Source organism: Alnus glutinosa, chromosome 12 (genome assembly GCF_958979055.1).
Source record: "Alnus glutinosa chromosome 12, dhAlnGlut1.1, whole genome shotgun sequence".
NCBI classification, from domain to species: Eukaryota; Viridiplantae; Streptophyta; class Magnoliopsida; order Fagales; family Betulaceae; genus Alnus; species Alnus glutinosa.
Window position 1 is genome coordinate 15,394,375 of NC_084897.1, and position 144,179 is coordinate 15,538,553.

Consider the following 144,179-nt stretch of genomic DNA (forward strand, 5'->3'; position numbering starts at 1 on the left):
CAACACAACTGTTACTCTACTACCCATTATATACAGAACTACATTAGACATAACCCACACACACTACACTGTTGCAGCCACAACGTGAGAACCCACTCTGTTTTATGAAGCTAAAATAGAGAAAATGACCAAATGGTTTTATACGTGCAACAATCTTCCTTTATTCATGGGAAAATCCTCTCCCACTTTTCTCTACTCACACGTCTAATTATGCCAAGTATTTAGGACTGGGTCTTTGTGTACACCGTGGCCTATCAAATTCTCTGAAGTTACAGAAGTAAATTTTTGATTTGTTGGTTATGCTTTTCTTGGATTAAAGTTTTCATGTTCGTATTAATGATCCGTTTGTTTTGGTGTAAAATGATTTATGTCGTAAAATATTTTATGAGAAGTCATTTTTCAAGAAAATATTTTCCGTCGAAAACATTTTTCGATGTTTGACGCGTACGGAAAATCTCAAATATTTTTTTATTTTCTTTTAATCATATTAACTTATAAAAATTAATTTTTATTCACAACATTAAAATATTAATATAAAATTATATATATATATATATATATATATATATATATATATATATATATATATATATATATATATATTAAAAAACAAAACTAAAAGATTATGTTTAATTAAGATATACACATTCACTAACAATAATCATATTTTTTAAAATTTGGATTATTTTAAAAAATTATTTTTAAAGTGGCCGAAATCTGGCCATTTGTGCCGGATTTCAACCGAAATGACCGGATCCTGGCCAGTTAGCTGGAAGCCGGCCAGATCTGGCCAAATCCCTTCCAGTTCTGGCTGAATCCCAACCAGAACTGGCAGAACGGCCAAATCCCGGCCATCCCGACCGGGATCCAACCATTCTAGTCGGATTCTTGCCAATTTGGTCGGAATTTGGCACAGTATCGCCGAAATCTAGCGATGGTGGCCGGACATCGCCGGATTTCGATAGAAATTTCCAGATTTCGGCACGGCGGATTCCAACCAATACCAGAATATGGCTTGTCAGAATCTGGCAATGGTTGCCGGATTCCAGCGATGATCGACTGCCTGAGCGTGAAGGTCGACTGCGTCATTTAAAAAATGGTCGACTATGTTTGCCATCTGGGAAATATGATTTATACTTTTAAAAAACATAAATTATTTTTCGAAATTTACTAAGTATTTTTGGTCAAATAGAAATCATTTTACGGTTGACTATTATTTTTTGCCCCCACCAAACATCGGAAAATGTCAAAATCATTTTCCATAAACAATTTTACGCCGAAACAAATGGAGCATAGACGGAACCTTACAGTTGCCTGTAATCTAGTTATTAACGTATATGAACCATCAAAGCCAAACAATTTGTGTTGAAGTATGAGCCAAGGTAATGATATTTAGCTTTTGAACTAGATTGATTATAGGAGTCCTTCAATTCTAGTACTAGCTAGGATCAGCTCAAGCTGATCTCCATCTTATTAGTGATGAGATTTTATTTATCTTTCTAGTTAGTTTATCTTAAGAGTTCTTAAGTTAGTAAAGTGTTAGTGATTATGTTTATCGTAGTTATTTATCAGTAGTAGTCATGTTTATTGGTCGATGGGTTGTTCACGTCCAATAGGAGTGTTCTTCTAGTTATAGAGTCAAGAGGTTATGATGTCGAATAAGAAAATATCTAATCAAACACCTTGTATTTACATTCCTACCTTAAGTGAAACATTTATCTATCATAATTCCATTTTCCATCTCAGTATTTCATCCACCATACTGAGATTCTATCAATTGAGAAACCATAGTTTGCTTCTTACTTCTCCAAATCATCATCTAAACATGCACGTAATTCCAAATTTGAGGAACAATGAAGTAACAACCTATGAAACAAGGTGCCCCCATGATACTGAAGAATGCACCCTTTAATTAATTTGATTCTGCGGAGGAGTCTAAAGCTTTACATTAAACTCAATAGGTGTATTGAAAGAAATGCAAGAAAATGGTTATCAGGTCCGGCGAGAAGTGCAAGAAAATGGGGAAAGAGAGAGAGAAGAAGAAGAGTGGGAAAACAAAGGGAGGGAATAGAAAGAAAAGAAGCGATATTTTTGCGCTTTCTCTATATTTTGGTTTGAAATTTGAAAGATAAATATATATTGACGTGGCATGTTCAAGGTTGGATATATCGAACGGCTTAAATTTCAAAATTGTCGTAGATCTGTAGTCTTTTCACTGCACCTATTAGTTTGGTCACGGTACAAAACGCTCGTTTCAGCGCAAGATTTGCAAGACGCAATTTCCAACTAAAGTTTTGGTCAACTCAACCTTGCATTATTTAACCGGTGCGTTTTGTCCATTATTTGTCAACATAATGCAGCGTTTCGTTTCTATCGTCTACTTTCGTTAAGTCTTGGTTAACCTAAATCTGAAAGTCTCCAAATCGGAATAGTGAAAGAATTTCGTTAACATGAAAGACTGAATCTCAATCCTCACCGGAATTTGTACCGGAAATAAGGAAAATTTTCGGGGGTTGCGAAGGGACATTTGCTTCTTCTCAACCCTCACTCTGCCTCCCCCCACCCTTGCTTGTGGTGTAGTGCGGATATGAATGCGGATACAATTATTTGTGATATTTGTAATCGCATATGTAAAATATGAATATCATTTTTAAATATTTGCATTCGTATCATATTTTTATTAACGGTATTCGAGTAGTTATTGCAGTTATTAAATGTGGTTATTATTCGTTATCCGCATATTAAGTAGTGGGCAGTTTGAGCTTTTTTTTTGCTTTCCTTGGATCTCTATTATGGCATATTTTAAACGATTTAAAAATAATTTATGCCTGTATTTAGTGTTTTTGACTTGCTTTAATTTTTTTAAAAGCCCTAATCTTTTGAAAATATATTAATTTTACATTACTTTGGTTTTTTTGCTCAAGTGTTACATGAGAAAGTAAAACAACCAACCATACAAATATATGTTAGAAATAATTTATACATGAAATTATTTTAACCTAACATGCGCAGCGGAAATAATAAAATATAGAAGAGTTTTTAGGCATACCTCCGGCCATTGTTGCTCAAGCACTTCTTCAGAACTTCTAGGAACAAAATATGAGTGTCTTCTAACCTATGCCTATTGCTTGATGGCTGTACTGATGGTGTACACAGTCACTTTATTTATAGGCTAGGTTAGGGACCCTCAAAATGGTAAACACCGTATTTGTTTCCTTCCATCAAGGAAACAATATCGTTAATTGATTTTAAAATCAATTAACCGATTCCATATTTACGGTAATCTAAATTAATAGAAATATCCATAATACCGTATATGTTTATTATTAAAATAATAAACATAGTAAACACCGTAAATGTGATATAAAGGCCACAACCAAAAAGGAATAATATATATTACAATATAAACATAACCTATATGTATCCAAAATGACGTCGTTTTTTTGGGTGATATATATATATCATTACGCTTCAAATAAGTTATTCTATTCCACCTCTTATAAAGAAAATAACTTAAATCTAAATACTTAATAGCATGGCTATACATTTATACAAAACTTCTACCTCGAGCACACGCAATGGAGCCGTAGACAGTCAAGTGAAATACAATTCACAAAAGAATTTGATCTATGGACAGCATCACTGTGATAAAAGTCGTAATTCCAAAGGAATCATTACCGCAAGACATAGACGGGGAGGTCATAAGCGTCTATACCGTAATATATATATATATATATATATGCGACAAATTTAGTTGGAGCATTTTTTATATTTTAATATTTTAATTCTTTTTCCAAACGACTTGCAAAATTAATCTTTCTTATGAGACTTTTAATTTCAACAGATATTATATTTTATATTGAACTACATATAATTTTTTTATATAGAATTTAATTTGCGCAGAACAAAATTTACTTAATTCTAAAATTGGTACTAACTAACTTTTTTGTCATAATATTTTTTACCGTAATTGATGCCCTAATTAAAGAACACTGGCTAACTTTTTTGTCATTTTTACCGTAATTGAGGCCTTAATTAAAAAGTACAAACTAATTTTTTCTCATAATATTATTTTTTTACCGTAATTAGAGCATTAATTAAAGAGCTTTGACTAAGCTTTTTTTTTTTTTGTCTTAATTGGGGTGCTATTGATTTTTAAAAAATAATAATAATAATAATAATAATTAATTAAACTATAATTATATAGACCCTTATTTAATAGCGGTACGATTGCCTAATTTGCCCATGCGGGCGGATCTACTTGGTTGAGTTATGACGAGTATCGTTCTCAAATGGGACGTGTTCAAAAGGTGAAAGAAACACTTTGGTCACTTGCTTTGTAAACATGGGAAAGTCCTCACCGGACCAGGATTCTTTTGAAGTCCTGGTCCGGTGAGGAAGCGCCAGAGGAAAACCTCGTACCTTTGTTTGTGTGTGTGTATATATATATATATATATATATATATATAGATACGGATATGGTGCACCCTTGCCACCAACACGTGATTTCACTTTCACGCCGTCACAAGTCGCATACTCAATAACTCCGTGATATTATTGAATCCATGGCGCTCTCAGACAATGCCTGTGTCTCGCTTTCTTCGTCTGTTCATGAAAGTAATGGAGGAGAAGAAGAAGAAGAAGAAGAAGATCTGGATTTGCCAGTTGGTTATAGATTTTGCCCGGAGGACGACGAGCTTATCACGCATTACTTGAAGAACAAGCTGCTCGGCCGTCCACTCTCCGCCAACATCATCAGAGACATTGATCTTTATGAGTATGATCCTGATCAGCTTCCCATTGGTGTGTTCTTTTTTCTAGGTTACAGATCAAGTTTTTATTTTCTGTTTTTGTTTTTACTTTTTTGAACCCTTTTAGAGATATTCTCAAATCTCTTGTCTTTCTCTCTTTTCTCTGTTTTTATATTTTAGCAAGTTTCAAGTTCATGAATGTAACTTTTTGCTAAACATCAGAGCAATGAAAATTTGTAGTTTTTGGCTTTTTGAATAAGGCTGATCTACTTTTTGTAGGCTTTATATTTTTGGTTTCAAGCTATAAATATTGGCCACACCAAAAAGCTCAGAATGTGTATGATGAAATTCCTTGACGAAGTAATGTTTGTAGAGATTCAATTGTTGCTTTATGTTATCCGTGCCCTCTCTCAAAATTTGTTGTTCTAGGAATTTTAAACAATCTAGAGTATTACTACTTTGAGTTGGCTGTTCAAAACAGCTTTAGAATAATACCATTTATTTCAGATTTTCATTCCTACCCAATACTGATGAATTGGGTCGATCAAATTTCTCTTGGACAAAGAGAAGTTTCAAATCTTTTCATTTTGTGATTACAACATCAGCCTCATTTTATATGGGAAGTCAGAGCTTATGGCTAAAGGAGTTTAGTAATCAGAGAGCTCTTCTCTCTAGATGGAATCTAGTTGTTCTATCTGGCTTGTTGAGTGCTGTGGTTGCTGATTTGGTTGGTTCGTATCCCTGCTGGTGGGTTTTATAGTGAATAGGATTTCACTTTTGTGGTTTTGTGATTCCAGATTTTTCTGGATGCTGCTTGTTGCAGTTTGGTTGTAGCTTGTAGTTGAGTTTTGCTGCTGGTGCAGTAGTTTGCTTGTTGCAGCTTTTTAATGTTGTAGTTTTGATTTTTCTACTGTTTTCCGTAGTTGAGTCAGTGTTTCCTTTTTGAAGAGTTACAGTTTTTACTGGAGTGATGTACTGTTTTGGTGTTTGGTTATAAAAGTTTTAATTCATCCAAAAAAAAAACAAATTACAACATCAGTTTAACTATCAATTGTTGTTGCGTGATCCGCAGATCAGTTCAAGTATGGTAAGGGGGACGAGGCATATTACTTCACCAACACTCGACTAAATCGAGCTACTAAGCATGGTTATTGGAAGGAAACTGGTGAAGATGAACAAGTTTTTGGTGGTGACAGCGATGAAATTGTTGGGTTCAAGAAAATTTTGAACTTCTATTGGGGACAAGAACCAAATGGTGAAAAGAGCCAGTGGATAATGAAAGAATTCATACTCCATCCAAGCATAATTCCAGCTGATGCACTTAGTGACAGCATCACCCAAAAGGTAAGAACTGTATTCTACTTTAAACCTAACATTAAGCTTTATTTATAAATTTAAGTTATTTAACGGAAATTGCATTGTACCTCTTGAGTTTTTGCTTATAGATAAGGACGTAAGTTCTAATTTTAACAATTAAAAATCTTTGTTTTGGTCATTTGACAAATAAGTCATTCCATTTTATTTTTCGTCCAACTTTTAACTCGTGAAGGGCGAAGTGAGAGATGGAGTTCCACCCGCATCCGCATAGGAGCGGGGTGGAGGGGTTGGATCTTCATCCCCTTCATCTCAATTGGGTGGATCTTTACCCCCGCATTGGTCGTGTTGGGTGGCTCCACCCCTGCCCACGGTCTCTCACCCTCTTTAGCTTTTTCTTTCCTTTGTTTTCTTTTTTTCTTTTTTCTTTTTCTTTTTTCTTTTTTTTGCATAATGTGCTACTCTTGATACAAGGTTTTATCGGTCCTACATTAGAAGGAAAACAATCGGCACTTCTTCCGTCAAAAGTTGGATGGAAAATAGAACAGAATGACCGATTAAAACATAGATATTTAGTTGTAAAATCAGAAACTTAAAAATCATTATCTGTGCCATAACCAAAACTCAGGAAATTATAAAGTAATTTCCCTAAGTTTAAATTTTGAATGACTGTTCAATTGGCCTAATGTTTTTATTCTTTATTTTTTCTTTTTTCTTTTTCTTTTTTTCTTTTTTTCTTTTTTCTAGATGGGGAGGTTTGTAGTATGCAGAATTCAAACTAAAGAAGATGAAGGTAACGAGAATTCAACAAGAAGATTCTTTTGAACTACCACCAAAGCTGATGGCGATATTGGAGGAAACCAAGTGATAGATAGTAGAAATCTTTTTTTTTTAATTGATAAATAGTAGTAATCTAAAATCAAAGACCTACAACCAGAGTTGGTTGCGATATTGGGGGGAATTAAAATGATATTATTAAATTGATAATTTGTGGTTCTTTCTTTTATTTTCGTATATATCTTTTCCTTTAGGCATTCATATAGTGTGTCTCTTCGAGTAATGGATTCCGCTTACTTCCAGACTTCCAGTTCCAGTTTTTCAATAAACGGAGATCTCGCGCATGTCGTAAGGTTTAAATGGTCAAGATTAAAAGATTGGTGCAATGTTTGACGTCTTTTTGGGGTGTTTTGTTTTTGCTTTATACCCAAAATAAAAAATAAATAAATCACAAGGCAACGTTGATTAGTAAAGGTTTTTTTGTCTTTTACTTTTTCGCCAAACGTCTTTTCCCTGTTTTACATTCAACCAAAACTACACAAGGTTAAATAAATATTATTTAGTCCCTTTAACTAACAGTTGTTTGTGATGTAGCACTATGAATTAACATTTCACATGATATGATTTTTTAAGGGGTTAATTTCACAAGGGTACCGAACTATCCTATCAATTTGATATGATTTAGCACCCACCATTAGTCTTGACCGTTATCTTGGATTGAAAATCAGATTTGACCAAATAGTTTTCAAAATACCCTTATTTTGACCGTTGAAAACCAAAATTACCCTTTGTATTTATTAATTAGTAGAAAAATATTATTTTTTTTATAATTTTTTTTTTTTTAAAAAAAAAAAGTAAAGAAGAAGATAGAAAGAAAAATTGTTTTTTTTTCTTTTTCTTTTTGAAAAAAAAAATTAAGAATAAATGCAATATCATTCTTTATGGTTTACCGAAATTACAAATCGTTCATGATGAAATAAAGAATAATTTAGAAGTCCTCAGAATATGCCAAAATAACAATTTAATCTCTGCGGTCAAATTCCGTCAAAACACTTGATAGATTCTATTAATGTACCACGTATAATAACCAATAGAATGATAACACGTCACTCTTTATTTTATTTTTTATTTTTTTAAAAAAAGAATAAATTAAAAATATAAATATATAAAAATTAAAAACTTAACAAATTAATTGTTGGAATAAATGCGTTACAAATCACTTCTTGAGATATAAAAAATAATTCAGATGTGATGAGAGTAAGTCAAAATAACACTTTATACATCTAGTCAAATTTAGTCAAAACACTTAATGGATTATGTTACTGTGCCATATCATCACCAATAAAATGATACGAAAGCTCGTCCCTACATAGGTAGAATTAGGCCAAATCGGTCACGTGTCATGCAGGTGACTAGTCTTCCGTCAAAGAAAATGGAATCTCCTAACGAAGTGTCTAAATAATATCAAATTGGTAGTTTAGAGGATCATATCATATGAGGTGTCAGTTTATGATACTACATTATAAACGGCTGTTAGTTTAAGGGCTAAATAATATTTAACCTTAAAATAATACATAACCGCACACAAAGGATATGGAAGCTCGTCCCTTCTATCTTAAAAAAATAATAATAACAAAAAATTAAAAATAAAATGAAAAAAATATGCTCATCCCTTCCTTTTCTCCTCGTTATATGGCTTTTGAAAAAAAAAAAAAACAAAAACAAAATAAAATTCATAGAAATAAGTAGAAATACAAATAAACAAGTTATAAAAAAAAAAAAAAATATCCAAAAAAAAAAATCTAATCTTGACAACAATTCAACTATAGTTCTAAAGGATATCCTCAAACGCAAATAAAACAATCAATAAATGCTACCACGAAGCCCATGGGTTGATATTGTTCACCATCGGAGCTGTTGTTTATTCGTTTCACTCTCTCCCTCTCTTTCTTTTTTATTTTCTTTTTGTCTATTTCATTTCTCTCTTTTTCTCCAACGAAGGCATCCATAGGGCCATAGCACGCAAACCCCTCTCTCTCTCCCTTCGACACTACGAGAATCGAGCGAGCCCTCGAGCCCACCATGCTCCTCCTAGCCACCGGCCTCTTGGCCTAACCCCTTTTCTTAATATATATATATATATATATATATTAAAAATATATAAATAATAGGAAAAAGTACACATATTCCCCTCAGACTACCATTCAATTTGCAATGTCTCATCAAACTACCAATTGTGTCAATGTTCACCATTAAACAACCAAAACATGTCAATGTCCCCCTAAGACTAACAAAAAGACAAAAATGATTATAAATTTTTTTCAATAAGACAATAATATCCTTATAAATTCGAAAAACAACTAAAACTAAAAAATAAACTTTTTAAAACAAACTAAGGAAAAAAGGGGAAAAATTAAAAAAAAAAAAAAAAAAAAAAACCAAACAAACAAACAAACAAAAAATAACTGAAAATTAAAAAAATAAATAAATAATAATAATAAAAAAAAAAAAAAAACAAACGAACAAACGAAAAAAAAAAAGGAAGAAAAACCCTTTTTTATTTTTTATTTTTTTGTTTTCAGTTTTTTTTTGTATAACTTTTTGTTATTTTCGATTTTTTAAAATAATTTTTTTAGTTTTTTTTAATATTAAAAATTTTAAGAATTGCATTTTTGTCATTAGGGGGGACATTTACATTTTTTAATAGTTTAGGGGGGGAGATTGACACAATTGGTAGTTTGAGGGGTACATTGACGATGATGTGGTAGTTTGAGGGGGTTATGTGTATTTTTCTCTAAATAATAATAATAATTAAAACCTAAATGAGCGATAACATTGGTAGAAATGAGTAAGTCAACAATTCTTAGCGAACAAAATCTATTGACTTTATAAACTGAGCCAACTTATCTTTTTCTACCACGAGTTTACAATAACAGCTACTTTTAGCTTTATAGCACTTTCAAAAACATTTATGTAGCTAATATAAGTAAGAAAAACCATTTGAATCAACTATTCTAATTATAATTAATGATATACACACGCCCATTGCCTTTGGCTGTGGCATGTGCATACTAATACCTCTATAATGAAATCCTTCACAAATCATGTCATAAAACATCATACACACATATCGTAATACCATACATATTCTCATTCGTTCATTTCTTTCTATTATCTTATCAAGCCATATACTTGATGATGAGTGGGGCCTATAGACCCACCAAATAACCCTCCCTACAAATGAGACTATGCTCCCCAACAAAGAGTTCCACCTTATCGCCTTGGCCCCTTTTGGCGGGATGGCTAGAGATTGCTTCCTACTATGAGGCCACGCATCTCACTGTAAAGTTGCTCCCGGCTTATCAACATCCTTTTCATTACCTTCTTTTTCTTAAAATTTACTTTGATTAAGGGTGGGGCCTAGGCTCCCACCAGGAATCTTTCCCTACAAATGAGGCAACACTCCCCAATGAAAATTTCTTCCCTATCGCCCTAGCCCCTTTTGATGAGACGGCTAAGGATCTCTCCCTACTATGAGAACACGCATCTCACCGTGAAGTTCCTCCTAACTCGTCACACTTAAACTTTCATACTTTTAGTTTCATGCTCATATAAAATTAATCACCATATCTTAAATATAATGCACAATACAATTATCATTACTTGTATCATCTTTCGAAAACATGACTTATAAAAAACATCATATTTTAACTCAAAGCATTTGTCATATCTTTAACACCATAAACATGATAAATTTCGTAAACGTAAATACATATCATAAACATTAATCAAATCATCAAAGCACCATAAATCATGTAATATCTAAACATATCACCGGCTCGAATTTAAACATCACATCATACTAAATAAAATTAACTTTAAGCTATAACAAGTTCAAAATAGGTATTTTGCTTGACCCATGAACGTTCAGGACACATGGATCAAACATTCGAAACATGAGGAGGATCCCTTTGGCCAAATGTTCAATCCTCGTGTTTCAAACGATCGTTCCTCATGTTTCGAACCAAAACTATTCCTAAGCAACACCTAGTGTCTTAATAACACTCATAATACTGTTCTAGGCCATAATAGCACATCATGAAAGAATTACAATGTCTAAAATATAAAAAATGCTAAATCTAACATTAAACTAACATTAAGGCTATTGTAACGACTAAATGATTAAACCGATGGTTAAAAGCCATAAAGTTAAATCGACAGCATAACGAATATAAAAGAATGAGTTTAAGCTAAGGGCATTACCTCCTTAGAGCAAAAACGTCTTTATCACACTAAAGCATTCTCACACACTCTCACTATAGTAACGGTGGCTCAAAGGGATGGAATACACATAATAACGGAGGAGGTGGGTATTTATAAGAGAGAAATCATAGGGGATAAGGATGAGTTGATTTGCTACGTGTCGAATGTAACGCCCCAAATTTGAGCCTGCAAATTCATAAACAGAAACCTCCGGTTTGCACGTGACATTACTACATCAGAGATAAACTCTTGCAGCGGAATATATTTCTTTTCTAAAGTCTTAGGAATTGATAGCATAACACATTAGAGCTGACTGAAATACCTCGATACATTTATTAAAAGTTACTTAAGTTTATCTTTACATGCCATATGCACACTAGGTGCATCAAAATTAGTGCCACAGACGGCACATAAGCATACAACATAAAACATGCCAAACATGACATCGTTATAAATATTTACATGCCATAAAACAAAACACACATAAATACAACTAGTAATTTCTAAGCTAGCACATAATAGTTCATTGATGGTTTTTGAAACCATCAAACTGGCATATGGGTCCATGCCTTCATTCTCCAGATTTGCTTCAGTAACTATGCAAATATAACGTCAATATATTTATATAGACAAACGAGTGAGTCATCCATATTTATAACTAAGCTACCATAAGATTAATAACAGTTCATAAAGAATACAAATGCAAAGGTTGTATGAATATGCATCGTAGTAACCATTTAGTCTGTGTTTTATGATCATCTTTCTTCAGACCTCTCGCTCTAGGTTATCTAAACCCGTTCACGTCCGTTGCCTCTCACTTAAAGTCTTATCTGTTTTTACTGGAATCCTACCGGTCCCAACATTAGTTATATATTATGCCTTCGGACACTCCTGGGTCACTTTGAACCCCCTGGGTCCACTGATTAGCCTTCCTTCCACTTGCTACTACATCAGCTTGTTAATGGCTATCTCCTCAGCCATTTTATTAATTGGACACAACATGCAATGCATGAACAAACACCCATGCAATGAACACACACCACATAATCCTAATGAAACGTAGAATCATTCCTCAGTAAGTACATCCATACTTACTCTCCTAGGTATAGTTTCTTAGCTCCTTTTCTGTAATGAATAAACATATACAAAGAATATAATATATTCATTAGTTCTTTTTCCAATATTAAATCTATATATTTTCACATTACTTTCTTCATCGTTTTTAGTCATCAATTAAAAAGGTGATTACTTATAAGTCTTTTGACGTTTAAGCTTTATGTTCAAATACTGAAACGTGGTGACATAATGTTTAAACATGACTCTTTAAGTAAAAGCACTTTAATAAGTATTTTTAGAGTAATTATGATTATCCACAATTTGTAAGTACCAAAACAAGACAATAACATGAAAATATAAATACTACAACGATTCATGTTTAAGCACCGAAACACAGCATAGTGCTCTTGGTGACATAACGCTTAAACATGAATCCTAACAGGATATATGTACGCAAATATATATATATATATATATATATGTATATGCATCCAATACTGATGCTTATGGAAAGAAATTCCCTACCATAATGCATTTTGTTATTATTTTTCTCAATCGTTAAAACTTACGTTTTCCGAAGACTTTCTCCTTAAGGTTAGGGATCATAACCACCCCCCCCGTAAAGGCCGCTCTTTAGCACAGACCTGGTTCCCGTCCAAGCCGGGGTAGGCGTTTAGGGATTGATCGAAAAAAGGTCTAGGGTCAGGGTATATGTCGTGAAATAACCATTAAGGTTAAAAAATTTGTTGATCATGTTCGTTTGATATAATTTTCAAAATGTGGAGGTCTAACTCTTCTGTTAGCTCTAGATCTTCCATTAATCTCCCTGATAATGTGTGTAATTCTGAACATTACTTTGTTGAGGGTGATCCCTCTTTTGATTTCAGAAAATGGAGTATTCCAAGACTCCCTGCAAAGGAAGTCTATAATACTTCTTGGTTCAAGAGTTCTTTTAGAACTGAATATGCTATTAAAACTGTTGAACAAACTATTCCTATTCAAATAGGAATGAAGATTTTGAATTGTTTGGTAAGAGATTTGTTAATCAATCTCTTGCTAAAGGATTTAAATTCTTACATGTTGGAGCTGTCTAAGTCGCTGTTAAACCATTAACTCGACTCGGCATTAATGTTTCTGTGTTAATGTGCCTTCGTGATGCTAGATTTATTAATTTCAGAACTAGCATTCTTGGCATGGTCCATACTTCCCTTTATAATGGACCTGTTTATTTTGATATTTTTCCTAATTTAACTCTTGCTTTAAGTGATATTAATATTTCTAAAATATTAACTTTGAATGTTTTAACTTCTGATTATGACATGGTAATTGGTAGTCAACCTCTGGTTATTATCTACCGCATTTATTACAAATTGCTAAAAACCAACTTGAATCCTCAAGCTGTTATTAAAAATTCAGGAGAATCTACTTTGTTAATTCAAAGCTCCACTCGAGATGCTAACATTCGAATTCCCCGGATGATGAAATGGAGTGACATCACTCTCCCCAATGAATGGCTAATTGAGAATGTTTCTCAACCTGCCAAGATATCTCAGGACGATGCTAATGTTGATTATATCCAACAATACCTTGATGGAACTGTCAAAATTAGCTTCACAGACTTGAAGCTTTCAAAGGTTGAAAGACCCTTATATATTAATGAAGGAAGAAATTCCTTCTCTGTTAACCAAAGAAGAAATTCTTTTGCTGATTCAATTACTACTGAAGGTTTTCAAAAAAGAGATAAAGATATTGAAACCTTTTTACCCGATTCCGTTTATGCTGATTATAAACTAAAAGGAATTGCCACTAGTTCCTAAGTTTGTTCTGCTTTTTATTCTGCCAAGCAATTGGCAGTCCCTTCCCAAGTTTCACAAACTGAAGAAGGAAATGTTTCTTCCTCTGCTTCTGATTTAAATGCTCCTATGCCTGAGCCTATTTTTCACCATTGTAATGCTATTACCTTTACTGAACCTAAGAAAATGGGTTTTCATGATCTTGACTGGCCTTCTTTAGAAAAAGACTTCCGTTCTGAAGAAAACCGCCAAAAAAGATTAATTTATTTCAAATATTTTTCGAAAAAAAAAAAGACCTGTTAAAACTTCAGTGGGTGGAAAAGATGCTTGAAGAGCAGAGACATACTATGTTTTTTGATTTTCTTCAAAAGGTTAAACCTGGTGTTTTAAACGTTGTTAAAAAACCTTTTGTTTTGCTTGAAGACAACACTGTTGTCAAAGCCTCTCATCCTCCTGTTGAAACCCTCCGAGTAAAGGGAAAAGATGACACCATTGTCATTGCTTCTCCTTATAAAAACACTAAGAATGATACTACTCATTCTGAGACTCAGAAGATTATTGAGCAAAATAATTTTGCTAATCAATCTCTTCACATTATCGGTCAACAACTTGATCGAATTGAAGAAAAGATTGATTCTTCTTCTATTAAAATTCTTGAAAAACCTATTCCTTTGGCTGTTAAGAAAGATGTTGAAAAACCCTTAATTTCTTTACCAGAAGAAAGAAAATGAATTAGTTTAAAAACCAATAGCCAAAAGAATTTGGAAAAAATTGAAGAAATGCTTCTGGAGATAAGTCTTCGCAAGGCTGCTCGAAATCTGATAATGAGTCTAAAAATTCTGAGGAATCTAGTTCTTCTAAATCTGACTCAACCACTGATGAAGACATTAAAATTCTTGAAGCAAACTTTGGAAAAATCAATGTTTCTCCAAAACTCCAAAGAATTTTCAAATCCAAACCTGTTAACCTTACCAAGAATTGGTATAATAAACCCACTCCTCCTGATTTGCAGTATGAAGAAAGGGTTTTTCAAAACCAATTTTCTGTTTCTCTGATAAATTATATGAGTGGAATATTGATGGTTTGTCCGAATAGGAAATCCTTAATAAGATGAATCATATGTCTATGGTTGCTAATGCTTATATGACTAACCATGACATTTCTGATTATGATATTGTTGAATTATTAACCACTGGTTTTTCCGGGACCCTCAATGCTTGGAGGGACAAGCATCTTACTCAAGATGCTAAAACCCGGGTTAAAACCGCTGTTAAAACCAATGATGATGGGACCCCCGTCCTCACTGATGGCAAGCAATTGCCAGATGGTGTCAATACTTTGATATACACCATCATCAAACATTTTGTTGGGACTCCGTCCAATTTTACTTCTCGTATTTCTGATTATTTGAATAATCTCAGATGCCCTACTATGTCTGATTATAAATGGTATCAAAATGTTTTTATTTATCGTGTTATGCTTAGGACTGATAGTTTTAAGCCTTATTGGAAAGAAAAGTTCATTGATGGATTACCTTCATTATTTGCTCACAAAGTAAAAGATAAACTTATTAATCCTGTAACGGGATCCACTGATTATGAAAACTTAACCTATGGTGATTTGTTTTCAATTATTAAAAAACTTGGCATTAAAATGTGTGTCGATCAGAAAATGATGAGATGGGTAATTTTTGTGAACAATTTGGTTTGCCTCTCATTGCTCCCAGCAGGAGACATAGGAAGAAACCTGATAAGTTCACTAAAAAATACCGTCATACTAAAAGACGAGTTATTAAGCCTGAAAGGCCTGATAAAATCCTTAGAAAGCTTAAGCGTTCTAAATCTGCTAAGCCTTCTAAAGGAAGATGCTTTAATTGTGGTAAAAAATGACATTATGCAGATAAGTGTCCAAACCCACCTAATAAATTAAAGAATAAAATTAATTCTTTAAACATTAATGAGGAAGAAAGGAATGATCTTTTTAATATTTTACAATCCCAAGATTACTCCGATTCTAATTCATCCTACATTGATGAAGTTACTTATGATGATTTTTGCTATCATTATGCCAGGGAATCATCTAATAAAAATGTTTTCAAAATTGGCTGCAATAAATCCTGTTGTGAAAGTAAATTTTGCAATGTTACTTCTAAAGAAGAAGAACAAGAAAATTTACTAATCACTTTAATTTCAAAAATTGAAAATGAAGAGTTGAAAGATGAATATCTTAAAAAACTCAAGAAAACAATAAATCATGGTTTTGAAAAAACTGTTAAAACCAAAATTTCTCTTGATGAAACTTTGGAATGATTTTCAAAACAAAAATCCAAAGTTATTACTATCTTAGACTTGTAGCATGGGATAAGTAATATCAAGAAAGAAATTGTTGATTTAAAAAATGACATGCATCATATTAAACTTGATAATCAAGACTTAAAAAGTCAAATATTAATCACAAATCTTCATAAAAAATTCCAAGATAATAATGAAGATTTAAAGATTGAAGAAATTACTAGTAACCAACATGAGCATTCTAATGATCCTGAATCCAGCAATGCAACTGTCTGTTCCGGTAATACTTTAAAATTTGTTAAACTCATCAAGAGTTTCATACCACCCAAATGGTATGCCAAAATTACTATTATTATTGCAGAGGATTATTCATTTGATGCTATTGCTTTGATTGATTCCGGATCGGATATGAATTGTATCCAGGAAGGATTAGTCCCTAATAAATATTTTGAGAAATCTACTGAAAGATTAAACTTTGCCAGCGGAGATTCTCTTCACATTAAGTATGAGCTTAGTAAAGCTTATGTTTACCAGAATGATGTTTGTTTCTCCATTCCTTCTGTGCTTGTGAAAAACATGAAGAGTGATAAAGAAATTCTAGGAAACCCTTTCCTTTATTTACTTTACCCAATCTCTTCTGTTAGTTTTTGGCCTCATTCTGTGTTTGGACAAAATCACTTATGTGTAAAGATGCTATAAACAGGGATTCCACTTGTCAGAGCATTTTCAGAAGACTCTACACTGCGAAAAAGATAGAAGATTTTAGATTCCCTGTCGTCCATCCCGTCCGGACGCCCATCTGTCCACTGTTCCATCCATCCAGACGATGTGTCATCCCGTCCGAATGCCAGACAGACTAGCATCATCCGTTCGGACGACGTATCTTTCCATCCGGACCCTCCACTATATCGAAAAGCTTCTGTTCCAGCTTGCATCCGTCCGGACCTCTCAGCAGCCCGTCCGGATGTTCATCAGTGGTCGATCAACTTCAGATTCTTTCCAAGTTCAGATATGGGAAGATTGATACACTGTCCGGACGCACTCATACATAAGGCAAGAATCGCAATTCAAATATCATCGTCCGGACGTCAGTCAGCCTTGGTCCGGACGCGCATGCAACTAAGATGAAAATTGCCAATTCGACTTCAACCGTTCGGACGATTACCTCTCATGGTCCGAACGCACGCATAGCAGATATGGAAATTGCGTGTTGAAGAATTTTCGTCCGGACGTTTATCCCCCTTGGTCCGGACTCGCGAAGCCTTATATGGAAATTACTTGCAGCGGACGTGCGACCGTCCGGACGCGGCTCTTAAACGGGAAAGATTTTCAGCGAAATTTTCAGAAAATCCTGTCGCACAGTTGTTCGTCCGGACGGCTTAAGTTCACCGTCCGGACGGCGTCCATACATATTACAGCAGTCGCCCATTCTGCACCTTAGCCTATAAATAGAGGCCCCTGGGCATTGAGAACTGCAAGAATTCGGTATTGAATTCTACAAGAGCTCAGAGAAGTTCAAGATCCCTTTGAAGCCGTTACAAGTGTGTTGCGCTACATCTGAAGTTTATCTTAGGGGTTGGCCCTAAGATAAAGAATTCCATTGAAGACCCATTCAGGTAGAAGACTTGGTTAGGAAGCATTCGTATTGGGTTACACGTCAGAGAGCAAGGTACGACCACTGCATCGGGTTAATGTGAGTGTTACTACCTTGTATCTAGCTTTGTCTTCTAAATAGTGAAATTCCTGGGTTTGGCTGCCCTGGAGTGGTTTTTCTCTTGATCGAGTTTCCACTTCAGCAACAAAAATCTGTGTGTCTTTTATTTTCCGATGTGCTTAATTTTTGTTGACACTTGTGCACACACTTTATTTTTATAAGTCAATTTCAATTTTCATCCTTCTATTGATGAATCTAGGATAACAACTGTTAAGATGGGAACAAAAGTAAAATTTACTTTTGCTTCCAAACTAGATATTGAGCTAGATCGGCTCAATCTAGTCTCGGCTAAAACGAAGCACTTGAATTCCTTAAAACAGGAACTCAAATACAAGAGAATTGCCCAGCAACTCTCTGATAAACTATTACAATCCAAGATTGCTGCTTTCAACAATAAACTTGTTGATATTGTTTGTTCAGACCTGCCCAATGCTTTTTGGCACCGGAAGAAGCATATTGTTGCTCTACCTTATTTTAAGGATTTTTCTGAAAGGGAAATTCCTATTAAAGCTAGGCCCATTCAAATGAATGCCGAAACTTTAGATTTTTGGCAAAAAGAGATTGCTGACTTGCTTGCGAAGAATATTATTCTCAAATGTAAGTCCCCTTGGTCTTGTGCTACTTTTTATGTTATGAAAAATGCTGAACTTGAAAGAGGTTCTCCTAGGTTAGTAATCAATTACAAACCTTTGAATGATGTTTTAGAATGGATTAGGTATCCTATTCCTAATAGGAGAGACCTAGTCAACCGCCTTAGCGAAGCCCTTGTCTTCTCTAAGTTTGATATGAAATCTGGATTTTGGCAAATTCAGATTGCTGATAGGGATAGGTATAAGATTGCCTTTACCACTCCCTTTGGACATTATGAATGGAATGTTATGCCTTTTGGTCTTAAGAATGCACCTAGTGAATTCCAGAGAATCATGAATGACATTCTTAATCCATTTAGCCATTTTGCCATTGTTTACATTGATGATGTCCTCATCTATTCTAAATCCATTAATGAACACTGAAAACATTTGAACTCATTTCTAGAAATCATTAAAACCAATGGACTTGTTGTTTCTGTAAAGAAAACCAAATTATTCCAAACCAAGATTCGATTCCTTGGTTTTGAGATCTCATAAGGACAAATCCGTCCTATTGATCGAGCTATTGAATTTGCTAGCAAATTCCCTAATGTCAACACTGATAAAAATCAACTCCAAAGATTTCTTGGATCGCTGAATTACATTGCTGACTTCTACAAAGATTTGAGAAAGTATTGCAAACCCATGTTTGACAGGTTGCAAAACAATCCTACTCCTTGGACAGAAGTTCATACTTCACTTGTTAAAGAGATTAAAACTCATGTTAGATCTCTTCCTTGTCTGGGAATCCCTACTAATACTGCTTTCAAAATTGTTGAAACTGATGCCTCTGACATTGGTTATGGAGGGATTCTGAAACAGATTGTTTAACCAGGATCATTCGAACAAATTGTTCGATTTCATTCCGGATCCTGGAATAGTGCACAAAAGAACTATAGTACTATTAAAAAGGAAATCCTTTCTGTTGTTCTTTGCATTACAAAATTTCAGTCTGATTTATTAAATCAAAATTTTTTGTTAAGAATTGACTGTAAGTCTGCAAAATATGTTTTGAAAAAAGATGTTGAAAACATTGCCTCAAAACAAATATTTGCTAGATGGCAAGCAATTTTAAGTGTTTTTGATTTTGATATTGAATATATTAAAAGAATTAACAATTCCATTCCTGATTTTCTCACCCGTGAATTTTCGCAGTGCCACCATGGCAAGTAAAAAGGATCAAGGAAAAGGAAAAATTGTTAATCCTCCTGTTAACAAGCTTCTGGCCACCAAACCAGAGTCTTCTCCTATTGGCACTCTAGCTACCTCCCCTATTACCACTTCGTTGGCCCTTACTAACCGGTTCATGACTTTTAGCCCTGAACCAAATATTACTTTCAGTAGTGCTCTTGCTACTGATTATAATCTATTTCTTGGTTCTTCCCAAAGACCAAGAATGCCATTTGTTAAAGCTGAAAAACCATCAGCTTATGTTCGTTTACCCTATTTCCAACACCTATTTTTTGTTGAGCTAGGAATGGCTCCCATTAAAGAACCAGGCCAGTTGGCTCTTGCCTATTTTCGCCCTCGTTTTCATTGGGTTCTTGAACACCCCCTGAAAGACATCTCTTATTATACCACTATTTTGGTCGAAACAAAATTGGTCCACTTCAAACCGATTGCTGATCAAAAAACTGTTAAAACTCTTTACATGAGTGTCTATTTTGGTAAGGTTATTCTTCTCAAAGATTGGGGTGAACACCCTTCCCAGCCCAAAACCCTTTCCAATTCTAAGCTAACTTATTCTTATTATGATTATATGGATGCCTGGTTCAAATTCATGCTCTACCAGAACTCCACTTCATTCCTGGTTTATTAATTTTGACAAAAAAATTTACCGAGATCCTCCATCTTTGGTTCTGAAAATGGTGGGGACAGTTCAGAGCAATTTTGGACATTTTTCCTCTACAGCTTGCCAAAGCTTTTGGAACGTTTAGAGACCATTACAATATTGATGCTTATGGAAAGAAATTCCCTACCATAATGCATTTTGTTATAAAATTCTCTTGGATTTTAAAATGGAATTATGTTAAAGAAGGCGATATCATTGATTGCCACTGGTTTGTCAAGTGGTGGGACAAATTCCCACAAACTGATGCTATTGTCCAGACTGTTTATAAGGATTTTGCCAAGAAAACTCCATCAGAAAAGAGTATTTCCCCGGCAGTCCCTTTGATTACCACTACTAGACTTGTTACTCCATCTCACTTCCTTCCTCCTCCAGAAGAAAAGAAGGTTGCTAATGATAAGATACCAGATGACAAGTCTGCTGCTACTGCTTCATCCTCTTCATCCAAGAAGAAAAAGAAGAAGAAAGGTCCTTCCAAGAATGATATGAGAATGTTCCAACAATTTCTCAAATCATACAAGGAAGAAAACTCTGATGAAAATAGTGAAGAAGAAAGTGAAGACAAATCTGATTCATCTTCTATTTCCCTCAATACTGATGGTATCTGCGAATATGATCGCAGCTTATTTGGGCATGACCCGGCCTGTACCCAAGATATTCCAGATGCAATCCCAGGTATAGAGGATATTCCAGAGCTTAACTATTGACCCTCACGGGTCCCTTACTGTTGATTCCCGTGACAGACAGCATTATTGGCTCCTCCAGAGCTCCACCAAAAGTTTGCTTGTCTTTTGCAGAATTATTGGTTGCACTTGCAGCTGGCCGATAATCGTGGCCGACAACTTTATTGACTGCTACAGTCCCGTCGCATGCTGATCTACAGTCTTATTAAATTACTTTTGTACCCCTTGTAATTGGCCTATATAAAGGACCAAAGCCTTCAGGGTAAGACAGAAGCTTTTAGAGAAGAGAAAATTCCATCTCTCTTGATCTGCTTCCGCCCCCTTCATTATGGTATATATATATATATAATGATATTATGATGCAAGGGATAGGTAATCAGGTGGTAGAACCAACCTTGCAGGAATGCAAATGCTAAGATAAATATGCAAAGAGATAGAGAAATCAGCGGCAGAGCCACCTTGCAGGAATGCAAATGCTAAGATAAATATGCAAAAGGATAGGAAAATCAGGTGGTAGAACCAACCTTGCAAGAACGCGAATGAATGATAAAATAGATAAATATATATGTATATATTAACAAGAATATATTCACTATTTTACAAAAGTCATTAAATCAATTAAAATCATTACTTTGATTCATGGTTGAGCACCGAAACGTGATGACATAATGCTCAAACATGAATCTTAACAATTAATATGGAATGCTATATAATAAATACACAAGTAATAAAAATCACCTATGATGATTCAAGACCATCATAAGGCTAAAATACAACAAGAAAAATATACATATATGTCCACAATTTCATAAAATTCATAATAACATCAAATAAGATCAAAGAGAGGTATATGTGTTCTTTTAGGTCATTTTCTTTAATTCTTTTCTTTTCAACCTTATTTCTTTTGTGTTCTATATTTTAGACATCATATTAACATCAAATATATCTTAGAAATCATTTATGGAACACTTGAACACATAGAAAACTTACCAAACAATTCTTGAAACAAAAGTCCTCTTTTAAGCCCAAAGTGGCCAATTTTGGAGTTGCTAGTGTTGTTTTGGTTTCTGATCTTGGTTCTATAAATCTAGGCCATGAAAGAGCAAGGTAAGAGGTATATCTAGCTCCCGTAAGGCTGCTGGACCGAAATACAAAAGAGAGAAACATAAAAGTTTCACTCAATCCTCACCTTGGCCGAGTAGTGGAGTTTTAGCGTTGATTTGAGTTTATGATTTTTCTCTATACCTTAGGCTATGAAAGAGGAGGGAAAGGGATGATCTTAGTCCTTCTAAGGGTGTTGGACAGTAGCTTGAACCAAGGGGATAGTAGCTTAAAGCAAAAAAAAAACAGAAAAGTTTTCACTCTTTTTCTCAAGTTGGCCGTGCAACCCTCCTAGGAAACATCTCTCTCTTTTGCATGGATTTTCTAAAATAAAGTAAAGGCCAGCTTGCTCTCTATTTATAGAAGACCAAATGGGTGGGGTTTGGTGAAGAGATCAAGCCACGTAGAGGGGAAGAAGGCTGCTGGAAAAGAAGAGAAATGATAGCCTCCAATGTTGACAAAAAAGTCTCTTTCACACTCAAAAGTCAAACTTTTTGTCTAACTAGACTTAGCTTTCAACTAGATTGCCTAAACTAGATAAATATCAGCTTGTCTCAGTTCTGGAGGCAGTTAGGGCCTGCTGGTCTAGAGATTTTAATTAATTTCTGCTAAAAATTCGACAGTTGGATTAATTAGGTACCGGTTTTGGCCAAAAAGTCAACTGTTGCCAAATTGAATTCTGACTTCATAGGATTCAAGTATAAACTTTATATATACTATATTGTGTAATTATAAGCCATAAAAACATATTTATCAGGCCTAAATTTAACCAATAGTGCCACTTGGCGCCTAAATAGTCAACTATAAAACTAAAAAGTCAACCGGTGGACTTTTCACCAAATTTTACCATGTGATAGATATTTCTATTGTGAGCACGACTGTCTTTGAATCAACTAAATTTGAGTTTGTTTGACATGTTTTTGGTTCAATCAAAATTTAAAGCTTAAATGTTACTTTTAGGTTTTTAAGGGTTTTTAGGTTTTGATCTTTAAATTTTCAAAACAACTTTATGTTTTCTTATAAAAACCCATGGATATTGTCTCCTCAACAATATCAATGATTTCTTAAGAGCTTAAAATTACTGGGCGTTACATCGAATGTTCGGTACTTGGGTAGCGAACATTCGTGTACTAATGTGAATGTTCGTTGTATGAAATGATCATTCGATGTACGACTCGTTGTACATACCAAAGGTGTGGAATGTACTTTCTGAAATATAGTACACCACGTCATTGAACGTTCATTGTAGGAAAAGCGATCGTTCGTAGTGGAAAAATTGATTGTTCGTGATTGATTATTCGGGGTTCTCAATGAACGTTTGGTCAACACAAAAATCAAAAAGTATTAATTTATAATTAAGATCTACTTAATCCTACTAATAATCTAGGGCACTGCAAACCTGGAGGTAGATGTAGTTGCCTAAACTTGATGCCAATGATCATGTTTAGTTTTTTAGGACACAACCTAATCTCGACATTTAATGCCTCTTCGGTGTTGTATTAGACTTAACTTGTATTTGATGCTCTTATGTATGAAGACATGACTTAGACTTAATTTATGATGGTCATAAACGTTATGTAATGATTATGGTATTTTGTGATGGTTACTTGGTAGATGCTTTGCTTATGGTAACTGATGTTAATAGTTTTTTTTTTAAAAAAATCATACCCATTTTTTCGTTGTTTATTCAATGATAAAGTATAGTAGTAGCACTCTAAGTTATCTTTAAGTTAGATAATATGTTGGTGTTACAATGGATGTTGGAGCTCTTGAAGATTAACAAGGACAGTATGTGATAAGACTCTAGGTGCTAACCTCAATGAAAACCAATAGACGACCTATAGGATAAGACCTAGGGGATAACTTCAATGTCAACTGCATAAAGACCCTCGAAGAGAGACCTCGTCACCCCAGGGGATGATCTCAATGTTGATTGCATAAAGACCTCGAGAAAGGCACTTTGACAATTCAACAAGTTGACTAATCTCGAGACATGTTATGGCAAAGCCAAGCAAAAAGCTAGCAAGCAAGACGAGGAAAGAGACACCGTGGGCTAACACTTTCAGCTAATTAACTTTTACAAAGGAATTTGTAAACATTGTTACACTTAAGCTAGCTTAAGGACCAAGCCAAAAGATTGGGGACCAAGACTAGGCCGTGGGCTTGGCATCAATAAAATAACTAACCCCCTACGAGAGTGAGGGCCAGCCTGAAAAGAACATTTGAAGAAATTTATTGATCTCAAAAGAATGACCTTGGTTGTAAGCAAAAAGCAAAATTCCCCAACTAGTTGAATTGGTTGCCCATGGGAATTGGGGCAACTAATGATGCCATAAATAAGCCTAAGGCCTAAAGCCTTGGGCCCAATTGACATGAAGACCCATTCATTAGAATAGAAAATGCTACTTTGTATTCTATTGTCTTTCTTCGTTAATATGGCATTGTCAATTCACCATTGGATTATTTTTTTTTTTTTAAAAAATTTAATTAAGATTGATCTAAAGGTGGATTTATAATATCACGTTAACAGAGAGGGATAGAATAAGGACAAGAGAACACCAAGTAGCATATCTCTTCACTAGAAAGGCTAAACAATCATAAGAGCCTCTCGCCATGTGGTAAGCATTCAAGTAGCCTCTCATATCAAAAGACATAAGTGTAGTGCCCCATATTATTTTTAGGGTTAATTGGGTCTCAATTGGAAATTGGACCTTTTTGACTTTTTGCGTTGACCAAATGTTCGATTCAAACTGAGAATGTTCGAAGTTTTCACCAAGAACGTTCGATAACGTGTTATACTGTGTGTCAAAAGGTACATCCCACGCCTTCGGCATGTGTGTCAGATCGTACACCGAACAATCGGAATTGTACAACGAACATCCATCCAACCCTAGGTCGTACACAAACATTCCCCAGCTGGCAGATCAAATAATCCTTATCCACCTACAACATTTCTCCTATAAATACCCTCACCATTTCGTTTATTTTGTGTATTTACGACACTTGGAGCTAGTGTTACCCTGTTGAAAGTGTGTGGGAGCGTTTCAGTGTAAGGAAGACATTTTCGCTCTAAGGAGGTAATCTCCTCAGCTTATATCCGTTATTTCTTAGTCATTATGTTATCAATTTATCTTTGTAGCTTTTAATCATAGGTTTAATCTTATAGTCGTTATTATGGTATTAATGCTAGTTTAGTTTTAGGTTTAGCGTTTTGATGCTATTACGTTGTAATTATTGCACTATGAGCTGTTATGGCTTAGGACCGTATTAGGATTCTCGTTAAGATCGTAAGATTTACTTAAAAATAGTTCGGTTGAGTTTTGATTCGAAATGGGTTTCTCCCATAATCGAACATTCGAATCCCTTGGCCGAACATTCGATCTTCATGCTTCGAACGATCATTCCTCGTAATACGAATGTTCGAACATCGTATCACAAACGTTCGATCCTGTGTCCCGAACATTCGTGGGTCAGGCAGAATACCTAATTTGGATCTATTATAGCTTAGAATTAGTTTTAGCTTGAGATTATGACTAGTGATAGGTTTTTCTCGTATTTCAAGGCTGTGAGGCCTCAAGAGAATTGTCTGGATGAGCCTTGTGATACAAGTGAGTAAAAACTCTCATGGATATTTGTTATTATATTTCCGCATAAGCATGATTATTTTGTGTATCAAATATGCATTTTTACAACTCATATGAAATACCTTTTTGACAAACTGTGAACTCTACAAGTGAAAATGAGTGATGAATAACAAGCTAATGAAAAAGAAGAGTTTATAAAGGCATGCACGTAAAATATAGTGAAGAATAATTTGCATCGTATGACATGGTTCACTGGTACGTGCGGGATAAGGGCCATTGGGCTTACTATATAGGTTAATCTAATGGTCAAATGTTTGTTTATTTTTATGTTTGTTTATTTTTATGTTTGGCCTTGGATCCAATGGTTATTTTGTGACCAATACACAATGCTTGAATGAGGATCACGATTACGGACATTATTAGTAACATGGGCCACCCGAGATTGGACTCAGTCAGGTTGCTAGCACTGGATGGTAGCGTACATAACCAGGGTACCGATGTTGTATTATATGTCACTTGGGACAACGCCAACCTTGTCGAGAAAATGGTTAAAATCCTGGATAGACCATATGGTGTTGCGGTATGGCATGATTCTTCTATTACATTATATATTATATCTATACTACATCTATAATGACATTGTCAAATGATAAACTATAATCTTGCATTGTTGCATGTAATTTATAAATAACTAAGTTCATTATATGACAATATGTCACCATGTGTATTATTACTCACTAAATCGTGGACTTATGCTTATATATTTTCTACCTATGAAACATGTGCTGTTTTATAGTTGAACTTTAGATATTAGATTCGAGATGGATCTCTTAGCAATTGCGGCTGTTTGGCGTAGTGGTATTGATCTGGTTATGGTTGAAGAATGATTGCAGGATTTTGAAGACCACTCATGGTAATTAATACTTTTGGGTGATGTTGTAAGTTTAACATTTGATACTTTATTGCGTATTAAGATTTAATATTGATTTTTATATCGATGATATGTATATTATGATTTCAATTAATGTAATGACTCTTGGTAGATGTTCCGGTTGTAATTAATGTTGATAAAATATCTTATGTTTCCGCTGCGTAGTGTTATCTTTTTTAGGAGTAGTAGATTCCTGAATCTTATTCCTTGTGGAATGAGACTGTGAGACGAATCGTGAAATTAATAGTAATTAATTTCGAGGGCGTTACAATAAGAGAGAGAGAGAGAAATGAAATCGCAGGTGGGATAATAATGCTAGGGACTATTTTTTTACCCTTCCAATATTGATGTGACTTTCAAAATTACCACTAAAATTATGATGGATCACTATTGAATTTAATATACTAAAAAAGATAAAAAGATGATAAAAAAATGGTCTATAGCCTTGCTTTAGGTGGGATGAACTTCACATGGGCTTTTGCGATAGCAACACCATCACAGCCCAAAGGCCATTTTCTACCCTAGTCCATATATTTTCCTCTTTCACTATAAAGAAAAAGAAAAATATAGGACATATTTAGTCTCTCTCTCTCTTTCTCTCTCCCCCAGTGACAGACTCAGCAGCTCCTAAAACCCTAACCAGTCATCTGAAGCTCCACACCTCACTCGGATCCTCTATCCGGAGCTACCCGTTTCCCAATGGCAGCGAATTCTTTGGATTCTCTCATTTCCATTGGCGGGTCGGTCTCCTCCCCGTCCACCAAGACCCGGGTCCGGATCTTCCGCGATGAAATCCCGGCGATTCTGGACAATTCAGGTCAGTCACTGATTGTCTCTCTCTCGCTCGAATTCTAGTTGTCAAATATCATTTCCATTTCTTGATTCACCTTATCTTTTCCGAGTGATTTTATTTGTTTCTGCGGAAAATGGTAGGACGAATTTCCGGTGAAGTGTTATAGTGTACTGACTTGGTTCCAAATTCCATGCCATTTCATTTGGTTCGTGACCACCATTGGCACACACAGATGTATCTATACAATATACTCATATGCATACACACGTGTTATTCATTTGCTGTTGCTCTGTATCCGTGCATTTCACAAAGGAATCAGTGTGATAATGATATTTATGTTGGTCAGCTTAGCTTTGTCAAATTAAATTAGATAATATTGTATTGCGAGAGGGAACTGTTAGTGCACATTTTAAACAACACCACGGGTTTAGGATTTTTTATTTAATTATTTGAATGTTATCAATAAGGGGATTAGGCATTGGCGGTACCTTTTGGGGGCTAAGTTTCAAGGAATCATTATAAAATATATTATGCAACTTGGGACTTTTTTTCTTTGATAAGTAAGAATACTTTATTAAAGAAAGCGTAAGGCGCCCCTAAGTACTCAGGAAGTATACACAGGAACAACCAAAGCTAACCCACTAAAACCCAATAGAATCAACAAAACCCGAACCCCTCGAAAACGAAGAAAAACCCCAAAACAAACTACAGTAGAAACCAACTAAGAACAAAACAACCCACCACCCACCCACCAAAGCACACAAACCTACATCATGTGTGCCTTGCCTTTCCTACTCCTAGAAGGAACTTTAGCATCACCATAATTGGAGCTATGCAAATTTAGTAGCTCCCTTTTTCCTTTATACTTTTGGCGCGCAATCATCTTCTCCCGCTAAAAATCTTCTTCCATGGCTTCCCTAATTGCCAAGGCCTCCTCCCCAAAAGCCTCTTCCAATGCCCAATCCAAGGGCGATCTATCCCAATAGTCATCTTCCTCCTTCTCCCAAACTACAATCTCCCCGTTGTGATCAAAACCGAAGAATCCAGTTCTCTCAACGGAGCAAGGAGAGATGCAGCCACTCGAAGGAGAGGAAGGTCGTACCACCCCTTTGACTTGTATTAGTCAGAGAATACATTCAGAGCTTTATATATTTGATAATCCACCATTCGGGGGCCAAGTTTTCGTATATGTGTTCCTTTTATGAATCTATTTTCAGATGTTTTTGACCAACCCTGGTTCTTATGCATTATCTGCTTCACATTACAAAATACGCTGACGTGTATAGCCTTGTCAAGTATCTAGACTTTTGGTAGTTGTGTTGTAGCCATCTTAGCAAACAAAGTTCTGTCCAAGTCCAAATTTGAAGTGAAATCTCCCAAGTGTCAATGAGGAGTAAATTGAATATGATTTATTTTTCATCTCTTAAGTACTGTGGAGGAAGGAGGTCAGTAAAATTCTTCCTTTAGCCTTCGCAGAATGATTCTCAGTGGTGAATTTGTCCCAGCTAGAAGTAGAAGAATTTGGTTCACTTTGCAAAAGCGATAGTGTGACTAGGCTGAGCTTACTTTAGATGTATGCATAATAGATATAAATAGATGTAAATGTATGTATGCATATTAATTTATCTTTTGTTTTTGCTATGAGCAAAGTCGTTATTCTTTTGGAAAGTGTTGTGAATTAAATCATCCATGCGTATTATTGTCCTGAAATGTTGTAATTTTGAACTTTGCAGAGATGTGTACTGAGCTTGCAACACTTCTGGTAGACATAATATTTAGAACATTGTTAATTTATGATGATCATGGATCAAGGAAAGCTGTTGATGATGTAATTGCAAAAGCTCTGGGTGACTTATTGTTCATGAAGAATTTTGCCGCAGCACTTGTCCAGGTAATGGAGAGGCAGTTAAAGTTCCAATCCCATGTAGGCTGCTACAGACTTCTCAGGTGGTCATGCTTCCTCTTAAGCAAGAGTCAGTTTGCCACAGTTTCAAAGAATGCATTGTGTAGAGTAGCTGCAGCGCAAGCATCTTTACTTAATATTGTCGTTCAAAGATCTTTCAGTGCACGAAGGGCTTGCAAGCGAACATTTTTTAATCTATTTTCTCAGGTTTAGGCCATTTAACATTTACTGATTATTTTAGAAGACTGTCCTGCTGGTACCTTCAACTTTTAATTTTTAATCATTCTGTGTTGGTCCTTTTTTTTTTGCAGTCTCCGGAAATTTATAAAATATACATTGAGGAATTAAAGGATGGGCGGATCCCATACAAAGATAGTCCTGAATTACTATGGTTATTACTGGACTTCTCAAGTACGTCACCGTCTTTGTTTGAACAGTACAAGGTGAGATAAATCTATTTTCTTCCTTTGTATTTTCTTTAGTGCTTGTGTGCTGTTTGTTCTGCCTGAATTTTGACATGATTTATTCGTTTTCTACAGCCAACATTTCTTGATATATATGTTAAAACAGTGTTGAGTGCTAGAGAAAAGCCACGACAGGTTCTCAGTGAAGCTTTTTGTTCACTTTTTACACGTATGTCGCATGAAGATTTTCAAAGTATTGTGGTTCCATCTTCTGTTAAAATGCTGAAACGCAACCCTGAGATTGTGTTGGAGTCAGTTGGAATTCTTTTGGAATCAGTCAACCTTGATTTGAGTAAGTATGCCACCGAAATTCTTTCAGTGGTATTACCACAGGCTCGGCATGCCGATGAAGGAAGAAGGGTTGTGGCATTAGCTATAGTCAGGTGTTTGAGCCAGAAGTCTAGTAATCCAGATGTTTTAGAAGCAATGTTCAATGCTGTCAAAGCTGTACTTGGAGGTCTGGGTGTATTTATTTATACACGCTTTCAAATTATTTCTTTTAGCGATTTTAAGTACCTTATAATGTTTGCTATAAGATGATGTATTTTGAAAGTTCAATGACTGAATGTGTAAATCTTTGGTGACCTTCTACGCATTAATTTGTTCAATTTAAACAGGCTCAGAAGGCAGACTTACGTATCCTTACCAGAGAATTGGCATGGTCAGTGCACTCCAGGAATTATCTAATGCTCCTGAGGGAAAATACCTCAACAGTCTATCATGCTCCATATGCATGTTCCTTTTGTCCTATTACAAGGATGATGGTAATCTTTACTTAGTCGTTTTCTTTTTTACTTTTTTAAATTTAATTTAGTTTATCTTTTTACTTTTATTTATTGGTGGGGGTTGTGAACTTTTCAGCAATTCTTTCTTACTTTCAATCTGCAAGTTGGATTCCCTTTTTTAATGTTTGCATTTTTTTATTTTTTCATGCATGTGCTGATTCTTTCTCCTTTGTTCTAATTTCTAGGAAATGAAGAGGTGAAGCTTGCAATTTTGTCTGCTGTAGCGTCTTGGGCAGTGCGATCTGCTGATGCTGTTCAACTAGATTTGGTGTCCTTTTTTGCTTCTGGACTCAAGGAGAAGGAAGCTTTAAGGAGGGGGCATCTTCGTTGTGTACGAGTCATATGCAGAAATGCTGATGCTGTTTTACGGGTAAGCTGTCTTATTAAATTATATCAGTGCTTTGTTGCTTTATTTCAACAAAATCTTTCTGAATTTGATTTGGATTCTTGTTGAGGTTGTTGCATTCATCACTATGACGCTTCTATGTTAAACACTTCAGGTATCATCTTTGTTGGGTCCTCTTGTCCAACTTGTAAAAACTGGTTTTACTAAGGCAGTGCAGCGTTTGGATGGTGTATATGCTTTGCTCTTAGTTGGGAAGATTGCCGCTCTTGATATCAAAGCAGGTGTATAGTGTTTTCTACTATTATCATTAATGCTACATTTTTTACTTTGTACTTATTACTTGCACCACCCCCCAATTCATTTCTATCGTTGATTTTTCTTGTAAGTTAATTTATTCTTACTCCTTTTGTCAGAGGAGACTGTCGCAAAGGAAAAGATTTGGTCTTTGATATCTCAAAATGAACCCTCACTTGTACCAATTTCACTGGTAGCTATTCACCGACTCTTTGATGTTAGTGATATCTAATTTTAAGTTTTTCTTGGGTGTTTGACAATAACATGTGCTATACAGGCCTCAAAGTTATCAGCTGAGGATTGCATGGCATGTGTTGATCTTCTTGAAGTGCTCCTAGTGGAACATCTCCACAGGTTTGAATTCTTCAAATTTGCAAAGCCTCTCCGTTATTATTGTCTGTGTGGGTCGACCTCATTCAGAAGATTCTAGGGGCTATCGAACCTAAGGATTTTCGCTTGATTAGTTTAGTGGGTATATTTACAAGATTATTGTTGAGACTCTAGCGAACAGGCTTAAGATGGTGTTGGAGAAGATTATGTCTAAGTCAAAATGCATTCATCTGAGGTAGGTAGATTTTAGATCCTATTCTTTTTTTTGATAAGTAAGAAATGTTTTATTAAAAAGCATAAGTCACTCCTAAGTACACGGAGTATTCACAAGAACAACCAAACCAGCCTACAAAAAGAAACCCAAACAAATCCACAAGGACCTAAGCTCTTAAACTAAAAACCCACAAGGAGCACTCAAAGCAACAAAAAAAAACCAAACAAACCCATAAGGACCTAGTCCTTAAACCCATAACCTTAGTCCACTTCTTAGTTTTGGGCTTCGTTAAAACCCGGCCTAGACAGAAACCTTTAAAATTGGGTTTAAGACCTAGCTCGAGAGCAAACGAACGACCCAACGACCCGACCCACCAATCTCACTATAAGGTTCCTCCATGTCCGCAAATTCAAATGAGGCAAATGGTTTGTTTGGGAAATGAATAGAATAATAATTCTATTCGGGTCTTTTTTCAAAACCCGAAAATCTGGTTTCAACCCGGAAACCCGCCCGAATTCAAGGAGAATTCAAGAGAAAAATGAATTCTGTGCGGGTCCCACTCCACCAGCTGGCCGGTATGCAAAAGAAACAAAAAAAGGCATGGGTCCCACCATTTAAACTGACCGGTCTCCAAAAGAAACAAAAAAAAACATGTGGTCCCACCCTTTAAATAATTAAATAATAATTATTTAAATTAAGAAATATTTTTTTATAATAAATAAATATTATTTCAATCATTATTTCACACTACTTTTCATAACACCAATCATTATACACAACTTTTCTTACTTTCAATCATTTTTTACCATTAAAAAATAATACTTTTCAATCTCAAAAATTCAACACCCAAACACAATTTCAAAAAAAACTCTAAACTCTATTCGCCTAGAAATTCGTAAAGAGAATAAGAATTTAATTCTAATTCTAAAAATTCTATACCCAAACACACCAAAAGTCTTCCTCGCTGATCTTGGTGTGCCTTGGGCAGAGAGAAGACGTGCTGAATGTTCCTTGCCTTGTAGATTCAGCAGCAAGTCCTTACCCAGCGGTTCCTTCTCCAACATAGAGCAGTCCATGGCCTACCTCACCTCCGAGACTGCTTGTTTCACTGTCGGGAGAAGATCAAGGTCACGCCTCTCAATCAGCGGAATCCGTAACTTGACAGGATGCTCTGACCTCACCACCTCTGCGAACGACGGTAGAGCACCACCCAAAATGGGCCAAGCCCCACCCGAGCTTGGTGAGGAGACCTTCAAACCCAAAACCTCCTTCCCATCCTTCTTCTCCACTGCAGATAGCACACCAACAGGAGAAGACCCAAACGTGGATTCCAAGAAAACCATCACCTTGCACAACTCATCAACCACTCTGGTCCATCCCTGCCCTCGTCCCTTTGGGAACAAGATGAACCCTCTCCGGCCACCCACTACATAGATCGTCAGCTCCAAGAATCGACTATCCTTACTACAGCCTCTTAAAACAATCCAAGCCTTCGAATCTTCCCTGAAGGATTTGACAAAATCCTCGACCCCCTAAGACCGCAAAGCCTCCTTCACTGCTGCGACAACCCAAGCAGTACACTGCAAACCCAATAGCACAACCCTAAGAAGCCTTTCATTCTCTCCATTCTCAGCACAGACTTGCCTTCCTCCATCGAGAAGAGGAAAGTTTTGGCCTCCACAATTAAACGCCTCTCCAAAGCCATCCTCTAGAGAACTCGAGAGAATGGAACCCTAGCGGGATGCGCCACCGCTGGTGTGAAATAGTCAAGAAGGATCGAGGAAGAAATGAGGAGAGAGGAGAGAGGGGGGAGATAATCTACTGACCCATCCTATTCTTATTGCCAATGAATGCCTTGATAGCAGATTGAGATCTGGAGAACCAGAGGTTATTTGTAAAATGGACTTAGAAAAAGCTTATGATCATCTAAATTGGGATTTCTTGCTGTACATGCTGAAAATGTGTGGGTTTAGGGGTAAATCATGCTCATGGATAGCTCATTGTATTTCCTCATTGTGTTTCTCGATTCTGGTGAACGGCTCTCCTATAGGCTTGATTATCAGTTCTCGTGGCTTGAGGCAAGGGGACCTCTCCTTTGTTGTTTGTCATAGTGATACAGGCGTCGGGTAGGATGATTTTAGTTGCAGTGAGTAGAAGTTTGTTGTCAAGCTTTTTTGTGGGGATAAGGACTGATATCTCTCTTCTTCAGTTTGCAGATGTTACCTTACTTTTCTGTGGGCCAACCCAAATCATCTACGTAATTTCAAGAGCTTATTCTAATGTTTTGAAGCTGTGTCGGGTTTGAAGACGAACATAGCCAAGCCGAAATTGGTTCTTGTGGGAAATGTTAATAATGTGGCTAGGTTGGCTAGAATTTTGGGATGTGGGGTTGTATCTTTGCCCTTGAAGTATCTTGGTCTTCCTTTGTGGGCATGTATAAGGCCAAGCATATATGGGACGGTGTCATTGAGAAGATAGAACGTCGGTTGGCGAGGTGGAAAATGTTGTATTTGTCTAAGGTGGTAGGACTACTTTTATCAAGAGCACCCTATCCAACTTACCTACGTACTTCATTTCCCTATTTCCTCTCTCTCTATGAGTGTCACAAACCGTATTGAGAAACTACAACATGATTTCTTATGGGGTGGGCTAGGTGAAGAGTTCAAATATCACCTAGTGAGGTGGTTCAAGGTTTGTACACCGATCTTTGAAGGAGGGTACGTTGGGGGTTAGGAACTTGCTAAGGTTCAATGATACTCTCTTAAGTAAATGGCTTTGGTACTATGGGCTTGAAATAGAGGCTTGGTGGAGAGGTGGTGGATTCTCAATATGGAAGTTCATGGGGAGGGTGGTGTTCTAATGAGCCTTTCGGGCCGTATGGGATGGGTTTATGCAAGAATATTAGGAGGGGTTGGGGGAAATTTTGTAGTCAGACCAGATTTGAGGTGAGAGATGGCTCCAAGGTTAGATTGTGGCATAGTCTTTGGTGTGGGGAAATGGCCCTTAAGGAAGCCTTTCCAGTTTTATTTGGTATTGCTTGCACAAAGGATGCTTCTGTTGTGGCTCATATGAAATTTTCTAGAAGTGCCATTTAGTGCAACGTGAGCTTTGCTAGGGCGGCTCATGATTGGGAGGTGGAAGCCTTTGCCTCGTTCTTCAACGTGTTGTATTTAGCGAGAATGAGATAGGAAGGGGAAGACAAGCCATAGGAGGTCCCTTCCAAAAGAGGGTTGTTTGGTGTTAAACCGTTATACAATGTCATGGGTTGCCATTATGGTTTTCGTTTCTCTTGGAAAAGTGTTTGCCGGACTAAGGTTCCGTTGAGGGTGCATTTTTTGGTTGGTCAGTGGTCCTAGGAAAGATCCTTACCATGGATAATCTTTGGAAGCAACGTGTTAGTCTGGTAATTGGTATTGTATAAGGAATAGTCTCTTGACCATCTTCTTCTTCATTGTGAGGTTGCTTGTGCCATTTGGAATGTCTTCTTCAGTCAATTTGCTTGTTGGTGGATTGCTGGCAGCACTTGAAGTGCTGCTGTATAGAGATGGTTCATTCGTTCCTTTTGTGGTGTTGATGGAGGGAAATAAATGATAGAAGCTTTGAGGACTGTTAGATAACTTTGGAGGAGATTAAGACTTTAGTTTTTCAACAAATTGTATCTTTGGACAGCTTTTGTTTCTCCTTTAGTGATTAGTTATTATGATTTTTTTTTTTTCTTTTTGCCCCTACTAGTTAGGTGACTTCTCTTGTTTACTTTTTGTGTACTTGAAGCTCCTTACGCTTTTAATGATATCTTAATTACTTCTTAAAAAAAAAAATAAAAAACATTTTCTTTGTTGCTGGGGTTTTGGGCTTGTGGAGCTCCTTGTGTATACGGCCTGTGTACTTAGGGGCGCCTTACATTTTTTCGTTAAAATTTTACATTACTTATCAAAAGAAAAAGAAAAAGAAAAAGGAAATATATTGTCTGTGTGGGTTGTCTTACAAAACTCTTAAGTGGCTTTTCTGAGTGGCTTGTTTGCTGTTAATTCTACAGGGTGTTGGATACCTTTTCAGTCAGACTACTATTACAGGTAATCCAGTGTAGCACTACATGAAACTTTTTTCTTATTTAGGAACTTCATTACTTAGTGATAGTGATTGTTGATATGGTGCAGTTAATGATCTTTTTCATATGTCATCCAAGTTGGGACACACGGAGAATGGCTTCTGATGCTACCAAAAAGATAATTGCTGGTGCACCACAGTTATCTGAAGATCTTTTACTTGAATTTACAAATTTTCTTTCTATAGTTGGAGAGAAACTTCGGGATTCAAATACAAGGTACATTTTATATTCAATGACTCTCTTTTAATTTTGCCTTTGTTTGTAGTTTTAAACTTCTTTTCCTTCTCAACATTGAGTGAAAGATGTGTATGTACATGCATATGCACAATTTTATTTTGAATTCATATTTGATGAGTCTATATTATTATTACTACCATGATCGCCAACAGACACACGTACGCACTATATTTACATCGACATATACCTTCATAAACATAGATATCTATGTATATGGTTGAGGAAAAACCATGTGCAAGAACATAACTCTCAATTTAAGAACTTATGAATTCTGATAAATTTCTATGAGATGGCTTAAATCGATACTGGGTTGTGCATGTAATTGCTCATATCCCACCTCCTTGATGAGGACCATAGGAGGTGGGATATGATTGAAGGTTGTGAGCTTTAGGGGCTTAGGGTTGGGTTGTTTTGTGGGCTGTTCCTTGTCGGGTCGGTGGTGAGGCTGTTGCTTCTTGTATACTCCGTGTGTACTAGGGGCGCCTTACGCTGATTTTTATAAAATTACAATTACTGATCAAAAATTCTCAATCTTTAAGACCATTTATCAACTTAATTTGAATTTGTTGCTTTTTATGGGCAAGCTTTTGGATATGGTTTTTCCTGGTCACATTTTATCAATTTCAGCCCCTTTTATGATATGGTTGAGGCATCTAACTTTTTATGTCTTTAGTGACCCAGAGAATTCATTGGATCCTCAAGTTACCTTCCTTCCATCTGTTGAGGTTATGGTAAAGGCATTCGTTCTGATATCATCAGCAGCTCTAGCTGCTGGCCCAAGTTCGTTTGTGCGAGTTCTATTCTGCTCACATCATCCATGCATTGTTGGCACTGGAAAACGAGATGCAGTTTGGAGGGTAAATTTTAATAATAAAACATAGGCATAACATGCTTTTGTACTTTCTGTTTTGTAGGTTTTGTTCTTTGCTTGAGCATATTTTTCATTTGAAAGCAGTGGAATGCAAAATTATATTATATGTAGCCATATTTTTAAAGTGGAATCTGGGGCAATTTTCTCTTCCATCAAGGTCTACGAGCATCAATTTGTTGTTTGCATATGTTCAATTGCTGTGAAGAATTTAGAATAGTAAAAGAAGGGATCAATGGAAAATGCGTAAACAGAAATTAATATATGGATATGTGAAGACGTATAGAAAAGAACCTGTGAACTTTATCCATTTTCAGCTTTCTTGACCCACTAATACAATTGATGAAATAAGAGAAAATTCATTGTCACCCAATGTTTGTAGAGTAAAAGGTGCAAGGGCAAGGTATTTTAGTCATTGAAAAGCAAGGTATGAGGCTCAAATAAGGCATGATTAATAAATATTTTTTTCTCATCCCGTCAAAACATTTTAAAACAATTGAAAGTGAAATAGTGAGTCTAAGAAACGATGGTAAACAGTATTAGACAATACCAAATAACAAAAAAGACTTGGTTGGTGCGCTTGCAAATTTCTGCCTTTTTCCTTTTGGGTGCGGGCAGGGGTAGCTAATGGCAAGCCTCCAAAAACCTTTAAAATTATGTTTCACTGCAACTTCTGGCATGCGTAAAATTGCTTGTATTGTGGTCACAATTGCAATTTGCCTTTTATCTTGGCTCGTTTTCCAGATGTGAAGTACATATGAGCATGCTTGCATGTTTGATTACAATTACAGATGGGTTGGACTTCTATACGTTTTAAATTTCAACCATTATGAACTGCCCAATGTTTATTGAACCGTTTTGTTATGTTTCAGAGACTTCATAAATGTTTGCAAATGCTGGGTTTTGACGTCATTGACATTCTTTCTGCTGATGTGGGGAATTTGTGCAAGGTAAATTATAGATTCTGGATGAAAAAATATTTTGATATTTTTGTGGTTTTCCATTGGACTACTAATAAACCGTCCTTAGGAATCCTCTACTTGTTAATTTGCCAGCAAATGAAGCATTTAACTTAATTAGATTATTCTGGATTTTCATATATTTTTGGTGTTTGTTAATTATCCTTTAACAAAAACTTTAGCATAATAAATATGCATATGTTTATTTACATTGTTAATCAACAAATATTTGTAGTATTGTCTCCTAGATTTTCAGAATTTGATGTAATTTTGAGTTTGTATTGTGACGACCCATTTTTTTTTTTTATACAAAACATTTCATAAATATTAATCTCTTAAAATACTAATGGATCCTCACAGTGGCATGACGATGTGTCGCAAAGCCAACATATGGTACATACCCCATAATATGTACATGGTAAATCAGAGTACAACATCTAACTACTATGCAGAGGAAAACATAAACTCAATAGCGGAAATCACATCTTAAACATCTATCATAAATTAATAACAACAAGAGCCATTTAACATCTACGTGTTTAAGTCTTTCCTCAATATAAATACATAACAGAAATGGCTTTATACAATAACGAGTGACACATGCGTCACAAGCTATAACAAAACCTATAAAACTGAGGACGCCCATGGTCCCGCATTTACGACCGTCGCGGCGAGCTCCGGTCATAATATCTCAAATGCACGTCTACACTCCCATCAACTACGACCCGAGTACCTGCAGCCAAAGGAACACTATCTATACAGTTGTGGGGGTTTGCCACATCCGTATAGGTGAAATGATGAGTTCACCGCCTCAGTGATATTAAACTAACTGAGCTTTCGCAAAGAACCAACTTTTCTTTTTAGTCTCACGTACACTATAACAGCTACCAATTTATAAAATTTTGTTTGAAAACCCCCATAGCTGATATAGCGAACACCGACTATCAGAAATCATTTAAAGCATACTATGTAGTTGGACTCATACGTAGAAGTTCCATTGGCATGGAAGCAACCACGTATAAATCCACCTACAATAATATTTTTATGTTGGTAGCTCAAATGCACATAGGTCTAACGTTATTAACTGTGATAACACTGTGCCTCAGGGCATTACAACTTCATGTCAAAGCACATAGTTGTCCATGCGGTTACTAGAGTAAGACTCTGATATCCAAGCACTTCTTACTGATGTGCAACGACAATCCATCTACCTACTCCCAAGCCACACTGATATTGCAACTAATAGCGTTAAAACCAAGCACACTAAGCTTAAAACATGCCATCTCAATCTTTAGTACAAGCTTACTATCATTTTCCGAACATGGTTAACACAGAATCCTAGGGCATTACAACTTCATGTCGAGCACGTAGTTATCCATGCGGTTACTAGAGTAAAACTCGGGTATCCAAGCACTTCCTACTGACGTGCCACGACAATTCATCTACCTACTCCTAGGACACTGTATTACTCATACCGAACCATGACAATATTCTTGTTCATCCAAGCTCAATGTTATAAAATTATGCAACTAGACGATAACAGTATACATAAGCTCTTTTGCCATTAAAACTCTTAGGCATACTAATACGTCTAGCATAAAAACTATAATATTCTATATCATGAAAACATTATACAATTTAACAATGATATGCATGCTCATGATTGTCTTTCCATTCCTTATGTCAATCCTTTCATTCCTTGTGCTTTGTCCTTTCATTCCTTTCGTTCTTTGTACTTTGTCCTTTCATTCCTTTTATGCTCATGCTTTATGCTTTACAATTCAAACTCTATTATCCTATTCTTTACAAATCATGCTTTCTTCAAATACAATAAACCAATTAACATGTAATTTTATCATTTTACTTTGCATAATTTAAATCTCAACCGCAGCTCACATCCAAATACTTTAAAAACAATTCTACACATTTCATCCATACATCATATCATAACATCATTGATATTATTTGAACATAATTGAAACTACTCAAATCAACCAAAACAGATAATCAACATACAGTTGATTCGAATTTATAAAACACATATATTTTGTTATTCTAATAAACCTAACAATAATAGTTTCTCAGTGAGTAAAATATCACCTTGGCTGCATTGGACTCTTGACTCGAACTCAATATTGGAGAACCCCATGAAGTCTCCAATTTGGACACTATCCTGCAAACACTTATAACATTAGACTACGCTATGGAACTCTACACTCTATGACACATAAACTATCCGCGTGCTTACACGTCACATTACTCGAGTCTATGTCTAGTTAAGTACCCTAAATTATTGTTAGGTTATCATTTAAGTTTTGGTTCATATTATATTACGTTTATTAACACTAAGGTGCGTTTATTATTTTCTTAAGCGCATTCATTATTGTTGTATTACGTTAGTTTTACTAACCATTTTATAGCTTGTCATGTACTTACTAAATTGACAATATATATTTATACATATAAGCCATGTACATGTATATGTATATATATATACATACATATATATACATATACACATCTAACACTTAAACCTAATCCATTAGTACACATAAATACTATATGGATATGGTTAGGTGAATTAGTTATTAGGTTGTCACATAATGGATTTATATTACAACTATATGTTCTATAAGTCTTCTAACTTATATTTTCAAGCTTAGGGTTATTTGAGTAATTTATAGTCCTTTAACATTATTATTAATTACTAACCATTTAGGTAGTTTAGATTTAAGACTTTGATCTTATAGCATTGCAGTTTAGTAACACCTATTACTTTAGGTTACTAATATTTACACATACAAAAACTTGAGGTATATACATAGGCCTAAAAGCTAAGCACTATACATGGGTTCAATTTGCTTTTAGTCCACCACAATTCTAATAATGCTACCTCATCATCTATCACTCATTTTACTTCACCATTTGTTTCCCTTCCTTCTCTTAGATTCTTCTTTTAATTTATCTAAACTCATTAGCCATATGCTACCAAGAATATCCTCCAACAATTCCAACAACCTTCCATAAGGATCCACCATCCCTCCTTTACACAGATTTGGCCATTACAAATAAATCATCAAGCTTAAAACTCCCACATACAAACTTAACACAAATAAACATTTAAATGAACATACGCAAAAATCAACTCCAAATTTCAGATTCCACCAACAATACACCCAATGAACACCATACCAAATCGGCAACCTATTCTAGATTGTTAAACACAAAATAACATCATTGAAACCGAAACCCACATACAAAATATACCATTAGGCCAATCCCGAAAATCATAGCATAAGCCCTAGATTTTAACCTAAACCAAACCCAATCAAACTTTCATCCTCATTTAGCACAATCTTTAAATTATAAACATCAACAACTCATTCATCAAAATCATCAACCCATAAATTCACCATAAACCCTAGATTCAGATTTAACAAAAGCCATAGCAATCCACCAAATTTCTTCCCAAAACTTAACCCAATTCTGAAAATCTTCAACCATAAACATCCCCAATTTCAGAACCTATTCTCAATTTCTGATTTCACCTCAATACCCCCATTCAGATTTACAATCAAACATCTTAAACATCAACCATTGAAAATCAACCCAAATCAAACCTAAATATCATACCCATAAAAATCTAGCTTCAAGAACACCAACTAATGCTTTAACACCAAACAACCAAAAATCAATAAAGCTCCAAATACTGATCGGCCGAACCCTCATCACCAACTAAAACCATCAACCCCCAATTACACATACACATACAACCCATCGATCAAACCAACCTCAACCCACACCTAGAAAATGATCTACCACAATCACGGCTCAGCCGTTCCAAGAACCCAAACAAAATACCCATATCAACCAATAATAAACCTAAATGAAATCACAAGAGTTACAAGGAATTACCTATAGAAAAATCCCCACAAATCATCGAAAATTGCACTAGGAGTCACCGAAATTTGACCCACTGCTTCACCGGCGCCGACCACCGTCATCCAGCCACCAACCGGACCTCCAAAAGGACCGGGTCTCACTTGGGTCTCCCTCACGGATCGACCGGATCTGCTCTTTTCTCTCTCTCTCTCCCGAGTCTCATCCCTCTCAATCTCTCGATCTCACTCTCTCATTCTCCGCATCTCTCTCTGTTTGGTGTCTCTCGGGTGGAAGGGAAATGAAGAACAGAGAAGAGGAAAGAAGAAAGAAAGAAAAGAGAAGAAGGAAGAGTGCTGCGTTGGATGGGGAGAAAAGAAAGAAGAAGAAAAGGAAAAAGAAAGAAATAAAAGGGAAGGGGACACGTGTGTGGTTTGAGAGGGGAGAAAAATGGATAAGGTTATCTCTTCCTATCAAATCATAGACCGACACATGGCAAGGGGAGATTCTCTTTTTAAACAAAGCCCCCAACTATTTCAATTTATAATAAAACCCCACTTTATTTTATTTCTATCATTTAGTAATTAATAAGTATCTCCACATTTATTTTAATTATGTTCAACCCATCCAATTAATTACTTATTCCGTTAGGATCCATTATTGTTATTATTATTATAATTCTATTATTTTATCCTAGACTTATTTTATTTCAATAACATAAACATCGCTTAGAATATAATATTAATCCGTCTTATTTAATAAATATGATTTATTAATTGATAAATTCCCCACTTAATTTCTTGGTCTTTACATGTATTGTGTCATATCTGTATTCTGTATCTGTATCTTTGTGTCTAAGGTAGTTAATGGTCAGGATAAGATTCGTGTAATTCAGTACGTACATGTCAAATGCTGTAGGTATTTCTTTTTCATTTGTTTGAGTGTGCTGTTTTTTGTTTGAAAAGTTCTACTTATAAATTTTAATGCATATGATGGTCATAATTTCATCTACGAACTGCATCTTTTATGCAGTGATGTTTCTGTTTTTGTCAAAGGCTGACCACTTGCTAGTTTTATTTTGCAGGAATTATTGGGACCAATGGGGTTGATGAGTGCTAATCCTCTTGAACGCCAAGCGGCAGTATCGTCATTATCCACATTGATGTCTATAACACCCAGAGATACCTATATAGAATTTGAAAAGGTTTTGCTGCTTAAATCAACTATATTTTATGGTTTATTAGTTAAATGGGGCCAATGATATGTTAAAGATCTGGTTCTCTACTGACAGCTGACTAGAACTTGATTTTCATGCCAGCGTTTGCAAAATCTTCCAGACCGTTATTCACATGATATGCTTTCGGAGAATGATGTTCAGGTAAACTTCTCCAGCTTTTGTTCTTGAACTGTGCTGGATTTGGGATAGATGAAATGAAAATCAGTGTAGGAAAAAAGTCATGCTGTATGTTTGATGTTACAATTTCGGTTCTCTTAACATATTGGATATGATATGCCAGATGGCTCGTTAAATGGAATGTTAAATAAGGTATCCTTCAGTCGGAAATGATTGCTCTTTTTTGTGTAATTTTGCAATAACGTACTTATGTGGAACAATAGATATGTACAGGATTCCCCATCATAAAAGAAAAGAAAAGAAAGATATGTGGAGGATATAATTTTACTGTAATGATTGTCTTCTTTAGCAAGATTCCTCTTTCCTTTAATTTTTTTGTTTTTTGATAAGTATTCCTCTTTCCTTTAATTGTGTGTGCGGAAGTAATCATTTGTCATTTGAGGAAGTGATATCAATTTCTTTGAAAATGAGATACATCATAGTTTGCTTGTTTCTAGTTTTGAAGATTTTCTGAATTTTTGTTCTTCTTTTTCTTCAGATTAGGGGTTCTCTTGTATACTCTTTGTGTATTGGGGTTGTGTCCCTTCGCGCATATTTAATGACATTGAAATAATTTATCCAAAAAAAAAAAATCTTTGAAAGTAAGATGACAACTTATGCTTTGTTGTGCATTTATCGGATAGAATCCTCTTTTACCATTAATTGATTGAATATCATTTTGTGTACCCTGTTTTTTTCTTTGTGATTGGCTTCTGTCTAGTTTGTATTTCACCATGTATATTGGTCATAGTGGAAGGTTCTGTTGGCTTTTGTTGAGCATCTCAAAAAGTCATTGTCTTGGGTAGGGCTGTACAAGTAGTTACGATTAACGGTTATTGGCTAAAACCGCTAATTGCAACCACCTAAGACAGTTATTGAATTTTAACAATCGCAACTGCCTAAGGCGGTTATTAAATTTTAACAACTACAACCACTCTGCTTTGGCGGTTAGTGGTTATTTTTTATAATTGCTGGAAATGTTTATAATCGGCGGTTTGAAAATTGCTTTTTAATGTGGGCTTTGGGCCGGTTTTGATTTTTTCAAAAAACAAATTATAATTTTTGGACCTTTTGGGCTGGTTTTTCAAGATACAAATCCAAAACATTAGTACAAAATTAACAAATCTAAATGCAAATCTTCATTTCCTTGGAAGAGTATCTGACGTGTTAAGGCTTTGGCGAGGGTGGCTTTCTTTGTATGGACAATAGTGTTAGGTAAATTTTGATGCATCACAATCTGCGAAAGAGGAATGTCGTGGTGATTGAGTGGTGCTGTATGTGTAAAAAGAGTGGGGAATCCATTAAACATCTGCTACTTCATTGTGAAGTTGCTCGCGATTTATGGAGTTACATTCTAACTTTATTTGGGGTAGAGTGGGTTATGCCACGAAGGGTACTAGAATTGTTGACTAGCTGGGGCACGTCGTTTGGGTATGGTCCAGCTAAAGAAGTTTGGCAGTTAGTTTCGTAGTGTTTAATGTGGTATCTTTGGCAGGAGCGGAATGCATGACAATTTGAAGATGTAGAGACATCGATGTTGGAGCTACGAAAGCATTTGCTGAACACGTTATATATTTGGATAGTGGCTCATCATAACTTGAGTGTTTTTACTTATGCAAATTATTTAAATTTATTTTCTGTTCGTTCCTATTAGGGGTTCTCTTGTATACTTCCTGTGTACTAGGGTTGCGCCCCTCTATGCTTTATTAATGAATTGACATTACTAGTAAAAAAAAAAATACAAATTCAAATAGCCAAATACAAATCCAAAACATTACAAATCTAAATACAATTCCTAAAGATTACAAATTTAAATATAAATCCAAAATATCTATTAAAAGAAAAAATACAAATCCAAAACCAAAACATTACAAATTCAAACATTAGTACATTGCAACTCTAAAATCAATCCAAAAGTAAAAACACCAACATATTTAAGAGTTGATGTTGAAAACTTGATGACAACGGATTTACGGCACACCATGAATCCAAATCAGCACCCCTAAAATACAAACCATGAAGTCAAATAATATGTAAAATATAATGACAAATGTATTGTAAATTTGTATGTAAAATATGATGACAATTCGAAAAACAATGACTTTCATTACTTACAAACTTCTAGATAAAGGATGATTCGGTCCTTGATTGAGCGTCATTTACAATAGAAGAAGGTTTAGTTAATTAAAAAGTTTCATAAATAATAATTGCACAATACAAAGTTTCAACTAATTTATAAACATTTACCTTGTTTATCGTAGCTTTTCACAGATTCCTCCCACTCCTGAATGTCAGTTGGGTTGTTCCTTATCCAATTTTGTGTGCAAATCAACGACTCAACGGTAAGTAGAGACAATGAACTCCTAAGGGATCCAATATATGTCCCCCAGTGCTGAAGGCAGACTTAGAGGCAACAATTGAAGTAGGCATAACTAATACATCACAGGCTATCACTGCAAGTGAGATTGGTTCGCTTAATTTGACGAAGTTGGTGATACAAACCTTGTTTACGTGGAGAGTGAGGCTACATTCTATATCTGATTGTTCTTTTTCTGATTTTTTTGACTTGTGTTCTTCTTTCTCTTTGGATTAGGGGTATCATGCATACATCCTGTGTACTTTGGGTTGCGCCCCTTTGTGCTTTTCTGAAATATACATTACTTCTAAAAAAAAAAAAAATTTATTCTTCCACCAACCTAAAACATTAAACTCCTTTGTTGTTGCTTCACACCCATCCAACAAATACCTATCCACCTCCGACTTACATTCCAAATCATTCTCTTCCACAAGGTGTTGGGAGATGAGATAATGAATTTTATCCACGACACTTTTTGCGTCATCATCAACAACATTCAAGGAAGTATTATCTGCACTTCTTAAAGTTGCATCAGATCGAGACACTGCAATCCCCTGGAACCTACTCTATTGCTCAATCAAACGATTCAAAAGGTCTCTTACCTTTTTCTCTATTTTATTCGCCCATTGTGGCCCATTGCACCTTTTCAACCACCACACCAAAATTTTCATTTTGTAGCACAGGTCAACAATAAAAGCAATATATAACATCAAGTTTATCTTATCCATACTACCCCAGTACTTCTCATTCTAATAGCCACGTCACTCAAGATGGGATTAGAATTGAGACACCCATCATTCAAGGCATCTCAAATAATACAAAACCTGCATGAAATATAAACCGAAGGTGACATAATTTGAACCAGAAATGATCAATGTGGCATCATAAAAAGTTTCAAATACTTCACAAATGCCCTAGCATTTTCTCAATCAAGAAATTCCAAGAACAACTAACTGATCCTCCTCCTCCCCCAATAGTTCAAATGCTTTTGTATACTTTTCAGCGATGCTTAACATTAAATATGTTGAATTCATCTAGTGGGAACATCTAGACACACCATTTTTTTACTTTGAATATTTTGCCGCTCTATACTTCTATTATACCTTGCCATCCTCGACAGTGAAAACCTCACATATCTCATTGCGTTTCTAACATTACAAGTCCTCTAACTCTTTCAAACTCTCATTTACTACAAGATTCAAAATATGAGCAGCACATTGCGTGTGAAGAAACTCGCTTCCAAAACAGTTGAATTCTTATCCTTTATCCTCCTTTTCATATAATCAATACCTGCATCATTAGATGAGGCATTATCAACTGTAATTGTGAAGATACTATCAATCCCCTAATCTAGTATTGTATTTTCCAACACTCTTCCAATGGGGTCACCCTTATGATTGGGAACTAGGCAAAACTTAAGGATTTTCTTATGCAATATCCAATCACAATCTATAAAATGAGCGGTAACACATGTAATTCAAATTTTGTTGGGATGTCCTTGTATCAATAGTGAGGTAAACCCTTTAACCGCTCAACGAAGCCTTCAACTGAAGCTGCTCTTCCCCGTATAATTTCATACAATCTCTTTGTATAGTAACACGACTAGGAACATTGAACCTAGGTTCCAATCCATTAACTAATAATTTAAACCCCTCAGTCTCCACATGACTAAAAGGCAACTCACGTAAGATGAAATATTGAACAAGCAAACGCCTTACATGGTCTGGATCATACTTCACATATCCTATTTGGGGGCTACTAGTGCCTTCTATCGCATTTTTAAATGAAATCTGCAACAAAGTGATTTTTGGGGAGTTTTGGTTTTTTGAGTGGAGAGTTTGCGTAGTTAAAGGCAAGGGTCATCATGGGTGAAGTGCCTTGTCTTCTATGGTGACACCCTATCAATCTATTGCAATAAGTGCACATAGCTTTAGGGTTATCCTTATCAATTGGTTCCACTTTTTTAAAGTGGTCCCATACAACAGACTGATTAATAGGTGGTTTTTTGGATTGTTTGTGTTGTATGGGTATTTGATTATTTATGGAGGAAGGTGTTCCGAGACTGTCCTCATCCATAAGAGCAGGGGCAGAGCTACCCACCGGAGTCGTTTTAGTACCAATTGTACCACTATGAGTGTCCTCCATCTGTTATTAGTTAAATGATAAATTATATGGCAAACTTGCAAAATCACAAGACTCAACCACACAAATAGTCAAATAGAAGAGAGACCCAAAATCGAAATCAATGAAATCATGCACAATGAACAGAATACCCATGAAATCTTAGACGGCTGCGTTCCTTCAGTGCTTAGTTTTAACGTTTTCCTTGTATTGTTTTCTTCTTCTTCTTAGCCGCCTATCTTGTATACTCCCTGTGTATTTGATTGCGCTTTGCGTTTTTTTTTTTTTTTTTTTTTTTTTTTTTTTTTTTTATTACTCATAAAAATAAAAAACCCATAAAATCATGCACAATGAACAATTGAACAGAATACACATGCACAATCAACAGTGAACAGAATCCTCCCAAATTCAAATGACTAAACGCTGCCTAATGGCTTATATCACTAAATAAACAGATCTAAGCAAATCACATGGCTTCAGTATAAAGGAAAATCATCTAGAAAAAAAACAAAAAAAAGCAAGTCAATCGAGGATCTAAGAGATTTTAGAAACCCTCAGTCCCTTACGACCTTACCTGAAGTGGTCGCTGATGTAGAGAAAGAGAAGGCTAAGACTTTGAGACTTGAGATTGTGTGCGGCGTGAGAATGAGAGAGGCTGAGAAATACACATAGGGAGGTTGAGAGTTGAGATAGTACCCTAGTAGGATATCAACATTTATGCACAGTTGCAAACGTAAAATTTCATTAACAAAAGCAAATAAGAAAAGAAAAATTTACTTATAGGGTTGGACGATCTGTTTTTCTAAGGATCAAAATTGCCGCTTCCCGCTTGTAAGTCCCAATGTGCGAACTGGGCTCAAGCCCGAAATGATTACGAGGAGAGGGAGTCAGGGACGAGAGAGTGCGCTGCTGCTTGTGAGAGACTGAGGAGACGAGAGGGTAATTGTGTGAGGTCATTGAGTTGAGAGATTAAAGAAGGTTTTAGTGTGCCCAGCCGCCCATTGTGCCGGGAGAAGACGAGTGTGCGAGAGAGTTGAGAACTTGAGAGATCAGATTAGGTATAAAATGAAGGGAGTAGAGTGGGTGAGTCTCCTCTCTCTTCGGCTCAGTTTGTGGGTGTGAAGATGAGGGGCGTTGGCGCCCTGCCAAGGCTTGGGGGCCCTCCTCTGTTGTTGTCTTCCTTAGAGGTGGGTGAATCTTCGAGAGGAGATGTTTCTGAAGGGGTTGGTGGTTCTCTCGGGGCCGCGATAGATGTTGGTTTCTGTTTTCATACTCTAGGGGTCTCCTGTGAGGGGAATGTGAAGGTCTTTTTGGATTTATTGGCTCGAGTTGATGTGGCGTAGCATCAAGAGGTTTTGGTCTCTATGCCTAAGTTTAAATGGAATAGAGAGGTGAAAAACTTATAGTGCTCAATTAATTATGATGCTAGGGGTTTTGGTTTTAACCAAGGAAAAGGCAAGAGTGCCCTTACTGTGGTGTAATGGTTTATGAGTCTTGTGGGCTGGTTCTTGTTGGGGTGTTTGAGTTTCCTTCTTTTTTTGGGTTTTGCAGGTGCCTTTTCTTTTTTCTTTCTCTTTCTTGTTTTGGTGTCCTTTTGTTATGCTTATTGTATGCTTAGGAGCGCCATTATGCTTTTTATAAATTTCTCTACTTACCTATCAATAAAAAAAAAAAATTGGTTTTCGAGAAGATTATTTCCAAGACATAGCATAAATTCATCAGGGGAAGGCAATTCTAGATTCTGTTCTCATTGTTGAAGAATGCCTTGACAATATAATTAGATTTAGGGAGCCAGATGTGCTATGTAAATTGAATATAGAAAATGTTTATGATCATGTTAATTGGGTTTTTGTTGTTGTTGAATATACTAAGGAGGTGAAGTTTTGGGGGAAATGTTGTAAGTGGATACTTATTCTGTTTCTTCGGTGTGTTTTTTTGTATTGGTGAACGGCACTCCAACTGGATTTTTTAATAGTTATCGTGACTTGAGACATGGGGACCCCTTGTCTTCATTTCTGTTTGTCATTATCATTTTTTTTCTTTTTGTCATTATCATGGATGCCTTTAATAAAATGATCTTTGTCATAGTGAATTGGGGTTTTCTATTACGTTTTTCCTTGGGGTCTAGGAATGATGATGGGCTTAACATCTCTTATCTTTTGTTTGCGGATGACATTTTGATATTTTGTGATCCAATCCTAGATCACCTATGTTATTTTCTTTGCTTGTTCCTATGTTTCTAAGTTGTCTCAAGTTTGAAGTTTGATTTTGCTAAATCAGAATTGGTCCTTGTTGGCAAGGTCGATAATGTAGAAGGTCTGGCTCATATTCTTGGATGTAGGGTTCTTCTTTGCCTATGAAATATCTAAGTCTTCTATCGGGAGCTTCTTTTGATGCCAAATCTATTTGGGATGACATTATTGAGAACATGGAGCACTGTTTGGTTGGTTGGAAGTGGCTGTACTTGTGTAAACTTTGATTAAGAGCACTTGGTCTAATTTATCTACTTATTTCATGTCTCTTTTTTTCCCTCCCGGTTGGCATTGCCAGTTGTATAGAGAAGTTATAGCGGGATTTCTTGGGGGACGGTATTGGTGAAGAGTTCAAATTTCACTTGGTAAGTTGGTCCAAGTTTTGTTCTTCGATTTTGAGGGGGTTTGGGGGTCAGAATTTTACTTTTGTTCAACAGTGCTCTATTTTAGAAGTGGTTACGACACTACGCTCATGAGACCCAATGGAGATTGGTAGGGGATGTTAAATATGGCAGTTCATTGGGTGGGTAGTGTTCTAATAATGTTAATGGATTGTGTGGAGGTTGGTCTCTGGAAAAATATTAGAAGGGGTTGGCGGAGTTTTCTAGATTTATTAAATTTGAGGTGGGCTACGGTTCTAAGATAAGTTTTTAGCATGATGTATGGTGTGGGGATCAGACTCTAAAGGTAGGTTTTTAGAAGTTATTTAGTATTGCTCATTTTAAGGATGCTTATGTGGTAGATCATTTACAGTTTTCTAATGACTCACCAATGAAACGTTAATTTTTTTTAGAGCGGTGCATGACTGGGAGATGGATTTCCTTACTTCGTTCTTCAATTTTTTGTATTCCACCAGAGTGAGATGGGCTGGTGAAGACAAGCTTTGTTAGTACTCATTTCCTTGGTGGACTATTTTGCGTAATAAGGCTTCATTGAGAGTGATTTTGTTTGCTTGGACGGCTGTTTTAGGGAAGACCCTCACTATGATTAATTTTTGGAAGTGGCATGTCATAGTGGTAGATTGGTGTTGCATGTGCAAGAAGAGTGAGTAAATTATTGATCATCTTTTGGACCATTGTGAGATAGCTAGTGCCTTATAGAACTTAATTTTTTTGGCCTTTTTGGGATACAGTGGGTGATGCCTCAATGAGTGGTGAGTCTCTTTGCTTGTTAGGGAGGGCAGTTTGGTAATCATCAAAGTATAGCAGTGTGGAAGATGATTCCATCTTGCTTAATATGATGTATTTGTAGAGAAAGAAATGATCAAAGTTTTGAAGATTGTAAGGATGGTAGTGGAATTAAAGGTCTTTTTCTTAAAAATCCTTTACCACTGGATGACTGCCTATGATTGTTTTTATATTTATAGTTTTCATTATTTATTTATTTATTTTCATTTTCTTGTTTGTACGTCTTTTATACTTCCTGTGTACCATGGTTGCACTCTTTGTGTTTCAATGAAATTCCATTACTTATCAAAAATGAAAGAGAATGGATAAGTGTGAAGTTGCCACTAGTGAAGAAGTTGGAGAAGATGCCCTTAAAAACAATGTTATAAGAATAAATAGTTGTTGTAATTGTGCTAAGGAATATGTTCTGGGAATCTAGTAACCTTGGGCACTGAAGCAGATTTGGTGGAAGCTCAGTCTAGCCTATAGGTGTCATTACTGTGAGTGCTAGTGCGTGGAAATCTCTGTTTTATTGCATAAGCTGATAGAATCTAATGTTGGAAACTCAGTTGCTTTCACCTTAATTGAGTTTAGATGAGGGGAAAGAGAATTAATTAGTCTGGAGTCAATGCTAGTAAAGAAGTTGGAGAAGGGTATGCCTGGGTAATAATTCTTGGGCCTCATATAGCATCTCTTTGGCCTTAATGATAGTTTTATAATTGGATTGTCAATTTTTTGAGTCTTGAGTTCAAATAACATAGACTAAAAAATGGTATTCATTTATCAGCAATCTTCAATCTAGGTATCTTCTTGGAGCTTGCCAGAAATTTGGTTGATGAGTTTTATGATTCTGGATCTCATTCTCTGGAAGGCTTTAGTTTTTCCAGTTTATAAATTCTACAATTCATCATGCCATTCTTGTAAAGTTGTTGTCAATTTTTTTTTTTTTTTTTTTCTTTCGGTTTTTTCTTTTGAGCTTATTCTGTCCTTTTCTTCTCTACTTTAAAATGTGCCCTTCACTTCAAAAGGAAACATGTTCCATAATACTAAAATATTTCCTGCATAGATTTGGTACGCCTAGTTCAAATTTGGTTTTCTTTCTTCTCATTAATAAGCTTTTTCTTGAAGTATCTTCTCTATTTTTGTATTTTAATATTTTTTAGATTATATGACATCTGCTTCCATTTTTCTTGTATTGTTTCAGGTTTTTCATACCCCTGAAGGAACGCTTTCCAGTGAGCAAGGTATTTATGTTGCAGAGTCTGTTGCTGCTAAGAACACAAAGCAAGCAAAGGGTCGTTTTCGGACTTATGAAGACCAAGATGACATGGTTCTTATAGAGCTTCTTCTTTGTTAATTTTTCCTTTTCCATGTTTTTCCCCCTATTTTCAGTGTTAGTTCTACCTATTTCTTCCCAGGATCATATCAGTTCTAATCATTCAGCAAAGAGAGAACCGGCTAGTAGAGAAGCTGCTGGTGTCGGGAAAAAGGACATTGGGAAGTCAACAAAGAAAGCTGGCATGTTACTGTTGCATCTTGTTTTTTGGTTTTGCTCTAATTTGTTTTCCTAAGCATTAGTTATTTTTCATAATATGCTTTTTTTTGTTCATTTTGATCCATCTAGATAAGGGAAAGACGGGAAAAGAAGAGGCACGTGAGTTGCTGCTAAGAGAGGAGGCATCCATTCGTGAGAAGGTTCGAGAAATCCAGAAAAATTTGTCTTTGGTGCTGAGAGCTCTTGGGGAGATGGCCATTGCCAATCCTGTATTTGCGCACAGTCAATTACCTTCCCTGGTTTGTGCCCCACTACCTGCCTATCTTGATCTTTTTTTTTTTTGTTGATAAATTAATAGTATAGGGGATGTTTAGCAATGGTTTTGAAAAGTGATTTTTGGTGGGTGAGAAGTTGTTTTTGGTAGGGTTCACATTTGAGAAAATGTTTTATGTGAGGTCCACTTAACAAAATTGTTTGGTTTTATTTTCAAAGAAACAAATACTAAACATGCTTATTTTGAAAAAACACGAGTAGCTATAGAGTTGACTCTTTATAAAAAAAATTAAAAAATTAAAAAATTTTTAAAAAGGAAATTTGGTTAGAACTCCTCGAGTTTTTGCGTGATTCAATTTACTCCCTTGGTTTTTAAATTCAAATTTTAACTGCATAGGTTTTTCACTTAACTCATGTCCAAAATTGCTCACGTGGCATTAATAGACACAAGCAGTTTTGTGACATCCCATGCCACATGTTAAAAAAAATAATTTTTTACGTTATTAAAAATATACCAGAATTCGAAAAAAAGAAAAAAAGAAAAAAAAGAAAAAAAAGGGTGGGGGATGGCTCGTGTGGCAACCCCCAATTGAGGGTTGGCGTTACCCCATTGGTCCACTATTGTGGCGTGAGCCACCCCGTCTAATTAGGGTGGTTGTGTGAGCCACCCCCTTATCTGGTGCCTCCTCCGCTGGTGGCTGTGCGAGCCACCCCTTCGTTGGGGGTGGCTACTTGCCTGGTATCATCTTTTTTATTTGGTGGCATTTTTTTTTTTTTTTTGGATTTTGCTATTTTTTTTTTATTTTTTATAAAATAAAAATGATTTTTTTTTTTTAACATGTAGCATGTGACGTGGCAAAACTGCTTACGTGCATTAGTCCTGACAGAGGTGGTCGCACAACCACCCTTCTGCTTTGTTGAAGGTGGTTGTACGGCCACTTGTCTCTAATTTTTTTATTTTTTTTTTTATTTTTTTATTTTTTTTATTTTTTTTATTTTTTTTTCAAGTACTAAGTTAGTCTCTACGCCTAAAAAATTAAGCTCCTATTTTCTCAAACTATTAATATAAGGTGTGAAAAGTTTTCTAAAAAATGTCTATTGTTTTGAATTGTTTGTTAATGGTTTTGAGAAAAGTGTGTTTGTGGTTTTGGAAACAATGAAGTGTTTTTTTTTTTTTTTTGATAGGTAAGAAATCAATTTTATATACAAAGCGTAAGGCTCCCCTTAGTACACTGGTAGTATACAAGGAAAACACCTACCTAGAAATAGAAAAGCGAGTGAGGAAGTCAGAAAAAGAAATATTCAAATGATGGATATAAGCCGAAGTTCAACAATACAAAGAGTGATAGAGCAAAGAAAGGATCTCTTCTAAGGATCTTTCCAAGTCTTCAAAACTCCTATTGTTTCTTTCCCACCATAAGCACCAAAAGATACAAATAGGCGCCATTTTCCAAACAGCAGCACTCCTTGATCTACCAGATGACCACCAACATGCAAGCAAGTCAATAACCCGTCTAGGCATAACCCAAGACATCTCGAAACGGTTGAAGAGAGAATTCCACAAGACAGATGCCACGTCGCAGTGGAGAAGAAGATGATCCACAGTTTCCTCGGTCTTCTTACACATGCAGCATCGATTGATCACGATGACATGTCGTTTCCTAAGGTTGTCCTGGGTGAGCATCTTACCGAGTGCCGCAATCCACACAATGAAAGCAGCCCTAGGAGGAGCTTGAGTACGCCAAACGCTTTTCCAAGGAAAGCGGATGCTACCAGCGCTAGTTAAGGAGTAAAAAAAGGTCTTGACTTTGAAAACTCCTTTTTTGGTGGGGACCCACCACAAACTGTCTTCATTGTCTCAGTTCACTTTGACTGAGTGAAGCAATTGAAAGAAAGAAGCAAAGACATCCACCTCCCAGTCGTGAGCCTCCCTGATGAAGTTCACATTCCATTGGAGTGAGTCCCCCAACAATTCTAGATTATTCGCAACTAATAATAATGTTTACATCTGATAAACCATATTGACTAACATTTTTGTAAAGACCCAGGAAAAACGCTAGCCACATCTGCACCATCACCCCAAAAGGACTAGTCAATTTAGAGCTTTCTTAGAATCCTTTATAAAGCCCAGTTTCACCTAGTAACTAGGCAATGTGGGACTTAACACCTATGATTATTTTTATAAACCACTCACTCTATGTGAGTTATTCATCTCTTCCTAATATGAAACTGGGGTGTTACAAACTCCTCCCTTTAAATCCCTGACGTCCTTGTCAGAGTCACGCCATGTGGTGCTCTAGTACCACATGACCTTGCGTTATTAGGTAGCTCTGATACCATTTGTAACGATCCAGGGAAAAGCTCTAGCCACATCTGCGCTATCACTCCAAAAGGACTAGTCAATTTGGAGTTTCCCTAGAATTCCTTATAAAGCCCACTTTCACCTAGTAACTAGGTAATGTGGGACTTAGCACTCGTGACTATCTCTTATAAACTACTCACTCTATTTGAACTATTTATCACTTCCCAATATGGGTCTGGAGTGTTACAAACTCCCCCTCTTAAACCCATGACGTCCTCCTAAGGGCCACGTCTTGCAGTGCTTCAGTACCATATGGTTGGGTGTTGCCAGGTATTGTAACGACCCAGGAAAAAGCGCTAGCTATATCTACGCAATCACCTCAAAATGATTAGTCAATTTGGAACTTTCATAGAATCCTTTATAAAGCCCAGTTTTACCTAGTAACTAGGCAATGTGAGACTTAACACTCATGATTATCTTTATAAACCATTCACTCTATGTGAGTTATTTATTTCTTCCCAATATGAGACCGGGGTGTTACAATTGTATCATAAATCATAGCCAAAACAAGCAAATACTATTGTGCAACATTGCACTTATTTTAAAGTCTAAAAATCTTTGACTTTTCAAATCTGTAAGTCCTCGAGTCATCTAATGCATGATCCTTTATACCAACCCCATCACCATTTGAAAGTTGGGAAAAATGAAGGGGTGAGTCGACACTAAGTATGATTAAACTATGTACACTGCTGACCCAACAATAGGAAATGTTAAACTTTATGCGTATTAAATTATCATTGAACATTTTGAAAAGAGTAATAAGCAAGATAAAATACGTTTTATGTAACATATTTGAGCAATACATAACTTTTTTCATGAGAACTTCCTTTTGGCCATTCACTCGTCATCATATCACGTTACACCCCGTATTTATGGGTTATTCGATCCAACATTGGGGATGCTCACCCTTCCTTTGATAAGAGGAAAGAACGTCATTTGAAGAATGGAGATCCTTATTAACAATGCCTTCATTTACCTCAGAAAACTATCCTTAAAATTCACACTTTCATGTAAAAGTTCTTTAGTGTGGGTGCACTAAATCTCACCTTAATACTTACAGTTCTGTAAACTTTGTTTCATTTTCCTCACTCTGCCTTAGGGTTTTTAACAATCATTTAAGACGCTAACCATACTTGCAATATAGTGAAAATAAATCATATATAACATTTTTTCCATCATAGGCACATGCATAACATTTTTGTAACGTTTAAAACATCCCTCCCTGTGGTGGTTTCTAAGCCTTTTCAGCGTTACTACTGGAGGGTGAAGGAACTAAGGGAAGGGCATTCTATGATTTGGAATGATGAGCCATTTTCGGATTCCCTGGAAGCTATGAAGATGTCTGCTGGCTGTGCTGTTAAAAAGGTTACGGTTGTAGAGCCGCTAGAGAAGAAGGTTACAGAGCCTCCAGTGAAGCAGGGTCTTAAAAGGGGATTTCTCAATCCTTGCCCGAAGGTGCCAGTTATTTTCACATCGCCGCAGAAGGTCGTCTAGGTCGGGATGGTTAGACCTTCCTCCCCCCCCGAGAGGTTGTCTATCTCCTTTTTCCGCTGAAGGAAATGGATTTTCCCAATCTTGAAATTGTCTTGTCGGTTTTGATCATAATGGGGAGATTGTGGTTTGGGAGGAGGACGATGATTATTGGGATGGTTTACCCTTTGATTGGGCTTTGGATGGTTCTTTTGAGGAGGAGGCCTTGGTTATTCGGGACACCATGGAGGAAAATTTTTTGCGGGAGAAGATGATAGCACGCCTTGGTTATTCAGGACACCATGGAGGAAGATTTTTTGCGGGAGAAGATGATAGCACGCCAAAAGTCAAAAGGCAAGAGGGAGCTTCTGAATCTGCAAAGCTCCATAAATTATGGTGATGCCTCAGTCTCCTCTAGGCGTAGTAAAGGGAAGGCCTACATGTTGTAGGGTTGTGTGCTTTGGTGGGTTGTGGGTATTCTCTCGGGTCGGTGGGTTTTTTCTCGTGTGGTTGAGCTCTTTTGTGGGATGTTTTAGGCTTTCTTTCTTGGGTCCTGGGGTTTATTTTTTCGTTTTCAGTTGGTTGTTGTGGGTTAGCTTTTGGTGTTTCTTGTGTAGACTTCCTGTGTACCAATGGGCGCCTTTACGCTTTTTTAATAAATCATTTCTTACCTATCAAAAAAAAAAAAAAACGTTTAAAACATCAATTACAGTATGTTGCTAAGATGATGTAAAATCTCTCGATAAAATTTGTTTTGTGATTTGGTGAATGGAAAATCAAGTTTTAATTGGCAGCACTAGGATTTTATTTCTGAAGAAAGAACTCTCTTTTTCTCTTTTAATTGGCCGGCCCTAGGGTTTGGAGGAGGAAAAACATTTTCTGTTTTTTAGCAGAATAAGATGCTTATACAATAGAGAGTGGGCTAGGGTTCTTGAAAGACCACTTTTAAAAATTTGAAAAACTTTAAATAGATAGGGCTTCTAGAAATCCCTATCTTTCTATTAAAAAAGACAACACTCTCTCTTTTTTAAACCTTGTCTTTTTAAGACAATTCCTTGTCTCGTTCTTTTAATACTTAAGTTAAGACACTTTGTCTAATTCTTCCTTGAGACTTCCCAATTTTGGCCACTTTCTAAAATATTCCACTTTTTTAAACTAGTCATTTTTAACTCCGAACTTCATTTCTAACTATTGCTTTCTCAATTTAGCAAGCATCTTTCATGAAAATGAGGATTTTTGAGTTTGGGGTGTTACATAATTACTTCATGTTTGCACCTTTATGCAAAGGTATCCATCCCACTCCTCCCCCTTACCAGATATTTGCGGGAACTTTATGTTTGCTATTGTTAGTCCCAAATAGTTTATGAAGAATCGTTAAGGCTGCTATGTTTCTTTTTGTCCTAGATCTGATTTTTTTTTTTTTTTTTTTTTTTTTAATTTTTTATTTCACCTGAATTAGATCACAGCAATATTTGCTTATATATTGTGGTACCTGATAAAACAATGAAAGGATTCTACCCAAAAGTGAAAAGAAAGAAAATGAAAACCATGGTTGCAGGTCAGCTAGAACTCGGTGAACGAATGCTTATGATGACTTTAGTTTGAGTATTCAAGTTAGCTTACTATCTGCCTGAGGCTTTGACAAGGGTGCATGATTTGTCAAGATGATCCTACTCTCTGTGGATCAAGTCCATGAACCATGTGAAAATTGCTCTCTTTATACCACATTACCATTTTGGATTGAAATTTGATTTTACAATTGTTCTGGTGTGCATATACTTCTGTGTTTCAACCTGCGATCTACTCCCTGTTCATCAGTCATTCTTTTTGTTTTTAAAAAAAATTGTGTATTCTGTTGAGGGTTTCACAGTGAAATTCAGATCTTCTGTTTTTATGTTTTTCCCTTCGAATCTCTTACGTGGTTTATTTCTTATATATGTATATAAATATGTATGTAAATGCACAGATATTTCTCTTTTCTTTTCTTTTTCCTTCTTGGGAATGTTCCCTTCTTTTTGGCTGAATAAGCACTCATTTTTCATGTTATATCAGGTCAGATTTGTTGATCCTTTATTACGGTCACCAATAGTAAGTGAAGTGGCCTATGAAACCATGGTGAAGCTCGCTAGATGCACTGCTCTGCCACTCTGTAATTGGGCCCTTGACATTGCTACTGCTTTACGCTTAATTGTGACTGAGGAAGATCGCGTTTTGTTGGATCTGATTCCATTAGTTGGTGATGGAGAAGCTAATGACAGACCATCCTTGGGGCTTTTTGAGCGAATAATAAATGGCTTGTCAGTGTCTTGTAAATCTGGACCTCTTCCTGTAGATTCCTTTACTTTTGTCTTCCCAGTAAGTTTTTCAACTCATCATGTAATACCGATCCAGTTCAGCGAGCTTCTATTTTACTAATTCTTAAATTTCTTATCAGATAATTGAGCGAATTCTGATTTCTTCCAAGAAGACAGGACTCCATGATGACGTGCTTCGGATTCTTTATTTGCACATGGATCCCTTATTACCCCTTCCAAGACTTCGAATGCTATCAGTTACATATCCAAAAATTCATTTTTTGCATCCATACAAACACATGCACACAGACATACACATAATAATGTAACTTTCATTTTCTTGGTTACTTACTGCTTGCTGTCTTGTGCAATTTCTGATTTTCAGGTTCTCTATCATGTTCTGGGCGTTGTTCCAGCTTATCAAGCATCTATATGTCCTGCGTTAAATGAGTTGAGTCTCGGTTTGCAACCCAATGAAGTGGCACCTGTATGTACATTAAAACTCTTTTTTACTTTTTTCCTGTAATGTGTTTGGCTATTCTGCTTCTTATGCAATCGCTCAATGTGTTTACAGGCTCTATATGGAGTTTATGCAAAGGATGTTCATGTAAGAATGGCCTGCTTAAATGCCGTTAAATGCATTCCAGCTGTTGCTAGCCGTTCTCTTCCTGAGAATGTTGATGTTGCAACCAGCATTTGGATTGCTTTACATGATCCAGAAAAGGTTTGGGTTGCTAATTGTCGTTCCTGTAATTCAGAATAAATTTCTCTTTGAAGTTTAGCAGGATTGTAGCCATTTAGTACTCTCTTTATTTTCTTACAGTTTGAATATTTCTTTTTGTGTTCTTTCAACAGTTGGGCTGACATTTTTTGTTGAATTAATTGAGTATTTATTTCTATAATCATTTTATTTTTTGCTGGCTCCTTAATCATGTTTTATGTACATCTTGATCATTTCCTCTGTTTATTATGTTTAATGCAGTCATCATTAAATTTCTCCCTGCATTGTGCTTAGATTCTGATGAGATGATGTTTTATTGTGGTTTAGTTGATTTTGTTGTTTTGGTTGTAATCTAGAATTTCTTGTAGATTTATCTCCTCTAGTGGAGCTTGACATTTATTGAAATTTCATGCCAGAATGCTTCTCATCCCTGAACTCTTATGTTGTTCCAGTGATGCTATTTGGGAAATTTATATTTGAAGTCTAAAACACTCTTAAAAGTTTTCAGTCAATCTGGCTAGTACTCTATCTGTATTTTACTTTTTTCTCTCTCGGCATCATTGGTTAGATATATGTTCAGTTACAGTATGAGCTGTTGATTATTTCTAAAAAAATGATTTAGTTTTCGAAACCAAAACAGGAGTTGCACGTCAAATGCATAATACATGCAGATTATCAGTTAGCAAAAATAATGCAAGTGAGATCGAACTACTTGTAGCTAAATTACAACTAAGTATTTTGTGTCATTTGCAACGGATGGTAACTTCTTGCCAAAGGAGGTAGGATGGAGCATGAAGTGGCTAAGTCTTAAGTAACTGGATGCCTTATGTGCCTCAAAGAGGCTTTTGGTTACATTTGAACCTGTAAAAAAATGTTATTGTAGGACTGGTTAAAGCCTTGTATGATTTCTGTTTTGTTTTATATATGAACAGCAATTAGGTGGGATCAGCATTGGATGATGATCCTTATGGATATGCTTATTGTCCTTGTTCTAGAAAAAATTTGGTTACTTGTTGTATATGGTACTTGGTTTGGTCATTTGGCTCTTATCCAAGAAATCGATCGTTGTTATGGTTGATGAAAATCATAAAATTGACAATAATTAAGGTGATGCTTACTATGCGTGTATGTATATGTATAATTAGCGATCTGTCTTTCCGTTGCGTTCACATTACATTTCTTGGGTTCGCTGTTTTCGTTCGGTTGAAGGGATGCGTTCCCTGTAGGGAAGCCGGTTTCAGCTTGATGGAGAACCGGTTCTTTGTGGAGGCGAAGTCCTTCCGATTCTCGGTGGAAGTAGGGTCTGCTGAGCTTCGGGTGGAGGAAAAGAGGAAAGAGTTTTTAGGTTCTGCTGTTTTCGGGTTGAGTTGCATTGCTTGGGCTCTGTCAAGGGTGGAAGAAGTTTTGGGAAATCCTGGGATCGAGGATTTCGTAAAATCCTTTAGGGAGGGGTCTAAGGTGACCGTCGCTCGGAGAGGTGAAAACAGGTTTGGGCGGTTCTTGGAGGTAGTTGTTTACGGCGGAGGCCGGAGAGGGCATATTCTCTTTCCTGAAGGTCGGGACGGGCGAGGGTGGAGCCGTGTTTCTGGGGAGCTGAGCAAAATTTTGGATTTTTTGGGAACCACGGTTGGGTCTTCGTCTTCTGGCGGTCTGCCTCCCTCTGGTGGTTCTCCGTCGGGAAAGGTACAGGACGTCCGTCGTTTGCGGAGGTGGTGAGTTCGTCAGCAACCATCTCTGCCTTGGGTTGTCGGATTCCGGCTCAGGACTCAGGAACTAGGGTTGCGGCGAAGATTGTTGGCGCTTGGCCTTCGCCGAACTGGTACGAGTTGGAGTGGTCGCAGCCGCTGGGTATGGAGGTGGAGGCGGTCCGTTAGGCGATTGATTGCTACGCTCAGGAGAAGCAAGCGGTTGGTCCCTCGGGTATGGACCATCGTGCAGTTGATCGTATCAGGTCTCGAGGTAGTGTCTGTAGATCGGATGGCGTGTCCAGGGATTTAGCTGCTGAGGGCGACGTTTCGATGCAAGGGGATGGCGAGTTTGGAGTGTTCGAGAAGTTTTTTGAAATTCTGGGTCGCTTCTCCAAGGTGTTGGTTTGGGCTTGTGGTTTTTCAAAACAGTTGGGCTTTAAGTCTGTGTTTGGGTTTAAACGAAGGGTGGGTTTTGTGGCGGGCCGGGTGCTGAAGAGGGTTAAGTCTGTTTTTAAAGGGATTCGGGCTGGGGCTAAAGTGATTAAGCCTAATGCCAAGTTGGACACGATTTCGGGGCGGGGATCGGGTCCGGGAAGTCTTCTTCGTCCGACGGAGGTCCTTGGGAGCGCTATTCGGCCGGAGGTGACATCTGTGGCAGATTTTGGGGTGGATCTGTGTCCGTCACATTTCGGGGGTGGATTTAGTGATCGGCAGCTCGTTCCTGTGGTCGAGTCCGTCAAGCAGGCTATTCTTTCCCCCCTGCCGGCGCCGGTGTTGCTCCCTCCCGTGATTCTGAGTGATTTTCCTTCTAGGGTGCGGTCTTCTGTGGACTTATGTTCTTCCGATTCAGGGCTCATCCTTCGGCAGGCAGTTCCGTTGGCTGGCTCTGTCTTGGTGAGGTCGGGTTTTGAGGGCTATCAATTTGGTAAGCATGGTGCCTCGTCTGGCGGTGCTGAGCATGCATAGTTTGGGCGTCCTTCTGTAGGCAGTGTTGCTTTCTGGTACTCCTTCAGGTTCTCTCCTTCGGCAGGCAGTGATGCATTCGGATGCCCCTGCCTTGGTAAGGATTTTTGGTAGGGGTCCTCAGTTTGGGAAGTTTGGAGGTCCTCTTGGGGTTTCGGCTACCTTTCCTCATTTTCAGTGGGTTTTGTTTCCTCCGTGGCCAAGGCCGTTCTCCCCTATGTATGGGTGTCCCCAGTTTGTGTCGTCGGGAGTCTTTGAGGTGGGAGAATCTCCAAAGGGGGCCGGACCGGAGGAAAGAGATGTGGTTTACCCCAGGGTTGTGCAAGATGCTAGATCTTGTTTTCGCACGATGGGGGTTTGGTTCTTGGGATCTGATGAGAAAGGTTTTTTGGACTTCTTGACTTGGACCGAGGATTAGCGCTTTGACTCTGACTCCCCTCCTAAGAAGGAAAAGAAGATAAAAAGGAAAAAGGGGAAAAGAGAGGTCAAGAATTTAGAATGCTCGATTAATTTCAATGCTAGGGGTGTGGGTTCCAGTAGGGTTAGAGGCAAGAAGTTGGGGGTTTGATGTAACTTTTCTTCTGTCTTTTGGGTTTTTCGGGTGTTCTTCTTTCTTTCTTTTTTTCTTTTGTTTTGGCGTCGTTTTTGTATACTCCCTGTATGCTTAGGGGCGCCTTTACGCTTTTTTAATGCAATTTGTTTACCTATCAAAAAAAATATTTATACACACACACACACACACACACACACACACACACACACACACACGTGTATAGTTACTTATTACTACTTGTTCAGAAGTAAGGTACAGGGTTATGCAAATTATAACGAATAAATTGACAATTAAAAAGTTTGGATATGTTTGAATCTACTTTCTTTGAGCATGCACTAATCATGGGAAGAAAATTATGCATGCCTTTGGTTTTGTCGAGTTAAAAAATTTGGAAAAAGAATCTTTAGGTTGTTGTAGGACTTGTTAAAGCCTTGTATGATTTCTGTTTTGTTTTAGGTGGGACCAGCATTGGATGATGACCCTTATATGGATATGCTTATTATCTCTGTTCTAGAATTTTTTTTTTTTGATAAGTAAGAAGATTTTATAAAAAAAGCGTAAGGCGCCCCTAAGTACACAGGAAGTATACACAGGAACAACTCAGTTAGCCCACAAAAACAAGGGAAAGCCAAAAAACAAAGAGAAGCCCCAATAACCCAAAAAACAAAGGTAAGCCCCCAACAAACACCAACAAACACCCAAGAAACAAAAGAAGCACCCCAAATCCACAAGAAACCCAAAAGAACCCAAAAACAAAGGAAAGCACCCAACAAACACCCAAGAAACATAAGAAGCTCCCCAATACAATAACAACCCCTATCAAGCACCCAAACCTGCCCCGAAAGCCCCCAAAATAAGACCCCCTACATCATGAGAGCTTTTCCTTTCCAACGCTAGAGGAAGTGCTAACATCGCCATAATTGATGGAGCTCTTCAAATTCAAGAGCTCCCTCTTGCCTTTTGACTTCTGGCGAGCAATCATCTTGTCCCGATGGATTTCTTTTTCCAAGGCATTGAAGATAGCCAAATACTCCTCATCTTGAAAACCATCCATCTCCCAATCCAAGGGCAACTCCTCCCAAAAATCATCGTCCTTCTCTCAAACAACAATCTCCCCATTTTGATCAAACCCGACAGGCCAATTCCGAGATTGGGAAAAGCCATTGCCCTCTACGGGTGGAGGACAACTTGGGGGGGAGGGAAGACTTTCCACTCCAACATCCTTAACCTCCCGAGGCGGAGGGTTGAGGAACCCCTTTCGAAAGGAGCTTTTCTTCGCCGAACCTGCAGACTTCTTCACTGGATGCGCTGTAACTGAACCCTTACAGCCAGGCGTCTTCGTAACTACCATTGAATAAGCTGGCAACACCTCGTTCCTGTTCTAGAAAATATTTAGTTACTTGTTGTATATGGTACTTGGTTTGGTCATTTGGCTCTTATCCAAGAAATCTATCGTTGTTATGGTTGATGAAAATCATAAAATTGACAATAATTAAGGTGATGCTTACTATGCGTGTATGTATATATATATATATATATATATATATATATATATATATATATATATATATATATATATATATATATATATATACAGACACACACACACACACACACGTGTATAGTTACATATTACTACTTGTTCAGAAGTAAGGTACAGGGTTATGCAAATTATAACGAATAAATTGACAATTAAAAAGTTTGGATCTGTTTGAATCTACTTTCTTTGAGCATGCACTAATCATAGGAAGAAAATTATGCATGCCTTTGGTTTGTCGAGTTAAAAAATTTGGAAAAAAGAATCTTAGCTTGCAGTTTTACTGATCTGACCAGGAAATTCTTTTCATTTCTCTTTTCTGCACGTGCTTTAAAATATAAGGTGATTGCCTGGAACTTGGAACTTAACGCTTTTTCCCCTGCCATACTTCTCTGCTTACTCAATGTGCCCTCCACAATAGTTGTGAATAAATGCTGATCCTGTCTGTTGTATAAATCTTTGTCCAGACAGTCGTTGGGGCTATTGAATTCCAATTCATTATATGTGCGCTCTATGTGAAGTTCTAATTTTGACATATTTATTGTATTTCAGTTTATGATTGTTTCTTGTATTCAGTGTGTAAACTTTCTTTGCAGCATCAGTAATCCTGTTTTTCTGGTTCTTGAATTTATATTGTTTCACTTCATCAAAAAAATTTTTATTGCTCCTTCATAGAACTCATTTCACTTTGTTATCTTGATGTTCATTTTTTTCAGTCAATTGCAGAAGCGGCAGAGGATATATGGGATCGCTATGGGTATGACTTTGGGACTGACTATTCGGGACTTGTCAAAGCGCTTTCGCATTGTAATTATAATGTCCGCTTGGCTGCTGCGGAGGCATTAGCTGCTGCTTTGGATGAAAACCCTGATTCTATACAGGTTTGTCTAATTATACACCTTTAATCCTGCTTTAACAATGTAGTTTTCTCATGTTTTGTTGACCTTTTCAGGAGTCTCTTTCCACTCTGTTTTCTTTGTATATCCGTGATGCTGGTTTTGGAGATGAAAATATTGATGCTGGTTGGCTGGGCCGACAAGGAATAGCATTGGCCTTGCATTCTGCTGCTGATGTTTTGAGAACCAAAGACCTTCCTGTTGTTATGACATTTCTCATATCACGAGCATTGGTAAGATCTTCATCGGTCTTCTCGGGGCATGAAACGTGCTTTATTCTTCCCAATGCATGTATTCTTCATTTAAAATGTTTTATTATTTGTCCCCTAAAAGGAAAGAATGACAGTCTTTTCTGCATAAGAGTTTTATTGTTAGTTTATTAAATTTTATTTTGCGTTTGTTTGGGGTCATCTTTAAATCTTAGAAGTATTTTTATCATAAGCGAAAATGTATATTAAATAGATGCTTTTGGTTATGCAGGCTGATCCTAATGCAGATGTTCGGGGTAGAATGATTAATGCTGGTATTCTGATTATTGACAAGCATGGGAGAGAGAATGTGTCATTGTTATTTCCAATTTTTGAGAACTACTTAAACAAAACGGTTAGTTCTTGTGATTAGAATTTATTTATTTATTTATTTTTATATATATATTTTTTTCTTACGGTGCAATGTTATTAGAAATGCTTTTGCTCAATCAGCAACTGGATCTATGCTTATGTTGCCATATCATTAATACTACTTGTACTTTGAGTGGCAGGAGGAATAACAGCTATCATATATAAAAGCAATTAAGAACCTTTGTAACATCTAATACAATTCTTTTGTTTTTTTCCTTTCTTAGGCATCAGATGAAGAAAAATATGATTTGGTGCGTGAGGGTGTGGTTATCTTCACTGGAGCTTTGGCCAAACATTTGGCAAAGGTGTGAAGCTTACTATCTTCTTCCATTCCCCCCCTCCGGTTTTCTGCTTTAGTTGCAATAAGTTGGTTTTTGAAAGACTTACCCAGACCATTAAAAAAAATGTTTTTTGAACAGGATGATCCTAAGGTTCATGCTGTTGTTGAGAAGTTGTTGGATGTGTTAAACACTCCATCAGAAGCTGTTCAACGGGCAGTCTCTGCGTGCCTATCTCCATTAATGCAATCAAAGCAAGTATGTCAAAAGGGAGATTATAGATAGTATTTGAAGTCTTTAACTTTCCTGGTTAATTCTTATGCGGTTAAGTCTGATAAGTTAGATGTTCTTAAAAGATCGACGTACCACTAAATACTGTTTCCTGTTGACCGGGAAAGTTTTTAGTGTTTCATTTATGAGTCACTACATGGCATAACTTGACTTGCTAAAAAGGAAAAACATTTCATGACTAGCTGTTGCTGCCTGTGCTTAATTGATAGCTTTGCCTGGTCTTTAGGTAATGTAATGAGTAGTGATATGGTTAGTTATGTCCAACAAAAGTGCTCAGAAAGAAGAAAAAATTGTGCCATGGCTTTCACTACCTAAATCAGTGTCTGGGTTATATGTGTTGGTGCTTGAACAGGTCAGTAAAATGTCACTAGGGTGATATTGTTACTTTTCAGGTCGTAATTTTTTAAACATCAAATTCTGTTCAGTCTAAATTTATCATTTTATTGTTACTCCAAAGGTCAATATTTCTGATATAATGATTTAAACCTTTGTATTTGGTACGACCGAATTTTTTTTTTCTTTAACCAACTTTTTATTTTTATTTTTTATTTCTTGCGTTAGGATAATGCAACGACTCTAGTTTCTTTGCTGTTGGATCAATTGATGAAGAGCGACAAGTATGGGGAACGCCGTGGAGCAGCTTTTGGACTTGCTGGGGTGGTTAAGGGATTTGGAATTTCTTCCTTGAAGAAGTATGGTATTGTGGCTGTACTACAGGAAGGTCTTTTGGACAGGTTAGCTGCAACTGTTTCTTCATTTGTATTGTAGGTGGCCTAATACTTCATGTTTTATTTAATTTGGATACTATTGTTTTTACTTTAAAATATTTAATATTATATATCTTACATTTTAGACATTCCATTGTTATAATAGTTTAATCATGCAAGCATTCTTAATCTAAATGTTAGTTCAGACATACGGCGTAATTCTTTCATATGTTTTGAATTTTTCGTTTATAATTATATTCCTATTCTATACAAAAAAAAAAAAAATATATTGAGTAATATTCAAGGTGTACCTGATATTTATTCAAAGATATCTAAGATGTCTCCAAATTTTGGAATTTAAAAATTATACTTTGAGTTAATGGAGGTGTTTATGAAGTATTTGAAACTTCTGGGGAAGCATCTAGTATGTTAGCCTCATTTTAAAAATAGTGCTGCCAAATGAATAAGCAATTGGTTAGTTTGTGCCACCCTAAAGAGCACCTTTCTTGGATGTTTCTTTTTGCAAACAAAAATGTGCATCTCTTTCAGTATAAGTTTACGGAATTTGCTGATTTTTTTTTTTACTCCTGTTATTTTTAAGTAGTTTTATGAACGACTAAGGTGCAGTTCGATTTAGGTTGCATCAACTAATTGAATACGTTGATCAAGCTGTATTATGTTGGTTCCTAGAAGAACCTCCTATATTAGGACCATGTAATTTGGTTCATGGGTTAAAAGTGTTCCAAGTATTGCCCATATTGATTACTTACAAGACATGAGTGTCATAATATATACTCATATAGTGGGTTACCTTTCTCTTGATTTGCAATTTTGGTCCTTTTTATTTTGACAGTTTTGTTGGCCATATGATAGGAGACTGCAGTTGTAGTGAATTTTCAGAAGTCAAGTCTTTATAATTTGAAGGCAATAAAATTTCCTGTTATTGATCTGGCATATCTTTTTAAATACAGGAATTCCGCAAAATGTCGTGAAGGATCTTTACTGGGATTTGAGTGCCTTTGTGAGACACTTGGAAGATTGTTTGAACCGTAAGTAGGCAGTTCTCTATGGACAAAAAATTGATTTGTTCCCCAATTAGATTGTTTAACTGATATACTGCTTATTCAGGTATGTGATTCAGATGTTGCCATTACTTTTGGTTTCTTTCTCTGATCAAGTTGTGGCAGTTCGCGAAGCTGCGGAATGTGCTGCTCGTGCCATGATGTCTCAACTTAGTGCTCAGGGGGTGAAGCTTGTCCTTCCATCTCTTCTAAAGGTGCTTATTTCATTATTCATTTATTATCACTTGTGGTTTTACGTACATGTATAAATTTATTTCATAATCACATTGAAATTTCCCACTTTTCATTTGCTGTTATTTTTTTAATATATTGAAAAATACGCAAGAGATCAATCCTATTATGGCTAGAAATTGAAAAAAAATTATATGATAGCTAGAATAGTAGTTTGACATGGGTATAACATAAGTATTTGAAACTCCAATAGAAGGATAAAAATGTTAGGCTAGTGAAAATGCGAGTCCCTGATGTATGTATTAATTGTATCTTCAACCTGTCATGCCATCCATATTTCTCTCTATACTTGTCTGAAGACTTAGGTTTTGGTGGCACTGGTTTTAAGAATAATGATATCTATTATGTAAATTTTGTGTATCTATGTTCGTGTATATGATAGTCTAGTACTGTTTGATTAAAAATAATGTATAATCACTTGAAGCTGAAACATATTTTGGTTTACCCTATCTTCATATCAGGTTGGTTCAGTGAAATGGATTGCCATAAGATTTTGTGTTTGTTTGACCTAGGGCTTATCTGGGTCAAAGATAAATTTTTTTCAACAAACAAATAATTATTTGTAATTTAGGATTTTCTTTTGGAAATTTGAAAGGCTAAAGTTCCATTCAGGTGCATTTGATGCATAAAAATAGCTGTAATGGTTTATTGGTGCAAGTTTGTGGATTGTTTAGCAATCTTTTGGGTTTGATTTTTGAAGGAAAATGTTGTTGGAATTTTCTGGCAGTGTCCAATTGAGGATTTGAAAGTGAGTTTGAAGTGTTGAATTGGTGGAAAAAGGCTTAGAAATATGAGGCTTTAGATCCTCAAAAGGGCCTGACTCCTGAGGATATGTTCAGAGGTTTGCGGTTGACGTAAAGCAAAGAAAGTTAAATGTGGTTGCTATCAACAGGGCTGTGAACATAAACATTTAGTATTTTTTGATTTGGGTTTGCAAATTGGTGGTCAAAGGTGTTGGGTTCTATAGGAATTTGGAAAGTTGATGGTGGGTTGTAGTAGCTAGAAGAGGATCCGGTTGTGTCTGTATGAGGACAGTATAATATAGAGGAAAAAAGAAAATAGCAACAGAGTAGGAGAAAGAGATGTTGATTAGAGGGCTTATGATCATGTTAATTGGGATTTTTTGATGTACATGCTAAGGGGTAGTTTTGGGGGGAAATTGGTGTACATGGATAACTCATTGTATCTCTTTGGTGCGTTTTTCTATGTTGGTGAATGGCACTCCCCCCGGTTTTTTTAGTAGTTCATGTGGCTTGAGACAAGGGGACCTTGTCATTTTGATTTTCTGTGGGGTAGGATGATTTTTGCTGTAGTGAGTGGGGGTTTGTTATCTGGCTTCTTTGCGGGGATTGAAAATGTTGGGTTTGATATCTCTCATCTTTTGTTTGCGGATCACACTTTAATTTTCTGTTGGGAAGAACTAGATCAACTCTGTCATTTGCGATGCTTGTTCTTATGATTTGAAGCTTTCTCAGGCTTGAAGATCAATTTGGCTAAGTCAGAATTGGTTCTTGTAGGTTTGATTAATAACATAGAAGGTTTGGCTAGAATCTTGGGTTGCAGGGTCTTGTCTTTGCCTATGAAATACCTTGGTCTACCTTTTGGTGCTCAATTTGGAAGTCAGAATTGGTTCTTGTAGGTTTGATTAATAACATAGAAGGATTGGCTAGAATCTTGGGTTGCAGGGTCTCGTCTTTGCCTATGAAATACCTTGGTCTTCCTTTTGGTGCTTCTTTTAAAGCCAAACCTATTTGGAATGGCATTATTGAGAAGGTTGAGTGTTGTTTGGCTGGTTGGAAGCGGTTGTACTTGTCTAAAGGGAGTAGGATTACTTTATTCATGAGCACTTTGTCTAACTTGCCTACCTACTTGTCGTTGTTTCCCCTTCGGGCTAGTGTTGACAATCGAATTGAGAAGTTACAAAGGGATTTCTTAAGGGAAGTATGGGTGAAGAGGTCAAATTCTACCTAGTAAGCTTTCCTAAGGTATGTTCTTTGGTCACTGAGTAGCGTTTGGGGGATTTGGAATATGCTCATGTTCAATCGAGCCCTTCTAGGTAAGTTCTTGTGGCATTACACCCATGAGAGAGAGGCTCTTGTTTCAAGGTGGGGGACGAATCCAAGATTAGGTTTTGGCACGATGTGTGGTTTTGGGAATGACCCCTTAATTCTGTATTTTCGGAGTTGTTCAGCATTGCTTGCTTTAAGGATGCTTCCGAGGTTGATCATCTTCAGTTCTCTAATGGCTCTCCTCCGTGGAATGTTAATTTGTTAGAGCGGCACATGATTGAGAGTTGGAATTCATTTTATCATTTTTCGATCTAGGGCTATTTTGCTAGTAATTTTTTTGATAAGTATTGTCATTTTCATTCCCTCTCTCTCTCTCCTCTCTGACCTAGTGACGGTGTGTGAGAGCGCGTCCAACTAGGGTTTCGATTTCTGTTCCGTCCTCTCACATTCTCTCTCTCTCTTAGCCTCCTGCTTGGTCCTCTAGCTTTGTATTTCGGTCATCTGTTTCGTTGGGTGGTTCTTTGTTCGGCGATGTAGTTTTTTTGGGTTGGTTGTCATAGTCCCGGGGGTGTCATAGATGGATAAGACTTTCTTAGTGGAGTCGAAGTCTTTCACCTTCTCGGTTTTGGGTGGGGCGTTGATGCTGAGGGTGGAGGAGAAGAGGAAAAATTTCCTGGCTGTGGTCTTTTTGAATGCTCAGAGCTCCGAGTGGCTTGCGTCGACATTGGAAGTGTTGTTGGGTCTCCCGGTACAGCAAGATTTTGTTAAGTCGTTCAGAGAAGGTTCGAAGCTCCTAATTGCTTGAAGAGGTGGGAATAAAGCTGGGCGCTATTTAGAGGCGACAACGTTCGGGTTGGGCAGTCGGAAAGGGTCCATTGTTATCCCTGAGGGCCGTGGAGGGTGTGGATGGCTTAAATTCTCCGACGAGCTGAGAAAGGTTGTAGATTTTTTCTCAGTCTCGGTGGGTGGCGGGCTCGGCTCCTCATCTACATCGGAGAAGAAGGCTGTGGAAGATGTTCGGCCGACTTTGGGCTTGGCTCCAAAGTGGACGGGTCCTTCTTTTGTGGAGGTTTTGAGGTCGGATTCGACCACTGTTGCGAAGACGATGCTCATAGTGGGTGATGGTTGTTCCTGGTTAAGGGCTTCGTTAGCGACACCATGCGAGCTTGATCTTCTTCCGGCGGTGCAGTGTGCAGAGGTTGTTCCGAGATCGGCGGTGGATTGCTTTTCATTGGAGTCTCACCCGCTTGATCTGTTGGACAAAGACTAGATTGTACGTCCGCAGGGTAAGTACTCTCGTTCGAATTTTGAAAATTCGAGATTGCGGACGTGGCGTAAGTTGGGTCCTGGTTTTTATTTGGCATTGGGCCGGGCTGTGAGGGGAGTTCTGATCCGGTTCGAGTGTTTGTTTTAATGGTTTCTCCCAATCTCGGAATTGGCCAGTTGGTTTTGATCATAACGGGGAGATTGTGGTGTGGGAGGAGGATGAAGATGATTATTGGGATGGTTTGCCCTTAGATTGGGCGATGGATGGGGATTTGGGGAGGAGGCTTTGGCTATTTGGGATGCCATGGAAGAGGAGTTCCAATTTTTTGCGCGTCAGAAGTCTAAAGGGAAAAGGGAGCTTCTAAATTTGCATAGTTCCATCAACTATGGTGACACAAACTACCCCTCTAGTCGTAGGAAAGGCAAGGCACACATGTTGTACGTTTGTTGTGCCTTGACAGGTAGTGGGTAGTCTTGTTCTTAGTTGGGTTCTTTTGTAGCTTGTTTTGGTTCTTTTGTGTTTTGGGGCCTTGGTGTTGTGGGTTTTTTTGGGTTAGCTTTGGTTGTTCCTGTGTATACTTCCTGTGTACTTAGGGGCGCCTTACGCTTTTTCTAATAAAGTTCTTCTTACTTATCAAAAAAGTTGAAACATGATGGTGTTGACAACATTTGTTGGAACCCCTCCCAAGAAAAGGTTGTTTGATGTAAAATCGTTTGTCGCTTGTTCCGTCGCTTTAGGTAAGATCCTTACAATGGACTACTTAAGAAAGCGGAAAATCATTTTGGTAGATTGATGCTGCTTGTGTAAGAAGAGTGGTGAAACCGTTGACCACCACTTACTACACAAAGTAGCTAGTGCCTTATGTTACTCTTTTTTTGCTTGAGTGGGTAATGCCTGGTTATGTGAGAGATCTTCGCGCTTGTTGGAGAATGAAGATTGGTAATTCTCAAAGTGAAGCTTTGTGGAAGATGATCCCACTTAGGGCTGTATTTGAGCCGAGTCGAGTCGAATATTGAATGTTCAAGCTCGGCTCATTTAATTTTATTTCGAACACGAGTCGAGTTCGAACTTATCATCAAAAGAAATATTCTGTTCAAGCTTGACTCATTTAATTTTATTTCGAATACGAGTCGAGCTCGATCTTATCACGAACTGCTCAATTAACTTATTTTCATAAATTCATATTAATCATTAATTAATTAAGTCTAGTTAAAATTTTATCATTTGAGTTCATTAAATAAATTAACTTGAATCTTAAATAATATAATCTCGAGTTTATATGTATGTATATAAATTTATTACGCACATGCACAAATTACATGTGTGCACACAAACACATATAACCACACATACTCACAAACACACTTATGTACACACAAATCTATAAAATTAAACTCACAACAATAATTCAAGCTATATCTATCATATTAGGAAAATGATTCATTTTTACTTAAGATGTTCTAGCTTATTACAAAATTAAAATAATACTAAGAAAAAATTGTAAAAATGAAGTTATACGAGTTTATATAAGCTTATTCGAGTCGAGTTGAATTTATACGAATATGTCTCATTTAATATTCGAACATATTATTGTGTTCACGAACGGCTCATTTATTATTCAAACCGAGACCGAATCGAATTTAACCGAACCGAATCGAGCTGAGTTCACGAGTGGCCGAGCTCATCTTACACCCCTAATCCCACTCTATTTGATGTGGTGCATTTAGAGAGAAAGGAATGGCTTGAGCTTTGAAGACAATGAGAGGACGGTGGTGGAGCTAAATGCCTTATTTTTTCTTACTCTTCTTTAGTGATGTAAATAAACCAATCCGTTTGACAACCCGCTCGATATCCGCATGGTTTAGCCCGATCCGAACTCGAGTTCGATACTGTAGAAATTCGCTCATTATTGTAGAAACCCGCTCGATTAGTAAGTGATATATACCCAACTCGCTCAATAAAACTTGATAGGGGTTTGTGAGCTCAGCTCTTTTAAAGGTCGACCGGATCGCTCGCCCGGCTCGTTTGTCCGACTCGTTAGCTCGTTCGTCCGACTCTTTAGTTCGTTCATATCTCTTATATATTACTAAAAATGAGTTATATAAATTTAAGCATGTATATTAGTAATTAAGTAATATATGTTATATATGTTACTTAATATTTATATGTGTGTGTATTAGTTAACATACTAACTAGTTAGTTCATAAACTGACGTATTATCTATGTAATTATATTTTAGATTTTAGAGGGTCTTGTTGGGTTCTGTTTTATGGGCTAGTTGGGTTGTTCCTTTGTATACTCCTTGTGTAGCTAGGGGCGCCTTACGCTTTTTTAATGAAATTTCTATTTCTTATAAAAAAAAAAAAAAATGACTATATGTTACTCATTATTTTTTTGTATATATATGTATATGTATACATACACTAAATAAGCATATAATATACTAGCTAAGTAAATATTGTATTACATGTTAATTATAATACTTTGATAATAGTATTTAGTATGTTAAACTAACGTATTAAGTTATTAATAGTTAGTATGTAGGTTGTTCACAAACTCGGGCTTGAACTCCGCTTTGATCACACATTGAAAAATTTAATAGCTTACCTCGAGCTTTAGTTGAGCCGAGTTTATCGAGTAACCCGGCTCAGCTCGGCTCCAATATCATTCTCAACAAGCTCGAGTTCAAGCTCGTTCGAGTTTTAAACGAGCTGAGCTTGAACACGCATTAAACGAGCCGAGCTTGAACACGCATTTTATAGCTCGGCTCGAATTCGAGCTCAACTATTTAAGCTCGACTCATAAACCAGCCAGTCTTGAAATTTTAAAACTCGACTCGACTCGACTCGGTTCGATTACATCCCTAGCTGCCTATGATTGTTTTCACATTGCTAGTTTTCTTATTTTATTTATTTATTGTGTTTTTCTTGTATATTTCCTATGCACTTGGGTGCGTCCTTTTGTTTTCAATGACATCCATTTACTTATATAAAAAAAAAAGGTTAAAAGTTTTGAGTACCCGAGGGATATATAAAAGTTTCACTTTTCTAACATGACTATTTGTCTTAATTTGACTAGTAAACTAAGCTAAGGGGGGAAAATAAAGGGATGCAGATTTAAAGGATAAAAATCATGGTATGCAATTATGACCCCCATGCAATAATATATGAAATTATCAAATTACCCTTGACTCAATGGACTTTTTTTTGATAAGTAAACATAAATTTTATTAAAGCAAAAGGTGTCTCTAAGTACACTGGTAATATACAACAGGAAGCATCCAACTAAAGCGAGCATAGGAAAGACCCAAACAACCCAAACCAAATAGAACCCACCCCAGAAAATCCCACTAAACACCAAAAGCTCTCAAATCCGAAACCCACAAACACCAACAACCCTCGTACTCGAAATCCACACGAAGCACTCAACGCTAAAAATGTGAGCCCTGCTGCGTTTCCCACTCCTAGAGGACGCGCCTGAAGTATCATATTTTATGGAGCATTCTAGGTTCAGTAGCTCCCTTCTACCTCTAGGATTAGAGCAAGAACCCTTAACCTCCTGAGGATGACCCTCTTCAATGGTTGTCAAGAGAGCCACAGTTTGCTCCTTATTCCCCTCACATGAAACTCCCACCATAGGACAAATATTCTCAGCACAAAATAGAGCCAAATCCAAAGGAGTGACAGGGGGCAAAGACTCCATAGGAAAGGGGAAATCCCCATCATCCCTCACAGCCAGCGCTAACGGCGAAACTGGCACTGTCAGACTAACGCCACAAGCCCCAATAGAGGATCTCGGCCTGAGAAACCCCCTCCAGAGAATACCCCTCACTGGAGGGGTTTTTATTGGACAACAATACTTGCGGTCGCCGGGCCATGGGTAACCTCCGACATGGTCTGGGCCACGATCTAAATAAACTTAAAAGGAAAACAAATCTAAATTAAATCGATCTAAATAAATTACAATGAGCTCTATCTTCCTTAGTGTAGTGGTGCCATGATAGAGCTCTACATTGCCCCCACATTATTTTAATACACCTCTCGGTAGTTGTGAACTCCGTAATGTGTCCTGAGAACCTCAATATTTTTACTTTGTACCTCTTGGTACCAAAATTGTGTTGCATTGATCTTGTCATTTCTTTTCTCTGAAATTATAATTTGACTATATAATCATGTTATCTGCACAGGGTCTTGAAGACAAAGCTTGGAGAACGAAACAAAGTAGTGTACAACTACTTGGTGCTATGGCATACTGTGCTCCTCAACAACTATCTCAGTGCCTCCCTAAGATTGTGCCCAAACTGACAGAGGTCTGTCTAAATATAAACCTGAGTTAGTGATTTATAATTGACTGTTGACTTATCGTCTTTGGAAGAAACATAGGTAGTCTTAATCTTTATTCTTGCTTCTAACTGCAGGTTTTGACAGATACCCATCCCAAAGTCCAGTCAGCAGGGCAAATGGCCCTTCAACAGGTTATAATTTGTTGTGAATTATTGATGCTGTCAATTTTATATGTTAGTGTGTTTTATGAATTTCTAGTGCTGTTAATTTCTATATGGTTTAATATTTTCTTGTGCTATTCTTAGGTTGGGAGTGTTATAAAGAATCCGGAAATATCTTCCCTTGTCCCTACTCTTCTAATGGGTCTTACTGACCCCAATGACTATACAAAGTATTCCCTAGATATTCTTCTTCAAGTAAGCTCTATGAACTTAAAATCTGTGATGTCAATCATCTTGGGTTCGTTTATCTTGTAACTGCTCTAAATTCTTATCGATTCTTTGCAGACAACTTTTATTAATTCAATTGATGCTCCTTCACTTGCGCTTTTGGTACCTATAGTACATAGAGGGCTAAGGGAGAGAAGTGCTGAGACTAAAAAGAAAGCTGCACAAATTGTTGGAAATATGTGTTCGTTAGTTACAGACCCGAAGGATATGATTCCTTACATAGGGTTGCTCCTTCCTGAAGTGAAAAAGGTACCTTCTTAACTAGACTTGTACATGCTGACCTTTCTATGCAAGCCTCTTCTCATTTTGTGTTCCCTGCAACAGGTTCTGGTGGATCCTATTCCAGAAGTCAGATCAGTTGCAGCAAGGGCCCTTGGATCCCTAATAAGAGGGATGGGAGAAGAAAATTTCCCAGATCTTGTTCCCTGGTTGTTTGATACACTTAAATCTGATAATAGTAATGTTGAGCGCTCCGGAGCTGCTCAAGGGTTGAGTGAGGTCAGAATTTGTAGTCCATATCTACTTTTGCATAACCTCTGATTAGAATAAATTGCATAGTAATAAATTACTTGAAATTTAAGATTCAGGATTTGATGTTGAAAATATAGGCAATAGTTGGATATTTGAAGTAGTGAACTTGAGTAAGATTAGAATTGATGTTATGAAGATGGGAAATATGGCCATATGGAAATTCATCAGATGTTTCTGGAAATTTGGAGTACGGAAATCTTTAGATGTTTTTTGGAAATTTTGAGATCAAATTATGATAATTTTCACATTTTTCGGCCTTGTTTATTAGTAGAACTGTTTTTTGAGTATCTCGACAGCCTGGTAAAATTCAGTTCAACCTAACTGCATTGGTTAAAGAATGTCATTTGTTATTTTCCATTGTTTTGCATTCCTTGATAATTTGACAGTGAAACAAATATATGTACCTTTTTGCATGTCAATTTTTTGTTGTGTTGTTAAAGTATTCCATCATCATACAGCAGTCCTAGTATTCCGATTTATGTGCTACTCATAGGAAACATCATATATTCCCATTTACAGCTAGCCCTGTGTTCTATACAATGCCTGTTTTTTTGTATCTAGTTTATAACCGTGACATTCTCTCTCAAACCCTTGTGTTGAACCCTTTGAAACACAAGCATAGACCCTTGTTTTAGGGGTATTTTATCATTGAAATAATAATATTTTAGTGAACAATAACATAATATCAACTCTAGATCGTCAACTGCATAAATTTTCGGTAGATGCCTTTGAAAGTTAAATTTTTCTGGTTCTCACTCTTTCTCGAATCAAGAAGAGAAGACATTATTTGATTTATAAGAGTAGAGTTGGGAAGTGGAAGTACTGGTATCTGATGTCTATCCAATACAGATGCTGCTCCATTCTGAAAGGGCTACATAGTTGACTCTTTTCTCCTGTCATAATTATTTTGTAATAAGAGGTCCATGTTTATCTATCCCCAGGTTTTAGCTGCTCTTGGGACTGTGTACTTTGAGCATGTACTTCCTGATATTATTCGAAATTGTTCTCATCAAAGAGCATCTGTACGCGATGGATATTTAACACTTTTCAAGGTAAACACATAATTTTTTATGGCTCTTTACCACTGCCAGAATAGTTTGCATCAGTGGCTCTTTATAATTGTTGCCTTGTTATGGATATTTATGCAGTTTTTGCCAAGGTCATTAGGCGTCCAATTCCAGAACTACTTGCAACAGGTTCTGCCTGCTATATTAGATGGTAAGTATGCTGTCATTTGGGAATTTTTCTTATGCTTAAAATATTTAGTTTGCATCCTCTCTTTTGTGGGTTTTTAATGCTATTTTCTGAATAGGATATCTGCTTATACTCTTATAGGTCTGGCCGATGAGAATGAATCCGTACGTGAAGGAGCACTAGGTGCTGGGCATGTCCTGGTTGAGCATTATGCAACAACGTAAGAACTCTTTGTATTTTTATGCCTCACATGATATCTTCCCCCCCTCTCTCTCTCTCTCTCTCTCTCTCTCTTTATGTTTACTGAAACGTAGTAATGCATTCATGATTAAGAATATATTCTATGCCTGTTTAATTTGAAAAATGTATTTAATAAGCTGGAAGGGACTCGAAAATGAACTTTCTAGAATGATAGCAAAATATTGTCATGTTATAAATTTTCTAGAATGGCATTGAAACTTCTAAAGATCCTAGAATCTTGTGGCTGGACCTTGGAAGGCCTTAGTGTGTAGCGCACTTCAGGTGTTGTCGTAGGGTTTCAGCTTGCCTTCCTCCTGAAGGCGCGTGCATTCGCGTGTGGTCCGTGCCTTGGAGATCAGTGGGTGGGCGTGTCTGAAGTTTTCATCTCATGGAGAGCTGATTTCAGGTGAGCCTTGAGATTGAAAGGAGGTTCTTAGTGGAGTTGAAATCTTTTGTGGTCTCGGTCTTGGATGGGGCGTCGATGCTGCGAGTGGAACAAAAGAGGAAAGGATTCTCTGGTGAGGTCCTCCTATGCAGCCAGTGCACCGTTTGGCTAGCGTCGACGATGGAGGTTCTTTTAGGTTTCCATGGAGGGGATGAAGTTCTGATCGTGTGTAGAGGTGGGAACAAAGATGGCTGGTTTTTAGAGGTGGCAACTTATGGGATGGGCGGACAGAGAGGGTATCTACTGATCCTTGAGGGTCGTGGAGGGTGGTGCTGGCACAAATTTTCTGGTGAGCTAAGAAAGGCAAAATATTTCCATTTTGCTATGGTGGGGTGTGGGTTTGGGTCTTTGTCTTTGGCGGAGAAGAAGGATGGGAAGGAGGAGGGGCCAAGGCTGGGAATGGTTTTGAATTGCATGGGGCCTTCGTTTGTGGAGGTGGTGAGGTCGGACTCGTGCCCTGATGCGATAGTCATGCCCATCGTGGGTGGTTTTCCATCGTCCTACGCGGAGGTGGTGTGGTCGGAGCCATTACATCATACCAGGTTGTGGGTTACGTTGGCAGAGCTGTGTGCTATTGATCTCCTTCCGGCAGTGAGGTATGAAGATTGTGAGGTTTTGAGATCGGTTGTGGATTGCTCAGTGTTGGAGATACCTCCACTTGATTTGATGGTCAAGGAGAAGCTGCTGCGTCTGTTGGGTAAGAAGAATCTTGAAGCTGGTCTCTTTGGTTGAGGCTTGGCAGGCTCTTGAAGGAAGACAAATTCGTGTTTGAATTTACGTACATGGAGTATGTTGCTCGTCATGCTCAACTTAGTTGTGCGTCAGGTTGTTGGGAAGTTGGATCGGTTTGTTGGGTTAGGTGTGGGCAATAAGATTAAAGGATTTCTTTTGGGCTGATTCATCCCTAAACCCAAACTCAAGGAGATGATGGAGGTCTCTAAGGTTACGGGTCCTGTTTTGGACCTTGAAGCGTGTCTCATTTCTGCAAAGTGTTTTCAACGTTTGACGGTTTCTAGGGTGGATTTGGGTCTGTTGACTTCCGGGGGTGGGTATGTTTTTGATCCAGTTGTCGATTCTGCCAAGTTGTCTGCATTTTCACGGTTCGTCTTTCCCCCCTTGTAGACATCGAAGGTGTTGTCTTTGGTGTCTCTGGATGCTTCTCACAGGTCAGAGGAGATTTCTCTAGCTCCGGTAAGCTCTGTTGTTGGGTTTGGTTCTTTCAGTACCTCTCCTCCTTTGCCAAGCAGCTTCGGTGGTGCTTGTTTGATTCCTCAGCTTAGACCTGAGGGGTCTTCTAAGCCCATATTTGCCCCTTCATTGGTTTCTTTTTCAGGGGCGGCTTAGTTGGGAGAGAGGCTTCGTTATTCTTTTTTTTGTGTCGTCGATATCTAAGCCATTTCAGAAATAATACCGAAAGGCAAGGAAAGGCAGATTAGTGCAGTTGGATGAGAATTTATTTGTAGAATTTGTGGCAGTAATGAGGTTGCCTGTCAGTTTTTCAGCCAAGAGAAGCAGTTGCAGTGCTTCCAATGATGGATTCTGCAGGAGTGGCAAATTCCGTGAAGGAATTTTTTTTTTTTTTTTGATAAGTAAGAAGAGTGAGGAGTCTATTGATCATTCGTTGCTTCACTGCGAAGTCGCCCGGGATTTTTGGAGCTACATTCTTATTTTATTTGGGGTAGAGTGGGTTATGCCACAAACAGTGTTGGAGTTGTTGAATAGTTGAGGGGCGTCGATTGAGTATGGTCGTGTTAAAGAAGCTTGGCGGTTAGCTCTTCTGTGCTTATTGTGGTGTATTTAGCGGAAGTGGAATGTGCGGCTCTTTGAAGATGTAGAGACATCTATAGTGAAGCTACGGAAGCGGTTGTGCAATATGTTATATAGTTGGATAGCGTCCCATCATCGCTTGAATGTTTTTACTTATGTAGATTTTTTAAATTTATTCTTTGTTCGTCCCTTTTAGGGGCTCCTTTGTATACTTCTCGTGTATAAGGGTTGCTCATCTCTGCGCTTATTTTGAATAAATTGCAATTACTTATCAAAAAAAAAAAAAAAAAGTAAGAAGTTTTATTAGAAAAAGCGTAAGGCGCCTCTAAGTACACAGGGAGTATACCCAGGAACAACCAAAGCCAACCCACAAAGAGCACCCAACAAACCCTAAAGCCCAAAAGGAGCACCCGAGAACAACCCACAAAAGAACCCAACAAAACCCACAAGGAGGTAAACCCGAAAACCTCAAAACCCACGAAGGCACAAAACCATGAAGGATATTGTTAAGCCATTTATTTCGAAGAATGATTTCTTTCGGAGTGGGTTTCTCAACCCGAGCCCGGCTGTGAAAGTTTCTACTCCTCATTTCTGGCTTTTAGAGTCGGTTGTGCCATCATCAATTCTGGATGTTTAGGAAGATGGGGTGATAGTGTTTCCCTCTCCCCTTGAGTGGTTGCATTAGCCCTAACATTGAAAAGGGCGATGACTTCAGGGTGAATGGTTTGTCCAAATCTCAGAAGTGGTTAATAGGTTTTAATCCATCTAGGGAGGTGGTTGTGTGGGAGCAGTGTGATGAGATTTGGGATGTAATTTGGCCAATAGGCTTTGAAGAGGACTTTTTTCGGGAAGTTGCGGTTGCGCGCTCGAAGTCAAAAGGCAGGAGGGAGATTTTGAATTGGGTAAGCTCCATCAACTACGGTGATGTAAGTGCGTCCACTCGATATAGGAAAGGCAAGAGTCATGTGCAGTAGCGGGGAATGCTTCTTAAGGGTCCGGGTTTTAGGGTTTTTGGTTTTCGAGGGTTGGGTTTTTTTCTTTTTGTGGGCTGCTTTGCCTATTCCTGTATATACTTCCTGCGTACAGAGAGACGCTTTACTCTTTTTTATAAAATTTTCTTATAAAAAAAAAAAAAAAGATTCTAGAATCTTTTCGAAATAGTGAATGTCAAAGCCTTTTATGAATGGGTGATTAATTTCTCTATATTTAAGTCTGCTCTTTTAAAGATTCTAGAGTCTTTTCCAATTAGTGAAAGTCAAGCCCTATTTTGAGTTATTATGTCCCGAGTGATTAAATTCTTTCTGTATGAAAGTCTGTGTAACTTGGAATATCTGCTGAATATCTCTGAATGTTTTCACGATGGTTTTATTTGCATTTTACAAGTTCCTCTTCATATTCTAACTTATCAAAAAAAAAGTTCCTCTTCATATTCTAATAATGTTATTATTCTTCCCAGGTCTTTACCTCTTCTCCTGCCAGCCGTGGAAGATGGTATTTTCAATGACAGTTGGCGTATTCGTCAGAGCTCTGTGGAACTGTTGGGTGATCTCTTGTTTAAAGTATATGCTTCTCACCTACTTTCTGTACTGCTTTATGGGAATTCTTTTGGAATTGTCATGTTAGACGATCTGTATTTCTTTCAGGTTGCTGGAACATCTGGAAAAGCTTTGCTTGAGGGCGGTAGCGATGATGAAGGTGCTAGTACAGAAGCACAGGGACGTGCTATCATTGAGGTTCTAGGAAGGGATAAGCGTAATGAAGTCCTTGCTGCATTATATATGGTTCGAAGTGATGTCAGCATATCTGTGCGTCAGGTAAAAAGCCAACATAATTATTTGTTTCACATGACCTAGATACAAAGTTTTTATTTTGGTTGCATATGTCATTTGTAAACCAAAACTTGTCTTCTCTCAGGCTGCTTTACACGTGTGGAAAACTATTGTGGCAAATACTCCAAAGACACTTAAAGAAATTATGCCAGTTTTAATGAATACTCTAATTACTTCTCTTGCGTCATCATCCTCTGAAAGGCGGCAGGTTTGCACTCGAATATTGGCGATCCATTTTCTTTGAGCCAGAACCTGCAAGTTTCCTTTTCATTAACTATTGTGCTCTTGCAGGTTGCTGGACGATCACTGGGTGAGCTTGTTAGGAAGCTTGGTGAAAGAGTACTTCCTTTGATCATCCCAATTTTATCCCAAGGGCTGAAGGACCCTAATACTAGCAGAAGACAAGTGAGAATGTTCTCATGTTGTTATTTTTTTATTTTTTTTTTTCTCGTCATTTTTTTTTTTTGGTGTTGCAACTATATCTATCAAATAAATTTTCTTCTTATCATGAAATCCCCACAGCTGATAAAACATATTCTTTTGCTGTCAAGAACATTTTGACTGTCTTTTGTCACCATCCTTACTGGAATTTATTTTTGGCCGCTAGAAGGTCTTACTTTCTAAGGCTGAAAACGTTATCTGAGCACACATATATGCTGCCTGAAACACACTTGGAATAGATATAGAAAGATTGGCCCTCAAGCATTGTCAACAATTGTCCTGCTCTTCTCTCCTCTTTCTCACACTCTCTCCCTCCCTCCACTGGCGGTGGCGCGTGAAGGTGCATCCCGCTAGCTTTCAGCCTCGGATCGTCATCTTGTCTTTTTCTCAGAGATTTTCCTCCCTCCATTCTTTTGGTCTTGCTTTTCTCTTTACTAGCGGTGGCGTATGGAGGCGCGTCGCGTTAGTTATCAGGTCTGGCTCGCTTTGAGTATGAAAGGGGTGGTTTTTGGCTGAAGGTCTTGGTCTGAGTTCCTCGACCAAGACCTTTGATAAGATTTCTTTCTGCCGGTGCTTTAGGTGCGAAGATGGATTTTGTGGGCTGGTTTCTTGTTGAAGTGAAAACCTTTGAGTTTTCAGTGGTAGATGGTCGTGTGAGGTTTGTTTGGGAGGTTTCTTGTGGGTGTCTTTTTGTTTTGTGGGTTTTTTATTTGGGTGTTTAGGGTGATGGAGCAGCCTGTGGGGTTTTTCGTTTGCGGGCGTCTTTGGTGGGTTTTCCCTGTTTTTTAGTTTTTTGTTTTGTGGTCCTTTTGTATACACTCAATGTACTTTATGGGTGCTTTACGCTTTCAATAATATTTCTGTTTTCTTATCAAAAAGAAAAAAGGTCTTACTTCCTTTCTCTTTTTCTTTTCCTCTTTTCTTTCTTTCTTTTTTTTTTTTTTTTTTTTTTTTAATCTTTTTTAAAAGAAAAGAAATAGTTTTATTATAATTTTATATTTTTCTTAGTTTATGCATCAATTTGAATTTGCACAAAGATCACAAAGCGTACTTACCCAATCTTTGATCTTTTGCTTCTTTGTCCTGGAGAGAGGCAAGGTAAAATATTAGGGTTACTGGACAACTGTAGTAGTTGGAAGACCTTATGGGTTGTGCCTCTGTAGATGGTCTGAGGGTAGAGTTTGGGAATGATACACGGTGTGGAGATTCTCCTCTGCATGATCAGTTTGCTGATCTTTCATGCCTGGGCCGTGGATAAAGAGGCTTCTGTTGTTTCGTACTTGGGTAGGTCAGAGGTGGAGGAATCTGTATTGGAATCCTACATTCTTATGAGCCTTTCTGGATTGGGAGGCGAATGAGGTTGAAACTTTCCTTTGACATTGGAGGATAAAAGAAATATGTTTGAGATGATCAAAATCTAGGTTTTTTTTTTCTTTTTTTTTTTTAAATGTTGCTGTGAAAGATCAAGTGGGAGTGGTTGTCTTTGGGTGTAAATGTTCTTGAGAAAGGTTGGACTTTTTGTTTGAAAGGTTTGAGGGTGGACAATCTTCCTGAAGGAAATTTTGTTGTGGTTTGGAGTTGTATGTGTAACGCAAGTGGCCAGTCAATAGATCACCATGTGCTCCACTGTTTATTGGCAAGAATATTGTGGTCCAAGCACAGTTGTTTTGATTACGATTGGTTGTGAAATTTGGATTTAAATGGGTGATGGCAAGCACAGTTGTCAATCGGTTTGTGTGCGGACAAGGAAGTTTGGTCTCGGGGAGTGTAGTTAAATTTTGAAGGCTATTCCATTATACCTTACGTGCACAATTTGGAAGGGAAGGAATAGTTGGATTTTGCAGGGGTTGAGTTAGATCACGATTAAATCTCTCGAAAAATGTTTTTGACCGTTCTCCTCCTATTCATAAATGACTTTACTTGTAAAAAGACAGAAAAAAACTGGGACAGATGTAAACGAACTTGGATTAAGGATATGATTTGAAAAATAGCTCAATATCTCCTCTTTCTTTTTCTCTCTCTATTCCCCCTTTATGATAACACTTTTCTACAGATTATTATTTTCTTTTTGGTGCATTTTTAATAAAGCGTTAAGGTGGATGCTTTACACGTAAAGAAATGTAACTTTCTTCTCTCTCTCTATCTCTCTCTCTCTCTCTCTCATTTTGTCATATATAGGGAAAAAAGAGGAAAGAACTTGTGTATATATTTTTTGTTTTTGTTTTTAATGAAATCTAATATTCACATGACTGGCAGGGTGTATGCATTGGTCTAAGTGAGGTGATGGCAAGTGCTGGTAAGAGTCAGTTATTGAGTTTCATGGATGGGCTAATTCTTACTATTCAGACTGCCCTCTGTGATAGGTATGTTTCATCTCGTTTTGATTTGCCAAATGATCAAGTTTAGTTTTTGTTTGAATGTGAAATTCATAGTTACTTATATTGTTTGAAAGCACGCCTGAGGTTCGTGAATCTGCGGGCTTAGCATTCAGTACTCTTTACAAGGTGCTTTATCTATTTTCTGTTATCATTTCTGATTATATTTTCAAAATGGTAGTTTGCAAATTAGAGAATAATAAAACGTCTTGATGTAGAGTGCTGGAATGCAAGCAATTGATGAAATTGTTCCAACTCTTCTGCATGCCCTGGAGGATGAACAAACTTCTGATACTGCTCTTGATGGCCTCAAACAAATCTTAAGGTAAATTATACGTCCCTCCTACATATGTTCATATTCTGCTTTTATCTGAATATCTTTATATTCTACTTCCAGTGCTAATTTACTGCATTTTTCTATCAGTGTCAGGACTACTGCTGTTTTGCCTCATATTTTGCCCAAGCTGGTCCATCTTCCCCTTTCGTATGCGTCTCCTTCTCAAATTAGTAAATGTATTTCTGTGCATTTTTTAGTCACTTCTTTCACTGAAACTTCTTCATACATATTCAGTGCCTTTAATGCACATGCTCTCGGAGCTTTGGCAGAAGTTGCTGGACCTGGTCTCAACTTTCACCTTGGCACTGTTCTTCCTGCTTTACTCTCTGCAATGGATGGTGATGACAAGGTATGCCGGTTAAATGATTACATAACATTTCCACAGCAGTTTTTTCTTCTAACCTTATGAGAATTCGCAATTCTGCTTTTCATTCTTTTTGCCCCTTTATCTGTTAGATTATATAATGAGTTTACATTGTAGGATGTTCAAACTTTGGCAAAGGAGGCTGCAGAAACGGTGGTCTTAGTAATTGATGAGGAAGGTGTTGAGTCTCTGATATCAGAGCTTCTTAAAGGTGTTGGTGATAGTCAGGTAGTTTTTGTTAAGAACCTCTGTTTTTGTGCTGCTGCTGCTGCTGCTCCTCTCTCTCTCTCTCACACACTTGGTTTTTATGACCCCTATGGTTTCAGGCTTCAATCAGAAGAAGTTCTTCCTATTTGATAGGATATTTCTTCAAAAACAGCAAACTGTATTTGGTTGATGAAGCTCCAAACATGATATCTACCTTGATTATCTTGCTTAGTGATTCAGATTCAGCGACTGTTCTGGTATATTCCACCTGTAATTAATGTTTTTCTGTTGATCTCAACATTGTGGATTGCATCTTATATTCCGTTCAACAGGTTGCTTGGGAAGCTTTATCGAGGGTTGTCAGTTCAGTTCCAAAGGAGGTACTTCCTTCATATGTAAAACTAGTTCGTGATGCTGTATCTACATCTAGAGATAAAGAGCGTAGGAAAAAGAAGGTGAGTAGTTTAGATGATTACATATGTTTGGCGCTTTAGTTCAGTAAGATTCAATGTTATATAGTTTAGATTTCTTGTGTGGAAGGTTAATTAATCTGAATATTAGTATAATGTCTCATGTACTGCAGGGAGGACCAATTCTCATACCTGGATTCTGTCTGCCGAAAGCACTTCAGCCATTACTTCCAATCTTTCTCCAAGTATTTTTGCTCTTCTATTCTAGAAGCTCTGCTTTGTTATGTTGCAAAAGAACATTTCAATTTTCATACAACTGTCTTGTCAGTTTTTAATATTTTGTTTTGTCTTTTTTGTTTGGTGGGGATATAAAACTTATCGAGTAAATTATCTTGGTCATATTCCTCCCCTGGGACCTATATTGTTATATGCTTTTCTTAAGTGTCTATGAACAAACTTCTGGTAGTTTAAATTAGCATAATGTGTCTTTATGGGTCGATAACGAAGGAACAAAAAGGACATGAAAACAGTACCCCTTAATTTATTGCAGCCAGATACTCGGAAGTCAAATTTCTTGCTGCTGTTGATTTTTTTTTTTATTATTATTTTTTTTTAATTTCCTTGTTGACCCATCTTGTTAACAGATGTAGGCTTTTCAGTTCTAAATTTTTTTGAACTCCAGTTTCTAGGTCAATGTGATCTCTTGCTTCATGCTTCATTGATCCATTTGATCTAGATCAGGATGTAGTGAATCATATAATTATGAGTTTCGTCCCTCACACAAGTTGTGGCTTCCAAAAGTCACAGGAGATTTCAACCTTGTTTGTTTCAAGTTAGTTCCTTCTCTGTCCATTTGAAAACAAATTTAACAAGACCTTAATGAATCAATATCTGTCTCAGAAACTTGTATCCTTAATGAATCAAATTCAACCTTGTTTTTTTCTCTCTTTATATCTTTCATTTGCTAACTAATTTGAAGGAGAGGAGTAAAGGATGATAGTTCTATTAAGTAACTAAGCTGCCTCGGGATTCTGGGTGGGCTTGGTATTATACTTAATGGGCCTTATCCACTCCTCTTCCAACAAATTACTTAGCATAAAATGGAGGCCGTTGGACCCCGTGTGCATTGGCCCACAATGCTGTGGGAGAGGCTTTATTGTAGCCTCTAATCTTCTTGTCTGGCATTACCTTTTACATTTTAGCAAGTTCGGCCTCTGATATTTTATTGCGCCTTTGTTCCTGGGGTGCCTTACGCCTATGTTGATATTTCGATTACTTATCGAAAAAATGTTATTGCACCTTTAGGGTCTCATTAGTGGGTCTGCTGAATTAAGAGAGCAGGCAGCATTGGGTCTTGGGGAGCTGATTGAAGTGACTAGTGTACAAGCACTGAAGGAGTTTGTCATTCCCATAACAGGGTATGTACAATGGAAATTGTGGATGTAGATTTTATTCAAAATCGTGATTCCCTGTCGTTGTGCTAAGGCATGTTATTCTCCTATGAATACTGACTCTAGTTATTGCCTGCATGTAACTACAGTCCTCTTATCCGGATCATAGGTGATCGGTTCCCCTGGCAGGTGAAGAGTGCCATTTTGTCTACTTTAAGCATCATAATAAGAAAGGGTGGAATGGCCTTGAAACCTTTTCTTCCTCAGCTTCAGACGACATTTGTTAAGTGTCTACAGGATAGTACAAGGTAGATTTTAATATACTGAGTTGCTAATCCTTAGCATATACACTTTCTTTGATTCTTAGATTCTTCTATGTGGTATATGATTATGATATCCTCTGTTTTTCAGTGATCTACATATTCATTGATGTTTCGATTGTGAAATTTACGTAACTATTATATCACATGAATAACATTTGAATGCTTGTTGAGTTTATTTACTTTGTTCTAATCATGGTAGAATGTCGTTAATTGTGCTTATTATTACTTAACTTCATGCTTCATTTTTTGGTTGCTTATTAGATTGTGTATAAGTGCAGGACTGTTCGTTCAAGTGCTGCCCTTGCACTTGGAAAGCTGAGTGCACTAAGTACCAGAGTTGACCCTTTAGTTGGGGATCTCCTGTCCAGTTTGCAGGTGAGGATTGTCATTCTATAATCATGCTGCATGTTGAACTCAGATCTGGATTTTGTAACATTGCTGGATTTTGACTTTTAGGCATCAGATGGTGGTGTTCGGGAAGCCATTCTTACTGCTTTAAAGGGTGTCCTAAAGCATGCTGGAAAGAATGTAAACAGTGCTGTTAAAACTCGTGTCTTCATTCTCCTAAAGGATATGATTCATCATGATGATGACCAAGTTCGGATATCTACCGCAAGCATATTGGGAATAATATCGCAGGTACAATGTGGATAATATGAGAAACTTTCTCAACCAACTCTGCTGTGTCTAAGTTCCTGCCAGTGTTTCACTCTTAAAATGACCAGCAAATATGAAAATTCATATTTTTTCTTGTTTTCTTTCTATTAACTTTTAGTTTTAAATCTATATTGCTACCACCACTATTGTGCCTGCAGTATTCTGTTTGATTTCTGTAAACGAATCACTATTTGGTACTTTTTTATCTTAGATTTTCCATATTACAGTCTTCATTTTAATTAATGATGTGTCTGTTCTTTGTAACCTGACTTTCCCTTAATGATATCACAGTACATGGAAGATGCTCAACTGACTGACCTGCTTCAGGAACTTTCTAGTTTGGCTTCATCTCCCAGTTGGTCTGCAAGGCATGGTTCGGTCCTCACAATCTCATCCTTGCTCAGACACAACCCCATCACAATCAGTCTGTCTCCATTGTTTCGGTTTATAGTAGAACACCTGAAGGGAACATTGAAAGATGAGAAGGTAAATTATTCCTGATATTGATACATTTTATCCCCCTTCATTGGGGGCCAATTACTAATAAAAAAGAAAAGATGTATTTTATAATTTAACTTTTGCCAATTTCTAACACACTATCTCAAACAGTTCCGGCTTCGTGAATCTTCAACTAAGGCATTAGGAAGGCTTCTACTTCATCAAATTCAAAGCGATCCATCTAACACCACTGCACATCTGGATATTCTTTCATCCCTAGTGTCAGCTTTGCATGATGACTCCAGTGAAGTAAGAAGAAGGGCATTATCTGGTCTAAAAGCAGTTGCAAAAGTACGTGGTTGAGCTTACTCCTTTATTGAAATTATGAATTGTATTGCATGGATTTCATTTAAAATTTATAAGCACTTAATATGTGGTAAACTGTGTTGCAGTCAAATCCATTGGCCATTATGGCCCATGTTACTGTTATAGGACCCTCACTTGCTGAGTGTTTGAAGGATGCAAGTACTCCAGTGAGACTTGCTGCAGAAAGATGTGCTCTGCACATTTTCCAATTAACAAAGGGTATTTCCTTTTACTCTTGTAATTTTATCTCACTTTTCTGCCGTGTACTTGTCCTTCGCTGACCCAGTGATAAATTAAATGAGTTCTTCACTATTGCCTTGACTATTCAAGTGGGCAATTACTGTTTATCCTCTCACAAATACTCAATGAAGCTAGTTGGTGAAACAAAGAGGACATTTTATTTCTATAATTTTGTTGTTTTTGTTTTCCAGGTACGGAAAATGTTCAAGCTGCACAGAAATTTATCACGGGCTTGGACGCTAGACGTCTATCGAAGTATCCTGAACAGAGGTATATATTGTCAAATACTTTATGCCAACTCTAGAATGTGAATGGACATAAATGTTTTTCCATGTCTGGAGTTGATTAGGAATTATGGATATATTATTATTATTATTATTATTATTATTATCACCTTTTATTCTACAAATGTCTACACAGACTTGCATTGAGTGCCTACAAGATGACATTTAGCTTGTATGGGTCTCAGACTTTTTAACATTTAAATGTCTGAATTGTTTGTTGACTTATACAATTGGATGGTATCACTACTGTTTTTTTAATAAGTAATCGAGATATCATTAAAAGAGTAAAACACCCCCAGGTACACAGGAAGTATACATGCGAAAACACCTAGATAGAAGGAAAAAAAAGAACAAGGAAATCATGATAACTAGTCACCAAAAGATAAACCTAAGCAATTGTCCAAAGATACAGAGTACAGAAAAATAAAGACTTAATCTTGTCCTTTTGCGATCCTCAAAATTTTTGTTGTTCTTTTTCCTCCATAAATACCACAAAAGGCACGAAAGCACAATCATCCACACAACAATACTCCAAGCCCTACCGGCAGTCCACTAACATGCATATAAGTTGACTACTCATCTAAGCATAATCCAAGACAGCCCAAATTGACTTTGGAAAATATCCCGTAAGACACAAACAACCTCACAATAGAGAAGAAAATGGTCCACAAACTTCTCATTCCTTTTACACATACAACACCTATCGAAAACAATGACATGCCGTTTTCTCAAATTGTCCAAGGTAAGGATATTTCCTAAGGTCACCAACCAAGCGAAAAAGTCCGCCCTCAAATGAACCTTAGTCCACCAAACACTATTACCAGGGGAAACGAAAGCAATCATTACAAACCATGACACTGTAGAAGGATCTAACATCGAACAAACCTCTTTTGGAAGGGACTCAGCTAAGCTTGCCTTCATCTTTCTGTTTCACTCTAACTGAATACAACACCTTGAAGAACAAGGCCAAGACATCCATTGCTCTAGCAAAGCTAACATTCCACTAATTAGAGCCACCTGAAAGCTCCAAGTAAGCTGCAACAGATGCATTCTTCTAACTTTCTTGTGTGGCAGCTGCTCTCTGGAAGTTTGTGTATGATGCAACACTTACTTGAAATCTTTGCTTGCTACTTTTTCTAATCGAATAGATGTGCTTTTATACCGATGGAAACTCGGCTAGGCCTTTTTTAGTTAAAACTGCCCAAAAAATCCACTTTAGAGAAGGAATACAAATTCAGTTAGGAGGAGTGCAAGTCAGTTCACACCAAATATAAAAGAAACTTGAAAAAGAACACTAGTTGAGCCCACGGGATTTGAATTCAGTCAAGTCACAATGCAAAATCTCTTCATTACATCTCTTTTAGAACCCCTAATGGTAATTACTAGCTACAAACACCAATCAAGTCCAAGCAATGCTTGAACTTATGAATCAAAATTGGTTTAGTCAACATATACGTTGGATTTTCCACTGTTGCGATTTTCTTCAATGTGATATTACCGTGTCACAACCGTCCTTAGAAAATGATATGTCATCAATGCGTTTGGTTCTCACATAATATATTTGATTTTCATTCAGATGTATTGTGCTCTGGCTATTTCAAAACAGTAGTTACATCTCGTTGTAACTCCAAGTCATTGACCAAATCTCTCAACCAAATTGCTTCTTTCATTGCCTCTGTTGTTACTATATACCTTGCTTTTGTGGTAGACAAAGCAATTGTTGACTGGAATGTCGCCTTAAAGCTAATGACACAACCTGAAAGTGAAAACATTTAGAGATCTCTTATCCATATCACCAGCATAATTAGAATTATAGTATGCAATGACACTAGATTTGATACCTGTAGTGTCTCGTAAATACCAAAGTATCCATTTCACCACCTGACAATATACCTTGTCCAGATTGACCATCTAGCAACTAATGACACTGAATGCATATGAAATGTTTGGAGGAGTGCAAACCAAATCAATCATGATGCTCCTAATTTCATTAGAGTAAGGAACATATGACATGAATTGCTCCTCCTAAAGAGTACTCATTAGTTTGGAGCTGCATACCCAAGCATTTAAGTACTTTCTCAATATACTTTTTCTCTGACAAATACAACTTTCCTGCTTTGCTATCCTGGTGAATCTCCATCCCAAAATTTTCTTTGCATTGTCCGAATCTTTCATTTCAAATTCATCACCCAACTGAGATTTGAATTTGTTAATCTAGGAAATGCTTTTAGCAGCAATAATCAGGTCATCCTCATAGAGCAACAAATAGACAAGAACCTTCTAACAGTTGATGGTAAGACGCATAACTGTTGTGGCTACCTCTAGAGTAACCATTTCCGACCATAAAGTTATCAAAAGTGCTCTTACAACTACCTCAGAGACTGTTTCAAACTATCATATGATTTGCTCAACCAACAAACATAATCTTCTCAATGAACCCCTCTGGTTGATGCATATAGATAGCTTCTTCCAATTCTCCATATAGAAACATTGTTTTACATCAATTTGCTTAAATACCAAATCAAACAAAGCAACCATAGCAAGCAACGCTCGAATAAAGCAATGTTTCATAACGGGAGAAAAAACTTCATTAAATCGACTTCATCTCTTTGACTATACCCCTTTGCAACCAAACATGCCTTATACCTAGCATCCTCAACCCCTGAGATTCTTTCCTTTTTCTTGAAGACCTATTCGCAGCCCATAGTCTATGCACCCTTAAGAAATTTCACCAATTCCCAAGTATGGTTCTTATGAAGAGATTCAATTTCCTCATTAATGGCGAAAAACCCACTGTGCAAACTCATTACTTGTGATAGCTTCTGAATATGTGAAATGCTCCTAAACTCTAGTTTCCTCTGCCACAGTATGGGCATCCGCTACCAAATATGCATAGCCATGTCTAAGGTAGCTCAATTTGCCGCCTCTGTCTACCAGTACCAATATTGTACTCTTGCTCTTCTTGTGGATCATCACCATCAGAATTGGATCCATGCACATCTGTAACAGACTCGAGTGTCATCTTGCACCTTTTGTGAAACTTCTGACTAAAGCTCCACCTCGTTGCTATAACTTTGTTCCTTGTACAAAAAACACTTTCCTCGAATGCAGCATGTCAAATTCATCAAATAGAACATCCCTATTGGCTATAAACTTAGGGGATTTAGGATCACAACACTACAATCTAATATCCTTTCACCCGATCAACATAGCCAAGAAAAATACATTTCTTTGCCCTAGGTTCAAGTTTACCGTCATTCACATGACAATAAGCAGGGCAACCAAATGTTTTCAAATTCAAATAATCAGTGGGAGTGCCAGACCATACCTCGTAACGAATTTTACATTCAATAGCAGTTGCCAGAGAACGGTTGATCAAATAGGAAGCTGTATTAACTATCTCGGCCCAAAATTCCTCAAATAATCCGGCATTTGAAAGCATGCAACGTGTCTTCTCCAAAAGTTATGTTCATCCGTTCAGCGACCCCATTCTGCTATGGAGTTTTTCTAACTATACGGTATTTAAGAATACCTTCATCCTTGCAGAATTTATCAAAGTCACCACCTCAAATTTCATGCCGCCTCTTATGAGTCGCTTAACTTTCTTCCTAGCTCGACTCTCATCAGAAAATAAAACGGAGCACCTAAACACATCTTCACAGACCAACTACAAGATCGCCCCTTTCATTTTGGGGTGACGGAGGGATTGTACCAATCGAGCCTTTTTTTCATGCTTTTCCCGGAACTTTATATTCCCTAAGGAGGTTCTACCCCATGGAAATGCTCTTTAATGAAACTTTAGCCTTTGCCGGTCGTGACGGTGGTTTCACTTGGTGTTAAAGCCTGTCATTGCATGAAAGAGATGAATATCACTTTTCTTCTTTAGAAAATATACGGATACGTTTGTAGAATAATCATTAGATGTCAAAAACTTTTCCGACTCTCTTGTTCGGCAGCTGCTATCTGGAAGGTTTGTGTATGATGTGGCGCTATCTTGAAATATATGCTTGCTACTTTTTCTATCCGAATAGATGTGTTTTTATACCCATGGAAAGTCGGCTGGGTCTTTTTGCATACTGCTGCCAAAAAAATCGAGTTTAGAGAAGGAATACAATACGGCCAGTGTGCATTTCAATTTACTTCTGCCAGTGTTCTGTTATTGTCAGTACTTTTTTAATCAGATATGTGCCAGTAGAAGATATCTGCTAGCATATGTTTGTGTTCACTTATTTCTTTTTGCCTTTACAACTTGTTGGTCGCATTAGTTGATTGATGGAATTTGAAATGCAGTGATGAAAGCGGAGACAGTGAAGATGACTTGACAAGTGGCTGATAATGAATTCCTTGCTGTACATGTCTATATTTTGTTTCTTCAAGAGCAGACGTGAACTGATTTAAGAAGAGTCAGTGGCCTAAGTTTTACATGGCACCTTTATTGTTATAGAGAGACACAGATACACAGAGATAGATATATAGTGGCTGGATACCCAATTTTTGCTGACCTGGGTGTTATGATGTTTTACTTGTTAATCAGATTTTGTATGAGCATCACATGTACAAATGACGGCACACACTGAGTCTGATTTATGTTTGGCTTTTAAATCTTTGATGGTCGTAATGAGTTTGTAGTTCAAAGCGTTGTCTTCGATCTTGTAATTATATCAAGCTTCAGAATGTATATTTTTTGATATTTTTAAGCTGGAGTATGGAATATGGAATATTTTACTGTGCTTTTATCAATTTGGTTTTTATTAACCTTTTGTGCAAATTATTTTCAGATTTCTTAACCTTTGCTTTGTGCTTTGTCCCCTATGAAACGACTAAGAGAACTAACCGATGATGAAGCTGACTTTGTTTAGTTATCTTTTCAGAGCAACGTTTCTAATAAAACAACGTTTCTAAAATCAAATACAAAGGAAAAATCTTTAACGTTAACCAACCTCATCATGCGTGCAGTTTTATTTATTAAAACAAAATAATTGTATCTGAAATCAAATACAAAGGAAAAGATGCATTCAAAAGTTCTTTTTTTTTCTCTACTAAATAACTGATCTGAAAAAAGGTTTGCAGGATAATGCTATAACATTAAAAAAAGGCAAGACTTCTTCCCCACTATTTCTTATGCTCAAAAGAACTCATCACCCTATCAAACTCCCAATCCTTTACGCTGATCAAGTAAGTTTTTTATGCTTAAGATTTCATTTTAAAATTTATTTTGTGGTGTGTTTATTACTACTCTGAATAGTTTTTTTTTTATCTCCGATTATGTTTATTATGTTTCGTTGTGATAATACGCATATTGTTAAATAGTATTGTTCTGTGATTGGATATTAGTTAAAACATACGAGTTAAAAGCATAACATATTTCCAAAGTTGAAAGAACGAATTCGTGATATATACCTTGCGTCTTTAAATCAATTGATAGAAAATTGGTTAATTGGGCATCTCATACAGAGTTTTGACTACATCTGTTCGCTACATTCTATTCCTTTCTTTGTCTTTGCTTTTGTATTTATTTTCTTTTATTTTTTTTGACTTCATGGCAAATTAAAGAAGAATCTAGACAAAAAAAAAACTTGTGTCGATTTTAAAAAAGCTCTGTAGCAGTTATTTTTCGAGAGAGAGCGAAGAGAGAAAAAAGCTTTGTTTTCTTGTGGAGGAGGGAGGCACTATATGCTTTCCTCCTCCCATTGTGTTTTTCTGTTTGTGTTTTTAGATATTAGTAGGTGTTTTCTTCTCTTAGGGTACTGTTCCCCTTGGAGGAGAAGGTAGTTTTTGTCTCGTCCTGTTTTAGGATTGAGATGTTAATTTCTGTCATTGTAGTTCCTTTTTGTTTCTGAAATGAATGTTCTCATGGTCGTGAGTAAAATCGTTTTTGTTCCAGTGTACTTGTGATGTACTGTGATCCGTCAGGGTGTTGTGGGTTGGTTGGGCACCGGAAAATCCGCCAGGAAGAGCATTCAAAACTGCAATTTTGGCATCTTGGCTTCGTGCATTCCCTCTGTATTCATGTCCAAGTCATGGTGGTGAGCTCTGCTCGTTTTTCTTTCACCCATTTGGGGCTCCCATGGAACTAGAAGGAAGCCATGTGATGGAGGTTAGTGTCAGGGTGTTGACCGCATGGGGGGCAGGGTGATGACAGCATGGGGGATATGAGTCAGGTGGTTATTCCTTGTTTTCGGCTTGGAGCAGTGTTATTGCAGTTTCGTGGAGCAGTTCGCATTCTTGTACCTGCTGGGTGGTTCGTGTAGCAGTTTCGTGGACTGCAGTTCGTGGCTGCAGCACAATTTCTGTTGGAGATTTAAAGGGAGTCTCATTTTTTTTGCATCAACCGTTTCTGATGGTTCTTGGTTTTTTTGTTTTTGTTTTTTTTTTTTTTGTTTTTTTGTAGTCTCTTCTTGCGGCCTGCTCTGTTTTTAGATCAAACCTAGTTTATAAAAGCTATGTTATAGCTCAGAATGTGTGTCCCCTCCTAAATCAAGTAAATGCTTATGTCTACGTAGATGCATCTTCTGTTGTTTAGGTTATTTTGTAGCAGCTGTGGTCTGTTATGGTGGTCTGAGTTTGACTTTGCCTGGTGGAGAATATTCTATCCCTGTACCTCTGACTTAGTTTATTAGGGATTATTTGTATCCCTGAACATTAGACCGATTTGGTCTCGTTTCTATCTATCGAAAGGGATCTTTCATTTCAAAAAAAAAATAAAAAATAAAAAATAAAATAAAATCTAGACGTGCGTTCCATTTCTTTGTTTATTTTTGCTTTTGTATTTTTTTGCTTTTATTTTGTTTAGACATTCTAGTAACTTTTCGTGCTTTTGTATTTTTCTGTGCCTTAACAACAATGTTATAAGCCAGAACCGTTTCTACACTTTCTTTTGTATTAACCGTTTCAACACTTTCTTTTGTATTTAACATATATTGGTATTCCATTTTTAAGGAAATTATTACATGTGAAAATACCATCAGGCAAATGATGTGGATTCGTTCAATTTGTTGACATGCAAGTAAATTTTCTAAATATTTATTGGGTTGGATGGACAAAATATTCGACTTTCTTGGGTGACATGTGTCATCTCATACAGCCGACAAGTATATCTATTTTTGTGTTAAAACAGTTTTCTTTTTCTAGAAAATAACTGTAGCCTATAATCGTGACATGTGGCATCTCATACAGTTTACAAGTGTACTTATTTTTGTGTTAAAACAGCTTTCTTTTCTTAATAAAAAAAAAAAAAAAAAAAAAAAAAAAAAAAAAAAACACTGTATGCTAACTGTCATGTGTAATCCAAATATCTGAAATCAAATACTGTCATGTGTCAAAGCCACAAACTACAAGAGATGTAAAGGAAACCTTAGTTTTTGTAGCAACATAAATTTTGTAGGTTTTATTCTTGGAAAAAATATAATTTAGCCCTCCAAACTACTACATTTTTTTTCGGATAGCCCTCCAAACTATCAAAGCTTGCACTCTAGCCCTCCAAACTACCAAAACATTTGAAAAATGTCCCTTTTGGCGAAATATTCCCATAATATCTTTGCCACGTGTCATTTTTCAATTAAAAAATCAAAAAATTCAAAAAAATAAATAAACTAAAACTTTATTTCTTCTTATTATTATTTTATTTTTTAAAAAAAGAAGGGTGTTTGAGGTGGCGTTATTTCTTAACAATGACCCAATCTTCCCGACACCCCTTCGGCCACCGTCTATTTCTCCGTAAAAACCCGATCGAGGTCTTCCATAATGATGATAAACTTGCTCGTTGTTTGTAACAAAACAAAATTCAGATTGGAATCATTCATAACTTCCGAAAGATCAATATCATAGACATTGAAGTATACCATGTCCGCGTTCAGAGAGGCAAGGATGAGTTTGCAGAGCTGCAGGCGTGCATTATGCCCAATGACGATGCTGGAAAAAAGCAGTACATCCTCCGGTCGATCGCAATATTTTTAAAAAAAATAAAAAATAAATTTTTTTTTTTTAGTTTTTAATTTTTATAAAAAAAAAATAATAATTTTTTTTTTGAATTTTTTTTTTTTTATATATTTTGAATTTTCTTGAATTTTTTTTAATTGAAAAATGACACGTGGTAGGGGTATTATGGAGATATTTCGCCAAAAGGAGTCTTCTTCAAAAGTTTTGGTAGTTTGGGAGGCCAAAGTGCAAGCTTTGATAGTTTTGATAGTTTTGAGGGCTATCCGAAAAAATTGTGGTAGTTTAAATGGCTAAATTATATTTTTCCCTTTATTCTTTATTTTCACAGCCATTTAGTACAAAAACTAATCATGAATACAGCCACCACTGAAATCATAAATCATATATGAGAAATACGGGGGAGGTACGTTCATTGTAGATGTAGGAGTTTGAAATCCTAGAGGTAGGAAAAAAAAGAAAAAAGAAAAGACAAATCATATTCGAGTGTTTTTTATTTTTTTGTTTGTTTGTCTTTATTTTTTTTTTTTTGGTGGTTTTCTTCGTCTGTTTTCATTTTTTTATCTTTAATTTCTGTTTTAATTTATATATTGGAATTGGAAAAAGTATACAAAGAAGATAATTCTTTTTTTAATTACATGAGTATTTTTATTTTCCGTTTGTTTGTCTTTATTTTTTTGTGGTTCTATTCATCTGTTTTTATTTTTTGTCCGTATTTTCAATTCTAATTTATATATTATTTTTTATTCCTGTTTTAAAAATAATTTCTTTTATCTTTTATTTTATTGTTCTAGTGTTCTTTTGGTGTCCATCTCGAATGACATAAATATAATAAAAAAATCACAATTATGTCCTTTTGGATGACATGGATGCATTTTTTTTTAATTTTTTTTATTACATTTATGTCCTTCTAGATAGACACCATAAGAACACTAGAATGAGCTCTAGTATTCTCTTTTTTTTTTTTTTTTTTTTTTTTTTTTTTTTTTCTTTTTATCCTAGAAAATAACTATATAATCACCGTCAAACTTACGCAGTGAGCGAGATCGTTCGTTCTGTAGTTTGTAGTGAGGAGGATTTTTCATTCTTTACCAAGTAAGATAAAAGGAATATAAGATAGCATGTAAAAAGGTCAAACAAATAAGTCGGTTTTTGGCTTAGGAATATAATATTATTTCATATTAATTAAATATTAGACTCTACACAAATATCTTTAAAGAAAACACTTGCATTCTGTTAGGGATACAACTTCTCTCCGATAATATATGAGAAAATGGTTGATTAAAAGTGTTGTAATGAAACTATTTTCTTTGAAGTTCATAAATTAAAGTGTTATAATACTCTATATATAGTAATAGTAAAAATATGATGTTAACAATAAATATTTATTAATTGTACTATATTGCATTATTTGATATTTGTATTAAATCTTCATCTAAAGTGGTTTTAACCTTTTTTTAATCTTTTGTTCTTTATATTTCTCTTCAATTTAAACTACTCTTACAGGAATAAAATTTTTAACATGTTTTAATTTATATGAATTAAGTGTTGATAGATAGATATAAAGTGACTATCACATTTGGCACATGAAATCCGTAAATTTAAAGAATGCATATTCCAATATTATTAAAGACTTATATATATATTCAATTTTCATGCCACAAATTAAGAATAATATATAATTTTGTGGTCAATAATTATAATTTGTAGCTGATTATGTAAGCTAATTATTATATAATTTTGCAATACATGCAATACAACATTTTAATTGTTAACAATATTTGTTTTTTTGGTTCCTTTAATCTATATTTTGGACTGCAGCATGCCAGCATGGCAGACAAACATCATGAGAAAGATGAACGAGATTTCAATGGACGCTTACTCAGCCTTGTACACTGAGCGTGTCGCGAGAGATATGAAGTCCTCCGTTTGTGCCCTTTCATGGTGAGGTCTCCTAGCATCAGTTGTGAGAGGGGACAGCATGTTTAGGTACATCGAGAGGGGATATCAGACAAGGTACTCACTCCTGCGGCGGCTTTTGATCTAAGAGGACAACCACTGAGTCGCTACTAACACTTGCATCAAACGCCTGAAGTTATTAATTTCCACCACATGATTGATCTAGAGTGTCAGAAGGAGACAAATGTACCACCACCTAAGTCATCCGACAATGAGGACGATCATGCTTGACAGATTTGAGTTTCTCTATAATAAGTTCTTAAATTTCATGCTTGTAGACTTGATAAATTGTATGTAGCATTTTAATACAGGTTATTTTGTGAATTCTTATATGATGTAAAAGGCCTTTTAATCTATAAAAATTGAATACATGTGATTTATTTTGCTTCCTTATGAGATAATTTACAATATACGTTTACGTATTTTCATTCTTATTCTTAAATTTATATTTTGTTTCTTTAAGTTAAATGTAGCATTCTAATAGAATAACTCAAAACAATTTTTTTAAACTACTTTGTACATTATTTATTACTTTTTAAACATAAGCACGTAAAACAGTTTTACTTCGTAAAAACCCGCGCATGACATGGGTTATTTGCTAGTTAATTAATAATTAGAGAAAATAGGGATACTTTTCACAAGATGCCATAGAAATAACACATTCCTATCATGAATTTCTCTTTGTTGACTATATAAGAGCATTCACAGCAGCTTCCTTAAAGAGGGTCTGTTCCCCAAGTTTTAGAAAAAATTTCAAAAAAGTTACAAAAACCCCTCCACAGCAGCTTTTCTAAAATTTTCGTTTTCCTGGGAAGTGAACAGTGCTTCCCACTCAATTGTTTATTCACAAAATATATTATCTCTCTCTCCTACTTTATTTCTCTTTCTTACTTTTAATTAAAGTAAATGTAAAAAAATATAGAGTTTGTTTGGCAAATGATTGTAATTGTGAAATATTTGTTTGAATAGTAGTAAAAAGTGATTGATGTGATATAAAATATAAAAAAATTTGAAATTGTTTTATAAAAAATTGAAAAAGTTTTGTTTTATAGTATATTTTTTTATTTGGATAATAATAAAAAATTATTGATGTAATATAAAAAGAAAGAAAAAAAAAAAGAAAAAAAAAAGAGAATGTTTTTTATTTGACATTTTTGAAAGAAATGAAAAAAATAGAGAGGGAAAAAAAGTTGTTTGCCAAACAAGCTAATATTATTTCTCTCCTACTTTATTTTATTTTTCCTACTTTTAATTAAAGTAAAAGTAAAATAACAATGTTTTAATGATATAAAAAAAAAATGAAGGGAAATTACTGTGTAGTATTTTTTGATATGGAAGTAAAAAGTATTTTTATTCTCTATATTTAAAGAAAATAGTTCGAAAACTGCTGGAATGCTGGACAACTCTTGCTGGCACTACCGACAGCATACCCAAAAGACCACAAAATTATGCAGTCAGATAAATGTCTGAACCCATGACTTATATAAGAAAAGAGGAATGCAGACTTTCTTCTTGTGTCAGAAACAGAGTCTTCATTCCTCCTCCGTCTCTTACTCTGTTTCTGAGCAGAGTTTGCTGAGCGTCAGTGACCTCTTTATACTATTCAAAACAATGGAAACTGGAGAGGGGAAGGCCCCGCAGAAATCAGAAGCGAGAATTCCTCCACAGAGAGGCCAGGTTAAGGTTTGGGCTGTCAAAACCATGGTGGAGGGTGTAAAGACTGCAGCATCAGAGGCTGCAAATAAAGTAGTCTGCGCCGGTAGAGGCTCAGCGTCGACTGTGCCGCTGCCGAGCTCCGACACTTCAAAGGGGAATTCAGGCACCTGACCCGGATGACAAAATCACCCCATTTGTGTCCTTTTGCATGGTTTTCTTACGTTCACCTTCTTCTTTTCCCCTTTTGTTTTAGTCTAAAACAGAGTCGCTGTGTACCATTGTTTGTTTGCTTCTGTAAGAATTAAGTGTTGTGAACTGAAGTTAACAATGGGGTTTGTCAATGGAGAGAATATGGGGTTTGATTTATTAGGGATATATACTGCTTTTCTTGATGTGTGATGTCATGTATATGTAGTTATGATAAATATGAACTTTTTGAATTCTAGATTTTACCGCTGGGATTTCAGTTGTTTTTCTATGTGAAAGAAAACACATATCAATGTCATTTGTCCATTTACTCAAGTTGGTCTACTTATCATCCCACAGAATCTTTTTTTTTTTTTTTTCTTTGTTGAATATATTATATAGTTCAACTTATCATAGAAATTAAAACCCATCTGCTTTTATCATGTGTTGGATTCAGAAGACAGCTAAGAAATTGTTGTTGGATTCTGGATTTGTTATCTTTCCTGGTTTCAATAATGAGGGTACATTTCGGTTGGAGCTCAGGGAAAAGGGAAAAATGAAAAAAAGGGGTATGTTTTGGTTGTAGGAGTGTGCATGCTAGCAAATATTAATCGTCCGAATTCATTATTCACAATTATCCACTATCCGCACATGCGGATATGATTAACAAAAACCAATATTTGCATATGCATATGCGGATATTGGTTTAGGGTATGCGGATGCGAGTATTACCACATCTGTATAACTTTCATGTATAATACATATTATATTTAATAAATTTACTAAAATGACATCATTTTGGTGTTTAATACCAAAATTGAAGCATAATGAATTTATTAAGCAGACTTTTGAATTCAAATATGTTCCGAGATCCTTGGTGTCATTTGAATTTGTACAGAATATGATCATTTTTAACCTAAATCACCACCAGAGTGGATTCTTTATACATAGATACTATCTATGGTTGCCTCCTCACTTACGAGATGCGTTTGGAACACAATCAAACATCTCCAGATTTATCTCAGTCTTCAGCCAATCTGTTTGTCTGTGGCCTTACCCTCGAGGCAGAGGTAGTTCATCATACAGTACTTTTCCAGGCACAAATCGTCTAACTTGCCAAGTTTGTGACAGGCTAGGGCATACTGGAAAAACCTGTTATCAAAGGTTTAATTATGCTTTCCATAATGAGACTTCCAACTCTCCACAAGCTTACTATTCCTCCCATGGCATCTCTCATGATGAGAACTGGTACCCTGATACTAGTGCAACGCACCATCTAACAAATGAGAACTGGTACCCTGATACTTCCAACTCTCCACAAAGCTTACTATTCCTCCCATGGCATCTCTCATGATGAGAACTGGTACCCTGATACTAGTGCAACGCACCATCTAACAAATGACATGCAGAACTTAACTATATCAGGAGAGGAATATAGTGGCCATGATTAGATTCGAGTTGGAAATGGGACTGGTTTGAATATCAGCCACATTGGCTCTGCTTTCCCACCTTCCTGTCATACATTTCTTTTACAGCAACTTCTTCATGTTCCTAACATCTGCAAAAATCTCTTATCTGCTAGTAAATTTGCTAAAGATAATTCAATCTTTTTTGAATTTCATTCTTCTCATTTTGTGATTATGGATTGCAAAACTCAGATCCCTCTTCATCAAGGACCACTTAGAAATGATCTCTACCAGTTCTAGCCATCCATCATCACTATGTCTACTCCTCAAGCAATGGTTGGTGAAAGAACATCTCAAGCTCATTGGCATCGCCGTTTGGGTCATCCAGCCTTCCGTACGGTTCGTCACATTTTGTCTCAATTTGGTCTTCCTGTCTTTTCAAATAACTCGGCAGTTTTATGTTCTACATGTCTACTGTCCAAGAACCACCAACTTGCATTTCCTTCTTAAAATTCAGTTTTGCCTAAACCTTTGGATTTAATTTTCTCGGATGTATGGGGTCCTTCCCCAGCAACTTCATTTCATGGGAATAAATATTATGTTTCGTTTGTTGATTCTTTTAGTCGCTTTACGTGGCTATATACTATCCAATGCAAATCTGATGTCTGCTCTGTGTTCATACGATTCTAGGCCATGATTGAGCGAATGTTAATTCATAAAATCAAAACAATTTAAACGGATTGGGGAGGGGAATACTGACGACTACATCAATCACTTTTTTAATCAACATGGAATAGTTCATAGACTTTCATGCCCCCGCACTCACCAACAAAATGGTTGTGTGGAACGAAAACATAGGCACATCATATAAACTTCTTTGGCCTTACTTGCAGACAACTCCATCCCCAAACTCTTTTGGAATGAAGCATGTCAAACTTCTTGCATATAATTTGATTAACTGCATGCCTACACCCATTTTAGGCAACATTTCACCATTTGAAAAGTTAAATAAAAAAACACTAGATTTTAATTTTTTGCGAATCTATGGGTGTGCATGTTTTCTCCATTTAAGATCCTATAACCACCACAAATATGAGTAAAGATCCAAAGAGTGTGTGTTCTTGGGCTACAGTTCTCTTCATAAAGGCTATAAGTGTTTCCATCCTCCATTGTGTTTTCTTGGGGAGTAATTTAATCTCATGGCGATCCCACAAACAACCAATTGTCTCACGTTCTAGTACGGAAGCTGAATATAAGTCCCTTGCCAACATAGCAGCTGAACTTTTGTGGATTCAAAAATTAAAGCGTTATCTTGGCGTATTTCTCCTAACCCCACCAGAATTATGGTGTGATAATATCCGCTCAACCTATCTTTTAGCTAATCCAATTTTCCATGCTCAGACTAAGCATGTGGAAATTGATTTTAACTTTGTTCGAACAAAGGTTGCTTCAAACACTCTCAAAGTTTGTTTTATCTCCAGTCATGATCAAATAGGCGACGTCTTGACCAAGCCCATTGTCTCCACAAGATTTCACACTCTTTGCTCCAAGTCAAACATGAATCCTCTCCCGCTGAACTTCCGAGAGGATGTTGAAGATAACGATCAATCTCATTCAAATTCAAATGACACCAAGGATCTCGGAACACATTTGAATTCAAAAGTCTGATTGTATATCCTCTGTAACCACTTAGATATTCTGTAACAAAGTTGCAACAGAACATATCTTGTATAACAACCACATCTTGTATTTACTATATATGTTAATGAAAAGCCACATAGATGGGCAGTAAAACCAGTTACAATAAACCATTTTCATTATTTACTCTTTCAGGTTTATGATCCAAATTTTGTGTATTATTGATAGTTGGATACTTTCATACCGAATTGCTCAGCCCTGGACTTCTATTACGCACACTAGGGGTATACATGTTGACACCGGACAGAATAGCGATTATTCTGCAGGTTAATCAACAATCAATTTGCAAAGAAGAAAACAGGAAAATTACCCCAAAAAAAAACAGAGACAAACTATGAATTTGATAAAATTATCAATAATCAACAACCGTTGAAAAATGCCCACAAACCGGGCTAATATAGCTGAAAATTCGGTCTTTAGCAAAATTTTACCAAAAATAGCAAAATCCCGAAAACCCTAATAAAATGAAATACAGAATAAAATAAGCAGTCTGCCAAAAATCTTGCCCAAATCGGGCTTAGAATTGCCTCCTAAAAAATAAACGAAAAATTACTATAAATGGTAAAAAAAAAATATCGAAAATTAGGGTTTTGGAAAGGAAAACAGCGGATTTTGGGCTCGAAGCGAGGAGCACCGAGTGCAGCTGGGTGGCCATGACATGCGCGCCGAAGAGAGCTTTCCGGATTGGGGTCATATGTGCGAATCGAATACTCGTAGCCAAAGTTATGGCCAAAATACTGTAGCGCACCCAAGAATCGCCCCAATTAGGTAAGATTATGATTTCTTGCCAATTTTGTGCTGATCTGCTTGTTTCAGTTAATTCAGCGCCATCAATGTGCAATCTGACAGCTCAGCATCGTCTGACTCGGATCGCTTTGCATCACATGTGGGAGGATATTAACCGCCCACATCTGCTATTCGCACATGCGGGTGCAGTTAGCAAAAACTACTATCTGCATATGCAGATGCAGATGCGAATTTTAATAAATGCATCCACATACTCTTTATATATAATTATATTTTATATATTTATATTATATTTAATAAATTCACTAAAAAACCGTCGTTTTGGATTATGTTATACTTAGGCAAAATGCAAAATTAATGTGAAACCAATATATTTTCAAAACATTAAGTTTTTTAAAAAAATAGGATTAAATACATTTTTAGTACCTGAGTTTTGAAAACTTTATTTTTTAGTACCTGAGTTTTAATTTGCATCATAGATGGTACGTACCTCAATTTTGGAAAAATACCAAATTAGTACCCCAGTCAAGTTTTCTGTCCAAAAACTAATGGCCCGCCAGGTGTCAACCCCTGAGGGTTGGCACGTGTTTTAGTATTAAAAAAAAAAAAAAAAAAAAAAAAAAAAAAAAAAAAAAATCTTTAAAAATTAATTAAAAAATTAAAAAAAAATTAATTTTATTTTTTTATTTTTTTATACTAAAACACGTGTCAACCCTCAGGGGTTGACATTTGGCGGGTCGTTAATTTTTAGACGGAAAACTTGATTGAGGTACTAATTTGGTCTTTTCCCAAAACTGAGGTACTATGCATCTGTGATGCGAATTAAAACTCAGTTACCAAAAAAAATAAAGTTTTCAAAACTTAAGTACTAAAAACGTATTTAACCCAAAAAATTAAAACAAGCCCAAAACACTAAAAACAACCTAATTTTTTTTTAAAAAAATCATTTAAAATAGGCTCTAATAGAGACCTAAGGAAGGCTAAAGAAATCAAATAGGTTCATTACCTAAAATATGGATAATAACCACATTTCATAACTACAATAACCGCGTGGATGTGGTTAATAAAAGCACAATGAGATCAATACCTAAAAGTGATATCCGAATTACGAATATTACAAATAATTACATCCACGTCCACATCTACAGCTGCATGTGCATGTGCATGTGCACCCCTAAAACAAGCTCACTGAGAGGACAAGGCAAAGTGAACATGGTCCCTAGAAATCCAAGTCCTCTTCGACGTCGTTCTTCAACACAATTGGTTTGGTTATGAGAAAGCCAAAACAGATCGAGACGACGTGCTGGCCGGCCTTGAAAAAAGACAGCGTCAAATTTTATTTTTTTTTAAAAACATTTTCTTAGCCCTCAACCACGTCGTTTGGCTTAAAAATAAGGAAGCTAAATCTGAACCGTCCATTATTTTAACAGGAGATGATCTTTTGTATTATTTTTCTTTGATCGTAGCTAGGAAAAAAATAATAATAATAAAAAAAGGGCATGTCTTGGTTCGTTGGTGGCCATTTTTGTTGTTTCTTTTCTCCCTTTTAAAAATATCTTTCTATATAATTAGTTTATAGTCTGTAGGTGTCGCTTGGGAAAAGGGTTTGAAGATGGGAGATGGTGATGGATGCATGTTAAAGTAGATGAGTGGTACGAAGCAGCAACGCAAGAGAGAGAGAGAGAGAGAGAGAGAGAGAGAGAGAGAGAGGAGTTATTTTGGCGTAGGAGTAGGAGAGAGTTGTATTGTTAGGTGATGTAATAAATACACGGGACAAAACTCACATTTCATGCCAACTCCTTGCCTTCAAAGCGAGCGTTGTCTGTAGCGAATAAAATACCCCTCGTTGGTTGTTGCTGTTGACCACTTCACCCTTATTTCCTCCATTGATTTCAAGGCTGAATTATGTTATCATGTAGTTTTAATCTATGCGTATAAATTGCCTTCAAAGCAAGAAGAATATTGAATAAAATTATAATATTTAACATTTCTTATTATGTGTTTTTTTTTAAGCATGAGAAAAGCATGTGTTTTTATAATATGAAATGTTAAATATTATAATTTTATTCAATATTCATCTCATAAGGCTGATCGAAGTGACACTCTTAATTAAATATATAATAAAAATAAAATAAAAAGATCTAATGGTTAATTTGGAGTTCCATGTTAACATTGTTGAACAATTGTATGATAAAAATATACTATCTAGGATTACTTCTTTTTCTTTTTTTTCTTTTTGTTATTTTTTATTAATGCTATTAAAAAAGCATGTGAGAAGTACATGCTACTAAAAAAACAAGTGTGACGTTAAGAGATACATGGCACTTTTAGATATTCGATTGAAAAAAAAATTCCCCTACAACGTACCGGAGCTGACTATAGGAAATTTACGTCCTTAATTTATTAGCATTACCATATTAGCCTTTGAAAGTCATAAATCTTGTGTGACTTCTAATAAAAATGAGAAAGTTTAAGCAGCATACTCTTGTCCTTCTCTAATATATTTTTTTCTTTACAATGCTGATCTAATTACTGATTTTTAAAAAAGTTATATAAAACAAAAAGACAGGAATATACTAGAAAACAGTTCTCTACAAAAATAAACGCATGGTGTGATTTAATTTTCATGGCATTATGGAAGGTATGAAACAAATATGTGCAGAATAATAGCATTATGTTCAGAGTTTTATGTGACTTTTCAGACATTAAATGATCATGATTACTAGAGCCATGGGATGAACTATGAAGTTCATATTTCATACACCTTTAATTAGTTCAAATTCCATTCTTTCTCTTCTTAAATGAAGTGGTTTAATAATGAAACAATATTGTTGTCATCAGCATATATAATGGATAACTTCATTTAAGAGCTCATGGTGTATTATATGTCTTCATTGTCTTGGGAAAACCACCTAATTTACTCATTTAGATAGCTAGGGGATCCCTACATAAATATACATGGGCATTAATTAAAATCCCAAGCAAAAGAGAGAAGAACAAAAAAGATTTTCCCTACCCTAGGAAGTACTTAAGGAGTAAAAACCAACGGTTGAGGTTGGCGCGCAAGTGAACATTCCGCCGTTGAGTAGGGTTATAAATGAGCAGAATTATTTATAGACATGCAGTTTAAATTTGACTCTAGTTTAGTTTCTTTAATAAACAAACCTTGCTAGTTTAAATAAAAATTTTGTAATAAAAATATCTTAAGTATTTAAAAAGATAAAAGAAAATTATTTTCCAAGCATGATAAATGAATCCTTGTGATTGTGACCCATGAGAGCACCATCACATTTTCTGAATCCTCTTCACTTCTAAATGTAGGAAACTTTTTCAAAAATCTCCAAAAACCCACTAAGATTCTCTTTCCATTCCCTAAACCAAAGAAAAAGCTACATAGCTTTTCTTATTCTTATTTTATTTCAAAAAAAAAAAAAAAAAAAAGAGAAAAGAAAAGGCTTTATATTTTCTCTCTCTCTTTTCTCTAAAATTGATTTGAAAGAATATTTAAATGGTATAAAGAAAAAATAAGAAAAACTATTCTGGATTTTATTTGAGTAAGAAAACAAAAGATAGCTTAGTCCCCTAAATTTAAAGAAAATCTAAAGCAAGCTGTTGGATGTTGCTTGTGCTCTGATATATATATATATATATAAGTATTTGTGTGTATTTGTATGTGTCTACAGATCTGTGTGTAAAACAAATGTCTTTATATATATAGAGTAATTCTACATGTACATTAAGTGTCTATCAAGTGTCCATTAAAAAATGAGCTGGCTTTTAAAATTATCATTTGATCAAAATCATTATTTGATCAATCACACGCTCAATGGTGAATTTAAAAGCTACCTCATTTTCTTATGAACACTTAATGTACATGTAGAATTACTATATATATATATATATAATCAAGATTAGATCATTTAAAATTCTAAATAAGGTTGTAAGATATAATATAAATAGTTCTTTATAATCAAGATTAGATCATTTAAAATTCTAAATAAGGTTGTAAGATATAATATAAATAGTTCTTTTGATAATAAACAAATTATAAATGATTTATCACAAATACAAGGTCTATGAAATTAATTTTATTTCCTAATGAAAAGTTACTTTTTCTAATTAAATCAAATTAAGAATAATAATAATAATGAAGTAACTTTAAATTTGCATAGATTTACAAAAAAAAGTATACAATGACAATATTTACTTTTGTATAAGGAATAAATAAATTAATTGAGTATTTCATGAACAAGTTCTATCTGGATTCATTCGAAAAATTAATGAGTTGAGTACGTTTAAATAAATTAGCTAGCTAGCTAGTTTAGTGATAAGTTTGAGTTCGACTGGTATTTCAAACAAAATTAAATGAATCAAGTTCAATAATTTAATACTCAACTCGATTTGACTCGATTACAACCTTAGCTTCAAGTACTGACTCTTATGTTTGGATCGATGCTTTCCAATCTACATGCCTCGTTTAATTTACATAACCCCATCTAATTAATCCCAGTGGAAAAATATTTCCTGTAATTTAGATTTGACATCTAGAAAGAACGATTATTTGGATTAGAAAATTCATGGAAAGATCCAGACGTACAGGCTCAAAAGTTTGAGAAGTATTATTTAAAAATTAAAAAATTGGCAAATATCTTTAAAAAATTAAAAAAAAAAAAACAAAAAAAGTGTTGTTCCATGGTAGCAGCAGCCACCGTAGGCCACCATCACGGTGGTGATTTGGCTGCCCTATTGGTTTTTGTGCAACCGTCAGATGTGATTGACTAGCGGCCACCGCAGGGCCACTATATTGTGGTTTTCAGATGGTAGCTGCTGCCATCACCCAACCAAAGCAGCACCGGATTTTTTATTTATTTTTTTTTTTTTTGTGGTTTTTATTTTTATTTTTTTTTTTTTTTCATATATGTACGTATTCAACAGACCCTACACTTAAAAAGTTGTACATATATATATATATATATATATATATATATATATATATATATATATATATATATATATATATATATATATATAGCCAATATGCACTCTTAAAAAAATACAATATTAAATTATTTTTAAAAGTTTATTTTAATTTGCAGTTTGTATTAAAAAAAATGTGTTAGTAATGTGGTCACATCTGAGAATTTGTTTTATTAAATCATATTTAAAAAGAGTTTTCAGCATGTGAAGAGTTAAAAAGAGTTTTCAAAACACTGGAATATATGAGCCAAGAAGCATTCGAGATTCGAGAATAGAAACTTACCCGTTTAATTTAACCTCATATATATTTATTACTTTGATATTCTTAAATTATTATTTAAATGTTTCTAAGATGTAGTACACCCACATGGAGAAGAGTGCTCCGTAGCATAGATCAAGGAACTGCCTGCAATCCAATAACTCTGAATATAAAAACAACAAACCAGCATAGAAGCCCACCCCCCCATTCGTTTAAATTTCAACAACTACTTAATTTCTTCCATGGGTTCATTACCTCAAAGTCAAAACCCTAGATTCCCATTATTTTAATTAAAGCATTAAAATGATTAAGTACTGATAATATGCACCGATGGTATATCCAAGTTCATGTGCATGCATGGCTTATCGATTCATATGAGAGACCACGTTAATTTATATAATTAATTAACAAGAAGTACGTCTATATGTTGGGCTTTTTGTTCAAACATATATAAAAGATGGTATTAAAAGAAGGAAAAAAAAAAAAGAACTTAATTATAAGTAGGTGATCGATCAGCTCTCTTAATTATGTCCTGATCATGAGTGATCGATGACATAGTCAGAAGACCAAAGGTTTGTTAGGGCCGGGGTGGAGTACTAGTTGATGATATATAGTACTCTTTCAGAAAATATACATAGAAAATAAGGAAAGGCCGAATGTGAATTATGCTGAAAACAATACACCATTTGCAATTGCCTAAGGATAGAAAACACTGTATATGTAAATTTCTTTTGTAATTTTTATAGGGAAAAAAGAAAGGAAAAAAAGAAAGGAGATTAACGAAAATAAAATTAAAAAACTCTTAATTTAGTATATCGAATTTTATAAAATTTGCAATCATACCCCTCTCGTTAGGGTTTAAGGTTAAATTAGATGGTCAAATGGTGAAATAATTCTTATATTCTTATAAACTCTACAAAATTACTCTTAAATTATATTTATTTTTTTTTAAATACAGGATCGTACCATTTTGGAAATTGTTAACCGTTCCGTTAGGATCTTACGGTGAGATTGTAAATTTTTTAAAATCTGATATAGTGACTTAAGAGTTTTTGAAATTAAAGAAAAAAATTACAAAAACGATGGAAGTTGGTATGGATTAATTAAGTGAAGTTTATCAGTTTTATATAATTTATGCTAAGTAATTATTAATGGACGACGTCGAAGACGGCAACACATCGTATTCACATTCAGATAGACCTAGATTTAGGTAGAAGTGGGCAAATGCCATGTGGCAGTACCGAAGTCTTTTAGCACACCCAATTGATCGAGTGGCCGGGTAGTTGCCGTTCAAAAAGGCATGGAGAGACTGAGAAGGAAAGTAAGCGAAAGAAAGTAGAGAAGGTCTGCGGTTTCAAGAAAATATTAATGACGAAGCCGTGTATGGTTTCAGTTGGGTAGGTCTGGGTTTTTATAATGCTTTCAAGCCTGGTCTCCTCCTCTTAAATTTCCTTTCTTCAAAGCTCTGCTGATCTGCCGTCCAGAAGAACAAAAAATCATACAGTGTACCTCTCAGTGTATGAATCCGAAGCACGCAATGATGATCTTGATGCTGAAGGTCCAAGGGGCTCTGTCCATGTTTAATTAGCCTCCACCCACCACCCATCCTTGCCATTAATAGAGAGAGAGAGAGAGAGAGGCTGCCTTAATGCTGGTCCTTTTCTTTGCTTTCCTTTAATTTCTTGTTTGTATTGGTGTTTGGGTGGAGTAATATCAAGGAAAAGCCAGATTTCTTTGAGCCTTTTGTTTCGCTAGTAATGGTCTTCTAGCTTTCTTTCTTGGCACTGAATGAGAGATATGGGTGTTGTTGGAAGGAAGAGAGCTGGGTTTTCAGCTCTTCCTGCTCTTCTTCTTCTTCTTCTGCCTATATTTTTCGCCATCTTTCTTGGAAGTTCTCCGGTTGTTTCAGGCCTGAATTACACAGAGTACAGGCAAGTGAGTAGCTTGAGACTTGAAAGGATAAAGAGGCATTTGGACAAGATTAACAAGCCTGCTGTGTTAACGATAGAGGTATATTATATATACACACATTTAATCTTTTTTCTTTTCTAATATATATATATATTTTCATGTTGGTTACGTTTCCTTCATTTGTGGTTGATTTTATCCTTTGACCTTCCCAGAGCCCAGATGGAGATACCATTGATTGCGTCCATAAAAGAAACCAACCAGCTTTAGATCATCCCCTTTTAAAGAATCACAAGATCCAGGTACAAAAGCTTAATTGAAAGATACCAGTATACCACCCACTCTTTCTTTCTACTTTTTTCTTTTTGTATTAATTAATGAGAACTATATATGATTGTGTTAATGCAACAGAGACATCCTTCAGAGATGCCGAAAGTGAGAGAGGTGAAAAGGGTGGAAGATGATGGGAGTCATAAAGGAGCAGTGAGGGGTGCATGGCAAGTGTGGCATCGAAATGGGACACGATGTCCAAAGGGAACGGTTCCCATACGCCGAAGTGCAGTTCATGATGTCTTAAGAGCCAAGTCTTTGTTTCATTTTGGGAAGAAACAACGTAAGGTTCGGCTTACTAGCTCCACTGAAGCACCTGATGTAGTCAGCGGCAATGGCCATGAGGTATATATATATATATATATATATATATATATACACGTCTATATATATTCTCTCTATATCATTTTCAACACCATTTCCATATATATTAATCATCATCGTCTTTTTCTTTTTTCTTTTTAAAACGGGAAATAGTTAAAAGGCATTGGAAGCTCAAAACTAGGTAGGTTGGGATGATAATTTGTCTTCATCGAACAGATATAATTAAGACTATATATATAGATCAATTATAACTTAATCTATTTAATTAAACATATTAACTCTTTAACTTTCACACGCAAATTTTGTGTTAATTAGTGGGTCGTGTAAAAAATTACCAGTCCTTATGTCACATGTCGGGTTTGCTTGAGAATAGGTATAAGATTGTATATGTCAACTCTAATACGACTCATTTAATTAAGCGGGTCAAACCCTTCAAACCTAATCTGCTAATTTCGTATTGAAGTCGTGTTATGTTAAAATTGACGGCTTGATCTATAGTTAGTATACTAGTAAGTCAAACGGAAGAAGGTGTTGACTTCTTACTTAGGGTTCTAATTTCATTATAAATCTGTCAAGTTACTAAAAAAAAACATTGAATCTAACTAAGTTTCAAAAAACTTTCTATACTGCATTTCATGATCACATGGCAATTTCAGTTTAGGAAGCATTTTAGATATAAAATGAACTTAGTTACATTTGATGAAGGAATTTGGAAGAATCCAGGCCATGAATATCTTATGGATGATATCACTCAATAGTCTGTTGATTTTTGTGCAGATAGTGCTTTAATTTGGATGAGGTCTACATCGAATCGAGGAATTGGAAAAATAGTGCTTTCATAGTAGTGTTGTGATACCTACACTATTAGTGCACAACTCCAAGACATATTGAGATGGAGCTTATACATGTGGGTCCCCTCAATATGTCTTAGAGTTGTGAACTAATTGTGCACTTGTTGTATTTTTAGCATTTTTTTCTTTAATAGTATGCTTTGGATGATTGAATTCACGTTGGCAAAAATATTTTCTGGAATCAACACTTAAAAAAAATTAATGTCATTTGCAATAGCGTCGTTTATACATAAATGCCTTTAAATTTAAATTAGTATCATTTAAACAGTAAATGACGCTAAATGATTAGTATCATTTACTGTTCAAATGCCGTTAAATTTAAATTTACTTTGTAGAATACTCTAACAAATTTGAGAAATTTAAATCCAAAATTGCATTCAAAAGTCTTAATTTTCATTTCCTTCAAGTGAATTTAATCACTTATATATATATATATATATATTATTTTGAGATTAGATGGAAGTAAATTTCAGATTTTGTTAATTTGTATTTATATGCATTTATAGCATGCAATAGCCTACACCGGAGCATCCCAAGAAGTGTATGGGGCAAAGGCTACTATAAACGTGTGGGACCCATCAATCCAAGTGGTCAACGAGTTCAGTCTCTCCCAGATTTGGATTCTTTCGGGATCATTCGACGGCTCGGATCTCAACAGCATAGAAGCTGGATGGCAGGTACTTCTTCCATTTCTTCTCCTGCTACACACACAATCCAACACTATTTTTAACTCTTTTTTCTCAAATTATTATATTTACTTACTTCGGGAAAATAACTTTGACCTTAACAAGTAACAACAAAATTTTGAGAGTTATACCATAATATATATATATATATTATAAATTTCAATGTATTTTTTTAAAAAGATTAATATTAAAGAAGTTGATTAGTATAAAATTTTCTGAATTTTGATTATTATACTAGTCAGGTCAGTCCGGAGCTTTATGGTGACAGCAGGCCCAGATTGTTCACTTATTGGACGGTCAGAATTCTCCATCTTTCTCTTAAATATTTTAATAAATTACTTTTTTTATTATTATTATTATTATTGTACTTCTTTTATGCTTTGGAATTATATGCATATATACATGCAACTACGTGGGCAGAAACATTATCATCAAATAGAAAACAAATTAATGAAATTATTCCTTTTTGAGATTGTGTCAAGAAGTTTAAAAAGTGCTTTCAAAACATATATAAAAATTTGTGTTAAGAAAAAAATTGGTCCATTTGGTAAAAAAAAATAAAATGTACCTTTTTTTTTTTTTTTTTTTTTTGTTTTTGTTTATAAAGTCCAAAACTGAATTTTTGAAAAAGCTTGAAAATGAAGTTTTTTTTTTCTTCTAAAAAGCTCTTTTTGGCTTTAGCTCTTTTTTTTTAAAAAAAAAAAAAAAAAAAAAAAAATTTAAAATTTCTTTAATTTTTTTAATAGACAAAAGCTTCATTTTTTTAATACAATTCCAAACTAACTCTATTAGAGCCTCGTTGGAATTGCGTTGAAAAGTTGAGCCTTTCGGGGGAAAAAAAAATTCTTAAATTTTTTTCAAAAGTGTGTTTTGGCATTTTTAGAGTAAAAGAATTTTTTTTTTTTTTTTTAATCAAACGAATCAACTTTTTGTTTAACAGCTGTTTAATTAGGTACTAAAAATATTTTTTAAGCTTTCTATTGCATAGGCTCTAAGCCTATCTTATTAATTTGCTTAGGGCATATTTCCTCATTTATTCTTATGGCACATATATAATATTTACATGACAACCTAAATAATAAATTGTTCCAAGATATATACTACACAAACTCACACAGGATTGAGGATTTATATGTGTCAGATTCTAGGTGAAATATGTGTTGAATAATCTCCCTAGCTTCATATAAATGATCAAGACGTACATGTGGAACCCAGATATTTATTAATTTATATGAAATATAGGACAAAGACATTGACGTGCATGCATGTGTTGAGAGTAAATGCAATCTCAACTACTAATTAATGATTCACCAAAAAAAAAAGAAAAAAAAAATAATAATAATTTTTTTTTTTTTTGATTGATTCCATATGTAATGAATTAATTAAGCAGTTATTGCCAGTGATGACTGTCGGTTTTGATAATTTGCTTCTGTACTACAGACTGATTCGTATCAGGCAACGGGGTGCTACAACCTTCTTTGCTCAGGATTTGTGCAAACCAATAGCAGGGTAGCCATTGGAGCTGCCATTTCTCCGGTATCATCATATTCAGGCAGCCAGTATGACATTACCGTCCTCATCTGGAAGGTGCACTACATATATCGATCGAACACATGTTCTTTTATTTTATTTTATAACAAAAATTTCACTTGCACACCCTTTAAGTGGAACCGACCCTCGATCTCCAGTCATTTGAACGGGACACGAATTGGTTCCTTAAAAAAGAGGGACCAAATTGTTGTATTATTGTTTTCTTTTTGAACAATTTTAACCTTCATTTTTAAGGAAACGGCTCCTCTCTAATTCACTTGAAGAGGAGAGGATCCGATTTTCATCTAAGTAAAAACAATTTTGCAATTATAATCTCAGAATTTAAAAATTTGCAATGTCGGCATCTCATATTTTAGGCCTTTTCAATTTCATTAACTTTTTTTCCTTTTTTAAAAATAAAAATATGGGGTGCATTTTGGTCATTTTAACAAAAAATAAATAAAATGAATGAAAGAAATTGAAAGGGACTGAAACATGAGATACTGATATTTTCAATTGCGAGGTTATGACTGCAAAACCACTTATACTTCGCGAGGTATAAGTGAAGTTTTCCATATTTTATTAATTTCTTTTTCTTTTTCTTTTTGTTTAACAATTTTTTTTTTAATCTATTTAAATAGGATCCAAAACTAGGAAATTGGTGGATGAGGTTTGGTGACAATGTATTAGTAGGGTACTGGCCAGCAGAGATATTTACCCACTTAACAGACCATGCCACTATGGTGGAGTGGGGTGGTGAGGTGGTGAACACACGGGCCAACGGCGAGCACACCTCAACCCAAATGGGCTCTGGTCACTTTTCCGATGAAGGTTTCGGAAAAGCAAGCTACTTTCGGAACCTAGAGATCGTTGACGCCGATAATAGTCTCAGCTCAGTCCAAGAGATCTCAACCCTAGCTGAGAACACCAGGTGTTACAACATCAGGAGCTCCAACAACAATCAATGGGGCACACACTTCTACTATGGAGGGCCAGGGAACAATCCGCAGTGCACTTGATCATCATCAACATCGTCCACGTAACATATGATCTATTGTTAAATTCTTTAATGTGTAATTATAGAATTTATGCTATTTCCACACTTGTTTCTGCTTGTACCAATTTTTTTGTTTTGGAGATTTGATGTCTATTAAGTAAATAAGACAAAGGTAAGCATTGCATAAACAGGCTTGGAAATAGCAGTATTTTGGATGTACGTAAGTTATCGATTGTAGCAGTGTTATTGTTCTCGTGGCCGCACCATGCCAATTATCTAAGCAAGTTGGCATTTCTATTACCTCCAATATCTATTAATTTCTCGTAGTTTTAATTGACTAAGAAATATAATATGATGAAAAAAAAATGCATATATTGAGTCCCCACTATGGTGTGTGTGTGTATATATATATAAAAGCAGTCTATTCTATTTTATGAAAATTTGCTTATGAGAAATGAAGGTCATAATGTTGTATTTCGAAGAAATCCCTAGCTAAACTAAGATCTCATGTCAAATAATTGATGAAAATAGTGAAGATGTTAAATCACCACTTATTCTAAAACTATAGGTTGATAAAAAGTTATTGATTTAATTATTTAATTAATATTCCAACACTCTCTCTCACATGTGGGCAGAGGCGGAGCCAGCTTTTTCAATTTAGGGGGCCAAAATGAAAAAAAAAAAAAAAAAAAGTATTTGGGGCCCCAAAATTTTTTTTTTTTTAGGGGTAATTTTTTTTTTCTTTTTTTTTTTTTTAAATTTTTGGGGAAGCCCCTGAGTACCTTCACCTCTACATGTGGGCTTAAACTCTTCTTTAATAATCGTGGTTCAATATTATGTGAAAAATTAATTGAAATGAAAGGTAAATTATGAGACAATATTCGAAGATCGTTGCTTTGATATCATATTAAATAATAACTTATTCTAAAAAGTTAAGCCGATAAGAAAATGTGAATTTGAATTATTTAATTTATATTAAGACAACCCCTCACGTGTTGGACTAGACAACATGTAGAATGTTCTAATTGAAATAGGCACTACCAAAATATTGGTGTTTATCGCGAATTCTTTACTAGCGTCTAAAAAAAACAATAAAAGTTGTTTTTATCGGTGCTACATAAACCACCAATAAGATTCAGACTTTTTTATTTATATATGCCGGGAAAAATAAAACCAATGGCAACGTATAACTTAAATCACAGATAAATTATCAGCATTTTTATAAAAGGACATAAATTTTCTATAAATTGATTTGTAGGAAATTTTATACAACCTACATATAAGATTGACATGTGAAAATCACATGTTTGAATAGAATGTGCTTCTCACATGCTATTTTAATAGCATTAATAAAAAAATATGTGCTTATCATATATTTAAATGACATATGTCACTCTTATATATGGGTTGTATGAAATTTCTTACAAACAGGTTTGTAAAAAATTTTTATCCTTTATAAAATGCCGACAATTTATCGACGTTGTAAGGATATGCCAAATCCTTATCGGCGCTTATCCAAAACACCATCAAGTTATCATAGTTTTTATGAAAACATTGGAAATTTATCGGCTTTTTAACTCAAGAGATGGAAAGCAACAGACTGGTTCATGTGCATGCGTTTTCAAGAAAACGCCGGAAAATTATTGCAAAACGACATCATTTTCCTTTGCCCTAATAAGACCTCTCAGCCCTTATCATCACTTCCTCAACTCTCATTCCCACACTACACAATCTCACTTTCAACATCATTCTCACTCCATTTTCACTCTCACCCTCAATCAAACGGCTAATCTCCTTCCCCGTAAATTGCATCGTCACAAATTGTGTGTTTCTCCTATCTTCTGCCATAGCCTCACACTCACAAAGGTTACCCTAGCTTCTTTTTCGTTTCTTTTGGTTCAATAAAACTCCTTATATGGTTGTTTGTGCATGCAGCTGAATGAGGTGCAATCCTGAAGTTATTTCATTTTTGAGCAAATTTTTGTCGAACATTTAGATGAAACAAAACCCCATCTTCCACCACCCCCCCCCCCCCCCCCCCCCCCCCCCCCCCCTCCCCCTTTCCTAGCTTGGTGTCTCTCAATCCCTTAGGGCATTTGATAAGGAAGATGTTTGCAGCTACAATCTTTAAATATATAAATATATGTTGTTTACTTCTAATTCCTAATGGACAAGAACTCCTTAAAATCATCCTAAGCCAATTAAAACTCGTAAAATAAATCCTAAAATTAATTTTGCTAGGGCCGCTAATCCTCTTCTGAATTTTTTCAAATTACCTTTAGGTCCTTATTCCATATCAGAACAAACTCTATTCTTCCCAAGGTGTTTTCTTATTTAGTCCCGTTCAAACATGTAGGAGGCATATTAGTAGTCCTTAGATGACCTTTTCACATTATTCTGGCTACCTGTTACTTCTTAACCTTCATTCATTTTATTATTATTATCATTTTCAGTATTATTATTATTGTTATTTAGGATAAGGTACAGTCAATTTGATTAGTGTTCCAATTACGGCTCGAATGGGAGCCGTTTAGTTAAAAAGGCTTTAATTTGATCCTTTTTTTTTTTTTTTTTTTTTTTTTTTTTGTGTGGTTAAAACAGCACAAATTGGAGCCATTTTTTAAAACGGCATAAAATGGAGCCGTTTTTGTTAAAACGGCTCCAAGTTGAGCTGTTTTAACTAAACGGCTCAAAATAGAGCCATTTTCAAAACGGCTCAAAATCTAATTTGAGCCGTTTTTCAAAAAGCCTTTTTTTTTTTTTTTTTTTTTTTTTTTTTTTTTTTTTTCTTGTAGTGAATGAATCAAATGTCCCCATCCCCCATCATACCAATTGTGTCAATGTCTCCCCTAGACTACTATATTTAGAATGGCTAAATTATTTCCTGAAGCTGTTTTTCGTCTACAAACTTAATTAACAGAATTCGTTTGGTTGCTATATCATTTACAATAAAAGGAGGGGTGGCTGCCGGTAGTAGCGAAGCCATGTTAGATGGGGCTAAGGGTGGCGCAAGACCACCCCTAGCCCATTGGGGTGGCGGCGAGACACCCCAAAGTTGGTCGGCGCCACCTCTAAGGGTGGTTTGAAGCCCACCCCCTGCTCTATGGTGGCCAGGGAGCCATTCCAAATGAGGCTGAGGGTGGCGCACGGCCAACCCCGACCAATGGGGTGGCTGAGAGCCACCCTAGAGGTGGTGCTAGCCTCCCCAAAGTAGGCCAGCCCCCTCGTTAAAGGGTGGTTGCCAGCCTACAAAAGTCCTAAACCCCTTTTTTTTTTTCTTTTTCCTTTAATTTTTTTTAAGAAAATAATATTTGAAGTTTTTAATTTTTTTAGGTTTTTAAGTTTTAATATATTACTATTTTTTTTTATTTTTTTTCCATTTAGAGTGACATATGTGTCATGTTTTTGTTGGGAGTGATGTGACAATCTAACGGACTGTACAAGTTTGTGGACGAAAAACGACTTCAGGGAACAATTTGTAATTTTTGCCTACCACAAAAACCTTATAATTATCTTTTCTACCGTAAGAAATGATTTGTAATTAATTTAGACCAATCACAGAGATCAATTGTGCAATTTTTCATTTATTTAAGGTAGATAAGCATTTAGAGAATTTGTTGTTCAATATATAATTTTAAAAAGTGATTAGTTAAACCAATAAAAGTATATTTTAAGAGTTAAATTTGGAGAAATTTTAAAAAATTTATTGTAAATGCTCTTATACCGCCATTATTACTAAACTAAAATAATATTTTTGAAATCTCCCTCTTCTCCCCGAAGTGTTCATGTAGCAATAGTTTCAAAAGTAATTGAACAATGTCAAATGTTTTGCTTATACTAGTTGTTCCTTTAGCTAAATTTGCTAATTCTAGTACAACTAGACGTATATATCTACCAAACTAGTGGGTCTAATTAAAACAAATCACGGCGGTGAGCTGTACTGTATACGATCTTGCTTAGTGATATACAACTATATATATATTACACTAACTAGAAAACATATTAATTTTGAAATCTTAGCTCCCGCTCAGAATTTCAAGTAGATACATATTAATATAACTCAGTTAAGGAAACTTAATTTATATATTGACAGATAATTAGTAATTGTTTTGCTTACAGGTAACTTTACCTAATCTTGCTAATTTTAATACAAATCTACACTTATAACAAACTAGTGATCAATGTGAGATCGATGCATTGATCACAAGCGCTTTCAATCTTGTAGTCGGTATAATAACCTAATTGACGATTCTAATACGTTATTAAATAACTTTCAATCATGGAATGTGAATCCTGTCAAGAGAGAAGCGAATATGGTGTACATCTCATTGTTGGGCAAAGGTGACTCTCCAACAATCGTAGGAGCAAATTTGGATGTGATACATGCGTTACAAGTGCACAATTAGTGTACAACCCCAAGACACATTGGGGTGGGGCCCATACACATGAGTCCCCCCAATGTGTCTTAGAGTTGTACACTTATTGTATTTTTAGCATTTTTCATAGTAATTTCTGAGTGTATTACTATCTAATAATTTTAAAGAAATTCCAATTTAAAAAAGAGATGCATCAAACCCTGTTCATTAGCGTTTATGCCGTCTTAGCTTTTATGTACTCAAGTAAAAAATATGTTCCTGAAATTCAAACCCTACCCCCTCTCTAGAAGTGCGTGTATATATATAGCTTAGGCCACATATATATATTAACGACAAATTTAAAACAAGACATTATTCTTAATGTATTGATCATAAGTACATTGATGTTAGACATTATAATTATAACCAAGTGAAAATTCCATTTATAGTTTTTATAATATGAGCATCACGCAACCATAAATATTAAATCGTAATTACCATCAACCAAACGTCATATATTGGTCCATTAATTCATGTACATATTTTTCGCAAAATTTTTACAAAAGTTGTGGTATTTATTTTTAATGCATAGATGTTAAATCTTTTAGATTAGAGAAAAGAAGATACACACACACATATATATATCTTTTAGATTAGAGAAAAGAAGATACACACACACATATATATATAGATTAGAGAAAAGAAGACACACACATAACTATAACAGGAACAGGCTAGGAACAAAGAACAAGAAAATCTAATTTTGGCTAGGAACAAAGAACAAGAAAATCTATAAATTAAAAATGATCAAAATATCCACACACACACATCTATAACTATAACAGGAACAGGCTAGGAACAAAGAACAAGAAAATCTATAAATTAAAAATGATCAAAATATCCATTCAATATGTCTTCACATATATATATATATATATATATATATATAAAACAGGAACAGGCTAGGAACAGAGAACAAGAAAATCTATAAATTAAAAATGATCAAAATATCCATTCCATATGTCTTCTAGTGTACTAAAGACATGCATCATCTTTGTTATCCTCTTTTCTATCATCATCAGGTTCTTCTAGAGTAACATCATCTCTTTTCTCCTAATCTTGTGTACCATCATCCCGTCGGAAACATCCAGAAACTATGTCTTCTAGTGTACCAGAATTGCCATAATTTCTAGGCGCTTCAAGCGGTTGAATATTATTCTCCGTAGGCAATTCAGAAGAACATGATTGTGTTGCTCCTTGAAGATCCCAAGTTTCCAATTGCGAGACAATACCGAAGTTAGGAAGAGCTTGGTTGGTGGTGAGTCCCCCATTATAATAGGCCGAAGATTGGTGCTGATCAAGAGGCCCTGGGCATGTGTAGTCAGTCCTTTTACTTGCATCCATGGGATTCATATATCTCATGAGTTCCATATCAGGATAAGGAAGAGCTTGATCATGAGTATTGTCTGCCAAAGATTGGCGCTGGAGAGGCTCTGGACACGAATATGGACATTCGGGTGAAATATTGTTCCATATTGTTGAATAAGTAGCGTCAAAATAATGTCCATAAGGAAGAGCTTGATCATGAGTATTGTCCGCCAAAGATTGGCTTTGGAGAGGCTCTAGACAAGCATATGGCCATTCAGGTGAAATATTGTTCCATATTATTGTAGAAGAAGTAGCGTCAGAATAATGTCCATAAGGAAGAGCTTGATCATGAGTATTGTCCACCAAAGATTGGCGCTGGAGAGGCTCTGGACACGCATAGGGACATTCAGATGAAATATTGTTCCATATTATTGTAGAAGAAGTAGCGTCAGAATAATGTCCATAAGGAAGAGCTTGATCATGATCAGTATTGTCCACCAAAGTTTGGCGCTGGAGAGGCTCTGGACACGCATGGGGACATTCAGATGAAATATTGTTCCATATTGTAGACGAAGTAGGATCAAAATAATGTCCATGCACCCTTAACGAACTAATAGGTTCAATATTCATCGATGTTGATTCACCTTCCAATATTTCGTTCTCTGTAATATTATCATCATTCTCAACCTCCTTCTTTTTCCTTGAATTTTCAATATTCATCGGTGTTGATTCACCTTCCAATATTTCGTTCTCCGTACTACTATCATCATTCTCGTCCTTTTTCCTTGAATTTTTGTAGACTTTGCAAAGTACACAATCATTTAACTGCAAAAAATAATAATAATTAAAAAAAAAAAAAAAAAAAAAAAAGACCGGCAGAAAAAACCGTAGCAATCTAGCTAGTTTATAAGCACGTAGCTACATAGTACTAAAATACACTTCTTCTTTTTTCTCCCTTAAATACGTAGTAGATCTAGATTTGGTCACTTACTTTTCTTCTAAAGATAGGATAAAAAAGATAAGAAGAAAAATTTGTGTAAAACAGGCCATAGGTATTTAACAATAATGGAAAAATGTATAAAGAAGACGATGAGTACAAATCAAAGTAAAGTAATTGTTAGTGCATAAAAAAGTTATGTCTATGCAACTACTAACTATGTAGATATTTAACATTCAACATCCTGTTGCGTCCCGTCCGTACAACTAACATGCAATATTGCTAATAGCCTGGTTAATGGTAAGTTTAGGTGTTAGATTTTTAAAATTAGAATTCAATTCTTATTTGGTGCATGAATTTTGAAGTTTGACTTTATAAAAAAAAAAAGTTGAATAAAATGTGATTTATTTTTGAAAAAGTTTAAATAAAATATGATTTGTTTTTTAAAAAAACAAAATCAGAATCATATTTATTTTTTAGAATTCTATTACCAAACAAAGTGTTGTACGTAGAAGTACCTTCCAATTATTGATCTAATTTTCGTACTATATATAGGATGATGAACATTGTAATTAAATAACAAGTGTATAAGAAAGGAAAAGGCAGTGATCAGGAATATAACTAATTAATTAAAAGACAGAAACATGCAGAGAATATATAGTAAGAAGAAAAAGAGACTCTTAAACCTTCGATGTTGTGCGTTTTTCTATGTACTAGGTTAATTTCAACACTACTTTTTATACATAGACGCCTTGCTTAATTAATTTCTAAGCTAAACCCCTCGACCACACCGACGTGCACGAATTTAGAACGAAATTAAAGTGTTTGGATCGAAGAATTTGACTCTTTTAATTAAATTAATCAGGTTAAGATTTACCTATATAGCCTTATGTATATATATGTTTCGACACGGTCTGAACTTGACACGACATAATAAGAAGCAATTTTTCACATGATCTGTGAACTCAACACGAACCAAACATAAAATTAGAGGATTATGATTGCTAATTAAGGGATTTGACCAATTTAATTAAAAGAGTTACGTTAGGGTTGACCTATATATATATATATATATATATATAGTCTTATACTCATGTCGCGACATGCGAATACAAATAGCCACCTCTAATATAGCAACTAATTAAGAAAAATCTTATAATTCGATCAACTTGATTAATTAATTATCAATAACTCCAATACACAATGAAATTTAAATGATATAAATATTTGGAACCGAAAGAACGTACGTACCGTGGTACCATTTACACCCTTTTTATTTGGAGGAGCAATGGAATCATGTAACCTGAACTCATGCATCTTCCAGTTCGTTTTCTTTCCCGTCGGATGCTTCCCTTCATAGTAATCAAGTGAATTTCTAAATCCTTTCATTCCATCAGCTGTGATGGTTGCTTCCTTGCAAGTTGGTTTCCAATATCCACGGTCAGCTTCTCTGTCCGGGCGATCTCCGTTCGGGTACTTCCGCTTCCTTGGGGTGAAAAAGTACCACTCCTCCTCTCTTCTACCCAATGGGTGCATATCTTAATTATACAATGAAAAAATCACATTATCAAATTAATATAGAAAGATAAGGATGATAATATATGAAAAATTCCCTATTTCTTTTACACTTTTTTCTGCATAAAATAATATTTAAATGTTAGTAGAGAGTAGAATAGAAAATTTATTGGAGATAATATAAAAAAAGAAAAGAAAGTAGTAACTAAAATAAAAAGTTATATTTTTTCGATATCTACTTAATTTGACTATTATTGTTAGAGATCGATGCTCTTACCAGTGAGTCTCTGTGGATGGAATTCGTAAAGTTGAACCTCGCGTATCGGATTAGTAGGTAAGGGCTCGTTAAAGACCTTGGCCTTCAAGTAGCCAAGCAACTCTACGTGGTTAGGACGAAACCGAAAACCTGGTGGAAAAGATTCAAAATATGCATCGCCAACCTCGCCGGCCGCACCAATTCCTTCAACAATTTGCTCGCTCATCGTAGCTACAACAAGTTGATCAATCACGTACGTCGGTTTCTTCCCCTGTTTAGAGCTTGAGAGCTGAAGAATATGAGATAGCTTGAGAGCTGAAGAATATGAGATATATATCATGTAATATTTTGATTTATGGATTTTTGCTTCCGAAAATTAGTAGAACTTGGATTTGTGGATTATTCAGCCTAAATTATCGGAATTTGTAGACGCGGGACACGTGCCACATGAATCCTATGAGAACTCTGTCAGTACCTGTTCTACTACGAGTTTAACTACTTTTAAGTGGCTTCCGCTTCTCCTTCTCTCTCTTTTTAATGTATTTGTAGATGACATGACATCCCTCTGTACTGTACCGAAAATTAAGGACCCTGAATGCCTTACTATATGATCATATTGCTTTTAATGTAGCCTATTGAAATAAGATCTCTTCATTTATTTTATTTCTTTTAGTGACCAAGGGATTGTTTGGGTGTGTTATTTTTTAATTATTTATTGTATTTAAAATTATGAATATTAAAAAAATTTATTTTTTAAAATTATGTTTGAATAGATTACATAGTCTGAGACAAAATTAAAAAAAAAAAAATTAGATAAAACTTAAGTAGAATTTAAATTTCAAAAATCAATTCAAACATATTTTTCAAAAATAATAAAAAAAACATGTTACCCAAACATGTCTCAAATTATCAGCGCCACTAAAGAGTCGTTGCTAAAGTTCGGAACAAAAGCGAGGACAATAATCTTGTGGTTGATATCTCAATGCTAATAGTAAGGCAAAAAAAATTTCCTGCCCAAGAGTTATAGCAGGAAGATATTCACAATGACCATAATCACCGTTAAGAGCATTAGTAGTGAAGTCGTCAAACAGACGAAATCACGAAAATCAGACGATTTTGCTTAAAATCACGTCTCCAACGAGCTCATCACCTCTACAGTAAATTTGAGGATTGTCAGGAACCCTCGTCTGATCAGAAGAGGGCAAAGTCGATCGTCTATTGCTATTTTCTAATATTTTATTCCATCTCTTCTCTCTCCTCTTCCTATTCATCGTCTTCTCGAATGCGACGACCGTTGGAGTAGGGTCCTTTCATTCGACTGGTTGTGGACAGCGCGGATGGCCGGTTGAGCGCGGAGCACCGGCGTGACGAGCTGTTCAAGCGGAGGTACGGCAAGTAGTCAGTGAACCACGTAGATCCGGCCGTTTTTGCTCCGGCCGTAAAAAATCAAGTACCCAACGTTGATAATTCGGCCGATTTTGCTCCGGGCTTCAAAAATCAGGCACCCAGGGTCGATGATCTGGCCAATCTACTGAGGTTCTATGTTTGTTTTGCTCCGATCGATCTACCCAGCTAATACCCTACGTTAATTTTGCTCCTCAGCCGATCTACTGAGTTTCTCTTTTTCTTCTTTTTTTTTTTTTTTTAATAAAACTAATAAAAATTTAATATTTATTTGAAGTATAGAATATTTGAAGAGTTTGATATTTAGATCTTTAAAAAAGAAGGTAGCTAAAATAACAAAAGTGGTATTTTTCGTCAAAATTTGCTGAAATTTTGAATAGTTCACTACAAATGCTCTAATAGTAACATATTAGCAGAGACAACACATAGTCGTTGCTGATAGTTTTTAGTTTTTAAATTGAAAAGAAAAAAAAAAAAATCACATTAGCGATGACAATCACTGATGAGTTTATGTGAAATTGAAAAATTAAAATAAAATTAACACCAGTGACAACTATAGTCGTAAAAAAATATCACATCAGCAATGACAAAAATAGTTATCCCTGATGAGTTTATATGAAATTAAAAATAAAATCAAAAATTAACATCAACGACAAATATAGTCGTCAATCTAAATTTTAATTTTTTTATCAAAAAAAAATGTAATTTATTATTTTTTTTCAATTTAAGAAAAACTATTGGCGATGACTATAGTATATATATTGTTGTCATTGATGAGTTTATATGAAAATGAAAAGAAAAAAAAAAAAAAAAAACTAACATTAGCAAGAGCCACCGACTATATATAGTTGTCGTTAATGAGTTTTATTTATTTTATTTTTTTTTTTGAAATTCACATTAGATAAAAAAAATAATAATAATAAAAAAAAAAAAAAAAAAAAAAAGGAAAAAAAAAAAAAAAAAAAAAAAAAGAGAAGTAAATTAAACTCTACTTATAATCCATAATATTTCATCACTTTTGCAGATAAATACTCAAACTTTAAAAAGTGTCAATTTAGGGTATTCATCTTTCAATTTGTTTCAATTTTACCCATCCATTAAAATTTTCCGTTAAATCCTATCAAAATGTCCAAAATAACCATGTTTTTTTAAAAAAAAAAAAAAAAATTATAAAATTTTCAAAGTTTCAGTCATGGGTATTTTTGTAAATTCTATTAAATTCTGACCAATACCTAAATCTTTACAATTTTTTTTTCCTAAAAAAACTATGGGCATTTTGAAAATTTTGACATGAATTAATGGAAAATTCTAACAGATAGTTAAAATTAAAACAAATTAAAAGATGGATACCTTACATTGACACTTTTTAAAATTTAAGTACTTAATTAGAAAAGTAATAAAAAATCAGAAGTTATAAGTAATACTGGTGGCCGGTTGTTTATGTCTTGGGGTCGGGTATATATCCTCTGCAAATGTACGTGAGTTAGTTATCTATCTCTTTATTTATACGAAACATTAACTCTAAATGAAATTAATCCCCTTATACATGAAAGAGAGAAATAGCGGAAGAAAAAGAGCAAAAGTATATTGTATTGAAGTAGTATATCAAACAATATTACATAGGTCTCTATTTATTGAGAGACAATGAGTAATGAGCAAGAAATCATAAACTACATAAGGTAGGGAATAAACCCCAATAGGAAATGAAAATTAAAATATTGACTTCTAATTAAACCAAGTGTGTGTGTTTGTGTGCAACCAAATATCTTAAATGTGGAATTTAAATAAGACAAGATATTTGTTACAAAGTGGAAACTCTATGAAGAGAAAAAATCACTCCGGGGCAGCCAAACCCAGGAAATCCACTATCAGAAGACAAAACTAGTACATAGACAGTAACACTCACATACCCGATGCAGTGATTGTATCTAGGACTCTAACACGTAACCCAACGTGAACGCCTCTCAACCAAGTCTCCTACTTGGAGGGGTCTTCTATGAATTCCTTTACCTTAGGGCTCCTCCCTAAGATAGACTTCACACGAACTATTGAGCACACACAAGAAACGGCTTGAGAGCTAACGGATCTTCGATTCTCCCTAAACACTCTCTCAAAGCTAAAAGAATTCAATTCCGAATTCCGTACAATTTATAAGCCTAGAGCCCCTTATTTATAGGCTAAAAGAAACCCTAAATCTGCTGAAAAACGGACTCTGGCTGTCGAGCGTCTGGACGGAAGTTAGCCACGTCCGGACGGTTTTCTGCAATATTCTTTCAGACAGCGAAATTCTATATTTATCAAGTCCACGTCCGGACAGCTTGACCGAGCGTCCGGACGGTCTTCGCTATAACTCCTTGTAGCGTTCGAACAGAACACTGGAATATTCTGAAATGCTGGACAGCGTCTGGTCGTGTTGCCACGTCGTCCAGACGGCTTGCATAGACTTCCCAATCAATGTCGACTTCTGAAATCCATCTTCGTGTTGAACAATGATTAACCTAGCATCCGGACGGTGTTGCTCTGACATCCGGACGTCTTCATAGTTATCTGTAAGACACTGCGAGGTGTCCGGATGCCTTCAAAGGCCCGTCCGAACGGTTGCACAGAAACCGGCTATTCTGACTTGAAAATTGCATGGAATCTTCATGGACATCTTCTTAGAAACTTGTGACCATACACATGGCATGAAATGAGACACTGTCCATGTTACTTGAAGACTCTAAATAGAACCAATAATCCTGTTAAAAAAACAACCGTTACATAAAGTGTTTTTGTCAACCAGAATGTTGCCAATATAAAATACTAACAGGAAAAACAGTAATACGGTAAATATAAATTATTCTAACATCAACTCTCAAACTCAAGGAGTAAGAAAGGGAAAAGAATTTGGGCTAGAGCCTAGTTGAACCAGGTTGACAAGGTTTGGCCCATGGATGGTTTGAACCGGCTAGCTTATTCGGCTTAGCTGGGTTGAAGGATTGGGCCACTAAAAAAGGGATTTGAATCGGACTTGAAACCACTGAATCAGTGGTGAACCGAGTTGATAAGGGATTGGTTAACAGAATTGAGGACGCATGAAACTAGATTGAACAGGCTTAAAAAGGCATGAACTGGCTGATAATAGCACAGAACCGGTCTAAAAGGACCTGAACCAGCCATGAAACTCACTGAATTGGCTGATAAGACCACAGAACTGGTTTAAAAGGAGCTAAACCGGCCTTGAAACCCATTGAACCGGTGGAGGAACTTCTGGAAATAGAAAGATACGATTGAAGAGACTGAACCTATCATGAACCAGAATGAACAGAACTGAATTGGACAGAAAAGGCCAAAAATCTAATGATATCGTACTGAACCGAACGAGAACCCGTGAACAAAATGATTTGACCCGAAAATTGGGTTGAACTTGGTGGAGCGAGTCTGAAGCCCGGAAAGAAACCAGCATATAATCTGATTGGTCCGGGTTTGGATTGGATCTTGGAACTGGATTTGGAAGTGTACTTGAAGCATGTGTGGCGTGTGGGTGCTTGGACTCTTGGGCTGGAAGGAGGATTGGGTCGTTCCAGGTCTTCAAACCTAGTGGACCGAACCAACTTGAAACCCACTGGTTCGGGTTGAATCCTCAAACCCGATGACCCAATTAGAAACCAATTTTGGACCGGGATGGAATTCGGCATGATTAGCTTGGTCGGCTGAACCAAGTCTAACCCGCTGGTTCGGGTTGACATTGGTGGGTTGGTTTCTGTGGCGATCCGGGTTGATCCGGATGGATAACGGGTTGAACCCTATCGAATGAACTGGCTGCGCTTGGAGGCGCATGAGTGCATGGAAGGAGATCTTGGATTTTCTAGACGCGTGTGAAGGTGTATTGATGAGTGCCAAATATTGTGTATTTGGACCCCTTGATTTGCACTAGTTAGACCTTTAGCCTTGTTATTTTCTAATGTTTTGGTTAGTTTTTGTGTTTTCAGTTTCTGTAGGACAATAAGAGAGGAATGGCAAATTTCATAAGGAAATGACTGGAAATTCGGAGGTCCTGAAAAGTCGATCGATCGAACTAAAAAGTCGATCGATCGAAACTTTGCCCGAAGTCGATCGATCGATCGATCGAAATAAAAGTCGATCGATCGAAATTTCCCAGAAACTACTTTTGCAGAGCGCGCCAGAACACCCAATCAGAAGCCAAAAAGCGGTCCTCCCTCTGATTTTCGCAGCAGAACACGTTGGTTTCGTGTTCTTGGTTGTCTCTAGCAAGAGAGGAACCCTAGAGGAGGGTAGATGAGTCATTATACATGGATGTTTTCTTTTATAAAAGCCATAGCCATGCCTCCTTGTTGGAAGATGAGAATAGAGCAAAAAAACAGTAGATAGGTTTAATTTCGTGCATCTTGTAGTGTATTTCAGTAGTTTTATTCTCAGACACTTTCTCTTTGTAAAGCTTTTCTTTTATTTCTATGGTTGTTCATCATTCTCTTGTGGTATTCTTAGTCATGGAAGGCTAGTAACCTCAAGGATGAAACCTTTCCATTGATGACACTCACAATCTTGCTGTACCACTTGCACATTTAATGATATATCATATTAGTTGTTCAAGTTTCATTCATTTAAAGCTTTATCTTTTGCAATGAATGTGGTTAGTGGTGGAAATAGGACATTTTATGTGTTTCAACCGATAGATACATTGTTTTATCGGTTTGAATGATGATATCCATTGTGATTGAATGATACATTGGATGTTTTGATTTCAACTGGTACTCTTTGTGATTTGTCTATGTGTTGGATTCATTTAATGGTTCTCGGGTTTATGGTTAAGAAACTTGAATGACACCCTAAGCTTAATGTTCTTTGGGTGTTCAAGTGGAAACCAAGAGTGTGAGTTGTTGGATTTGGTTTGGTGGAATCCTCAACCTTAGTTCCTTTTAATTTTCATATTTCATTCCATCTCTTTTATTTAGTCTTTTGTTCTTGAATCAATCTTCAAACCTTTGGAACTAGGTTAAAATGAGGTTAATTAAACAAGACACCAATATTTGACCATTTCCCTGTGAATTCGACCTCGTACTTGCACACACTATATTGCAAACGATTCGTGCGCTTGCGAGTACTATTTAAAACACACATCAAGTTTTTGGAGCCGTTGCCGGGGAAATCGGTTCAAAAATTGGTTTTTGTTTGATTGATTTTGTTTTTCTACTAGTTAGATAGATTTTTGTTTCATTTTACTGTTGTTTAGCTTCTGTTCTGCATTCTAAGTTCTGTCTTTGTTTTTCCCGGATCTGTTCTGCAGCTTCTGCAACTTACTGGGTGCTCTGAAGAATCGATCGATCGAAAATAAATTCAATCGATCGACTTTCGATCGGTCGAATTAGCATCTGCATCATATAAAGAAGATCGATCGACAATATATTCGATCGATCGAAATATACTTCGATCGAGCGAACTTTCTGCACAGCAGCAGCTCGGAACTAGGTGAGTATCTCTGTTCCAGTACTTCTTTTAGTCCATTTTGTTCATTTTTTTTTGTTTAATATTATTTTGCTGTTTGTTTAATTTTCTTTTAGTTCATTATAATTTAGTTCAAAATTCTATGTAGTCTGTGTTTTATATTATCCTCAATTTGTCTTATTTTGTTCTAAAAAAAAAAAAAAAAAAAAAAAAGAAGAGAGATTTTCTGTTCTATTTCTGTTTTTGTTCCTGGCTCTGCAAATTTCGAATATTCGATCGATCGAATAAAAGTTCGTTCGATCGACTTTCGATTGATCGATCGACCATTACATCCGATCGATCGACCTAAACTCAGAAGGCAGTTCCTGGATAAGATCAGTAGCAGAAATTTTCACCAAAAAAAAAAAAAAAAAATTCTTTTTGGTCCCAATTTGTAAGTATTCTTATTTTTACTTTTGCTGCTATCTTTGTGTAAATTGTATGCATTTGTGTTAGTCTTTACATTTTATCTTAGTTGTGTTATTTTTCTTTGATAAAAAAAAAAAAAAAAAAAAAAAAAAAAAAAAAGAAAAAAAGAAAAAGAAAAGAAAGAATATTTTGCTAGTAAGGGTCTACTTAGCTATCTAAGGGCAATGACAAGGTGAATTCTAGCAAGGATTGGTCATGGGATTTAAGTGTGTCCGTTGTGACCCCCCTCACCTACCTGGGAAATAGCCTAGATTGTACTTTGGAGAACTTTGTTCCCTATTAGCAAATTGTTTTCTTTATTTTTGTTTGTTTGTCTTTTGGTTAAATATTTGTGTATGCTTGGTAGAAGATCATTGAACTTAGACTTGACATCTTTAGATCTCGAAATTGAAGGAACTCTTAGGAGAAATCTTAGAAATTTTGTTGAGATGGGAGATAACATGCATGCAAATGAAAATGAGAGGAATCGGGGAGAAAACGTTGATCATACTAGGATACTTAGGGATTTGTTTGTACCCGTTGCAACAAATTCTCCTTCATGTATCGTGTTACCCCCAACCAATGCCACTCATTTTGACCTCAAGCCTCATGTCATCCAACTCCTACCCGCATTCCATGGCTTGGACCTCGAAAATCCTTATAGCCACGTGAAGAAATTCAAGGACATCTGTGCCACCTTCAAATTTCAAAATTTTTCTGAAGAGTCTGTGTATCTTAGGCTATTTCCTTTCTCACTCCATGATAGGGCCAAAGCATGGTTGGATTCAAACATGCCTAGTTCCATCACTTCTTGGGAGAACTTGCTAAACAAGTTCTACAACAAATTCTTCCCCATGTCCAAAGTCAATGAGTGTAGGAAGGAGATAAGCTCATTTACTCAAGAGGAAGATGAGAAATTTTCTAAGAGTTGGGAGATATTTCAAGATATGCTGATTAAGTGCCCTCCACATGGATAAGAGAAATGGAGACTGGTGCAATTTTTCTATCAAGGATTAACTCAATCCAATCGTAGCATGATCGAGTCGATGAACGGAGGCGCATTTCCAAGTTTGACGGGAGAGGAGGCGTATAGGACCTTAGATCAGTTATTCGACAATTTCCAATAGTGGGATTTTTCAAGCTGTCGAGATAAAGCTGCTCGCATTCAGAAGAAGGGAGGCATCTATGAGGTTAAGGAGGATATAGAATTAAAAATGAAGATAGATGCCCTTACCAAAAAGGTCGAAGCCGTAGTTGTTAGCAAATCCATGAATGCGGCCAACCCATTCCATGTTGACTGTTGTTCCATCTGTGCTAGTCCCATGCACTTAGCACAGACTTGCCCATCATTGCCGGCTTTTGTCGAGTCACCAATGGAGCAAGTGAACGCTTTCAACGATTATCGAAAGCAAGCCAATGGACCTTTCTCCGAATCATATAATCCAGGGTGGCGGAACCACCCTAACTTTTCTTGGAAGCAGAACCAGCCTATGGCTCAAGGGGGAGTTCCTCACCAATCCCATACTCAATACCCCCCTGGATTTCATCAGCCGGTTCACCATCAAAACCGTCCATCCCAACCAGCACCATCATACCAATCCCCAACTCAAGCCCTTGCCTCTTCTTCACAATCTTCTTTGGAAGACACTCTTAAGGCCTTCATCCAGATTACAGGCCAATCCATCAATGACGTGAAGAATGCTACCATGGTGAACACTCAAGCTATTGCCAAGATGGAGACCTAGATCGGGCAAATTGCTAGTCACCTAGGGGAGAGAGAGAAGGGAAAGCTCCCTAGTCAGCTTGTGCCGAATCCAAAGTTGCAGTTCCATGAGGGAAGTTCATCAAATGCAGTGCATGGGCAGGAGCATGTGCAAGCCATTGTCATACTTAGATCAGGGAAACAAGTGGACAACCAAGTGGTTCACCCAGAGGAGAACCCTGCTGCACAAGAAGAACAAGGAAGCAGGAACGTAGAAAAGAGAGATGCCGAGCCATCTACATTAGCTCCGACCAAAGAGACTCCTCCTAGGTCGTTTATACCTAAGGCGCCTTACCCTGATAGACTTCTCGCGCCCAAGAAAGGAGGAACATTTGAGGACATTCGGGAGGTGTTCAAACAAGTGCAGATCAACATTCCGTTCTTGGATGCCATCCAGCAAGTGCCATCTTACGCCAAGTTCTTGAAGGACTTAATCACCATCAAGCGGAGAAACAATGTCCCGAGAAAAGTTTGTTTGACCGAGCAAGTCAGCTCAATCCTCCAATACAGGCTGCCCATCAAGTACAAGGACCCTGGATGTCCTACTATCTCTTGCACGATAGGAGTCAGCCACATTGAGAAGGCCCTGCTTGACCTTGGAGCCAGCGTCAATCTCCTACCCTATTCAATTTACCTGCAATTAGGATTAGGAGAATTGAAGCCCACCTCCATGACATTGCAATTGGCTGACAGGTCAGTTAAGATACCACGGGGAATAGTGGAGGATGTTTTGATTAAGGTGGATAAGTTTTATTTCCCCGTGGACTTCATAGTGCTTGACACCGAGCCGGTACAGAACGTTGGAGTTTAGATACCTGTAATCCTAGGGCGACCATTCTTAGCTACGACTAACGCCCTGATCAACTGTAGGACGGGGGTCATGACGATCTCATTCGGCAACATGACGGTAGAGCTGAACATTTTCACCATCAGCAAACAGCCGAGGGAGTGTGATGAGATCAACAATGTCTACTTGATAGAGGAAATCCTGGAGGAAAGCATTGAAGAATCAAGCATACAAGACCCCCTCGAAGCATGCCTTGCTCAATTTGGAGAGGATCTGGACTTGGATGTATTGCTCGAGCAAGTAAATGCTGTTTTGGAGTTTGCTCCTCTGGAGAGCAAGAAGGAAGAGGAGGCAGCAGTACCTAAGCCTCCAAAGAAGGAACTTAAGCCCCTACCAGACAATCTCAAGTATAAGTTCCTCGGTCCAGCAGAGACCTTGCCTGTCATCATAGCTTCGGATCTTCACACCGCTCAAGAGGAGAGCTTGTTAGATGTCTTGAGGAAGCATAAGGAAGCTATTGGCTGGACCATTGAAGATATTAAGGGAATCAACCCCTTGGTGGTGATGCATAGGATACACTTGGAGGAAGACACCAAACCATCGAGGGAGCCACAGAGAAGGCTCAACCCAACCATGCAAGAAGTCGTCAGAGGAGAAATAATCAAGTTGTTGGATGCTGGCATCATCTACCCCATCTCTGACAGCAAATGGGTGAGCCCCATTCATGTCGTGCCCAAGCGAGCTGGAGTTACAGTCGTGCAGAACAAGGAAGGCGAGTTGGTTCCAACTCGAGTACAGTCTGGATGGAGAGTCTGCATCGACTACCGCAAGCTGAACATCGCCACCTAGAAAGATCACTTTCCTCTTCCGTTCATTGATCAAATGGTGGAGCGGTTGGCCGAGCACGAGTACTACTGTTTTTTGGATGGTTATTCTGGATATAACCAGGTCCCTGTGGACCCTGAAGACCAAGAGAAGACGACCTTCACTTGTCTGTTCGGGACGTTCGCCTACCGACGCATGCCCTTTGGCCTATGCAATCCACCCGCTACTTTTCAGCTGTGCATGATCAGCATCTTTTCTGATATGGTGGAGCGTTTCCTGGAAGTGTTTATGGACGACTTCTCAGTTTTCGGGTCATCTTTTGAGGAGTGTTTGCACCACCTCACGTTGGTTTTGGAGAGGTGTAAAGAGAAGAACCTGGTACTCAATTGGGAGAAGTGCCATTTTATGGTACAGCAAGGAATTGTGCTCGGGCACGTCATCTCTCGTCGGGGGATTGAAGTAAACAAGGCGAAGGTAGATCTGATATCCAACCTTCCTCCCCCAAGGACGGTGAAAAAGGTTCCCTCATTTTTGGGCCATGCAGGATTTTATCGGCGATTCATCCAGGATTTCAGCAAGATTGCCCAGCCCTTGTGCAAACTATTGGTAAAGGAGGCCCCTTTCATTTTTGACGAGGACTGGAAGAAGGCATTTGGGGCCTTGAAGGCAATTCTGACGTCCACACCCATCATTCGGCCCCCGAGCTGGGGTACACCTTTCGAGATCATGTGTGACACGTTAGATTACGCCGTTGGAGCTGTGTTGGGGCAGCGCATTGACAAACTTCCCCACGTCATTTATTATACAAGTCGGACTCTGAATGACGCCCAGCTGAATTATTCGACCACTGAAAAAGGAGCTGCTGGCAGTCGTGTTTGCTCTGGATAAGTTTCGATCCTACCTACTAGGATCGAAAGTCATCATCTACTCGGATCACGCGGCATTGAAGTATCTTTTTTCCAAAAAGGATGCTAAATCTCGCCTCATCCAATGGATTTTTCTCTTACAAGAGTTCGACATTGAGATTCGGGACAAGAAGGGCTCCGAAAACGTGGTGGCTGATCATCTCTCGAGGATTACCGTGGACTTCACTGAAGAAGCCGCCCCCATTTCTGAGACCTTCCCCGATGAGCAGTTGATGCATATTGCTCATGCTCACTCACCATGGTTTGCTAACATAGTGAACTATCTTGTCACCGGTCAAATGCCTTTGCATTGGGGGCGGCAAGATAAGTCCAAATTTATGTCCATGGTGAAGAATTTTTTCTGGGACGATCCTTACTTGTTCAAGTATTGTCCCGATCAAATCATTAGGAGATGCATTCCCTAGCCTGACCAATCCAGCGTCATCTCCTTCTGTCATGATCATGCTTGTGGAGGCCACTTCAGTGCAAAGAAGACCGCTGCAAAGATTTTGCAGTGCGGATTTTACTGGCCTATCATCTTTCAAGACGCTCACACTTATTGTGTTTCATGCGAGCGCTGTCAGAAGCTAGGGAGTATTTAACGTCGAAATATGATGCCCCTCAACCCGATTCTTATTGTTGAGATTTTTGATGTATGGGACATCGATTTCATGGGACCTTTCCCACTCTCCTTCGGCTATCTGTACATTTTGGTTGCAGTGGACTACGTGTCCAAATGGGTAGAGGCGGTTGCCTGCAAGACCAACGACCACAGAGTGGTGGTTCAGTTTTTAAAAGACACTATATTTGCTCGTTTTGGTACTCCTCGAGCAATTATTAGTGATGGTGGAAAGCACTTCTGCAACCGGGTCTTCGAGCAGCTAATGAAGAAATATTGCATCACGCACAAGGTTACCACTCCCTATCACCCTCAGACGAGTGGACAAGTGGAGGTTTCAAACAGAGAGATCAAGAGGATTTTAGAGAAGACGGTGAACCCGTCAAGGAAAGATTGGTCTCTTTCGTTGAACGATGCATTATGGGCATACCGAACAGCGTTCAAGACACCGATTGGCATGTTGCCTTACCGTGTCGTGTACGGGAAAGCATGCCATCTGCCTATGGAGTTGGAGCACAGAGCCTACTAGGCCATTAAGTAGCTGAATTTCAATCTCACAAAGGCTGGCTCACAAAGGAAGCTCCAACTCAATGAATTGGAAGAGCTGAGTAACGATGATTATGATTGTGCTAAGATGTACAAAGCACGGATGAAAAAGGCTCACGACCAGAACATATTGAGACGATCTTTTGAACCTGGTCAAAAAGTCCTTCTTTACAATTCACGTCTGCATCTGTTTCCAAGGAAGCTCCGATCTCGATGGACAGGCCCTTTCATAGTTCGATCAGTGTTTTCCTATGGGGCCATTGAGATTGAGGATCCAAAAAATGGCAGCACGTTCAAGGTGAACGGGCAGCGACTGAAGCCATTTTTGGAGTTACAGAGTTCGGAGGTTGAGACGACCCATTTAGAGGATCCGAGTTACTCGGAGTGATTGTCGTCAGGATGGAAAGTCTGGCTGAAGACTGAAAACTTAGCGCTTGTGGGAGGCAACCCTCGTCATTTTTTTCCTTATCATTTGATTTTATTTCTTGTGTTTTAGTTGTAATTTTCAGGACAGTGCCTGCCATTCAAGTTTGGGGGAGCGCTTCTCTTGCAGTGTGCCCAACTTGCATCACCATTTCGGTATTGTATCTCTAGCCACATTGGGGACAATGTGTTATTCTAGTTTGGAGGTGGGGTAGACATTTCTGTCTGTTTTCATTTAATTCTTGCTTTGTTGCCTTGTTTAATACTCATTCAAAAAAAATAAAAAATAAATAATAATAATAATAATAAAAAAATTACCTTATTGTTAGTTGAGCATGGTTACATCTTACTAACGGTTTGCATCTCATTGGTTTGTTTAACATTTTGAATTTTGCATATCATTTAAATCTGAGATCTTTTGACTCATCTTTGGATTAGAGAGACTTGACATGTTTAAATTATTTAGCACAAGCACATTAGCATTGTTTTTGTGGGGTATGAGATTTGAATTAAAATTTATGTGTCTTGAGATTTGTAGGATGACTTGTTGATGAAACCTTTGCTTATTGTTATATATATATATATATATATATATATATATATAATAAAATAAAATAAAAAATTCTGCTTAGAATAATATCACCAATTTGACTTCTCATTGAGTAACGGGGCCCCTTGCCTCATTAAGCATTGGGTGTTCGCGTAAATAAATGAGAATTTCAATTTGGATGATTGTTTGGCTAGTTTAACTTCGTAGCCTTTTTGACTTGAGTAATTAAGCCCTTAGGGATGTTTTTACATCTAGTGCCCTAAAACCATCTGGTTTAGGAGTCACTGGCCCAACACTCGTTACATGGGTCAATTAGAAAAGCTTAATGGAGTCAAACATTGCACAGCCGACACAAAATAATAATAAATAATAATGAATGTAAGATAAGCCTTGGTTATTTGACGGAAGTCCTGCAAATTTTTGGATATATGTGCTTTGAGGAAAATCGAAACCCCATGACTCTATGTTATTCACACCTTACACTTTTTGAACATGTTTTGTCTCAATTTTCCATCTATGAGTTAATCGATTTTTGATAACATGATAATGTGATATTCATTTTGTTAAACATGCTCATGATGTGTGAACCATATGTTTGAATGATGATTTTTGCTCAATCGATAATACGGCATTTCAATGTTTGTGGGTATCATTTCTGGCAAACCCTCACGAGACTTCACTCGTCCACTAGGGAGTCCTAGGGGTTTAAAAGGCTTGTTGCATATGCTAAATGCAATCGTTTCTCCCACGAAAAAGGACTTATGTTTCATGCTTTGATTTTGTTTTCCATTTTGTTTTTGCTAAGGGACTAGCAAAATGTAAGTTTGGGGGTATTTGATGAGTGCCAAATATTGTGTATTTGGACCCCTTGATTTGCACTAGTTAGACCTTTAGCCTTGTTATTTTCTAATGTTTTGGTTAGTTTTTGTGTTTTCTGTTTCTGTAGGACAATAAGAGAGGAATGGCAAATTTCATAAGGAAATGACTAAAAATTCGGAGGTCCTGAAAAGTCGATCGATCGAAACTTTGCCCGAAGTCGATCAATCGAAATTTCCCAGAAACTGCTTTTGCAGAGCGCGCCAGAACACCCAATCAGAAGCCAAAAAGTAGTCCTCCCTCTGATTTTCGCAGCAGAACACGTTGGTTTCGTGTTCTTGGTTTTCTCTAGCAAGAGAGGAACCCTAGAGGAGGGTAGATGAGTCATTATACGTGGATTTCTAGCCCTAGTTTTCTTCTATAAAAGCCATAGCCATGCCTCCTTGTTGGAAGAGGAGAATAGAGCAGAAAAACAGTAAACAGGTTTAATTTCGTGCATCTTGTAGTGTATTTCAGTAATTTTATTCTCAGACACTTTCTCTTTGTAAAGCTTTTCTTTTATTTCCATGGTTGTTCATCATTCTCTTGTGGTGTTCTTAGTAAGGCTAGTAACCTCAACTAAGGTTGAGGATGAAACCTTTCCATTGATGACACTCACAATCTTGCTGTACCACTTACACATTTAATGATATATCATATTAGTTGTTCAAATTCCATTCATTTAAAGCTTTATCTTTTGCAATGAATGTGGTTAGTGGTGGACATAGGACATTTTATGTGTTTCAACCGATGGATACATTGTTTTATCGGTTTGAATGATGATATCCATTGTGATTGAATGATACATTGGATGTTTTGATTTCAACTGGTACTCTTTGTGATTTGTCTAAGTGTTGGATTCATTTAATGGTTCTCGGGTTTATGGTTAAGAAACTTGAATGACATCCTAAGCTTAATGTTCTTTGGGTGTTCAAGTGGAAACCAAGAGTGTGAGTTGTTGGATTTGGTTTGGTGGATTCCTTAGCCTTAGTTATTTTTAATTTGCATATTTCATTCCATCTCTTTTACTTAGTCTTTTGTTCTTGAATCAATCTTCAAACCTTTGGAACTAGGTTAAAATGAGGTTGATTAAACAAGACACCAATATTTGACCATTTCCCTGTGGATTCGACCTCGCACTTGCACACGCTATATTACAAACGATTCGTGCGCTTACGAGTACTATTTAAAACACACATCATGTGTGGAGCTTGAAATGGGGGAGATTGAGGCTGATCTGGAACCGTCAGCACCGAATCTGCCGATTGGTGTGGTCATGTAGCCAATTGGCTAAACGTGGTGGTGTGAGGAGGAGTGTGGATTCTCCGATGAGACTAGGCTTGGCAGTTCTGGACTGTGCGGCTCCTAATCTATCGATTGGTACTGTCGCGGAGGCAATTGGCCAAGTATGGAGGCGTGTGCAGCACGGGCAATGTGCTTGGGTGGCTGTCGTCGACAATAGATTTTTCCCTAGATCATAAGATATGTACCTTGCATACATGATTCCGGGATTATTTTTCCAGTTGTGGCTACGATAAAGGCGTGGAAGAGACTGATAACAATTTTAAAGGTGTGAGGCGACGTGTGGACAACTAGAATTATGAGACAGTCGTAGAGCACATGAAGGACACTTGGAAATGTCAAGGACGTTTATTGAAGGCCACAAGAAAGTGGCTTTGATATCATGTTAAATATATTGCAGAAATACATGAAAGAGAGAAATAGTGGAAGAGAAATAGCGAAAGTATATGATAGACTACATTGTATTGAAGTAGTATATCAAACCATATTGCATAGGTCTCTATTTATAGAGAGACAATAAGTAGTGAGCAAGAAACCATAAACTATATAGGGTAGGGAATAAACTCTAAGAAGAAAGACAATAATATGGTAAATACAAAATATTCTAACAAATATAATCGGGTTCAGGTTATTATCGGGTCAAGCCGCTTAACTTATATGTGACCTGTTTGATTTGTTTATAAAATCAGTTTTTTTTTTTTTTTTCTAAAAAATAAAAAAATAAAAAATAAAAAAAAATATTTTGTGTTTGCATGTTTTGATTAGCAGAAATTTTGTTTCCCAATATCAAATATTCTCCCAACTAGATTGAAAATTAAAGCTGATGTTGCCCTCAAGAATTGGTATACATATAGTCCATCTTCACCAATAATCAATTTGCCTATGTTCTTCGTTGATATTTTCATGCGGTTCCTCTGTTAACTTGCATGTGTTTATGCCTGACTATATTAGCTTGTGATATCGGAATAGCTGGTCAGCCATACAGCGACTATTATGGTGTTTGGGGTGTAATACGACACACCACACCAACTGTTACGAAAACATTCAATTTCACTTTTAAGACACATAGGAGTGCTTGTATTGCTTTTTTCATTTAGGTTTTCTTGTTAGGGAGCCCACCTCGTTTTATTTATTTTTCATGTAACCCTTGTCCTATTTTTGAAAAAAAAGACACATGGTAGTGCTCTTAGGGCATTCATACTAGGCTAGCTAAAACTTATTTTAGCTACTGAAGACAACAATTTAGGTGAAAAATCATCCATATTTGACTAGCTGTTGGTATAGTTTTCGACATGGTGATGTGTCGCCTTGTGATTCACCTTCTCCAAGATCTGCAAAATAATAAATAGCTCGTTGGGGGGTGCCGACCTTCCCCACTCCGATGGCTAAATCAATTTTGGTAGACAATTTTGGGAGTATTGAGAGCAGGGTAAATTCAGAGATTAGCTAGTAATTTTATACATGGGGTAGCAACCTATTTCTAGACACACAGTTCTGAGATTACTGGAGTGCACTGATGTAGTTTCATTAGAAGTCTGATTCCTAGATTGCATAGGATCAAACTTCTCTTCCTGGGAGTCCAGTTTGAGTAGGATACTTCTTTTAGCTAATTTTAGATAGATAGAATCATCTTATTCCATATTTTGTGGGATAAGGCTCTATCCCGAGAAACTTGCGATAGAGTCCTTTTGCAGCTTGTTAAGAGTTTGCATGGTCAAACCTTATCCCATAAATCTCGATCATAGTCTTCAAGTGACATTTAAATTGTTTGAAGATGACCCCAAGAAGGATACCCGAGACCATTCAATATATCTTGAGAGCATATTCGAGGTAGGGTAATTCTGAGACGATCCATTCCTGAGACTCTGTAATAAATATCAGAGATGTTAGTGATCGAGTGGGTTGAGCCGGGTTGGT

The 144,179-nt window shown here is 36.3% G+C and overlaps 3 protein-coding genes and 1 long non-coding RNA gene across 4 annotated transcripts; 3 read left to right on the forward strand and 1 right to left on the reverse strand.

Annotated features, from left to right (window-relative positions):
* The first annotated feature begins 4,254 nt into the window (after positions 1-4,254).
* Positions 4,255-7,071, forward strand: LOC133852227 (NAC domain-containing protein 92-like). The gene is made up of 3 exons (XM_062288933.1): positions 4,255-4,803; positions 5,824-6,095; positions 6,813-7,071. Exons 1-3 carry the CDS (start codon positions 4,566-4,568, stop codon positions 6,888-6,890), a joined length of 588 nt encoding a protein of 195 aa, XP_062144917.1. The 5' UTR covers positions 4,255-4,565; the 3' UTR covers positions 6,891-7,071.
* A 20,240-nt stretch (positions 7,072-27,311) lies between these two features.
* LOC133851855 (protein ILITYHIA) lies at positions 27,312-95,267 on the forward strand. Its single transcript, XM_062288453.1, has 60 exons — positions 27,312-27,553; positions 29,263-29,639; positions 29,744-29,875; positions 29,972-30,353; positions 30,514-30,660; positions 30,867-31,051; positions 31,182-31,308; positions 31,441-31,514; positions 31,599-31,675; positions 35,902-35,938; positions 36,023-36,189; positions 36,884-37,067; positions 37,951-38,028; positions 43,001-43,120; positions 43,235-43,294; positions 52,409-52,534; positions 52,623-52,722; positions 52,829-52,998; positions 58,857-59,159; positions 59,239-59,355; positions 59,484-59,585; positions 59,673-59,822; positions 65,277-65,441; positions 65,513-65,689; positions 65,937-66,059; positions 66,301-66,381; positions 66,496-66,612; positions 67,207-67,379; positions 68,324-68,401; positions 68,481-68,628; positions 76,128-76,250; positions 76,359-76,415; positions 76,530-76,640; positions 76,731-76,922; positions 76,998-77,171; positions 78,146-78,256; positions 78,353-78,422; positions 78,540-78,618; positions 82,307-82,409; positions 82,494-82,664; positions 82,765-82,887; positions 82,971-83,084; positions 85,377-85,483; positions 85,573-85,624; positions 85,714-85,820; positions 85,920-85,979; positions 86,067-86,181; positions 86,314-86,424; positions 86,523-86,660; positions 86,736-86,858; positions 86,987-87,058; positions 88,119-88,231; positions 88,354-88,512; positions 88,806-88,902; positions 88,984-89,166; positions 89,476-89,670; positions 89,794-89,973; positions 90,075-90,207; positions 90,420-90,498; positions 94,803-95,267. The coding sequence occupies exons 1-60, from the start codon at positions 27,436-27,438 to the stop codon at positions 94,843-94,845; spliced, it is 7,890 nt and encodes a 2,629-aa protein (XP_062144437.1). The 5' UTR covers positions 27,312-27,435; the 3' UTR covers positions 94,846-95,267.
* On the reverse strand, positions 38,574-42,274 carry LOC133852141 (uncharacterized). The gene is made up of 2 exons (XR_009895898.1): positions 41,953-42,274; positions 38,574-38,791 (listed from the first exon to the last, which is right to left on the reverse strand). It is a non-coding gene; the product is annotated as an uncharacterized LOC133852141 (long non-coding RNA).
* A 17,366-nt stretch (positions 95,268-112,633) lies between the features above and the next one.
* On the forward strand, positions 112,634-118,261 carry LOC133883084 (protein neprosin). The gene is made up of 7 exons (XM_062322284.1): positions 112,634-113,345; positions 113,459-113,545; positions 113,655-113,918; positions 115,255-115,425; positions 115,677-115,730; positions 116,875-117,021; positions 117,606-118,261. The coding sequence occupies exons 1-7, from the start codon at positions 113,124-113,126 to the stop codon at positions 117,981-117,983; spliced, it is 1,323 nt and encodes a 440-aa protein (XP_062178268.1). The 5' UTR covers positions 112,634-113,123; the 3' UTR covers positions 117,984-118,261.
* The last annotated feature ends 25,918 nt before the right edge of the window (positions 118,262-144,179 follow it).

Coding starts and splice junctions, on each gene's coding strand:
- LOC133852227 (XM_062288933.1), top strand. CDS start 4,566: ATGGCGCTCTCAGACAATGCCTGTGTCTCGCTTTCTTCGTCTGTTCAT. Junction 4,804..5,823: donor TCCTGATCAGCTTCCCATTG/GTGTGTTCTTTT, acceptor CGTGATCCGCAG/ATCAGTTCAAGTATGGTAAG. Junction 6,096..6,812: donor GTGACAGCATCACCCAAAAG/GTAAGAACTGTA, acceptor TCTTTTTTCTAG/ATGGGGAGGTTTGTAGTATG.
- LOC133851855 (XM_062288453.1), top strand. CDS start 27,436: ATGGCAGCGAATTCTTTGGATTCTCTCATTTCCATTGGCGGGTCGGTC. Junction 86,859..86,986: donor AAGAGCGTAGGAAAAAGAAG/GTGAGTAGTTTA, acceptor CATGTACTGCAG/GGAGGACCAATTCTCATACC. Junction 88,513..88,805: donor TGTCTACAGGATAGTACAAG/GTAGATTTTAAT, acceptor GTATAAGTGCAG/GACTGTTCGTTCAAGTGCTG.
- LOC133883084 (XM_062322284.1), top strand. CDS start 113,124: ATGAGAGATATGGGTGTTGTTGGAAGGAAGAGAGCTGGGTTTTCAGCT. Junction 113,346..113,458: donor CTGCTGTGTTAACGATAGAG/GTATATTATATA, acceptor TGACCTTCCCAG/AGCCCAGATGGAGATACCAT. Junction 115,426..115,676: donor GCATAGAAGCTGGATGGCAG/GTACTTCTTCCA, acceptor TATACTAGTCAG/GTCAGTCCGGAGCTTTATGG.